Source organism: Solanum dulcamara, chromosome 5 (genome assembly GCF_947179165.1).
Source record: "Solanum dulcamara chromosome 5, daSolDulc1.2, whole genome shotgun sequence".
Lineage (NCBI taxonomy): Eukaryota > Viridiplantae > Streptophyta > Magnoliopsida > Solanales > Solanaceae > Solanum > Solanum dulcamara.
In genome coordinates, this window is record NC_077241.1 from 75,839,599 (window position 1) to 75,954,656 (window position 115,058).

At 32.6% G+C, this 115,058-nt stretch overlaps 11 protein-coding genes and 1 long non-coding RNA gene across 12 annotated transcripts; 5 read left to right on the forward strand and 7 right to left on the reverse strand.

The window, feature by feature from the left end:
- Nucleotides 1–12,646: 12,646 nt before the first annotated feature.
- LOC129888541 (14 kDa proline-rich protein DC2.15-like) lies at nucleotides 12,647–13,304 on the reverse strand. The gene has a single exon (XM_055963502.1). The coding sequence runs from the start codon at nucleotides 13,241–13,243 to the stop codon at nucleotides 12,815–12,817; it is 429 nt and encodes a 142-aa protein (XP_055819477.1). The 5' UTR covers nucleotides 13,244–13,304; the 3' UTR covers nucleotides 12,647–12,814.
- Nucleotides 13,305–25,416: 12,112 nt separating this feature from the next.
- Nucleotides 25,417–25,944, forward strand: LOC129888542 (14 kDa proline-rich protein DC2.15-like). Its single transcript, XM_055963503.1, has one exon. It carries the CDS (start codon nucleotides 25,487–25,489, stop codon nucleotides 25,913–25,915), a length of 429 nt encoding a protein of 142 aa, XP_055819478.1. The 5' UTR covers nucleotides 25,417–25,486; the 3' UTR covers nucleotides 25,916–25,944.
- Nucleotides 25,945–46,777: 20,833 nt separating this feature from the next.
- Nucleotides 46,778–49,172, reverse strand: LOC129888543 (uncharacterized). Its single transcript, XR_008766677.1, has 3 exons — nucleotides 48,747–49,172; nucleotides 47,841–47,882; nucleotides 46,778–47,004 (listed from the first exon to the last, which is right to left on the reverse strand). It is a non-coding gene; the product is annotated as an uncharacterized LOC129888543 (long non-coding RNA).
- A 2,874-nt stretch (nucleotides 49,173–52,046) lies between these two features.
- On the reverse strand, nucleotides 52,047–52,955 carry LOC129890774 (uncharacterized). Its single transcript, XM_055966256.1, has one exon. It carries the CDS (start codon nucleotides 52,953–52,955, stop codon nucleotides 52,047–52,049), a length of 909 nt encoding a protein of 302 aa, XP_055822231.1.
- A 2,893-nt stretch (nucleotides 52,956–55,848) lies between these two features.
- On the reverse strand, nucleotides 55,849–56,520 carry LOC129888544 (14 kDa proline-rich protein DC2.15-like). The gene has a single exon (XM_055963504.1). It carries the CDS (start codon nucleotides 56,434–56,436, stop codon nucleotides 56,014–56,016), a length of 423 nt encoding a protein of 140 aa, XP_055819479.1. The 5' UTR covers nucleotides 56,437–56,520; the 3' UTR covers nucleotides 55,849–56,013.
- Nucleotides 56,521–61,561: 5,041 nt separating this feature from the next.
- On the reverse strand, nucleotides 61,562–62,270 carry LOC129888546 (14 kDa proline-rich protein DC2.15-like). The gene has a single exon (XM_055963505.1). The coding sequence runs from the start codon at nucleotides 62,201–62,203 to the stop codon at nucleotides 61,781–61,783; it is 423 nt and encodes a 140-aa protein (XP_055819480.1). The 5' UTR covers nucleotides 62,204–62,270; the 3' UTR covers nucleotides 61,562–61,780.
- Nucleotides 62,271–67,666: 5,396 nt separating this feature from the next.
- On the forward strand, nucleotides 67,667–68,364 carry LOC129888547 (14 kDa proline-rich protein DC2.15-like). The gene has a single exon (XM_055963506.1). The coding sequence runs from the start codon at nucleotides 67,754–67,756 to the stop codon at nucleotides 68,186–68,188; it is 435 nt and encodes a 144-aa protein (XP_055819481.1). The 5' UTR covers nucleotides 67,667–67,753; the 3' UTR covers nucleotides 68,189–68,364.
- Nucleotides 68,365–82,558: 14,194 nt separating this feature from the next.
- Nucleotides 82,559–83,539, reverse strand: LOC129888548 (21 kDa protein-like). The gene has a single exon (XM_055963507.1). The coding sequence runs from the start codon at nucleotides 83,461–83,463 to the stop codon at nucleotides 82,828–82,830; it is 636 nt and encodes a 211-aa protein (XP_055819482.1). The 5' UTR covers nucleotides 83,464–83,539; the 3' UTR covers nucleotides 82,559–82,827.
- Nucleotides 83,540–86,123: 2,584 nt separating this feature from the next.
- LOC129889896 (uncharacterized) lies at nucleotides 86,124–91,237 on the reverse strand. Its single transcript, XM_055965369.1, has 8 exons — nucleotides 91,008–91,237; nucleotides 90,719–90,865; nucleotides 89,724–89,821; nucleotides 89,166–89,238; nucleotides 89,027–89,087; nucleotides 88,406–88,491; nucleotides 88,211–88,300; nucleotides 86,124–86,404 (listed from the first exon to the last, which is right to left on the reverse strand). Exons 1-8 carry the CDS (start codon nucleotides 91,128–91,130, stop codon nucleotides 86,342–86,344), a joined length of 741 nt encoding a protein of 246 aa, XP_055821344.1. The 5' UTR covers nucleotides 91,131–91,237; the 3' UTR covers nucleotides 86,124–86,341.
- Nucleotides 91,238–96,291: 5,054 nt separating this feature from the next.
- On the forward strand, nucleotides 96,292–98,103 carry LOC129890775 (non-specific lipid transfer protein GPI-anchored 7). Its single transcript, XM_055966258.1, has 2 exons — nucleotides 96,292–96,628; nucleotides 98,051–98,103. The coding sequence occupies exons 1-2, from the start codon at nucleotides 96,316–96,318 to the stop codon at nucleotides 98,101–98,103; spliced, it is 366 nt and encodes a 121-aa protein (XP_055822233.1). The 5' UTR covers nucleotides 96,292–96,315.
- A 2,272-nt stretch (nucleotides 98,104–100,375) lies between these two features.
- LOC129889899 (non-specific lipid transfer protein GPI-anchored 7-like) lies at nucleotides 100,376–103,648 on the forward strand. Its single transcript, XM_055965372.1, has 3 exons — nucleotides 100,376–100,769; nucleotides 101,047–101,091; nucleotides 103,263–103,648. Exons 1-3 carry the CDS (start codon nucleotides 100,460–100,462, stop codon nucleotides 103,349–103,351), a joined length of 444 nt encoding a protein of 147 aa, XP_055821347.1. The 5' UTR covers nucleotides 100,376–100,459; the 3' UTR covers nucleotides 103,352–103,648.
- A 404-nt stretch (nucleotides 103,649–104,052) lies between these two features.
- Nucleotides 104,053–108,902, forward strand: LOC129889897 (FAM10 family protein At4g22670-like). Its single transcript, XM_055965370.1, has 11 exons — nucleotides 104,053–104,343; nucleotides 104,449–104,500; nucleotides 105,291–105,455; nucleotides 105,545–105,632; nucleotides 105,730–105,810; nucleotides 105,920–105,984; nucleotides 106,542–106,682; nucleotides 106,858–106,974; nucleotides 107,059–107,343; nucleotides 107,553–107,610; nucleotides 108,578–108,902. Exons 1-11 carry the CDS (start codon nucleotides 104,234–104,236, stop codon nucleotides 108,673–108,675), a joined length of 1,260 nt encoding a protein of 419 aa, XP_055821345.1. The 5' UTR covers nucleotides 104,053–104,233; the 3' UTR covers nucleotides 108,676–108,902.
- The last annotated feature ends 6,156 nt before the right edge of the window (nucleotides 108,903–115,058 follow it).

A 115,058-nucleotide genomic window follows, 5' to 3' on the forward strand; every position in this document is an offset into this window, starting at 1 on the left:
CTTCAAAATATTATCTTTGTACAAATGATAAATCTCCTTCATATACTTCAATTCTTCATTGTATTTATTTATTTTTCAAATATTGAATTTGACTTTTTTAGACATTTATATAAATTACACTTGTAAAAAATTTAGATTCTTTTTTACATTTGTGACAGAAGATAAATATAATGTTAATTATAAAAAAAGGGCAGCCCGGTGCACTAAGGCTCCCGCTAGGGCTGTACAGGACAAACCGATAAACTGCACCAAACCGACAAACCGAACCAAACCGGAAAAAAACCCCGACTAGTGGTTTGGTTTGACTTGGTTTGGTGTTTGAAAAAAAAAACCTGACTATTATAGGATTGGTTTGGTTTTAACTAAAAAAAAGTCAAACCGAATCCAAACCGATCCGATTATAGATATACTACTTTTAAATTATGTTATACATAAAAATATTTATTAAAATGTAATTTATAAATACTTTTTAAAATTTTTTCATAATTTTTATTTTCTTTCTTACATTTAGATTTGGACTTGAGTAGCCCATCTAAATAATATACAAAAAAAACTTATCTTATAAAGTTATATTATAAAGTTAAAACTTCAAACTTGTGCCTCCATCTTATATGTTGATATTTTGTACTAGAACTCTTTTTAAGAAGCACTGCTCTGTGCTTTTTATTAGATACTATGAGAAACCCGAAAAATCCGAAAAAACCCAAAAAACCCGAGAAACCCGAAAAAAACCCGAAAAACCCGAGAAAAATTGATATCGAAAAACCCGACTTTTGTTGGTTTGGTTTGGTTTATAGATTTAATAACCCGACACAAATGGTTTGGTTTGGTTTGTAAAAAATCCGAACCAACCCGGTCCATGTACACCCCTAGCTCCCGCTATGCGCAGGGTCCGGGGAAGGGCCTGACCACAAGGGTCTATTGTACGCAGCCTTACCTTGCATTATCTATAATGTTAATTATAGATAATAATAAATAAATAAATAAGCACGAACAACATATCTTGAAAATTATTCAAAAAAATTTGTTGTGCACGTGACCTATAAGAAACTACTCAAGAAGAACACAAAAATACCACTTGTTGGTATAAGATAAAGGACACACATAATCAGTAAAAACAAAAAAAATTAATACATTATTGTAGATTTTCAAGTAAAATGAAGAAAGGAATAAAACAATTGAATATGTAAATGCCTGAAAATATGTTTTATAGTCCTTCCTAAAATAGAGGAGATATATGAATATGATGTACTATTGCTCCTGAAAATTGCGTTCCTGCTTAAGAGAAATATATTATCACTAAAAAATGTGATATAATAATATTGGTCTATATACATATTCACAAAACTACTCTCAAATGTATTTAATATTATCAAAAAATAAATAAACAAAATTAGAATGAAGGATAGGACTTGCTTGTATATAGTAGAAAAAATTAGTATGTAATGCGATCATTATTCACCTGCATATAAAAAATGAAAATATCGAATCAAAAAAGGGTTTATAGACAATGAAGAATACAGTAAACAAATTCACTAATAAAGCTAATGATCAATATAAGAAAAAAAGAGAAAAAAGTTTAACATTATAAATTACTTTAGGAGTATATATAAGAGAAGCTAAGAAGTTAAAAACTCTATAACAATTCATATTTCAAATTTGAATTCAAATATCATATCTATTTTTTTTATATGAAGATATTTTTGTTATCTTCTTTATCCTCAATATTTTAAATACAATGATATTTTAATTTTCTTATAAGTTATATATTTAAATTGAGAGAAATATTTGAAATCAATAAAATATTCCTCCCCCTACTACTACTACTACTATTACTACTACTATTTCTACTACTACTACTACTAATAATAATATATTTTATTTAATATTCAAATCAAATGTATTCAAATATATTATATAATATCTGAAAAGATAAGTAACCGGAGTTCATTTAGAACTCTATTGTGCATTTTTATTTTTAAACTAATTATTTTTTTTCTTTCCAAAAATCTAATGTATTTTCAAATTCAAATTTTATTAGTTTTTCAATTAAAATTTTTTATTACAATATTTATTATTAATTTTGTCTTAAAATTGCCAAGTGTCTTTTCAATAGCTTGCCACTTGGCTATATCACATTGCAAACTACTCTCATTTATTATATATATATATATATATATAGATTATTATTATTATTAAAGATACACAATCGTATTTTTAGTTATATTTTTATCTTTTAATTTAATATTTAAATTAAATGTATTTAAATTTATTTTATAATACCTAAAAATGATAAGTTTATTAAATAGAAAGAGTTCATTTAGAACTCTTCAACCATAAGTTTTAACTTTTAAGCTAATCGGAAGTCTTTTTTTTCCTGAAAGTTTAATATTTTTAAATTTAAATACTTTTATTTTTGCCACGACCCAAATTCGTGATGGCACCTATGTTCCCAACCAATAGGTAAGCCAACCCAAATATTTTATCAATTTAGGAAAATAAATAAGTAAGAAGACCGGAGTCAAATAGAATATCTCACACACTAAGTCTGTCATAGATATGAAATGCGGAAAGCTAAATACCACCCAAGATTTCATGTCATAAGTACAAGAGTTTCTCAAAAAAAGATGTGAATATGGAACCAAAATGACCAGTTTAGACATAATAAATATTCTGTCTGAATACTAAATAACAGAATAAATGAAAGATAAAGGGAGGTGTAGGCCGCAGAACAGCCAAGCAGCTCACCATAACTCCAAGATAACCCAAGCTCGGACTCAAAAAGCTCCACAAGATGTGCTCGTATACGGAATCAAATCTGCACCACAAAAGAGTGCAACAAGTGTAGTATGAGTACGAAATCATGTATACCCAGTATGTCTCATTGACCGACAACAAAGAAGTAGTGACAAGACTATATAAAATTTACTCTCTAATTCTATAATTCTACATTATACTTATCAATCAAGTCTCACCAAAATAGGGATACTCAAATGTCACAAAATATTTAACACATAATCAAGTAAAATGAAGAAGATAATGAGATGCAATGCAACACCATGAGATGATATGCCTCAAATATCAAGTAACCTTACAACCGTATATACACAATACTGCTCGGGAATTCTTTGAGAGTTTGTGACCCATGGGGGACTCGCAAGGTCCATCTACCGAAACAGACAATCTCCACGTGTCTGTGCGGACGATCCCAACGCACTATCATAAAATCAAACCATCCCCAGCACAGACGATCTCCACGTGCCCAACTTATAACCATAAAATGATCTCTCACAGACGATCTCCACGTGTCAGATCTTTACTCATACTCAATCTCATGTCAATGCATGTGCATAATATAATATCAACAACATAGGGGATGATGATGCACCTCAATAAATCAAATATTAGTATGACATATAATCACCTCAACTATCAATTATACGGGTTCAAATAAGAAGCACTATCACACAAAAGAAACCAAATCAATAATACATCAGCTAATTCCCATATGCTTTGGCATTCTCGGATTTCAATCCTTTATTCTATAATAATAAACTTTCCCTTTATAACACTAGTACTCGTACCAATGCCCGTCACACCATTGGTATGAGACCCCCATCTTTCGCCCTTACCCGTTATCTATTTCAATTTTTAATCTTTAATTAGAAAAATATCCTTCTACGAAGTCTGAAAGTCTTAACATACCTCGAATGCCGAACACGTGTCACAAATCCTCAAGATTTTGCCTTTCTTTTTCGCAAGGTCTCAGAACGTTCCAAATCTATAAAAAATACATTATTCATAAGTAAATAAATCTGTAGATACCCATATTACTATATGTCTAGCCTAGACCCAAAAACTCTTCCTAAATCTATAATTAATTACTTAAATTTTAAGCTTAAGGTTAACTCTAAATCCCTCCAATACCATAGATATGATGATAATCATATAATAAAGTACACCTAACATTTAATTACCTATCTTAATATGTCAAACTTAAATTATAATGTGATAATAATACGAAAAATAAGACAATTTACAAGCCCTCATAAAAAACCAAAATCTAAAACCTCAAAGTTGTACGCCCTATATCCCTGTATCCATTCTAATTCTTACCCACTCATAACAATTATCACAAATAATAAGACCTTCCATTAGTTGCAACAATTTTGTCAACATAACTTGTTTAATTGTTTGACTAGTGCCTTCGCTAACAATTAACAAAAATAAAATAGTCACCCTTGCTTCAGTTAAAACTAATCACCCATACAAAAAAACAAAAAAACAAAAATGCACACAGGGAAGAACCCACGCGAACAACAGATTCCAATTAACTTTCCTTCTTCCTTCCTTCTGTTCAACATAATGATGACACTATATTTTTATTAAATTTCCAACCTTTTCATTAGTGGCGGAGCTAGACTGTCACGCCCCGGGAGGGTACCCTAGACGTAACCGGCACCCGAAGGCCATTTCTGACCTCCGAGCGAACCACCTGGTCCAGTCACTCCTTCATTCAAGCACATTCTCTTAGCAGGAACTCAATTTAAAGAAATACTTTTCATAATATAAGGGCCGAAGGCCAAACATTTACAATCAAAAGAGGACAATAAAAAAAATAGGACTCCTCAAGATGACCGCTCGACCTCCCACACTCCAGTCTATGAAGCCTCTACTCATGTCAAAAGGTGCCAATGACAAGCCCATGGCTACCAACAATCTAAATAAAAGGAAGAGCAACAAAACTGTACAAGAAGGCCCAATATCCTCCGGGAACTAGGAGGACTCACCGACTGGCTGAAAGTGTATGTGGATCTTCAACGGAGCGCCGGTTGATGATCTCTAGTACCTGTCTCTGCATCATGAAACGATGCAGGCCAAATGGCGTCAGTACATGGAATGTACGAGTATGTAAAATGGCCGAATACAACGAACATCAAGGAAGAATAAATCAACTCGGGAGCTCAACTTAAAAAGGAATGACAACTCAATCAAATGTCCTAAGTCTAAACAAGAGTATGATTTAGACTAGACCAATCATATACAATTCAACTCAATCTGACTCAGAGTACTATCATCACCTATTTGGGAGTTTCTCTTAACCGACAACCAACACTTATGAGCCAGTGAAGGTACAACGAAACGACGTCGTTGCCACGCCCGTTCATACCTTGCCAGGGCATGAACGATGAACACTCATGGATCCAATCCAACCAGGTCCTATAATGTCAGGACAAAAGCTCTCGGGGAAGCATCCGACTTTAACGGTTCAATTCCCCCCTACGTTTGGCAACACAGGTATTGGGTTCGAGTATGGACTATACTCTTGCCCAATTCGGTGCTCGATACTCCTCCCAAGACTCAATGCTCATAAAACTCCATCAAATCAACTCAATCAACTCATATCAACAAGTCTCATTACAACCTTGTCAACTCATCAACTCTATCACAATCAAGTCTCAATCTCAATCATACCTTCAAGGAAGTTTTAAATGCACATAAATAACATCATCTAGATATAATCAATCATTACCTCCATCCATTTGAGAAAATCCTTGTGACTCATCACATCCTCAAGACTTCAAATTGACATTTTTATAATAAGCAACATGTTTAAGAAAATAGTATACTTGATCAAGTCTACATAATTAAGAAGACCAATGAAACATATTTAGCAACTCATTTCTTCATCATCTCATACTCACATAAGGGCTCATTTTAGGTACCTCTTATCTCAACAACATCAATGCATATAGAATCAAATAAATAGGGGACAAAACTCATTAAACTTAGACCATATCAAGAAACTCCATTTTCATGGACATCTAATCCTCAAAACAAGAATAGGACACATGGGTGGACTTAGCCCATGTTTTGGATAGCCTTACATACCTTAGTGAAGACTTGAAGAAAACCTTGTAGTTGGGTCTTCAATGGAGGACTCAAATCTTGAAGTTCCTGGACTCCTTTTTGTTGGAAATGGAGAAGAAGAGAAGAGAGAAGGGAGAGGAGCTAGGGCTTTTTTTTCTAGAGAGAGAATGGGGCTGAAAAAAAATGGTCCCAAAATATACAAGGTTTGTGTATATATAATTTGGGAAATTTCCCAAATTGCCCTTCCTCCAAATTCTGAAAAATTAGGCCAAAACACCCTTGGCGCGATAGTGGCGCATCGCGCCCTTGCATCGCCAAGGCCAATTACGCCTAAAAACCTGCACACCTCGTAGTGGCGCGCCGCGCCAGAGACCAAACTACTGAGGCATGTTTCTGGAGCGATAGTGGCGCGTCGCGCCCTTACAGCGCCAAAGCCATTTCCCCAGCAGTTGCAACCCAGGCCAAAAATAAAATTCCTGTCGTGCTAGTTCGTCTTCGGATCGTCATATCTTTTGACTCCGAACTCCAAAATTTACGTTCTTGGTGGCGTTGGAAAGAAGACTCGACGACCTTTAATTTGATAGGTCGTGGGCCACCCGGATTGAAGTCTTTCAAACGATAGGGTCATTGAAAGTCGACCCTTATGTGAACTCGTCCTAAACTTAGCCACGACGGATCTTTTGGACTTAGCTCGGTCCTAGGGGTCCTCAATGACCCCACATCACCTCCAACGCTCTTAAACTCCTCAAGGACTCATCTTAACTCAAGCACGTACTTCGAAATAAATACGATGGGACCCACACGTGTACAAAGAAGGCCCGAATCTTGGGAAGAATTTTGAGGGGTGTTACATAGACGTTTTATTAAGGGAGTTCAAAATTTGAAGAAGTAGGCACATAAACTTGTCGAAGGGGGTTCGAAATCTATTTTATGTACATAAAAAATTATTTTAATCATATATAAATAGTATAATTTTCCAACGAAGAAGGTTCGGATGAACCCCCTAACCATAAGGTGGCTCCGCCCTTGCTTCTCACCATACATATTACCATTAAAACACTTTGTTATTGCTAAAAACATATATCCGATCCTTACCTGAAGCACACTCAAAATTTTCTTTGGTCCACCTCGCGCAACCGCAGTCCCCTCTTATTTTTTTTTTCAAGTATAGGTTATAAATAACTACTTCTATTTTATCTAACCGGACTTTAAGGAGTAGTGAGTATGACCCACTTTTAATTTTAAAAAAAAACTATTCTCTTCCATTAATAATTAATTATAAAAAATTAAATCACCACATAAATTAATTATTTAAAAGGATACCCTTCAATTAAATAACCATAATTAAATGGATAGCTCAAATTTATTTTAAATTAAAAACTTTTATTACAATATTTATTAATTTTGTCTTAAAATCGCCAAGTAACTTTTCCATATCTTGCCATTTGGCTTAACCACATTGCAAACTACTATCCTTTGTAATATATATAGATTACCTTTTATAAATTGATAAAAACATTGGCATATAGATTATGACGGATGCATTGGCATCAGCAATAACAAATCTAGTTGGACCTACTTTTGCAATTATTTAGAACGTATTATTTGAGGTAACTGAACAATCTTAATATAACACATATATAGTCAAATAATCTATCTATATATATAATGGGAGGCGGAAGTTGATTCAATAAAGAGTAATATCAAACATTCAATTAGTGTGTCTCACGACATGTACGTGTCATGTCAGTGGATTGTGTCTAATTGACACACTTATGAATAAGTTGTAGCACTCAATTGGAACAGACTAGGTAGTAGAGTGGTAATTAGTTAGCGCTTCGCACGATAGTAAATATTCTAGCGCTAGCGCTCAATTGAAACTAGACTTATAGTAAAAGCGTCTTAATGAAATATTCAAATAAATTTGAGGGGCCACATATGTATATCTCTAAAACACATACAAGTACATAGCCAGTGCATAGCTAACACAGATTCAAGATTAAAATATGAACAACAACTCGTAGAGAAGGCTTTAGACTTGTTAGAAACTCATGAATTAATGCACCGTATTATTAAAACTTTGTGCCTTTCAAGTACTTTAGAAAGTCTTCAAATACTACTTTCTCATTTTTTTAACGGTAGTTGGGGCATTGTGAATATTGCTATTACTTTGACAATTTTTAATTATTATTTTGGAAACCTCTTGAATTCCTCCATCACCATAACTATGGCCGCTACTATAACGATCTTTTATCGTTTTGAAAGCATCTTGAATTCCACCATTATCGTGATTCGTGGTGGTGATACCTCCTTCACGAATTGATGAGGTCCTAGTAACACAAAGGATCACGAAAAAGATGGCTACTGTGATACTTTTGTTCATTGAGACTATTTTGTTTAATTTATGTGCTGAGATATACATGGAGGGTTGTTTATAAATGCACTTAATATATATAGGGAGAATTTAAGAGAGAATTGTTTGTATGCATCGTTAATTAATCAACAATACATATATAGTTCACCTAGGCAATTTTTGAGAGAAAGATTAATACCATTGTAGAATAGTTTGTTTGTGCCTTCTCCAAAACAAAATCCAATAACTATAAGACAATTGAATGTGTATATTTTTATAAGGAGATTTATATGTCACTACAATTAATCTAAATCTTTGTGTGTCATAGACATGATTCTTTACTCTAAGAAGATTATAGTACTGACTAATATGAAGATTAATTAAACTTTAACTTATGAAAATATAACTCAGTCCAATCGGTCTAGATTTGGGTGAATTCATGATTGGACTGAGAATATATTCACTGGAAATATTTTAATTTGGATCAAGCATAATGTTACGATCCGAATTCGGGTGTGATGACACTCATCTCAACCCACCGAGACAAGTCAGCCTAAAATCCAAAGAAATTAAATGCGGAAGTAAATGAGATAAAAGAAGGTTTAACTTAGTCAAAAACAAGTAAATAATCTCAAAATCTCCCAAGATTGGTTGTCACGTGTACAAGCCACTAATACATTACCGGAGTACGAAAGAAAACACAGTCGCAATGTCTTTGTCTCTATAATAGGACTAAAACATAATAAAAGAGTAAGAGGTGTCCGCTAGATGGATGTAACAACTACCTCAACACTCGAAATGATAGCCTCGGATTGGTAGGAAACCTAGGATATCAAGCAGGTCCGGACTCACAATCTACAAAAGTGTAGAAGCAAGGGGTGAGTATCAAACAACACGGTACTCAGCAAGTAGACAACTAAAACTAATCAAAGTTCGATAGATAGAAGTACTCCTGTCCTCCCAATCGAACCTCCTTCACAGAAACCTGCATAAAACCAGCCCAACTCTACACTTGTACAATAATAACAATAATACTGTCCACGAATACTCATCAATAGCCTCATCAAATGAATCATATCAAGTCAAGTTCAGCATATACAGAGCAATAAAGGGGTAAACACAAATTCACAAATATCATAAAGGTGCAATGCAATGCAATGAAGTGATGCATGTCTGTCCTATCGGTACACATTCGCTGAATCACAGTCCGAAATCCATGGGGGACATTTCTGTCCATGTAACCTGCCACGGAGCGTGTGGCCCATCCCCTCAATACACATATCCTATCACAGAGCGTGTGGCCCGACCCCTTGTGTTTCATAATACTTGTCACGGAGCGTGTGACCCGACCCCTTTGTTTCATATCATTCTCAGTCTCATCACAGTATATCAAAACCAATACAATCAATCCATGTCCATACCATTCACAATAATAGCATGGTTAGTAATAATTCTCACATCTCATATCAATATAGACATTTTACATGTCCAAAATAAGTTAATAATCTCATCATTTCGATCACACCAATACACGTCATTAGATTGCCATTTTATACCCCTCATCTCTATTTTTAAGGTCAATCATACAGTCAATAACCCAGTCCAATTATCATTACTCCCCAGTGCACACAACAAGGAAATACAAGCATCTACAAGCTTAAACTAAGGTTTAGAAATTCACTTACCTCAAATAATCAAGCAATCACTTCGAAACTTGAGTCTTCCCTTTCCGAATAGTATCCAAAACATCACAATCTAATAAAATAAATAATCATAGCAAGATTTCGAAACTAACATCACATATATTACTATACGTCTAGCCTAGACTCAAAGACTTACCCAAATCTATAATCACATTTTCAAACTTGATGTCACTTAATTTATCAAGTCTCATATTTTTTATTTAAGTCTAAGGTTAGGTCTTAATTCCTCCAATTATCATAAATCTAATGGTATTCATATAATACAATACACCTAATATTCGATCATGTATACTAATTTTATCAAAATTTGAATTATAATGTGAAAAATAATAATAAATGAAATCAACAACTCACGGACCCGTTTGCAGAACTTAATTTCCATGCCCTAAAACAATTGTATATTCACTAGTGTTATCCAAAACTTTAAAAAGAATTGACTTACAATTGAACCTCCTATTCATTACTCAAATCATCGGCCAATCATTCTGACCAATTCACTCCTTTGATTTCCAATAAAAAAATAAGTCCACCCTCACAGTTTCCTCCCTTTCTTTTCCAGCAATAATATCATACGTATAACATATGAACACAGAAGCAAAGTTTGGTTGGAAATCTTACCTGAACTAATCAATTTCCCTTTTTCTTTCTTGTTTGAAGGTTTCTCTTTTTGCAGTTCGGCGTGGAGGCGATAGTTACTACTCACAATGATAAAATAATACTAAATTCTATTAACTTGTTTTTAATATGAATGGCCAAGTGATATAGGGTTTTAGTTAAATTATCAATTTAGTCCACCAAATAACTAATTAACCGAAATTACCGAATAGTCCAAAATTTTCATTTAAAATTTATGGAAATGATCTTTTATGAAAAAGAGAGGACTAGTTCTCAAAATGACCTAACGGGTCATTACACATAAGTTAACGTATCTAAATGCCGAGCCAATTTGGACTGCATACATGATCGAAGTTGATCCAGAAAAGAGAACTAGGCCAAATATAGATAACCAATTTTCTTTAATCTGTATGATATATAGTAAAAATAAATAATAATAATAAAAAAGCTCTTTAAGTGTTTCTTTTTCCAAATAAGCAAATTATAGAAAAAAATTAATTATGAGTTTTTTTTTTTTTTTTTTTTTTTTTTTAAGGGAACAGACCTTACACGAGGCTCCCACCTCTCGTGCGCGGCCAGGGGTTGAGCCGCTCACCCCCAAGCTGTATTATACATAAAAATAGAAAAATACACGGAGGGGGACATAGACCTAACCTCCAATCCTATGGTGGTTCATAAGCCGACCATCCTACTAAGGGCAGCCAACTCATCCCCGATACAAGCACATGAAAAGAAAACCTAGAAACTATGCACCTAAAGGAAATGACTCCTCTCGATACAAAGAAACTAGGAAAGCATAAATAAGGGAGACTCTCCCTTTACATAAAATAAAGGAAAAATCTAAATAAAAATGGGGATGAATCCTCATAAATGCTATATATACAACAAAATTAGCATAGACGATGAACATCAAATAACATGGCTAAGATATAACATGGAAAATCACAAACACTGCAATTGGGTGCTCAATCCAAGGATGCAACACTAAATAGTAGATCATGGAGGCTTTTTAATCCGTTTGGTCTTCCTCCGTCTGAAGCTGGGAAAACCGACTCTATCTAGCATGTAGTAACCTCGAGTACCACGAGGTAGCTGCTGGAGGGTGGTGTAGTGGCCTGGAGTGGTAAGAGTGTGACTGTGCTTGGAGAGAGCATCCGCAGTGAAGTTTGCCTCCCTGTATACATGCCTGCAAGAAAAGCGAACAAATAATTTGGAAATACCAACAAGGTCCTGAGTTACCTGGTGAAGGCTCCATGGAGGTTTAGTCTGATGATTGATCCATTTAGTGAGCAACTCCGAGTCAACTTCTAAGATAACGTGCTGAAAACCCTGTTGAATGCACCATTTAAGCCCATAAACTGCCGCCTCTAGTTCAGCTTGATTGTTGGTTCCCTTCCCTAACGGTATGGCGTAGGCGAAGATGAATTTACCCATGTGATCTCTTAAGATGCCACCCCCCCCCAATTGCCCCCGGATTACCCAACGCGCTGCCGTCAGTGTTCAGCTTGACGAAATCGAGTTGTGGCTTAATCCACGAGACTTGGGTGATCTTCATCTCATGAGTACACTTATCTATGTAGGAGATAGTGTGGATCCAGTTCGAGGGCCAATGGATATAGGGGTACGCGACTCTAAGAAGATTTGAGATGTCCTTGAAAACTGCAAATTTCACTCTCGCCAAGCTAGAACTCTTCCCCCCGTATTTGCTCGCGCACCTATTCTTCCACAAATTCCAACATATAAATATTGGGGTGGAATGGAGGATAAGTTTGTGAGCTTCTGTGCGGTACTTGCGAAGCCACCAGCTCATAACAAGAGGTTTGAGGGGTGTGGCTTCATGCCTTATGCCTAGGGAATTTGAGAAGTAGTGCCAAATATTCCTAGCGAAATGGCCAGTGCTGAAAATGTGCTCTATGGTGTTCGGACCTGGACTGTGGCAGCAATAGCATGGTGTGGAAATTATGAGTTAGACGAATTGGGTTATGATAGTTTGTTTATCTTAAATTGATCTGCCCATCTACGACCAGAGCAAATTTAGCTCATGATCGGTACTCGGTAGTATACTCCATGTATGTCCTTATATCAAACATTGCATGTTACATATAAATTTCCAAAGATATGACATTTATTTCATGAAAAAAATTATTGGATTACAACGATAAGATCAAGGGAATTAGCCTCCCTTCTAACCAACTAGAAATTAAAAATATAATTCCAACTAGCATACAAATAACAAAACACCAAACACACTGAAAGAAACTAAATTTGGCCATTATGCGCATTGGAAGTTCTTTGGGGCATATTTTCCACAGTTGTTGAGCAACAAGCTGAGTGAAAGTGGGATATTGAGGTTAATTCCCAACACATTGGCTTTAAGGGCAGTGCAAAGGCAAACAGCAGCATCAAGGTCAGCAAGTCCTTCAATTAAAGAGCAACATTTAGTCTTGGCTGGGCTACTACCAACAACAAGGTGAACTAAGTCATCCAACAAATTGGCACACACTTTTAGCTTAAGTGTGTCGTTTGGGCACTTACCATTTGATGATGGGGTTGATGGGGTAGAGGGGGTAGGGGTAGGGGTAGGGTGGGGTTTGGGGTGTGGGGGTGGTGGGCATGGGACATTAGTGGAACTAACCATAGTGAAGAAAAGAATGTTCAATGTGAGGAGAAGGGCAATAGAGGATGCACCAAACTTAGCCATTTTCACTTGAATTAAGAAATTAGCACTCTCAACAACTGAATGTGGCTAATTAGTAGTGAAAATGCTGTGTGCTTGGTGTTTGAGGTGATGACATGAGTGGCTATTTATAGGTAAAAAATCTGATTTTTTTAGAAAATTGAAAGAGGCCCATGTGGATAGAGAATATTTTCTAGACAATCAGTTGGTAAATGCAAATTGAGATACTAGTACTATTATTGGATTATAAACTTACTAAATTGTATTTTTGTGGATTTCATTAGTTGTCTCTATTATATCTTCTTCCATAAAGATAAAATTACACATCCTTTATTTTCACATGGACTTACATTATTCTCTCTGATTATTTGAACAATATTGTTCTTGAACATGCTCGACCTGTGTGCCAAGACCTGGATCCCATGCATCAAGATTAATTCTCAGTTTGGAAGCTAGTAGTAAAAAATACTATGTTAATGTTTGAGTTTAATTCTCTGATAAACCAGATTCCTCATATTATGGTCATTGACTGTTTTATAATTTGTGGTAAACTCAGTTATTACTGTATATTAACTTGAGATCGCTATAAAAAATCATAAACTTTCAATTCTGAATCAACCTCTATTTCGAGTCACTGAAGGGCATCCTAAAATAATGAGACACTTCCATTGTGCTCTTTCGTTATGACTTATCGTTAAGATATACAAAAGTCAAAAACATCTTATTAGGGTTTACCTTCAAGTCAATGCATTCATTCCATTTTATTGGGAATAAAAAATCTACAATACCGTTGTTTTCATCAAGAAATAACGTATTTGTGCAACAAGTTGGATACTCCCTCCAAACTAAAATACTTGTCACATTTTATTTTTCGGAAATCAAATTATATGAACTTTGATTGACACTATAAAACATATTTTTCACTATATTGATATAAAAAAAATTTACAACTTAATAATACTTCTTGTATATAAAAATATCTAAATTTTAATTTTAAAATATCAAATTAGTTTAATTTAATATAGCTCTGAAGATTAATTAGAGAAACGTAACGATTATTTTGGGACGAACTAATTTGGACGAAAAGGACAGCCCGATTTAATAAAGCTCCCGCTATGCGCAGGGTCGAAAAAGGCGTGTTAAATAGTCCAATGTCATCATTTTTGTCTTCTACCGAGGAGATTGTGTGGCCTTTGTATGTTTAGATTTTGATCAATATAAATATATGAGCTAAGTCAATATTAGAAGCACAATATGGCCTGAAAAAAAATTATTAGGAAAATCAATAATATTCCTTTGGGTCAAAGTGTGAATACAGATATGAAGGTTCTTAATTAACTTTTATATCTATTTTTAGCACTATAATATGCGTGGTATTTGATAGATCGTGCCAAAAAGAAAAAATCCACCGTAAATATTGATAATTTATTGTCAAAGATGCTAATACAATATTATCATTGGATATGTTCATTATTAAACTATTTTCACTTTAACTTTTTATTTGGCAATCCATAATCACAGGAATAGATATTTTTGATACTTGTTCATATATTCAAAGTAAACCATAGATTTATGAGGATTTAATGAAAACAGCTTGATCCACTATGCTTTTTTAGTTTGTTTGTTTGTGGTTTTTATGCATAAGCTGCGCAAACAGTTTCCTAGAAATTCAACCAAATGTGATAAGACAGTTTCTTCCTTGCTTTTTCATGTTTTACTTTGATTTCTTGATATTTTGGTATTTTGATAGGAGATTTTTGAAGATTGAACCAAACTATCAGGGTATTTTTGGATTAAAATATTGACGTCAAAGGTATTTTTGAATTAAACTATAAAAAATATATACTTATGTTCATTTCACATAATTTATGAGCATTTTAAAACCTTTTCTAATTATATATTAAAGTTATTCAACTTTTGTTCATTTTGACTCCACCCGTCTTCATCAACCTCATGTTTAGGCAAGATCCGACAGTAATTCATTTATTGTTTCAATCTATTTTGATCCGTTCAAATTTAACCAGACCATCCATTTGCCACTCATCAGCATCTATTGTATATTTGAGCTGGCTGAAAGTCCTATTCCAAAAAGAAAAAAATAGTTATTTTTCTTCTCTAATAATTAGGACACTCAAGCACATAGAGCAACAATCTTATGAGTCTATCAATAAAGACGGATTTAAATTTAAAATTTATGGATTGAAATTTATTATGGGTAGATATTCATTGAATTACAAAGTTTGAACTATATTAGCTAATCCTGCCCCAACCCATTTTCTCATGCAAGATTAGCAAGGTTAAATTAATTGCCATCCATCATGCATGAGCATATATAATAGTATCATATATAGTATTAAAAGAATATTAAACCATTAATGGGTCATTCACATTGACACTTATGAACATTTATTATAATTAGAAACTATTCAGGAATTGTAAATCGTTGTGATTTTGGACTGGGTTAGGGGGATTTTTTGTCGGAAAAAATATCAGGGAGAACACTTTTTAATAAATAATTATTGATTTTAGCGATACTTTTTATTTATTATCATCTATAACAATACATAGCAATATTATGATATTCTGTCATGTATTAAAATTGAATTATGCATGCAATATAAATGTGTTATAACTGTTTTAAAATATATTATACTTGTTTGGTAAGAAATTGACACAATATATTATAAGTGTGTGATAAATATATTATCCATGAATAAAACTTATATTATATGAGTTTTATAAATGTATTATAAGTGTCTAGCGAAAAAAATATTATTGTTATAAATGGTAAATATTTTCTTAATATAACATATTTATGTAAGTTTCCCTTTTTTGTCTTTATTTGTTGTTTTGGCCCATTGGGCATTTTTGTACATAAATTTGAATAAATGAACGACCTTCTAGCTCAAAATTTTAACTAAAAAAAGTATCTTAATCTTCAATTTGTCAAATCGTGTGGTTTTGATATATATATATAGGGATATATAGTCAAATAATCTATTATACAATTCATAAATTTATGAAGATACACAAGTAGAGGATTTAAAAAGTACACAAGTCAATCTAAATAAGTGTTATATTTACTTAACTAGAAATCACAATGATCAAAATCAAAATATATTGATATTTGAGGGACTAAAAGTGAAAGTTTCCCTTTTGATAAAGTTTTTTTAAAAAAAAATACAAAGCAACGTAAGAGTAACCATCATTTATTACACGCCTTGAAATAAAAGCCATACCAGTACAAGATTGCATAAATTCAAAGATCAAATATTAAAAACTCATAAACAAGGCATTAGACTCATTAGAAACAAAAATTACAATAACAACTATATGAGTTTAACTTTGGTGCACTATTAGTATATAAGTTTTTTTTATATCATTAGGTAGTATTTGAAAGTCTTCAAATACTATTTATTGCAACTTTAGTGCGATTGTGCGAGTAGTGAAATCACCATAATATTTTGCAGTATTAAGTAATATTATAGGACCATAGTGAATATTGCTACTACTTTGATGACTTCTTATCATTTTGAAAGCCTCTTGAATTTTGTCATCGTCGTTAATATTGCTACTATTTTGACGATTTTTTTATTATCATTTTGAAAGCCTCTTGAACTCCATAGTCATTGTTAATATATTTTGTCACTACTTTGATGATTTTTTATTGCTTTAAAAGCCTCTTGAATTTCACTATCATCGTGAGTATTGGCACTACTTTAACGACCTTTAATCGTTTTGAAAGCCTCTTGAATTCCGCTATCATCGTGAATATTGCTACTACTTTGACGATTTTGTATCATTTTGAAAGCCTCTTGAATTCCGCCATCATCGTAACTCTGGCCACCACTAGAACGTTATTTTATCATTTTGAAAGCCTCTTGAATTCTACCATTATGTTAAATAAAAGATACGTCAAATGTACCAAAATATCTTTTAATCATGTGATCATGAACATAACACGTGAAAAATTGACTAATTAAAAGGAAAGTATAGAACAAACAAATTGAGAAACGGAGAGAGTACATCTTAGTCCTTCAACAGAATCCAACTCTTCGATTCAATTACTTTTCCAATTTTAACCCCGCGTGTGTATGTAGAAAAGTGTGTGAATGGCATTTCCTATTCCCAACTAATTGGTTTCAAGTTCTCGATCTAAAAAACAACAAGAAAAAAGAAATATTGCGTTTGATGAATGCAAATCTTTTTTTTTAATCGTTATTATGTATTATATTGATTCGTTTTGGGGTCCAATGAATTCAGATGCATCGAAAAATTTTACTCTCAAGGTAAAGCGCTTTCTATTAAAAAAGACTCCATACTTAAGAATCAAACCCGAAACTTATAATTAAAGATAAAGAAATACTTGTCACTCCGCCATAATCTGTAAGTGGTATTGATTTAACAAAAGCTAACTTACCTAACACTAAACAAAAATGTGATTGCTCGCAAAACAGGACAATATATACTTGTAAAGAATGACACGCGGAAATAATTAAAGATTAAGCCGTGACACAGAAGTGATATCACGGATTAATAATGTACTACTAATTGAATAATTAATCTTAATAACGAGTTAATCAGAAAAAGAACATCCTCTGATCGTCGGTGGAATGTGTCCTAATTATTAGAAAAGGAAAAATTCACTAATTTTTTCTTTTTGAAATATGACTTTCAGTCAGCTCACAAATACAACCACCCATCGAAAGGGCATACTGCAACCTACACCAATCTTTCCTAGCAAAGATCTATTTATACAAAGTGACTTGCGGAAGTATACAATATGACAATGTCGGAGTATGAGGGCCTAATTGTGAACGTACTCCTTCCATTTTCAATTTATATTATATAGTATAAATGAGTACGGAATTTAGGATCTTGAATGTATTATAGCATTCGTATGATTTTAAATTTTTTAAAATTTGTAGTCTTAAATATGTTATAACATTTGTATAGGAATAAAAAAAAAATCATCAGGAGTAAAATGAGAGCAAACTTCTTTGCACCTTCTTTATATATCCTATATATTATAGATAGTATTTGGCTAGCTAGGTGTAATTTCATTATTGGTCGAGCAGTAAAACTATTTACATTATTTTCAACAGCAACGAGTGGAAAAAAATACCATAGCACACATTAATTTTGAGAGAATTAATCCGATAATGAAAGTTGGGTACACATTTTTTTTTATGAATGAAAATATGAAATAAATGAAGTGCATCGACATTTTAGTGATATTTTTCGACCAAACAAACTTAATCAACAACTAGTTTTTCATGATACACAACTATTAATGTATCGGGCACATCATTATATATAGTTAATTTATGTACCATCCAACTAAGTTGTACGTGCATATATAAAATCAAGTCAAACCTTAATATAACGACAATAATGTGGCAAAACCTTAACCGACCTCTAATATTGATGGAAAATAAGATTCTTTACTATTTTCTGACTATTTTAAATCATTACTCCTTTGATTTTAATTTTCTTTTCCAATTTTCACTTAATTTATGAATTGTTATAATCCACAACTTTGATTTCATTACCAAGCAAATGGATCATATTATACTTGTCGCATCTTCTAAATCTCACTTTCAAGACCAAAAGTTCAAGAAATTGAAATACAAAATGAATCAGAAGGTCATTTTTGAAATTTTTATAAAATGATCATTTTACCCCTCCTTTTAGTTGCCCTGAGTCATTTTTGATTGGTATCGGGTGTTGATTTTTAGAAAATCCTATGAAAAGTTAAATCTTTGGAAATTTTGAGTTTCACAAGCTTTAAGTATTAAAAAGTGGTATTTGGGGTCAATCAAAGCTACAGGTCTCAAAACGGAATTTCGTCAATTCCAGCAGCTCCGAAATGTCGAGATTGGCTTAGGAGACTTTACGGAATCAGTTTTGGAGTTGTAACGAAGATTTGAGGCCTTGAGTTGAGAATTTGAGGAACTTTAAGCCAAGGTTTGACTTTGGTCAATTTTTGGAGTACCGTTGCTCGGAATGGAATTCCGACGACTCTGTTGGGTTCGGGAGCGTATTTTTGGTCTAGAAGAAATGTTGGTTGAATTTTTAGAGGTCCCGAGCCCATTTTGGTATTTTGAAGGCCTAAGTTGGTTTAGTTGCGACTTTTCGAATTTCGAGTCAAGGAAACCTCAAATTCAAATTCTAATGGTTCCATCAGCTTCAAAATGGACAAATTAGTCTAGTAGCATTAATGGCATGACCATCGAGGCAATCGATACGAGTTTGGGGCCATTTGGCGCTTTTGACTTTGAAAGTTAGCATATGGTTGACTTTGGTCAACATTCTTGGAAAACGCGCCCGAATGAAAATTCTGACAGTGCGGTTAGTTCTGGAATGTCGATTTTAGTCTAGAACGATCCTTCGTTCGCTTTTCGAGGCTTCCGAACTAATATCGAGGCGTGTTGTGGAATGTGGCTTAAAATGGCTCTTGGGTGTGGGACCCACTTTCTATTAAAATGATCTTGTATGGGAATTCTGAATGCGCCATTGAGTACGGAATGTCGAATTTAGTGATTTAGCATATCTAGTTTATTTTTATCGGATTCCGAACGAATTCCGAGCACCCCATCGGAGATTTTGGATTTTCCAAAATTTGAAAAATTGCAGCAGCAGCCGCCCTTTTATTTTGGGATATTTTCTCCAACTTTAAAATCCTTTATCTTGGGCTATAAAGCTCCAAATTAGGTGATTCAAAAGGCAAACTTGTGAGATTTCTCATGGAGAACGTATTGGATAGATTGAAAACTGATTTGGAGCATTCGATTCAGGTAAAAATTGTGATTTTATTAGCAGCAGTGTCCATTTTCGTATTGAGTTTTTGAAGAACTTTGAGAAATTATTTCATAACCTATATAAACCCGATTTTGGTGATTCACGGGTCTAAATTCAAGAGAATCTCGTGATGAGCTCAGATACGCGAGGGGAAGCTTCTTCTGAGGTAAAAATGCGTGTTTACTTACTGATTTAGTCTTTTTTGGAATGAAATTTTATTGAATTTTGGAGAGTGTATCTTGGTCAATATAACTCCGTTTTGAGTGATTCTTGAGGATAGATTGTGGGGGTTTTCTCAAGGATCATCGTAGTATAATTTTTTTGGATTGGAAGGGTCTCGTTTCTTTGAAATTAGCTGATCTTGATGCTGGCATTTTTAGGTCTTTTAGTTAAAATTTATGAGTTTTGATTGCATGCTCGTCCCGCGTAAATTTTCACCCCAAATTGTGTTATAAATCTGATTGTAAGCTTGTGGTGACGTTTGGAAACTATTTTGGGGGGTCAAATCCAGAATTCCATATGCGGGTCCCACAATTCCCGTTTTAGACCTCGAAATTGGTCCGTTTTCAAAAATTATGAAATTAGTGTCTAAACAACCGTATCGACGTCGTGGTTCTGTTTTTGACAGCATGGCAGCACTCCAAAGCAATTCGGAAGGGAAAAGCTCCGGCACAGTAATTTGGAGCTCACGTGTTTAGCCTACAGGTAGGTTACGGTTTTCCTTTCTTTAGATTGAGCTGGAATGTGTGAAAGCATGTTGAAATAGTTGGAATTTGGGTTGGGTAGTTTAATTGTATATCTTAGGCGTCAGAAATCATGCTTTAGGCTTTTTATCGGGTTTTTTTTGGGGTATTTAGAAGCATGTGTATCTTGTCGTTATTTGTTAGTATTATAAGGAGATTTGAATGAGCATGTTGTTGATACTGTGGAGTATGTTGGCCTTAGTATAGGATGTAAACTTGCTTTAGATGTCCCGGCGTCGCTCTGGTGGACTTAGATCCTTATAGAATGGTGTAGTGGGCTAGTGCCTGGTTGTTTGGCCTTAGTTGGCGTCGCTCTTAAAAATACCCTCATTCAAAACTCGGTATAATCGTGACTTTCGTGATGCGTCGGCAACAATAGATTTCGTGATCGTTGACTTTGGCTCCGGTTCAAGTTTTGGCGGTATATCAGTTGACTCATTAGGGAAAAGATTTTTGGTACTATTGTATTCTAGTTGGGAAGGAGAATATTTGGCATCATGGGATAATTTATCTATGAGCATTTGGGTACCCAGTCCCGACCTCCGTTCTGAATTATCAGAGAGTATCCGGGTATCCAGCCCCGGCCTCTGCCGGCTTGCTAGTATGACGAGCATCTGGGTACCCAGTCCTAGCCTTGATCATATCGATGTTTTACGGCGAGCATCCGGGTACCCAGTCCCGTCCTCGACTGTACCGATGTATTATGGCAAGCATCCGGGTACTCAGTCCCGGCCTTGGCCACTTCGAACCTTCGGGCGAGCATCTGGGTCCCAGTCATGGCCTTGACCCCTAAGGCACCCCTTGTTTGTTGATTCTTGGAGATTTTGGATTTTGGAAATGATACCGTACTTCGGCTCCTGACATCACAGATTTTTGGTTCCTAGCCTTGGTAGTTGTAGCTATTATGTGTACTCGGCGGGCTTATGGGGATTCATCCAGGTTTTTATTTAACTTGCGCACGAGTGTCCCGGCTGGGCTTATGGGGCCCCAGTTGGGTATAGTTAGGTGTAGTTCTCATAGGTAGTACTCTTTTCCCTTTTGATGCTTATGTTGACTCCTATTTAGGTTATTCCTTTTTTTCATATTGTTTTTACCTTTTCTGCTCATTCAGCCTATGATGCCTACTGGGTACCTGTTGTCTTGGTACTTATACTACACACTGCATCTACTTTCGTGATGCAGGATCGAGCACCAGCTACCGCCGTAGATAGATCGAGCCTGTTGCAGTCAGCTTCGGAGGCTAGGGTGAGCACTTGGCACTTTTGGATCATTCCTGTCTCCTTCAGTATGGATGGCCCGTCTTTTGCCTTTTGAGACTAGCCAGATGTTGTATATATTTTCGGTCCACTTTCGGGACTTGTACTCGTCTTTTATTTTGTAGCAGCTCTGTACTTGTGACTTTCAGGTTTTGAGAGAGATCTTTAGTTGTTTATATCATGTTTTGGTTTACTTCTGCTTATTCTTTCTGCCTATCTTTATAATTCGTCACTCTTGTTTAGTTTCTGCCCTCAAACCCATTACTTGAAGTTTCGGGTTGACGAGTTGGCTTACCTACTGGTGGGTTATAGTAGGTGTCATCATGACCTAAAGAATTGGATCGTGACAAAATAAGATAGTATTTGGCTAGGTGTAATTTTATTATTGGTCGAGCAGTAAAACTATTTACATTATTTTCAACAGCAACGAGTGGAAAAAAATACCATAGCACACATTAATTTTGAGAGAATTAATCCGATAATGAAAGTTGGGTACACATTTTTTTTTTATGAATGAAAATATGAAATAAATGAAGCGCATCGACATTTTAGTGATATTTTTCGACCAAACAAATTTAATCAACAACTAGTTTTTCATGATACACAACTATTAATGTATCGGGCACATCATTATATATAGTTAATTTATGTACCATCCAACTAAGTTGTACGTGCATATATAAAATCAAGTCAAACCTTAATATAACGACAATAATGTGGCAAAACCTTAACCGACCTCTAATATTGATGGAAAATAAGATTCTTTACTATTTTCTGACTATTTTAAATCATTATTCCTTTGATTTTAGTTTTCTTTTCCAATTTTCACTTAATTTATGAATTGTTATAATCCACAACTTTGATTTCATTACCAAGCAAATGGATCATAGTATACTTGTCGCATCTTCAAAATTTCACTTTCAAGACCAAAAGTTCAAGAAATTGAAATACAAAATGAATAAATAAGAAATATAGCATAGTGGATCAAGTTGTTTTCATAAAATTTTCAAAATCTTATCTATAATTTAATAGTTCAGGCCATATTTTTCAAACCCGTGACTCAAAATACGGGAATATATGCTTTACTTTGAATAAATGAACATGTATCAAAAATATCCATTCCTGTGATTATGGACTGCCAAATAATATTTTAATTGATAATATACAATGAAAAAATCCAATGATAACTTTGCATTAGCATCTTTGACGATAAATTCATGTCAATATTTGCGGTAATTTTTGTTTTATTTTTTTGGATTTTCATAGACTGGCCATGATCAATCAAATACCACATAATAATATATAGTGCCAAAAATAAAAGAAAACTACTCTCTCCTTTCCCATATAGTTGTATGCTAAAAATAGTTATTTTAAAAAAAAATTATTTTTAAAAAATTAAGAGATTATTAATCATTTTTTTCAACTTTATCCTATGTATTTGTTACTCTATAATCAATTAAGAGGCATACAAACAGACAAGATTAAGAAATTAATAAAGGATATATTAGTAAATTATTATTATTTTAATTTTTTTTTACTGAGCATGTAAAATCTTGTTATTTTTTCTTACATCTTGTTTTTCTGTTGTCATTATTTTCTTTTCAATCCTATTTTGATTTCACTTCTTTTGAGTTGGCAGTCTATCAAAGACTCACAACGGTTTATGTACATTTTCTCGTCCACAAATTCCTCTTATGGATTACACGCACGAGTATGGTATTGTTCTTAACGTGATAACTAAATTGGGAACATATACAGGGAGTAATGGATAGCCTGAATATTTGTTTTCACTTTTTGACCCTAAGGATTGTTCTTAATTATAATTTACGTACTTTTCCACTATATGCTTTCTAATATTACTTGGCTAATAATGAAAAAATAAACATAGGCCACACAATTTCGTCGACAGAAGAGAAAGATAATGACATTGAAATATCTTATATTCAACTGGGTCTAGTTGCACAGATGCGTTAATTCTTGATGAAAACAACTTTTAATTTACTATCTTTATTTTCCAATAAAACGGAATGAAAGCATTGACTTGAAGTGGTGAACCCTAACGAGATAGTTTTGAATTTTCGTATAATCTAGAAGTGAGAGGAGACGAGATCGTAGAAAAGAAATTCTCACGAATAAGACATAAATATTGGATATTTGAAGAAATTAAAGTCCTATATTAATAGTTAAAAAAAATAGTTGTTGTGTATATAAAGCGTAAGAGCATTAATACACTGTGTTAATAAAATACTTGAATTTATTAAGCTTAGCAATCGATATCATAATATAGAATTGACAAAGTGGTGGCATGGGACCCACTTACTACTTTAGCCCATATTGAGCCGATTTACTACCACTAGTCGGGGTTTGGAGATGCATATACACAAAAGAAGCCTATAAGCTTTGGTGACCATAATTAAATACTTGAATATTGTGGGTGATACATTTTTTTTAGAGAATTTTTATAAAATGATGAAGTCACATGAAACTTAGTTTAAATAAGAGATTATTGGGTGTGCGAACAAAGACACACGTTAATAATTGAAATGAAAAAAGGAAGCTATATTTATATAAAGTATAATGTCTTCAATCTTAATGGTGTGAGTTTCATAAGAATCATAGTTATAGAATACAATTATAGCATATACAAGATCTTCCTTTATATATAACACTAATTTTTCTTATGGTTTATAATATTACACTTATCATTCTTATTTTTATTTCTTTATAACAATTCATTTATTATTAAAAAAATTATAACCTGACTAATTTTCTCTTGTTAATATACTCGTGACAATTCTTTAATATTGCTAAGTTCTTTGAATCACACAATCCCACGGGCATAGTATTTTTTTCCGATTCACACATTATTATGGTTGATTATTCAATTAGCACATTATTATTCCGCGTCCGCGATGTATCACGTACAGATCATTAATCTTTAATTATTCCCTCGTGTTATCTCCTGCTATGGGAGCTAGAAGAACAAAAAAAACGCACTTTAATTACCAGTATTAGCTAGTTTCCATATAGTACTAAACAAAAAATTAATCTTGATGAGATCCAAGCCAGAATGTTCAAATTAAAAACAATGTTCAAATAATTAGAGAGAATGTAATTAAGTCCCATGTGAAAATAAAGCATGTGTAATTTATCTTTGAGGAAGAAGATAGAAATAATAAAAATAATAGAGACAACTAATGAAATTCACAAAATTACAAGTTTATAATCCAATAATACTAGTACTATCTCAACTTGCATTTGCCAGCGTCTTTGTCTAGACAATATTCTCTATCCACATGGGCTTCTCTCAATTTTTTGAAAAATAGAATGGAAAAAAAATCAGAATTTTACCTATAAATAGCCACTCATTTCATTCATTTCAAACGCACCAAGCAAGCAGCATTTTTCACTACTAATTAATTACCCGCATTCAATTGTTGAGAGTGCTAATTATTAAGTTTGAAAAAATGGCTAAGTTTGGTGCATACTCAATTGCCCTTGTTCTCACATTGAACATTCTTTTCTTCACTATGGTTAGTTCCACTAATGTCCCATGCCCACCACCCCCACACCCCAAACCCCACCCTACCCCTACCCCTACCCCCTATACCCCATCAACCCCATCATCAAAGGGTAAGTGCCCAAAGGACACACTTAAGCTAAAAGTGTGTGCCAATTTGTTGGATGACTTAGTTCACCTTGTTGTTGGTAGTAGCCCAGCCAAGACTAAATGTTGCTCTTTAATTGAAGGACTTGCTGACCTTGATGCTGCTGTTTGCCTTTGCACTGCCCTTAAAGCCAATGTGTTGGGAATTAACCTCAATATCCCACTTTCACTCAGCTTGTTGCTCAACAACTGTGGAAAATATGCCCCAAAGAACTTTCAATGCGCATAATGGCCAAATTTAGTTTCTTTCAGTGCGTTTGGTGTTTTGTTATTTGTATGCTAGTTGGAATTATATTTTTAATTTCTAGTTGGTTATAAGGGAGGCTAATTTCCTTGATCTTATCGTTGTAATCCAATAATTTTTTTCATGAAATAAATGTCATATCTTTTGAAATTTATATGTAACATGCAATGTTTGATATAAGGACATACATGGATATACTACTGATAGGCTAAACACTAAAAAAGAGACATTTAGAGGCAATAGATTTTTTTTAGTGGCAATTGAGTTGATGTCATTGCATCCAAAGTCATTAAATCTTTTAATGACATTTACATGAAGTGTTGATTATGAATACTTATATTTATTATTGTTATATTATATTATTGTGGCAGAATTCTTTATTCGTTGTAGTGAAATTTGATTTGATCAAAGATGGGCAAATCAATATAAGCTAAACAACCTATCATAACCTATGTCGTCTAACTCAAAACTCATAATTAGTTTCCTTTTCTGGATCAACTTTGATCATGTATGCAGTCCAAAATAGCTCAAGCATTTAGATAGGTTAACTTATGCTTGATCCATCCAATGAATATATTCTCAGTCAAATACACCATAATCTAGAAGGATTGGATGAGTTATATTTTCATAAGTTAAATTTTAATTAATCGCCATATATATAATAGTCAGTACTATATATATTCTTCTTAAATTAAAGAATCATGTCTATGACACACAAAAAGATTTAGATTAAAGAAGTTTAAATTAATCTCCTTATAAAATATACACATCAATTGTCTCATAGTGATTGGATATTGTTTTGGAGAAGGCACAAACAAACTATTCTATAATGGTATTAGTTAATGAGCCTGTTTGGATGAACTTATTTTAAGTAACTTATAAGTTGAAAACTGCTTATGAGTTAAAAAAAAAAGTAGGTGCAGCCCAACTTATTTTTTTTTTTGACTTATAAGCTATTTTCAACTTATAAGCTGCTTAAAATAATTCATCTAAACAAACTCAATTATTTATTGGGGCTTATTTTAAGCACAAAATGACTTTAAGTAAGCCAGCCAAACACTCAAAAAAGCTAAAAACAACTTATGAATAACTTATAAGCCAATCCAAACGGCCTCAATGTCTCTCAAAAATTGCCTAGGTGAACTATGTAGTGTTGATTATATTAATTAACGATGCATACAAACAATTCTCTTAAATTCTCCCTATATATATTAAGTGCATTTATGATTATATTAACGGCTACTGTGATACCTTTGTCCGTTGAGACTATTTTGTTTAATTTATGTGCTGAGATATACATGGAGGGTTGTTCATAAATGCACTTAATATATATAGGGAGAATTTAAGAGAGAATTGTTTGTATGCATCGTTAATTAATCAACAATACATATATAGTTCACCTAGGCAATTTTTGAGAGAAAGATTAATACCATTGTAGAATAGTTTGTTTGTGCCTTCTCCAAAACAAAATCCAATAACTATAAGACAAATGAATATGTATATTTTTATAAGGAGATTTATATGTCACTACAATTAATCTAAATCTTTGTGTGTCATAGACATGATTCTTTACTCTAAGAAGATTATAGTACTGACTAATATGAAGATTAATTAAACTTTAACTTATGAAAATATAACTCAGTCCAATCGGTCTAGATTTGGGTGAATTCATGATTGGACTGAGAATATATTTACTGGAAATATTTTAATTTGGATCAAGCATAATGTTACGATCCGAATCCGGGTGTGATGACACTCATCTCAACCCACCGAGACAAGTCAGCCTAAAACCCAACGGAAATTAAATGCGGAAGTAAATGAGATAAAAGAAGGTTTAACTTAGTCAAAAACAAGTAAATAATCTCAAAATCTCCCAAGACTGATTGTGTGACACCCCGGAAATTTTTTCGCTAAGATTCGAACATTTCTTCACGTGAGTGTAGATTCGGACCGGAGGACTTGAAATTTTTCACATGAGTTAGGATGAGTTCCTAAGTAATTAAAGAGCGTTAGAGGTGATGTGGGGTCGTGAAGGACCCCTAGGACCAAATCAAGCCAAAAGGTTCGTCGTGGCTAAGTTTGAGGAGGAGTTTGCATGAGGGGTTGACTTCTAACAACCCTATCTTTTGATATATGACGATCTGGGTAGCCCACGACCTATTAAATTAATGGTCGTCGAGTCTTCTTTCCAACGCCACCAAGAATGTAAATTTTGGAGTTCGGGGTCGAAAGATATGGCGATCCTAAGATGAGCGAGCACAATAGAGATTTTCAGGCCTGGGGTTCAACTACTGGAAATCTGGGCTTGGCGCTGTAAGGGCGCGAAGCGCCACTGTCGCGCCAGGAACATGCCTCAGTAGTTTGGCCCCAAGCGCGACGCGCCGCTAAAAGTTGTGCAGGGTTTTTCAGGCCAATTTTCCAGAACCCAGAAATTTTGTCCTTGGCGCTGTAAGGGCGCGACGCGCCACTATCGCGCCAGAAACATGCCTCAGTAGTTTGGTCTCTGGCGCGGTGCGCCACTGCGAGGTGTGCAGGTTTTAGGCGTAATTGGCCTGGCGCTATAATGGCGCAACGCGCCACTATCGCGCCAGGTGCATCTTTAGCCTATTTTCAAAACTTTTGAGGAGGGGCAATTTGGGAACTTACCCAAATTATATATATGTTACCCTTGGTCTTTTGGGAACACATTTTGCAACCTCACTCTCTCTCTAAAAAGCCCTAGGAGCTTCTCTCTTTCTCTCTTCTTCTTCTTCTCCATTTCTAACAAAAAGAGTCCAAGAGCTTCAAGATTTGAGTCCTCCATTGAAGACCCAACCACAAGGTTTTCTTCAAGTCTTCACTAAGGTATGTAAGGCTAACCTAAAATATGGATTGAGTTCTTCCATATGCCCATAGATGTGTTGGTTAAGAGTTGTGAAAGAGTTGCACCTTCTAGAAAGGTTTTCTTGAAAGTTTTCCCTAAACTAAGGAATGTTTTTAGATACAAATGGTTGATTGATGATTTTAATGACTCGAGTTACTAAATAGTTATTTTTTTTATATTATTAACTACAAATGTATCTTTGTATATAGATTTATAGGTATTGACGATATTCTTGAGTTGAGCTTTGTTGAGAGTATGGGTTCATGTTCCATTCACATGAACCCAAGATGAGATTTCTTGTCATAAATGTCTTGAGGTTGAGATGGATAGTTGTGTGTATATATATGTATTGATTGGAATGAAAAGAATGAATTGATTAGTTAAGAATGTCCCTTTGCTTCTATAAAATGAACATAGGACAAAAATAAGGATTTTGGAGTAGATGTTTGATGATTGATGTGATGATGATACTTGACAATGATGTGATGATAATGTTTGATGATGATGTAAATGATAATATATGATGATGATGTGATGATGATGTTTTGGTGACGATGTGAGTGATGATGTGAATGGTGCTTATTTAATATATGTAGAATGGTTGACGAAGAGGTATATTGATGAGGATGTTATGTGATGAAGTGGATTGGAGTCTAATGTGATTTTGTGGTATGTGATGTGCATAATTTGAGTTGATTGGAGTCTTAGGAATATTTTGAAAATAAATGATCTTTTGAGGAGGAGCTTTAAATAAATTATTTGTGAACCTTTTTGCATAAACTACTTATACACTATTTTGAGTCTAAAGAATTATTAGTTTCATCTTTGATTTAGAAAGGAGTTTAAGTATGAGTTGAGTATGAGGAGCCTTTAAATGAGTTGAGTATTTTTACATTAAAGTATCTATTTTGAGTTTGAGTTGAGGAGTTGAAATTATATTTGAATGTTCAAATAGAGGAGGCTTGATTGAGTTGATATGAGGAAGGAATTGGCAAGGGGACAAGGTCCTAAATGAGACTTGTCATTGTGCCTCAATTGAATTGCAAATGAGAATCGAGTTGATGAGGTGGTATTGTACCACATGAAACTAGCCGTGAGGGCTTGTTTGAGATGATTTGAGGAGTCTTATGAGCATAGAGTCATGGGAGGAGTATCGAGCACCGAAGCGGGTGAGAGTATAGTCCATACTCGAACCTCAGAAACTACGCCGCCAACGTAGGTAGGGATGGAACCGTTAAAGTCGGATGCTTCCCGAGGGATTGGAACCATTAAAGTCGGATGCTTCCCGTGGGATCGAACCGTTAAAGTCAGATGTTTTCCATTTGTATTGTCCTGAAATGATAGGACTTGACTAATCGATGGTACTCATGATTAGAGATGCGTTCATACCCTGGCACGGTATGGACGGACGTGGCAACAACGTTGGATTGTTGTACTATCACTGGCTCATAAGTGATGGTTGTCGGTTAAGAGAAACTCTCATTTAGGCCTTGTTAGTGCTCCGAGTCAGTTGAGTTAAGTGGCTTATGAGTTAGTCCTGTCTAAACTATTCTTGTTGGACTTAGGACATTGAGTGAGTTGTGATGTATACATGTATGAGTTGAGGTCCTGAGTTGATATTGATGTTTTCTTAATGTGGTTTCATCCGACCATTTTACATACTCGTACATTCCATGTACTGACGCCATTTGGCCTGCATCGTTTCATAATGCAGAGACAGGTACTAGAGATCATCAACCGGCGCTCCGTTGAAGATCCACATACACTTCCAGCCAGTCGGTGAGTCCTCCTAGTTCCCGGAGGATATTGGGCCTTCTTGTACCGTTTTGTTGTCTCTTCTTTTATTTAGATTGTTGGTAGCCATGGGCTTGTCATTGACATCTTTTAGACTTGAATAGAGGCTTCGTAGACTGGAGTGTGGGGAGGATTGAACTGTTATCTTGAGGAGTCTTACTTTACTATTCTTGTTGGGTTGTAAATGTTTAGCCTTCGGCACTTATAGTATGAAAAGTATTTCATTAATTGAGTTCCGCTAAGAGAATGTGAATGAATGAATGAGTGACTGGACCAGGTGGTTCCCTCGGAGATCAGAAATGGCCTTCGGGTGCCGGTTACGTCTAGGGTACCCTCCCGGAGCGTGACAGGTTGTCACGTGTACAAACCACTAATACATTATCGGAGTACGAAAGAAAACACAGTCGCGATGTCTTTGTCTCTAGAATAGGACTAAAACATAATGAAAGAGTAAGAGGTGTCCGCTAGATAGATGTAACAACTACCTCAACACTCGAAATGATAGCCTCGGATTGGTAGAAAACCCTAGGAGATCAAGCAGGTCCGGGCTCACAACCTACACAAGTGTAGAAGCAAGGGGTGAGTATCAAACAACACGGTACTCAGTAAGTGGACAACTAAAACTAAGCAAAGCTCAATAGATAGAAGTACTCCTGTCCTCCCAACCGAACCTTCTTTACAACAACCTGCATAAAACCAGCCCAACTCTACACTTGTACAGTAACAACAATAATACAGTCCAGGAATACTCATCAATGCCTCATCAAATGAATCATATCAAGTCAAGTTTAGCATATACAGAGCAATAAAGGGGTAAACACATATTCACAAATATCATAAAGGTGTAATGCAATATAATGAAGTGATGTATATCTGTTCTATCGGTACACATCCGCTGAATCACAGTCCGTAATCCATGGGGGACATTTCTGTCTATATAACCTGTCACGGAGCGTGTGGCCCGACCCTTTTGTTTCATATCATTCTCAGTCTCATCACAGTATATCAAAACCAATGAGTCCATACCATTCACAATAATAGCATGATTAGTAATAATTCTCACATCTCATATCAATATAGACATTTCACATGTCCAAAATAAGTCAATAATCTCATCACATTGATCACACCAATACACGTCATTAGATTGCCATTTTATACCCCTCATCTCTATTTTTAAGGTCAATCATATAGTCAATAATCCAGTCCAATTCTCATTACTCTCCAGTGCACATAACAAGGAAATACAAGCATCTACAAGCTTAAACTGAGGTTTAGAAATTCATTTGCCTCATATAATCAAGCAATCACTTCGAAACTTGAGCCTTCCCTTTAAAACATCACAATCTAATCAAATCAATAATCATAGTAAGATTTCGAAACTAACATCACATATATTACTATACGTCTAGCCTAGATCCAAAGACTTACCCAAATCTATAATCACATTTTCAAACTTGATGTCACTTAATTTATCAAGTCTCATATTACTTATTTAAGCCTAGGGTTAGGTCTTAATTCCTCCAATTATCATAAATCTAATGGTATTCATATAATACAATACACCTAATATTCAATCATGTATAGTACTTTTATCAAAACTTGAATTATAATGTGAAAAATAATAATAAATGAAATCAACTACTCACGGACCCTTTTGCCGAACTTAATTTCCATGCCCTAAAACAATTGTATATTCACTAGTGTTATCCAAAACTTTAAAAAGAATTGACTTACAATTGAACCTCCTATTCATTACTCAAATCATCGGCCAATCATTACCAATTCACTCCTTTGATTTCCAATAAAAAAATAAGTCCACCCTCACAGTTTCCTCCCTTTTTTTTCCAGCAATAATATCATACGTATAACATATGAACACAGAAGCAAAGTTTGGTTGGAAATCTTACCTGAACTAATCAATTTCCCTTTTTCTTTCTTGTTTGAAGGTTTCTCTTTTTGCAGTTCGGCGTGGAGGCGACAGTTACTACTCACAATGATAAAATAATACTAAATTCTATTAACTTGTTTTTAATATGTATGGCCAAGTGATATAGGGTTTTAGTTAAATTATAGGTAAAAAATCTGATTTTTTTAGAAAATTGAAAGAGGCCCATGTGGATAGAGAATATTTTCTACACAATCAGTTGGCAAATGCAAATTGAGATACTAGTACTATTATTGGATTATAAACTTACTAAATTGTATTTTTGTGGATTTCATTAGTTGTCTCTATTATATCTTCCTCCATAAAGATAAAATTACACATCCTTTATTTTCACATGGACTTACATTATTCTCTCTGATTATTTGAACAATATTGTTCTTGAACATGCTCGACCTGTGTGCCAAGACCTGGATCCCATGCATCAAGATTAATTCTCAGTTTGGAAGCTAGTAGTAAAAAATACTATGTTAATGTTTGAGTTTAATTCTCTGATAAACCAGATTCCTCATATTATGGTCATTGACTATGTTTTATAATTTGTGGTAAACTCAGTTATTACTGTATATTAATTTGAGATCGCTATAAAAAATCATAAACTTTCAATTCTGAATCAGCCTCTATTTCGAGCCACTGAAGGGCATCCTGAAATAATGAGACACTTCCATTGTGCTCTTTCGTTATGACTTATCGTTAAGATATACAAAAGTCAAAAACATCTTATTAGGGTTTACCTTCAAGTCAATGCATTCATTCCATTTTATTGGGAATAAAAAATCTACAATACCGTTGTTTTCATCAAGAAATAACGTATTTGTGCAACAAGTTGGATACTCCCTCCAAACTAAAATACTTGTCACATTTTATTTTTCGGAAATCAAATTATATGAACTTTGATTGACACTATAAAACATATTTTTCACTATATTGATATAAAAAAGTTTTACAACTTTATAATACTTCTTGTATATAAAAATATCTAAATTTTAATTTTAAAATATCAAATTAGTTTAATTTAATATGGCTCTGAAAATTAATTAGAGAAACGTAACGATTATTTTGGGACGAACTATTTTGGACGAAAATGACAGCCCGATGTAATAAAGCTCCCACTATACGCAGGGTCCGGAAAAAGGCGTGTAAAATAGTCCAATGTCATCATTTTTGTCTTCTGCCGAGGAGATTGTGTGGCCTTTGTATGTTTAGATTTTGATCAATATAAATATATGAGCTAAGTCAATATTAGAAGCACAATATGGCCGGAAAAAAAAATTATTAGGAAAATCAATAATATTCCTTTGGGTCAAAGTGTGAATACAGATATGAAGGTTCTTAATTAACTTTTATATCTATTTTTAGCACTATAATATGCGTGGTATTTGATAGATCGTGCCAAAAAGAAAAAATCCACCGTAAATATTGATAATTTGTTGTCAAAGATGCTAATACAATATTATCATTGGATATGTTCATTATTAAACTATTTTCACTTTAACTTTTTATTTGGCAATCCATAATCACAGGAATAGATATTTTTGATACTTGTTCATATATTCAAAGTAAACCATAGATTTTTGAGGATTTAATGAAAACAGCTTGATCCACTATGCTTTTTTAGTTTGTTTGTTTGTGGTTTTTATGCATAAGCTGCGCAAACAGTTTCCTAGAAATTCAACCAAATGTGATAAGACAGTTTCTTCCTTGCTTTTTCATGTTTTACTTTGAGTTCTTGATATTTTGGTATTTTGATAGGAGATTTTTGAAGATTGAATCAAACTATCAGGGTATTTTTGGATTAAAATATTGACGTCAAAGTTATTTTTGAACTAAATTATAAAGAAAATATACTTATGTTCATTTCACATAATTTATGAGCATTTTTAAACCTTTTCTAATTATATATTAAGGTTATTCAACTTTAGTTCATTTTGACTCCACCCGTCTTCATCAACCTCATGTTTAGGCAAGATCCGACAGTAATTCATTTATTGTTTCAATCTATTTTGGTCTGTTTCCATTTGCCACTCATCGGCAACTATTGTATATTTGAGTTGGCTGAAAGTCCTATTCCAAAAAGAAAAAAATAGTTATTTCTCTTCTCTAATAATTAGGACATTCAAGCACATAGAGCAACAATCTTATGAGTCTATCAATAGAGACGGATTCAAATTTAAAATTTATGGATTGAAATTTATTATGGGTAGATATTCATTGAATTACAAAGTTCGAACTATATTAGCTAATCCTGCCCCAACCCATTTTCTCATGCAAGATTAGCAAGGTTAAATTAATTGACATCCATCATGCATGAGCATATATAATAGTATCATATATAGTATTAAAAGAATATTAAACCATTATTGGGTCATTCACGTTGACACTTATGAACATTAATTATAATTAGAAACTATTCAGGAATTGTAAATCGTTGTGACAATTTACGAATAGAATAATACAATCGTGCCTCAATGCAGAAATGGGAGCTCAATTTGGAAACCCTATTTTTTAGGGCGTCTCTTATAGAGGAGCTTGCCGGTCCGATTTGGACTGGGCTAGGGGGATTTTTTGTAGAAAAAAATATCAGGAAGAACACTTTTTAATAAATAATTATTGATTTTAGCGATACTTTTTAGCAATATTATGATATTATGCCATGTATTAAAATTGAATTATGCATGCAATATAAATATGTTATAACTGTTTTAAAATATATTATACTTATTTGGTAAGAAATTGACACAATATATTATAAGTGCATTAAAGTGTGTGATAAATATATTATCCATGAATAATCTTATATTATATGAGTTTTATAAATTATTCTCGCTAATATGTATTAAAACTTCATTATAAATGTATTATAAGTGTCTAGTGCAAAAAATGTTCACTACAAAAAACACGCTAGTAAATGTTTTACGGTTTTTACACTCATGGTAACATTTATTTAGCCACGGTTGACCTAAGATATAGCCACACTTAAGTCGTAGGTAAAGTTAATTGCCGGAAAATAAATTTCATTTTTAAATTTTAATTAGCCATGATTGACCTAATAAAATGCAGGCACTTAATTTTAGCCACGGTTGAACCGTGGCAAAATGCAGGTTTTTTTTAAGAAAAGGGCAATTAATTCCCTACAATAACCTGGTACTATACACTAACAAATCCACAAATTGTTACTTTAATTATCTACTCATCATTTATATATTACTTATAAAATGTAAGTTTCATCAATAGCACAAGTACTACTAGTGTAATCAAAATGCAAAAAGGTAGAAGCAATACCATATAAGAAGAATCTAAGTTCAAAATAGGCAATTCACTACCAAATTTAGCTTGTAAAAATCTATGAAGAGTTGCCAAGTGATTCTCATTTTGCGCAAGTCGTTTCTTGGTCTCCTCAAGCTTTTCCTTGGTCTCTTCATATCCGATCAACTTCTCTTTCAAGGCTTCTACATGTTTCTCTAGGTCTTCAACACGTTGATATGTTACTGGAACTACCGACGCTAGCATGACTAATTGAATGTCTAGGCATCCCAAACGCTGTTGAAGGACAAACATTACCACCTATACCACGCACACGACTAGAATGTTCAACTCCAAACACTTTTCCAATGACGTCATTAGGATGAGTCAATATCTTCAACGAAACACCTAAAGTAGCAGCATGTTCTTGATCTTCAGGTAGATGCTCCGATATTTTATCCTACAAATAAAATAGAAGACATGATACTAAATAGATGCAACATTTGATCCATCCAACACCCTGCAACAACATCAAAGAGCTGCAGCAACTGATCATGAAGCTGCAAACATTCATCTGAACTGCAGCAACATACAGAGCTGCAAATATTCATCTGAACTGCAACATACAGAGCTGCAACATGTTGTATTTAATGCAAGATGCAGCATTCTTGGAGTTCAAATCAATTAGAGTGCAGATACATAGAGTTGCAGCATCAAGTACTTGCAGATTCAAGAAGCTATAGCCTGGTACAACATAGTGTTCTCAATTAACAAAAATTTCCAACAGCCTGCAATACTTATACATTGGAGCACTTTATACTTCTCATAGATGAAGAGGCATTCTGTGATAAGCTTTGTATGGTGAACTACTCAACAAGAGTTGCAACTACATCAACCACCTACAACATTGTGAGCTTCTTACAAGCGTTTAACATCTTTATTTACTTATTAATAACTGGGAGATAAGTCGAACGAATTTAATAAGTTAATCGACTTAAGTTCCGTCTAGGATGTATGCTTGTTTTTTTTCAATTTAGCTATGTCTTGGTTATGTTATAACTTTCTTGGATAGAAATAGGTAGTTCTTTCTATTCTCTCTTTTGTAAGGGGAGAGTCTTCAAAAAATAATAGAAGACATGATATATCCTCATACCTATGTTGCTAACAACGAATAGTTAATAAATTCATTAACAATTAATGAAAAATTAATGCATCTGTTGTCATTAGAATTAACAAAAACATTGAAATTCCAAAGCTACAAATTTATCACAGACCCAATATGCATCTGCTGCTAAAATCTTTCCTTCTTCATTCACATAATTGCCATTCTTTTTCAGTAAAGTTGACAAAATAACTTCACTTTGGCACACAGGCCTTCCCACTTTTTGCTCCTATCATTAACCAAGTATAGATAAAAATAATTAACAAGCAATACATTTTATTTTGTATAATAAAGTTGCTCTCAAATAAACTTCAAGGTAAAGAAACTTATCATTTGACGACCTCTCCTTGCATTGCTTTTACTATCATCGGCATGTGAAAATTTAAGTTTTTTTATGTTTCTCGCATTTTGTGCATTTTGTATTTGCGATAATCAAATATTCGTCCAAATATATAGACTCAAAATAGCAATATCTATACATTAAAGTAGCGACATAGCAATTTGTGAAGCATAACAGTTGTTTAAAAGTCTTTAAGGCAATATTTTTTGGTCAAAAATGTAGAAGTAGTTAGCTCAAGGAACTGCCACCGTTTGGCTAAAAATCATTGCAGCAAATTAGCTCAATTTGAATGAAACTTATGTCTTACTTGCTAACATGTATGTTGAAGCAAATATGCAGCATAGGGAAGGAGATGTGAGGAAGATGATGGGTGAAAGAAGATTAGAAAAATTACCTGGTTGCAGCTCCATTGAAGTAAATGGGAATTTTTTTGAGTTTATTGTTAAAGACAAGACACATCCTTAGATGGATTAGATTTATGAATGTTTGATTCACTTAACAGGACACGTACAGCAAAATAATATAAAAATCTATAGCAAAACTGAACAGAAAGAGAGAATAAAATTATGAAGATCAATTACCTTCATCTTGTCCTCTTTATAGTGATGAACAAAAGCAGTCCAATCATTAGAATCCACGTTTGCAGGACGATTAGCAAGTATCTCTTACTTACTTTTGTTAGGATAGGAGCGCTCACATCTTAACTTATATTTATAGGCCCTCCATCTTTCGCATAGAGAGTGCATCACCCATTTAATTTCAACCGCATAATCAAACTCAAAATTCTCCTTCAAACATTTTTATATTTATAATTCAATATCTAATAAAAAAATACATTAATTAAATTAACTTGAAAGAATGTATTATCTCAATAAGCTGCTACTGAAGGCATGTTTTTGCCTCTGGCATCCTATCCCATCTCTCAACTGATATGGGGTAAAATACCGACTTTTGAGAAAGTTTGTCAAGAAATCTTACGAGCAAATTTGAACCATTATCACATCCTTGTCCATCCCCATTGAGTTTCACCATTATTTTTTTATTTTTTTCTAAGTTCCAAACTCGATCTGGTTGCATCTTTTTTGAGTAGTAACTTCTCCGGTCGAAGTATCTATTATTATAACAAGCAAACAACATTAATCAGTTGTGAATTAATAATAAAACTTGAAAAGTTTGAAGAAGAAAAATATGATCTCTTACAAATCTGCTAATTTGACAATAAATATTTACTTTTATTGCCATTAAATAAATAATACCAAAATAAGATAGAGATTAAAAAATAATAATCAACTCTAATATAAAATTACTTCTAATCTTTAACCTTGACAACTAAGGGCTCCTCTTTCTCTTGTCTGTTGGCTTCATTAGAGCTTGAAGAAGAATTTAAGTTGTTATCACTGAGTGCAGGAGTTATTATGTTCTCATTTTCAAGTTGGTTTTCTTGTTGATCCCCATTAAATTGCTGTTGCGGATCTTGAAAAGTTATGCTAATGTTGTCAGTTTGTTGTCCTCGTAAGCTTGCCAACATTTCTTGTACTGACTTCTTACATTTCTTGCTTCATATGAAACTTATCCTATAGAGATTACTTTAAAGAAACAAGCTTAAAGTAAAAATCAGCACCTATTCTACACACATACCAGTAAAAAGCTTTTTCATGATCACAAAACTGTAAAATTTCTTAAAATGTAAGTTTTTATTCCAAGTCACTAGCAAGCAAGACAAGAAATCACCCATACAATAAATTATGCAAAATATCTATCAGATGAGTAGATAAATATACTAATTATGCAAAACACACACAATTAATTAAAACAAGGCAAGCAAACTAGAATTTTAGTGCAATTCTTCAATTTCATAACAAGGGAATTGAACTAATCTCGCATTTGTCACGACCTAGCCCCGTGACTAGTGTCCAAATTGGACCCTCGTATACACACATATTATCTATAGTCAATCGGCAATTAAGCATGATAAAGGATTTATATGGGTAGCACGTTGTCTCAAACTGTTACTTATATATATACTAAAATCACCTATTTCTTGGGGAGTCTTAATTGTCAAAAATAAGATAACATAATATGTAAGCCGACAAGGCTTCCATTCTGAATGTAAACGTCTAAAAACATAAGTCATACTAGTACACCGGACAACATCTATATACAACCCACTCATATGTCTACAGACCTCTAAGAGAATTAACAATAGCATATGACGGGACAGGGCCCCGTCGTACCCCTAAATACACAAATATATACATTATAAGGATTAGTACCCAAAGTTTGGGCTCCGAGACAATGGAGCACTTCAAACTCGTTGAGTAGAATCCTAAGTTGGCGGCTCTCCAAAATGAGTATTTGTACCTGCAGGCATGAAATGCAGCCCCCCGAACAAAAGGGGGTCAGTACGAACTATGTACTGAGTATATAAAGCATAAAATACCGTAAAGGAGATCACATCTGAAATAAAGATTCAGGAGTCAAGTATCATAATCAATAAATCACTGTACCTGTGTCTTATAAAATGAAGACATGCATATCATCATATATCGTACCTAGCCCGTTATGGGACTCGGTGTCACAATTATATCAATATATCGTCATATGTATATATATACCATACCCGGCCCTCTAGCAAGGGACTCGGTGAATAGAGTAGTGTACACTGATACCGTACCCGGCCCATTATGGGACTCGGTGCCATAATCATATCGTCATATCATCATAATATCATATTATCATATCACGTACCCGGCCCTCTAGGAAGGGACTCGGTGAATAATGTAGTGGAATCCATACATGATAACATACCCGGCCTATCGTAGGACTCGGTGAATAATACCATAACAATATGCACGAATAAGGTATCATTAGCAACCTTGCGAAATTTGATCATTATCGGAGACTTAATAGAATAAGCAAAATAGTCCATCATTTGAAAACCAAGACAATAGTCATTATGAATCACATCAATTATGGATTATACTAAAATATGAATTATACCACAACATGAGTTATACCAACTAGGATGGCTGGAATCATACACATGAGTCAAGACATAACAATATAAATTTTGAAAATCAAGAACGGTAGCCATCCGAGTATATCTACGAATACGAGTTTCTTTGGAATTTAAGCATACGTCATTCGTTCGTTTCATATGGATCATGCCAAAAGAAGAAGATGTTAACTTTACATACCTTTAGCGTTTATACGTATATGTTGTCCAATATTGTCTCAACCTATATTAAAACGTTAAGCACTATGATTAAGCTATGGACAAGAATAAAACGTAGTCTATCGTTAGTAGGTTATTTCTAAAAAAACTTGGACAGCACCTCCCCTATACCGCTCACTTTTCCCACTTTCAAACCAGCCATATAATCATCAACCAACATCAACAATCCAAAATATTGACACAAAATAAGATTTATTATTCATGTTACCAAAGCAGTAAATTCGGAAAGTCAAGTACCTCACGTTGTATCTAAATTTTGAAAATGAAAACGGCAAAACTGGACTTTATAACCTTCATGAAACATTTATATCTCTGTCTTAAGTTTCCAATGCAAAAGAAATCAACTCAAAATTCATTTTTTACAAAGAGTTATCATCAAAATACGAACAGCTATACATGAAGGAATTTTCAATCCAGAATCTGGACAGAATTTGTCTTATGATTCATGCTCAGTTTTCGACATAATAACAGCAGATATAGACTAAGACATAAACATAAGAGTTGTAGGTACGTGTATTAGCTTTCCAAAACATGTTTAATATCTAAAATCGAAGGTCTACACAATGAGATATTCCAGAATTACTACCAGCTACTCAATTCCAAAAACGGGTTTGAACATTCACAATCTTCATACACCTTTTTCCTCCAAATTCAAGAACAACAACTCATCAACAACATCAAAACAATATCAACCATTATTATACATCATCACTAAGATAATTCCATCTATTTAATCTACCTAAAACAACCCTTTAACCCATAACTCTCAACAAATCACCAAACTAGTTTATAACACTATTTTCTCCGTTCTAATCCGTTAAAACTCTAACTAAACTTGTTAACAATGAAAAGGAGACTTTAATATTACCTTAAATTTGCAGCACCACATAAAATCTTCTCCTTATTGGCTGATTTCTAGCTTAAATTGAAGCCAACGCGACGTACAACAATTTTCTCTTCATGAGCTTCGGATTTCGGGACTTGAATTTTGGTCGGATTTGGGATTTCTCTCAAGAACTCCCTTTCTCTCTCTCTCTGGAAATTTCCAGAATTATGTTGGTCTAAAGTTTGAAGGAATAGTTACAAAAAATCAGATCTAATTTCGTAGGTATTGGGCCTGACCCGAATTAGAATTGGGTTGGGCCGAATTCACTATTTAGTTTGGCCTGTCAGACTTAAAACGTCTATATCTTATTACTCCGATATCACATTTCGTCCCACGACCTATGGTTGGAAAGATATTTCAATTATCTACAACTTTCATGTTGAGAGTTTTCCCAAATTCTCAAATTATAAAGAGGTTATGGCCTCCCGAAGTCAGCTTACCCGAAACGTGGCTTTAAGAAAAACATATTTGATGGCTTCTATTTTGATTTGGCTTAAGGGTCCTTCTTGAGATGTATTTTACTACACATAAATTATTCATATAACTTGGCATCTACAACGAATCAAGTCATTTTAAAATTCAAAATTAAAAGTCCTTGAATTTATAATCGTTAGCTTACGAATAATCCAAAATGCAAAAATACGGAATGTAACATTCTTCCCCCCTTTAGAACATTCGTCCTCGAATGTTAAACCCGCCTCATAAAGTCTTATAAGAGATTTGGGGGAATAGTCTTTTTTTTTCTTTTTTTTTTTTTTTGCAACAACAAATAGTTTCATATGTCAATCAATATAATTAATTGAGAGGTTTAGATTACCTGTAGGCGTAGAAAACAAGTGAGGATACTTATCCTTCATCTCTTCCTCGGCTTCCCAGGTCATCTCTTCTCTATTGTTATTTTGCCATAATACTTTGACGGAAGCCACATCCTTAGTACGTAACCTTCTGACTTGGCGATCAAGTATAGCTATAGGGTTTTCCTCATAAGAAAGCTCCTCCGTCACCTGGATATCATCCATGGGGAATACTTTAGAAGGATCACCAATGCATTTGCGAAGCATCGACACATGAAAAAAAGGGTGCACTGCTTCCAAATCAGATGGTAGGTCCAACTCATATGCAACCTTGCCTATTCTACGAGTAACCTGATAAGGGCCAATGTAGCGCGGGCTAAGCTTTCCTTTCTTACCGAATCTCATTACCCCCTTCATGGGTGACACCTTCAAAAACACCCAATCACTAACCTGAAACTCTAAGGGTCGACGTCGATTATCTGCATATGATTTCTGTCGACTCTGGGCTGCTAATAACCTTTCCCGAATAAGCTTGACCTTATCAACAGCTTGTTGAATCATATCAGGTCCGATTAACTTAACCTTACCAACATCAAACCAACCAATAGGTGACCTGCACTTCCTGCCATATAAAGCCTCATACGGTGCCATCTGAATGCTAGAATGGTAGCTGTTATTATAGGCAAACTCAATAAGTGGCAAATGGTCATCCCAAGTACCTCTAAAGTCAATAATACAGGCCCGTAACATATTTTCTAGCGTCTGAATAGTGCGTTCAGCTTGCCCATTAGTCTGAGGGTGAAATGTTGTACTAAGATTTATTTGTGTTCCCAATCCCTTCTGAAATGATCTCCAGAAGCTAGCTATAAATTAAGCCCCTCTGTCTAAGATAATAGATATGGGAATCCCATGAAGTCTTACTATCTCTTTGATAAATAACCTCGCATAGTCCTCTATTGAATATATAGTTCTAACTGAAAGAAAGTGGGTTGATTTTGTCAGCCTATCTACAATCACCCATATGGAATCATACTTCTGTGGAGTGCTAGGTAAGCCTGTAAAAAAATCACATTAATTGCTTCCCAATATTTTCTCAAGTGTTCTCTTAGTTAATTATGCCGTTCATAGACCTCCTCCGTTTGTCGACTCGCTTTAGTTCATTATAACGCACTCCAAGTTCTACTAGTAAATCGAAATTTCACCAGGGTAATATTTTGGTACTCCAATATTCTTTCTTTACCCTACTATGACAATCCGTATTCTGGAATCCTCGGCATCATGTGTAACTTTCTGACTTTGACTTGAAGGTCTTTAACTATCATTTGTTTTTACCTCTTGATCTTGATCTTTTGGGTTGGTTATCAATTAGTGTTAAGGTTCCTTCATCTTATAACCTTACCGTCATCCAGTAACCAGTAACCCGCCTATTCTGATTGTCTCGGTTAAGTCATTTCATAATTTCCTTTACCCTAACTGGCAATATTTTAGGCATAATATCTTGAGTCATTTCTCTATTTTTGACTCAAACTTTTCTATTGCCCCTTTACTCTAATTTTCTCTTACTTCTCTTACCACACATACTATTGCAATCTTTATACGAATATGTGTAGGTGCTTAAATCAGCCCAGAAAATACCTAAATGTCTCCACGTTAGTCTTTATGCAGTCCCTATATTTTCTCTTACCTCTTTCAGTTGATATCAGGACTCACCTATGGCTTTTGCCCCCAATACTAATTATATCTCTATAGTTTTTCCTCAAACCATCTTATACTTTTCTTTGATGTATCCGGAATATTGCAATCGCATTGTGGTTACTAAATTCTTATTCTGCTTATCAAGTAATCACTTGATATCACCCTTAGCATACCAATATTCATAGGCTGCATAACCAATCTTGTAGAATTTGTACAACGTGTATTCAATTCTAATCATAGTCTTTCCTTCTCTTGGCTTATTCTGCTATAAATTTCTTATTGTACTAACACTCACTTGCTGTCTATTTTGTCATACTTGCATCCCTTCCTTTACTTACTATTAAGTTTTCTCATATTCTACCATATGAGAGATTTCTCTCCTTTGCTACTTGTATATCCCAATCTTATTAGCCGATAATTACGTTGCCAACATCTCAACCTCTAATCCAGTATAACCTTGCTATCATTTATAATATCTTCGAGATACTTGTTACTATTCTCATGTTGTATTCGTCATTTTTATAAGCATCCATCTTTTGATGTCACACTATCCAAGATCTTTACCAATAATTCTGAGCACCGTCTCAAATATCATCTTGGTTTTATTTTTCCATTTATTGCTGACTTTCAAATTTTTCTAACTTGTTCCAGCATGGGATCTCATATGAAGTTTAGGTGTTCACCTTAACGTGTTGCAGTGTCAGTTAATTTCATCTTACAGTTATATTTTTCTCATCCACTTCCCCCCTTTAGGGTGTACTCATATCATTATCTATTTATATTCTACTCTATGTCCCCATTTCAAATTTTCAAATTCATGCGATTCTTTTCCAATACATTATCTCTGTCTTTCTTTATATCATCAATAACTTAGATTACCCATGTACGAAACATTAACACAATCACAAGGTGATGAGAATTCCCGATATATAGTACAAAATCTCGTCTGATAAATGGTACTCAAATGATATAATTAATGTAGCAATTCATTCAAAGCCACATTCCATTTATTCTAATCAGTAATTAGCTAGTGTTTATAATCTTTTTAAATTCTCTATTCGGTAGCACTTATATTCTAGTGATCAGTGTTCCAAGCTTTCTTATAACGCTATCTTTATCTCAATAGATATCACATGTTCCTCTAGTAAACTCACAATACATCCGTTATTTTTGCAAATCTACATTTCCTATCATTTAAGGATTTCACTATTTTTCGAGGTGAAGTCACATATACACAATACTCCTTTATGCCTTATACGCTTTCACCCTTGTCGTGTACCCAATACTAACTTTTAATCTTACTCAAAATCATATCCATTAGCCACTTTTCCGCTAGACTTTACTTATTTTCATAACGATTCTCATCATACTCACATTATATTCTGTTCTTACTCAATCCCATAGTGTAACACTTTTTAACCTTATTCACGATTCTTACTAAGGGTCAATTATACTCGGTGGAGTAAGCGTACTTAACCTTTTTGTAAATTATCCCTTAGTATCAAAACCCCTTTCGAATCATCCTAGCATTTCATGAACAACACATGAAATACATGATCCTGAATATTCCACAAGTTTATGTTTTCCATTCACCAGTTCCATCTCCAATTAATTGGTTAAGGACTAATAAAATGTTATCATAAGGCATTCTTCAACCACCACCAAAAGGAAGCTAGAATCCAACGAGCACCACCGGACCTCTTAGTGCTTGATGCACCTGGTTTACCTCCAAGGTTATTCTTAAATTTTGAATGAATTATTTAATTCACAAACTAATTGTTGAGTGCCTTGTACTTCTCAATGGAAGTAAAACTTAATTATGAGACGTATTTTTTTTTCCTTCAACAAAAGCTTCTTTTAAGGAAAACATGCGATTGGAAGTTATCTTGGTTCGTTTAAATCAATTCTAAATAGGCTTTTTCCGAAATAAAATTTCCCAAATAAAAATGGTGTCCCTTAATGATGACATTGGGGTATTTCTTAACTCTTTACTACAACACAATAAATTTACCTCATGGTTATCGACCTTCAAAATATATTATGAACTTATGTCCCACTTTCTCTTCTTTTTTTTTTTCTGAAAAAAAAAAATGGGCAGAGTTTCCTCTGTATTTCTTACTATCTCAAAATCTGCACGCAGAAAATACCAACAATGCCTCACAGGTTCAACATATATATATTCATATCATATCGCAGCCACACAGGGCACCCAATATCAACAACAGTATGAAAATGATGGACTTACCTCTTATGTCCGACTCGAACTGCACCTGTTACACTTTCATGTCTACTTTTTCTTTCAATTTTCAACTTTACATTTCAATCATACTTCAATATGCTTACCTTATCCACCATACCTCTTTCGCATCATTACTTACCCGTATATTGTGTAGCTTCCAATATCATCAATCGTTTTCTTCTATCGATGTCGTTCTTCAGCTGAAATCAAAAGATAGAAAAAAAGAATTTCATGTCCTACGGCTGGGCTCTATCGCACGATCTTAGATATGAAAGAAAGGCAACGTCCTAAATGTCCTGTAGCCTCCTGTTTATAGATGTGGTGCACAACACACCGATAAACAAGACTCTACTAGACACGGTCTGTAGACACTCCGAGGATGAACTGCTCTGATACCACTTTTGTCACGACCTATCCCCGTGACTAGTGTCCAAATTGGACCCTCGTATACACACATATTATCTATAGTCAATCGGCAATTAAGCATGATAAAGGATTTATATGGGTAGCACGTTGTCTCAAACTGTTACTTATATATATACTAAAATCACCTATTTCTTGGGGAGTCTTAATTGTCAAAAATAAGATAACATAATATGTAAGCCGACAAGGCTTCCATTCTGAATGTAAACGTCTAAAAACATAAGTCATACTAGTACACCGGACAACATCTATATACAACCCACTCATATGTCTACAGACCTCTAAGAGAATTAACAATAGCATATGACGGGACAGGGCCCCGTCGTACCCCTAAATACACAAATATATACATTATAAGGATTAGTACCCAAAGTTTGGGCTCCGAGACAATGGAGCACTTCAAACTCGTTGAGTAGAATCCTAAGTTGGCGGCTCTCCAAAATGAGTATTTGTACCTGCAGGCATGAAATGCAGCCCCCCGAACAAAAGGGGGTCAGTACGAACTATGTACTGAGTATATAAAGCATAAAATACCGTAAAGGAGATCACATCTGAAATAAAGATTCAGGAGTCAAGTATCATAATCAATAAATCACTGTACCTGTGTCTTATAAAATGAAGACATGCATATCATCATATATCGTACCTAGCCCGTTATGGGACTCGGTGTCACAATTATATCAATATATCGTCATATGTATATATATACCATACCCGGCCCTCTAGCAAGGGACTCGGTGAATAGAGTAGTGTACACTGATACCGTACCCGGCCCATTATGGGACTCGGTGCCATAATCATATCGTCATATCATCATAATATCATATTATCATATCACGTACCCGGCCCTCTAGGAAGGGACTCGGTGAATAATGTAGTGGAATCCATACATGATAACATACCCGGCCTATCGTAGGACTCGGTGAATAATACCATAACAATATGCACGAATAAGGTATCATTAGCAACCTTGCGAAATTTGATCATTATCGGAGACTTAATAGAATAAGCAAAATAGTCCATCATTTGAAAACCAAGACAATAGTCATTATGAATCACATCAATTATGGATTATACTAAAATATGAATTATACCACAACATGAGTTATACCAACTAGGATGGCTGGAATCATACACATGAGTCAAGACATAACAATATAAATTTTGAAAATCAAGAACGGTAGCCATCCGAGTATATCTACGAATACGAGTTTCTTTGGAATTTAAGCATACGTCATTCGTTCGTTTCATATGGATCATGCCAAAAGAAGAAGATGTTAACTTTACATACCTTTAGCGTTTATACGTATATGTTGTCCAATATTGTCTCAACCTATATTAAAACGTTAAGCACTATGATTAAGCTATGGACAAGAATAAAACGTAGTCTATCGTTAGTAGGTTATTTCTAAAAAAACTTGGACAGCACCTCCCCTATACCGCTCACTTTTCCCACTTTCAAACCAGCCATATAATCATCAACCAACATCAACAATCCAAAATATTGACACAAAATAAGATTTATTATTCATGTTACCAAAGCAGTAAATTCGGAAAGTCAAGTACCTCACGTTGTATCTAAATTTTGAAAATGAAAACGGCAAAACTGGACTTTATAACCTTCATGAAACATTTATATCTCTGTCTTAAGTTTCCAATGCAAAAGAAATCAACTCAAAATTCATTTTTTACAAAGAGTTATCATCAAAATACGAACAGCTATACATGAAGGAATTTTCAATCCAGAATCTGGACAGAATTTGTCTTATGATTCATGCTCAGTTTTCGACATAATAACAGCAGATATAGACTAAGACATAAACATAAGAGTTGTAGGTACGTGTATTAGCTTTCCAAAACATGTTTAATATCTAAAATCGAAGGTCTACACAATGAGATATTCCAGAATTACTACCAGCTACTCAATTCCAAAAACGGGTTTGAACATTCACAATCTTCATACACCTTTTTCCTCCAAATTCAAGAACAACAACTCATCAACAACATCAAAACAATATCAACCATTATTATACATCATCACTAAGATAATTCCATCTATTTAATCTACCTAAAACAACCCTTTAACCCATAACTCTCAACAAATCACCAAACTAGTTTATAACACTATTTTCTCCGTTCTAATCCGTTAAAACTCTAACTAAACTTGTTAACAATGAAAAGGAGACTTTAATATTACCTTAAATTTGCAGCACCACATAAAATCTTCTCCTTATTGGCTGATTTCTAGCTTAAATTGAAGCCAACGCGACGTACAACAATTTTCTCTTCATGAGCTTCGGATTTCGGGACTTGAATTTTGGTCGGATTTGGGATTTCTCTCAAGAACTCCCTTTCTCTCTCTCTCTGGAAATTTCCAGAATTATGTTGGTCTAAAGTTTGAAGGAATAGTTACAAAAAATCAGATCTAATTTCGTAGGTATTGGGCCTGACCCGAATTAGAATTGGGTTGGGCCGAATTCACTATTTAGTTTGGCCTGTCAGACTTAAAACGTCTATATCTTATTACTCCGATATCACATTTCGTCCCACGACCTATGGTTGGAAAGATATTTCAATTATCTACAACTTTCATGTTGAGAGTTTTCCCAAATTCTCAAATTATAAAGAGGTTATGGCCTCCCGAAGTCAGCTTACCCGAAACGTGGCTTTAAGAAAAACATATTTGATGGCTTCTATTTTGATTTGGCTTAAGGGTCCTTCTTGAGATGTATTTTACTACACATAAATTATTCATATAACTTGGCATCTACAACGAATCAAGTCATTTTAAAATTCAAAATTAAAAGTCCTTGAATTTATAATCGTTAGCTTACGAATAATCCAAAATGCAAAAATACGGAATGTAACAGCATTCCTTCACCATTTCAATCCTTCCATCATCATCATCTCTATCACTGTTACCATCATCATCATCTCTATTACTGTCACTTTCATAATCATCATTACTGGAATCATCTTGTTCTTGTTCATCACAAATATTTCGGACTAATGGTAAGTCTTCAATATTTTTCAAATGTTGCTCACAAAAAGGTATGTCCTCCATTGATGGCTCATCTAAATCTACAAAATCCACATCTCCCATATCATATATGTCTCTCGGCTTCATATGACAAATACAACACCAATCTTCTTCAATTGGATCATCAACATAGTACACCATTCTAGCATCAGTTGCAAGTATGAATGGTTCATCTGTTTCTTTTACACCTGTGTGTATCAGACGGGAAAAGTTTACACTTGTAATTCCAAATTCATCTATCTTGATTCCCTTGTTAAGTGTAGTGTCTACCCAAAGACATTTGAATAATACAACCTTTAACTTACCATAATAATTTAACTCTATGATGTCAATCAATTTACCATAGTGCATGTCATCACTTGATTGTTCAATAGATTCTCTATCATTTGAAAATATTTTAGTAACAGCAGACATAACAACACCACTATTTTGTGTTTTCAATTCTTGAACCTTCCACATAGTACGAAACTTAAATTCATGAATGTTATACTCCTTGAATCTCCTCACAATATTATTTGGTCCATTTGCAAGCAATTCAATTTCTGGCGTAATCTCCACACCATTCTGACTTGCAACCTTTGTTATAAAATATATTAGGACAGTTATATATAAATTACAAGATTTTGAGTTTAAAAGGGAATGAAATATTTGGGATCTTACATATTTCTTAAGCCACTCGTGAAAATATTTGTGCACATATTCTTCCAAATATTTTGAGGAGTTTCTTTTGCCATGATGCATCCTAATAACCTCAATTCTAAATTTTCTGAATGTAATTATAAATCATATATCAAGATATAAATATATTAGAATTAGAAAATGAACAATATGAAAGATCATATAACTTACTCTCGAAATACATCAACTAATTCACAATTAGTTAATACATATCGGTGAGCTTGTATGATTTCCAAGAAAGATATGGATAGAGTCGTAATAGCCCCAATAGGCTTGTCCAATGCAGGAAACAAATTTGACAAGATAGCAATTCACTACTAGCATTAATTTCACTTTCATCATCATTACGCCTTGGTTGATTAAACATTATTTCAATATCACCATCCTCAAAATATCTAGAACAATTAGTAAGATTTTTCTCTGTAAGGCAACCTTCAGCTATACAACCTTCTGTAGCAGAATTGTTGCGAACATAAGATTTAAAATGACTCATTCCCCTAATAAAATATTAAAATAAATTGTAAGATTAAAAAAAATTAAAAATACATAGACTTACTAAGCAAAGAATATACCTTTCAACAGGGTACATTCAATGACCTTGTACAGGACCAGCAAGAATTACTTCCTCTCCAATGTGAATGACCAGGTGAAACATAATAGTGAAGAAGGATGGAGGAAATATTGCTTCCATATTAGCATGATTCAATCAAATTCGTCGTTGGAGATCCTTTACATGCTTAACATCCAAAACCTTGGTTGATGTTTCTCTAAAGTAGTTACATAACTCAATCAACACTGAAGTAACTTCTTTACGAAGAGATCTTCTACAAGTAATTGGCAAAATATGCTCCATCAAAATGTGGGAATCGTGACTCTTTAAATTAGAGATCTTGCATTTCTTAAGATCAACACATCTTGAAATGTTTGATGCGTAATTATCCGGAAATACCACATTGTTTAAAACTTTTAGAAAGATATCTTTCTTAACTTTCTTCATGTTAAAGCATGATGGAGGAAACTTAGAAGAATTAGGATATGGATGAAGTTTTTCTCTAATTCCCATCACTTGCAAGTCTTTACGAGCTTGCAAATTATTTTTTGATTTTTTTTGTCACCAAGTATTGTAAACAATACATTGTCACAAACATTCTTCTCTACATGCATCAAGTCAAGGTAATGACGAATAAGATGGTTCTTCTAATAAGGTAAATACCAGAAGATACTCTTCTTCTTCCATTGTTTTGGGCCAGCCTTACTTGTACCATTATCACGAGGCCTATTTCGACTCTCCTCAATTTGTCTTAACAAGGTTAATTCTGATGATGGGATAGGCGTAGGTGTATGCTCCTCAAAATCATTAAAAGACTTCTTGTTGTACCTATATTTGTGATCATGTAAAAAAAATGGCGATGTCCCATAAAGCAATTTTTTCTATCAAACTTTAGCCTCATAGAATCTGTATCATAATTACATGATGGACAAGCAAGTAATATATGTGTATTCCACCCACACAAGTTATCAAGACCTGGAAAATCACTTATGGTCTCAATGTAGCACGCAATTGAAACATTTCCTTAGTTGAGGAATCATAAGCATTTACACCATTTCATAATTATTTTAACTCAGCAATTAGAGGTTGCAAGTAAACGTCAATGCTATTTTCAGGCATTTTAGGACCAGGAATTATCATCGACATGACAAGAAAAGTTTGTTTCATAAAACACCATGGAGGATAGTTATAAATATATAACATCACAGGTCAAATGCTAACATTAGAACTTAGATTTCCAAATGGATTGAAACCATCTGAGCTAAAGCAAGTCGCACATTACGAGTCTCTGAAGCAAAGTCTGGATAGAATGAATCAAAATATTTCCACGCTTTGCCATCTCTAGGATGTCGTAATAACCCATCTGGATTAGCTTTTGTAGCATGCCACTTTAAGAGTTCTGCAGTTTTAGAGCCCATGTATAGCCTTTTCAGTCTAGGTATAAATGGGAAGTACCGCAACACTTTCGTTGGCTTTCGTTTCTTTCTATGTTGGTCATCAATTATAACATTTGCACCAACATCATTTTCATCTGATATATACCTAGAAGTATTACAGATCTTGCATTTATTTCTATTTTCATCCCCTGATGATCCCCAATATAGCATACAATGGTTCGGACATCCATCAATCTTATTGTAGTTCAAACAAAAAATTTTAATCATCTTTTTTGACTCATAAAATGATGATGATAGTTTCGCTTGGGGAAAAACATCCTTTAAAAGGTCAAGAATCATTGAGAATGATTTATCTGTTACACCACATAAGATCTTAATATGATAAAAACGAACAATGAATGACAATTTATTATATTTTGTACAACCATCATAAAGTTCTTGATTCTCATCCTCTAACAACTTCTTAATTTCCTCTCTCTCTTCTTGACTCTTACCTTCATCACCTTTAGGATTGTCATTATTTAGTAGATTTGATGGACTAAAATCTTGAAATTCATTATTATCAAAAACATCATTCAACATATCATGCATAGAATATTGTCTAGCCGGCTTATTATGTACTCGGGGTAATGATTCTACATTCGATTGAGCACGCTTTTCGTCATTCATATGCCAACAAGTATACTTTTTTGAAAATCCCCTTTGAAGTAGATGACTAAACACTTCAGCTCTATTGCGCATAATAGTAAATTCGCATAAAATACAAGGACATAAAAAAATTTCATTAATAGATGCATTTAAAAAGGCAATTTTTAAAAATTGAACACCATTCGAGAATTCTTTCAATCTAATTGGACTTTCAATCCAACTCTTGTCAATCATGTTGGACTAAAGCTGTTGAAGATGTGAACAAATAAAAATTAGGACTAAGTTTTTTATAAACTTAAGTGGAAAAAAATTCAGTGAATTTAATCATATACTTACTTCTCCCCTCCAATTAAAACATTCATATTTTCTAATTACAAGCATATCATAAAAATAACTACTCAAAAAAAAGAAGTTTTATATTAGATGCTATGGCTTTTTATTACTCTATTTCTTTTCTTTCTTGTATTATTGTTTTAGCAATTTTGCCTATGAATGTCCAAATTGTGACATCTCCATGTACAACAACAATGCTGAGTAGTTTTACTCCTTCTGGAACAGAGTCTCCAAATGCTTCACCAACATTAGCTCCTAGTCCTTCCCAGCATTAGCTCCTAGTCCTTCTCCTAGTCCTAAAGGTATTACTTTTAATAGTATCACTGTGTGGGACCATAAGTCCCCTATAATTATTCTAATAATCACATATCCAATTTACCCAAACTATAAATTTTTAGGTTCCAGACCAACAATTTAAACACTAGCCATATATAGATTCACAAAATGGAATAAAGTTAGAAGTATAAATTCACACCATTCATAAAATTGAGTACTAATACTTCAGAGTAGATCAATAAAAGGCCACAACTTTGTAGCAATTGTCACATGAAAGTAAATACGAATGAAATTAACACGCAAGCAAAACAAATAACTACAAGAGTTCTGCTTTTGAGCCGTTCTTAGTACAGCAGAAGCAGACAAAAGCATTTTAAACCATAAAATTTCTATTCTACGATTACAAGTCATGTGAAAATAGAAAGTAGGGTTTGTTGGTCATATGATAAACATATGTGTGGAATACAATAGAAGATTGAGATAAATAGAGAGAATAGAAAACAGAGGAACGTACAAGCCGATGGAAAGTTCACCGCCGATGAAAAGTTCGCCGATGGAAAGATCGTCGCCGATGGAAAGTGTATGCTGAAGAACTTCATACTTCAATTTTGGGTATAGGATTTGTGTTTATTTTGGGTGAAGTGAGGGAAAAGACTAAAAGTGTAGAAATAAGAGGGAAATGATAGCAAAAAAGAGGGAGTAAAATTTGTTTACCGCCTTTTTTGGCCACGAAATTTAGCCACAGTTACTAATGTGTAGAGATTTTTAACTTTTAAATTAATTTTGCCACAGTATATCAAAACCAATATAATCAATCCATGTCCATATCATTCACAATAATAGCATGGTTAGTAATAATTCTCACATCTCATATCAATATAGACATTTTACATGTCCAAAATAAGTTAATAATCTCATCACATCGATCATACCAATACACATCATTAGATTGCCATTTTATACCCCTCATCTCTATTTTTAAGTTCAATCATACAGTCAATAACCCAGTCCAATTATCATTACTCCACAGTGCACACAACAAGGAAATACAAGCATCTACAAGCTTAAACTGAGGTTTAGAAATTCACTTGCCTCAAATAATCAAGCAATCACTTCGAAACTTAAGTCTTCCCTTTCCGAATAGTATCCAAAACATCACAATCTAATCAAATAAATAATCATAGTAAGATTTCGAAACTAACATCGCATATATTACTATACGTCTAGCCTAGACCCAAAGACTTACCCAAATCTATAATCACATTTTCAAACTTGATGTCACTTAATTTATCAAGTCTCATATTTCTTATTTAAGTCTAGGGTTAGGTCTTAATTCCTTCAATTATCATAAATCTAATGGTATTCATATAATACAATACACCTAATATTCGATCATGTATACTAATTTTATCAAAACTCGAATTATAATGTGAAAAATAAAACAAAAATAATAATAAATGAAATCAATTACTCACGGACCCGTTTGCAGAACTTAATTTCCATGCCCTAAAACAATTGTATATTCACTAGTGTTATCCAAAACTTTAAAAAGAATTGACTTACAATTGAACCTCCTATTCATTACTCAAATCATCGGCCAATCATTCTGACCAATTCACTCCTTTGATTTCCAATAAAAAAAATAAGTCCACCCTCACAGTTTCCTCCCTTTCTTTTCCAGCAATAATATCATACGTATAACATATGAACACAGAAGCAAAGTTTGATTGGAAATCTTACCTGAACTAATCAATTTCCCTTTTTCTTTCTTGTTTGCAGGTTTCTCTTTTTGCAGTTCGGCGTGGAGGCGACAGTTACTATTCACAATGATAAAATAATACTAAATTCTATTAACTTGTTTTTAATATGTATGGCCAAGTGATATAGGGTTTTCGTTAAATTATCAATTTAGTCCACCAAATAACTAATTAACCGAAATTACCGAATAGTCCAAAATTTTCATATAAAATTTATGAAAATGGTCTTTTATGAAAAAGAGAGGACTAGTTCTCAAAATGACCTAACGGGTCATTACACATAAGTTAACGCATCTAAATGCCGAGCCAATTTGGACTGCATACATGATCGAAGTTGATCCAGAAAAGAGAACTAGGCCAAATATAGATAACCAATTTTCTTTAATCTGTTTGATATATAGTAAAAATAAATAATAAAAAAAAAAAGCTCTTTTAAGTGTTTCTTTTTCCAAATAAGCAAATTATAGAAAAAAAAATAATTATGAGTTAGACGAATTGGGTTATGATAGTTTGTTTATCTTAAATTGATCTGCCCATCTACGACCAGAGCAAATTTAGCTCATGATCGGTAGTATACTCCATGTATGTCCTTATATCAAACATTGCATGTTACATATAAATTTCAAATGATATGACATTTATTTCATGAAAAAAATTATTGGATTACAACGATAAGATCAAGGGAATTAGCCTCCCTTCTAACCAACTAGAAATTAAAAATATAATTCCAACTAGCATACAAATAACAAAACACCAAACACACTGAAAGAAACTAAATTTGGCCATTATGCGCATTGAAAGTTCTTTGGGGCATATTTTCCACAGTTGTTGAGCAACAAGCTGAGTGAAAGTGGGATATTGAGGTTAATTCCCAACACATTGGCTTTAAGGGCAGTGCAAAGGCAAACAGCAGCATCAAGGTCAGCAAGTCCTTCAATTAAAGAGCAACATTTAGTCTTGGCTGGGCTACTACCAACAACAAGGTGAACTAAGTCATCCAACAAATTGGCACACACTTTTAGCTTAAGTGTGTCGTTTGGGCACTTACCATTTGATGATGGGGTTGATGGGGTAGAGGGGGTAGGGGTAGGGTGGGGTTTGGGGTGTGGGGGTGGTGGGCATGGGACATTAGTGGAACTAACCATAGTGAAGAAAAGAATGTTCAATGTGAGGAGAAGGGCAATAGAGGATGCACCAAACTTAGCCATTTTCACTAGAATTAAGAAATTAGCACTCTCAACAACTGAATGTGGCTAATTAGTAGTGAAAATGCTGTGTGCTTGGTGTTTGAGGTGATGACATGAGTGGCTATTTATAGGTAAAAAATCTGATTTTTTTAGAAAATTGAAAGAGGCCCATGTGGATAGAGAATATTTTCTAGACAATCAGTTGGCAAATGCAAATTGAGATACTAGTACTATTATTGGATTATAAACTTACTAAATTGTATTGTTGTGGATTTCATTAGTTGTCTCTATTATATCTTCTTCCATAAAGATAAAATTACACATCCTTTATTTTCACATGGACTTACATTATTCTCTCTGATTATTTGAACAATATTGTTCTTGAACATGCTCGACCTGTGTGCCAAGACCTGGATCCCATGCATCAAGATTAATTCTCAGTTTGGAAGCTAGTAGTAAAAAATACTATGTTAATGTTTGAGTTTAATTCTCTGATAAACCAGATTCCTCATATTATGGTCATTGACTATGTTTTATAATTTGTGGTAAACTCAGTTATTACTGTATATTAATTTGAGATCGCTATAAAAAATCATAAACTTTCAATTCTGAATCAGCCTCTATTTCGAGCCACTGAAGGGCATCCTGAAATAATGAGACACTTCCATTGTGCTCTTTCGTTATGACTTATCGTTAAGATATACAAAAGTCAAAAACATCTTATTAGGGTTTACCTTCAAGTCAATGCATTCATTCCATTTTATTGGGAATAAAAAATCTACAATACCGTTGTTTTCATCAAGAAATAACGTATTTGTGCAACAAGTTGGATACTCCCTCCAAACTAAAATACTTGTCACATTTTATTTTTCGGAAATCAAATTATATGAACTTTGATTGACACTATAAAACATATTTTTCACTATATTGATATAAAAAAAATTTACAACTTAATAATACTTCTTGTATATAAAAATATCTAAATTTTAATTTTAAAATATCAAATTAGTTTAATTTAATATGGCTCTGAAAATTAATTAGAGAAACGTAACGATTATTTTGGGACGAACTATTTTGGACGAAAAGGACAGCCCGATGTAATAAAGCTCCCACTATACGCAGGGTCCGGAAAAAGGCGTGTAAAATAGTCCAATGTCATCATTTTTGTCTTCTGCCGAGGAGATTGTGTGGCCTTTGTATGTTTAGATTTTGATCAATATAAATATATGAGCTAAGTCAATATTAGAAGCACAATATGGCCGGAAAAAAAATTATTAGGAAAATCAATAATATTCCTTTGGGTCAAAGTGTGAATACAGATATGAAGGTTCTTAATTAACTTTTATATCTATTTTTAGCACTATAATATGCGTGGTATTTGATAGATCGTGCCAAAAAGAAAAAATCCACCGTAAATATTGATAATTTATTGTCAAAGATGCTAATACAATATTATCATTGGATATGTTCGTTATTAAACTATTTTCACTTTAACTTTTTATTTGGCAATCCATAATCACAGGAATAGATATTTTTGATACTTGTTCATATATTCAAAGTAAACCATAGATTTTTGAGGATTTAATGAAAACAGCTTGATCCACTATGCTTTTTTAGTTTGTTTGTTTGTGGTTTTTATGCATAAGCTGCGCAAACAGTTTCCTAGAAATTCAACCAAATGTGATAAGACAGTTTCTTCCTTGCTTTTTCATGTTTTACTTTGATTTCTTGATATTTTGGTATTTTGATAGGAGATTTTTGAAGATTGAACCAAACTATCAGGGTATTTTTGGATTAAAATATTGACGTCAAAGGTATTTTTGAATTAAACTATAAAAAATATATACTTATGTTCATTTCACATAATTTATGAGCATTTTTAAACCTTTTCTAATTATATATTAAAGTTATTCAACTTTAGTTCATTTTGACTCCACCCGTCTTCATCAACCTCATGTTTAGACAAGATCCGACAGTAATTCATTTATTGTTTCAATCTATTTTCATCCGTTCAAATTTAACCAGACCATCCATTTGCCACTCATCAGCATCTATTGTATATTTGAGCTGGCTGAAAGTCCTATTCCAAAAAGAAAAAAATAGGTATTTCTCTTCTCTAATAATTAGGACACTCAAGCACATAGAGCAACAATCTTATGAGTCTATCAATAGAGACGGATTCAAATTTAAAATTTATGGATTGAAATTTATTATGGGTAGATATTCATTGAATTACAAAGTTCGAACTATATTAGCTAATCCTGCCCCAACCCATTTTCTCATGCAAGATTAGCAAGGTTAAATTAATTGCCATCCATCATGCATGAGCATATATAATAGTATCATATATAGTATTAAAAGAATATTAAACCATTAATGGGTCATTCACGTTGATACTTATGAACGTTAATTATAATTAGAAACTATTCAGGAATTGTAAATCGTTGTGACAATTTACGAATAGAATAATACAATCGTGCCTCGATGCAGAAATGGGAGCTCAATTTGGAAACCCTATTTTTTAGGGTATCTCTTATAGAGGAGCTGGCTGGTCCGATTTTGGACTGGGCTAGGGGGATTTTTTGTCGGAAAAAATATCAGGGAGAACACTTTTTAATAAATAATTATTGATTTTAGCGATACTTTTTATTTATTATCATCTATAACAATACATAGCAATATTATGATATTCTGTCATGTATTAAAATTGAATTATGCATGCAATATAAATGTGTTATAACTGTTTTAAAATATATTATACTTGTTTGGTAAGAAATTGACACAATATATTATAAGTGTATTAAAGTGTGTGATAAATATAATATTCATGAATAAAACTTATATTATATGAGTTTTATAAATTATTCTCGCTAATATGTATTAAAACTGAATTATAAATGTATTATAACTTATAAGTGTCTAGTGAAAAAAATATTATTGTTATAAATGGTAAATATTTTCTTAATATAATATATTTATGTAAGTTTCCCTTTTTTGTCTTTATTTGTTGTTTTGGCCCGTTGGGCATTTTTGTACATAAATTTGAATAAATGAACGACCTTCTAGCTCAAAATTTTAACTAAAAAAAGTATCTTAATCTTCAATTTGTCAAATCGTGTGGTTTTGATATATATATATATATATATATATATATATATATATATATATATATATATATATATATATATATATATATATATATATATATAATACAGGGATATATAGTCAAATAATCTATTATACAATTCATAAATTTATGAAGATACACAAGTAGAGGATTTAAAAGTACACAAGTCAATCTAAATAAGTGTTATATTTACTTAACTAGAAATCACAATGATCAAAATCAAAATATATTGATATTTGAGGGACTAAAAGTGAAAGTTTCCCTTTTGATAAAGTTTTGTTTAAAAAAAATACAAAGCAACGTAAGAGTAACCATCATTTATTACACGCCTTGAAATAAAAGCCATACCAGTACAAGATTGCATAAATTCAAAGATCAAATATTAAAAACTCATAAACAAGGCATTAGACTCATTAGAAACAAAAATTACAATAACAACGATATAAATTTAACTTTGGTGCACTATTAGTGTATAAGTTTTTTTTATATCATTAGATAATATTTGAAAGTCTTCAAATACTATTTATTGCAACTTCAGTGTGATTGTGCGAGTAGTAAAATCACCATAATATTTTGCAGTATTAAGTAATATTATAGGACCGTAGTGAATATTGCTACTACTTTGATGACTTTTTATCATTTTGAAAGCCTCTTGAATTTTGTCATCGTCGTTAATATTGCTACTATTTTGACGATTTTTTTATTATCATTTTGAAAGCCTCTTGAACTCCATAGTCATTGTTAATATATTTTGTCACTACTTTGATGATTTTTTATTGCTTTAAAAGCCTCTTGAATTTCACTATCATCGTGAGTATTGGCACTACTTTAACGACCTTTAATCGTTTTGAAAGCCTCTTGAATTCCGCTATCATCGTGAATATTGCTACTACTTTGACGATTTTGTATCATTTTGGAAGCCTCTTGAATTCCGCCATCATCGTAACTCTGGCCACCACTAGAACGATATTTTATCATTTTGAAAGCCTCTTGAATTCTATCATTATTGTAACTCTGGCTACTACTATAATAATTTTTTATCATTTTAAAAGCCTCTTGAATTCCACCATCATCGTAACTATGACCACTACTATAACGATTTTTTATTATTTTGAAAGCCTCTTGAGTTCCATCATCATCTCGATTTGTGGAGATTATAATGCCCTGACGAATTGCTGTGGCCGTAGTAACACAAAGGAGCACGGCAAAGGCGGCTACTGTAATATTTTTATCCATTGGGACTATATGTTTAATTTCTGTGTTGATATACATATGGAGAGGTGTTTATATGCGCACTTAATATATATAGGGAGAATTTAAGAGAATTGTTTGTATGCATCGTTAATTAATCAACAATACATAGTTCACCTAGGCAATTCGAGAGAAATATTCCAATGTAGAATATTACTTCCAAGGTAGAATATTACAATTGTATAGATAGTCTTTGCTGTAAGAAGAATATGTACATTAGTTCTATATATTATATTGATATTTAAATGTATGATAAAAGGAAACTTTTTTAAAGTTTTAACCTATAAAAATATAACTAGCTCGTTCAATTTGTGAAGGCTTAGACAAGTTAGATTGAGTACATATTTATTGACGGATCATTTTTCGACCTTGTACAAGTTAACTCATTTGAAAGTTTACTCCAATTGGGACTGCATATATGATCAAAAATTGACCCGTAAGTTAGTCAAAATATAGAAAAATAAGCTTTTTAAAATTTGATTTGTTTGATATTTGTCATCAAAATGAACAAAAGATTTTTTTTTATTAGTTTAACTTGCTAGCTAAATAAATTATAGAAGAACAAACAAACTAATGACAATGATTATAAGTTAAACGGATCATATTATGATCAATTGTTTAGCTCAAATTAATTAACTTGTCCATATTTAACCTAAGCAAACTTTAAACGGATTATGATCGATCCTTTTATTAATTTCGACATGTTTAAGCAACTCAAGTATAGCTCAACCTGCATTTCATTTGTCAATCTTCCTCGAAGAGAAAATGTAACCATAACATTTCACTTGTAGATGTCAAATTTATTACAAATTCAAAATGGATACAAGGGATTGAAAACAAGGCAACAATGCCTAGCTACTTTAATTTCTTACCCAATTATAATAAAAAAATATTTATTCCTGACAAATAAGCAACCATAAACAATCAACATAACAAACCACTGAAGGAAAAATTCTGAATTATGTAGGAAATGAAAAAACCAATGGCTTATGCACATTGGAAGTTCTTGGGTGCATATTTTCCACAGTTGTTGAGCAACAAGCTGAGGGAAAGGGGAACATTTAGGTTAATTCCCAACACATTTGCTTTAAGGGCAGTGCAAAGGCAAACAGCAGCATCAAGGTCAGCAAGTCCTTCAATTAAAGAGCAACATTTAGTCTTGGCTGGGCTACTTCCAATAACAAGGTGTACTAAGTCACCCAACAAATTGGCACAAGCTTTTAGCTTTAGTGTGTCCTTTGGACACTTACCCTTTGATGATGGGGTTGATGGGGTAGAGGGGGTAGGGGTAGGGTGGGGTTTGGGGTGTGGGGGTGGTGGGCATGGGACATTAGTGGAACTAACCATAGTGAAGAAAAGAATGTTCAATGTGAGAACAAGGGCAATTGAGTATGCACCAAACTTAGCCATTTTTTCAAACTTAATAATTAGCACTCTCAACAATTGAATGTGGCTATTTAGTAGTGAAAAATGTTGTTTGCTTGGTGTTTGAGATTTGTGAAATGAGTTGCTATTTATAGATGGAAATTTTGATCATTATTTTCTTGGGCTAATAGCACTTTTAGTCCCTCAATTATTGATAAATTCTAACTTTGGTTCTTGTGATATTATTTGATTAATTAAGCACAATATTTGACCTTCAATTAATTGAAATATGCACTTTTAATCATTGTTCTTGTGAATATTCACAAATTTATCATAATTATTTATCATTTCACCATTTAATTGTTACTCTATATTTTACAGTAATATAGTTTTAAAAGCAGTCCGAATACAACATATTTCCTACTTAAAGGGACTAAAAACATGACATGTTTTGATTGCTTGGAATTTAAATATGTTTCGTCAAATAGGACCAAAATGAGATTTTGTCAATACTTGAAGGACCAAAAGTGTTATTATCTTCTCTTTCTCTTTGATTTTTCATGTTTCACTTCCAAATTCTGAAACTAATGAAAGAAATTATGATGAGGAAGCCCATGTGGACAAATATATCAAGATTCAAGACAAGCTGGCAATTACAACTTGTATTAGGATTATATGATCAATTAGTCTAATAAATTTCATTAGTTGTCTATATTTATCTTCTTCCTCCAAGAAAAATTATTCATCCGTTATTTTCACATGGGACTTTATTAGATTAATGTTTTCTGTAATATTTGAGCATTGATCTTGAACATGCTCCACCTGTGTCTAAACTTGGATCCAATCAGGATTAATTTTTCTGTTCAGCTAATTGGAAACTAGCTTGTAATAATGCTGTCTATTTGTTCAACTATGCAAGTGGAAGTGTAAAAAAGGAATCGTTTAGGCTTGGATTTGTATACTAGCAAGTTTCTTCCTTTATATTTTTCTATTTATATTGATGTGCTACTATATACTTAAGTTTTCTTAATCTAGCAAAAACCGAATACAATAACAATTATTCTATCCGTTTTAAAGTGTTTGTCCTAGTTGGACTTGAAACAAAATTTAAAAAAATAAAGAAGACTTTTAAATTTTGTGGTATTAAATAAAAGATATGTCAAATGTATCAAAATATCTTTTAAATCATGTGATCTTGAACATGACACGTGAAAAAATGACTAATTAAAAGAAAAGTATAGAACAAACAAATTGAGAAACGGAGAGAGTACATCTTAGTCCTTCAACAGGTGTGAGAGTGAATCCAACTCTTCGATTCAATTACTTTTCCAATTTTAACCCTGCGTGTGTATGTAGAAAAGTGTGTGAATGGCATTTCCTATTCCCAACTAATTGGTTTCAAGTTCTCGATCTAGAAAACAACAAGAAAAAAGAAATATTGCGTTTGATGAGTGGTAATCTTTTTTTTTTAATCGTTATTATGTATTATATTGATTCGTTTTGGGGTCCAATGAATTCAGATGCATCGGAAAGTTTTACTCTGAAGGTAAAGCGCTTTCTATCAAAGAAGACTCTATACTTAAGAATCAAATTCGAAACTTATAATTAAAGATAAAGAAATGCTTGTCACTCCACCATAATGTATAAGTGGTATTGATTTAACAAAAGCTAACTTACCTAACACTAAACAAAAATGTAATTGCTCGCAAAACAGGACAATATATACTTGTAAAGAATGACACGCGGAAATAATTAAAGATTAAGCCGTGACACAGAAGTGATATCACGGATTAATAATGTACTACTAATTGAATAATTAATCTTAATAACGAGTTAATCAGAAAAAGAACATCCTCTGATCGTCGGTGGAATGTGTCCTAATTATTACAAAAGGAAAAAATCACTATTTTTTCTTTTTGAATTATGACTTTCAGTCAGCTCAGAAATACAACAACTCATCGAAAGGGCATACTGCAACATACACCATTCTTTCCTAGCAAAGATCTATTTATGCAAAGTGACTTGCGGAAGTATACAATATGGCCTAATTGTGAACGTACTCTTTCCATTTTCAATTTATATTATATTATAAATGAGTACGGAATTTAGGATCTTGAATGTATTATATCATTCGTATGGTTTTAAATTTTTTAAAATTTATAGTCTTAAATATATTATAACATTTGTATGGGAATAAAAAAAATTCATCAGGGGTAAAATGAGAGCAAACTTCTTTGCACCTTCTTTATATATCCTATATATTATAGATAGTATTTGGCTAGGTGTAATTTCATTATTGGTCGAGCAGTAAAACTATTTACATTATTTTCAACAGCAACGGGTGGAAATAAATACTATAGCACACAATAATTTTGAGAGAATTAATCCGACAATGAAAGTTGGGTACACATTTTTTTTTTATGAATGAAAATTGAAATAAATGAAGCGCATCGATATTTTAGTGATATTTTTCGACCAAACAAATTCAATCAACTAGTTTTTCATGATACACAATTATTAATGTATCGGGCACATCATTATATATAGTTAATTTATGTACCATCCAACTAAGTTGTACGTGCATATATAAAATCAAGTCAAATCTTAATATAACGACAATAATGCGGCAAAACCTTAACCGGCCTCTAATATTGATGGAAAATAAGATTCTTTACTATTTTCTGACTATTTTAAATCATTATTCCTTTGATTTTAATTTTCTTTTCCAATTTTCACTTAATTTATGAATTGTTATAATCCACAACTTTGATTTCATTACCAAGCAAATGGATCATATTATACTTGTCGCATCTTCAAAATCTCACTTTCAAGACCAAAAGTTCAAGAAATTGAAATACAAAATGAATAAATAAGAAATATAGCATAAGCATAGTGGATCAAGTTGTTTCCATTAAATTTTCAAAATCTTATCTATAATTTAATAGTTCAGGCCATATTTTTCAAACCCGTGACTCAAAATACGAGAATATATGCTTTACTTTGAATAAATGAACATGTATCAAAAATATCCATTCCTGTGATTATGGACTGCCAAATAAAAAGTTAAAATGATAATATTTTAATTGATAATATACAATGAAAAAATCCAATGATAACTTTGCATTAGCATCTTGGACGATAAATTCATGTCAATATTTGCGGTAATTTTTGTTTTAGTTTTTTGGATTTTCATAGACTGGCTACGATCAATCAAATACCACATAATAATATATAGTGCCAAAAAATAAAAGAAAACTACTCTCTCCTTTCCCATATAGTTGTATACTAAAAATAGTTATTTAAAATATTTGTCATTTTAAAAAATTAAGAGATTATTAATCATTTTTTTCAACTTTATCCTATGTATTAGTTACTCTATAATCAATTAAGAGTCATACAAACAGACAAGATTAAGGAATTAATAAAAGATATATTAGTAAATTATTATTATTTTAATTTGTTTTTACTGAGCGTGTAAAATCTTGTTGTTTTTTCTTACATCTTGTTTTTCTATTGTCATTATTTTCTTTTCAATCCTATTTTGATTTCAGTTTTTTTGAGTTGGCAATCTATCAAAGACAATCTCTCTACCTCACAACGGTTTAGGTACATTTTCTCCTCCACAAATTCCTCTTATGGATTACACGCACGAGGATGGTATTGTTCTTAACGTGATAACTAAATTGGGAACATATACAGGGAGTAATGGATAGCCTGAATATTTGTTTTCACTTTTTGACCCTAAGGATTGTTCTTAATTATAATTTACGTACTTTTCCACTATATGCTTTCTAATATTACTTGGTTAATAATGAAAAAATAAACATAGGCCACACAATTTCGTCGACAGAAGAGAAAGATAATGACATTGAAATATCTTATATTCAACTGGGTCTAGTTGTACAGATGCGTTAATTCTTGATGAAAACAACTTTTAATTTACTATCTTTATTTTCCAATAAAACGGAATGAAAGCATTGACTTGAAGTGGTGAACCCTAACGAGATAGTTTTGAATTTTCGTATAATCTAGAAGTGAGAGGAGACAAGATCGTAGCAAAAAAATTCTCACGAATAAGACATAAATATTTGATATTTGAAGAAATTAAAGTCCTATATTAATAGTTAAAAAAAGAAGTTGTTGTGTATATGAAGCATAGGAGCATTAATACACTGTGTTAATAAAATACTTGAATTTATTAAGCTTAGCCATCAATATCATAATATAGAATTGACAAAGTGGTGGCATGGGGCCCCACTTACTACTTTGGCCCATATTGAGCCGATTTACTACCACTAGTCGGGGTTTGGAGATGCATATACACAAAAGAAGCCTATAAGCTTTGGTGACCATAATTAAATACTTGAATATTGTGGGTGATACATTTTTTTTAGAGAATTTTTATAAAATGATGAAGTCACATGAAACTTAGTTTAAATAAGAGATTATTGGGTGTCGCACGTTAATAATTGAAATGAAAAAAGGAAGCTATATTTATATAAAGTATAATGTCTTAAATCTTAATGGTGTGAGTTTTTTTAGGCTGATAAGATATATGAATCATAATTATAAAATATAATTATACCATATATAAGATCTTCCTTTAAATATAACACTAATTTTTATTTTGGTTTATAATATTACACTTATCATTCTTATTTTGATTTCTTTATAACAATTCTTTTAACATATTTATTATTAAAAAAAATTATAACCTGACTAATTTTCTCTTGTTAATATACTCTTGTAACAATTCTTTAATATTGCTAAATTCTTTGAATCACACAATCCCACGGGCATAGTATTTTTTTCCGATTCACACATAATTATGGTTGATTATTCAATTAGCACATTATTAGTCCGCGTCCGCGATGTATCACGTACAGATAATTAATCTTTAATTATTCCCTCGTGTTATTTTATTTTATATCCTGCTAGGGGAGCTATTTTGTTTTTTAACACGTGTGATCAGAATATAGGAAGTATTTACACTAATTAATAACATAACTTTTACCTGTTACAACATGTCAATTAATTTACCATAATTATCTTTTTATCAAAGTTACTTGTTACATGTCAATCATTTGTTACATTTACAATAGACCATAGCTAGAAGAACAAAAAAACGCACTTTAATTACCAGTATTAGCTAGTTTCCATATAGTACTAAACAAAAAATTAATCTTGATGAGATCCAGGCCAGCATGTTCAAATTAAAAACAATGTTCAAATAATTAGAGAGAATGTAATTAAGTCCCGTGTGAAAATAAAGCATGTGTAATTTATCCTTGAGGAAGAAGATATAAATAATAATAGAGACAACTAATGAAATTCACAAAATTACAAGTTTATAATCCAATAATACTAGTACTATCTCAACTTGCATTTGCCAGCGTCTTTGTCTAGACAATATTCTCTATCCACATGGGCTTCTCTCAATTTTTTGAAAAATAGAATGGAAAAAAAATCAGAATTTTACCTATAAATAGCCACTCATTTCATTCATTTCAAACACACCAAGCAAGCAGCATTTTTCACTACTAATTAATTACCCGCATTCAATTGTTGAGAGTGCTAATTATTAAGTTTGAAAAAATGGCCAAGTTTGGTGCATACTCAATTGCCCTTGTTCTCACATTGAACATTCTTTTCTTCACTATGGTTAGTTCCACTAATGTCCCATGCCCACCACCCCCACACCACAAACCCCACCCTACCCCTACCCCTACCCCTACCCCCTCTACCCCATCAACCCCATCATCAAAGGGTAAGTGCCCAAAGGACACACTTAAGCTAAAAGTGTGTGCCAATTTGTTGAATGACTTAGTTCACCTTGTTGTTGGTAGTAGCCCAGCCAAGACTAAATGTTGCTCTTTAATTGAAGGACTTGCTGACCTTGATGCTGCTGTTTGCCTTTGCACTGCCCTTAAAGCCAATGTGTTGGGAATTAACCTCAATATCCCACTTTCACTCAGCTTGTTGCTCAACAACTGTGGAAAATATGCCCCAAAGAACTTCCAATGCGCATAATGGCCAAATTTAGTTTCTTTCAGTGTGTTTGGTGTTTTGTTATTTGTATGCTAGTTGGAATTATATTTTTAATTTCTAGTTGGTTAGAAGGGAGGCTAATTTCCTTGATCTTATCGTTGTAATCCAATAATTTTTTTCATGAAATAAATGTCATATCTTTTGAAATTTATATGTAACATGCAATGTTTGATATAAGGGCATACATGGAGTATACTATTGATAGGCTAAACACTAAAAAAAAAAAAGATATTTAGAGGTATTAGATTTTTTTTAGTGGCAATTGAGCTGATGTCATTTCATCCAGTGTCATTAAATTTTTTAATGACATTTACATAAAGTGTTGATTATCATGAATACTTATATTTATTGTTGTTATATTATATTATTACCGCAGAACCCTTTATTCGTTGTAGTGAAATTTGATTTGATCAAAGATGGACAAATCAATATAAGCTAAACAACCTATCATAACCTATGTCGTCGTCTAACTCAAAACTCATAATTAGTTTCCTTTTCTGGATCAACTTTGATCATGTATGCAGTCCAAAATAGCTCAAGCATTTAGATAGGTTAACTTATGCTTGATCCATCCAATGAATATATTCTCAGTCAAATCCACCATAATCCAGAAGGATTGGATGAGTTATATTTTCATAAGTTAAATTTTAATTAATCCCTATATATATAATAGTCAGTACTATATATATTCTTCTTACATTAAAGAATCATGTCTATGACACACAAAAAGATTTAGATTAAAGAAGTTTAAATTAATCTCCTTATAAAATATACACATCAATTGTCTCATAGTGATTGGATATTGTTTTGGAGAAGGCACAAACAAACTATTCTATAATGGTATTAGTTAATAATGCCTCTCAAAAATTGCCTAGGTGAACTATGTAGTGTTGATTATATTAATTAACGATGCATACAAACAATTCTCTTAAATTCTCCTTATATATATTAAGTGCATTTATAAACAACCCTCAGTAAATTAAAACCTCATTAAATTAATATAGGTGTAACCATGAAATATTATTAATTTATAGAAGTATACTATTTAATCGATAAATTAATATTTATTAATTTAAAGAGTGTTTGAGATTTAAAGAAGGTTAATTTTGATATACAAGACATGGAGACGAAATTGAAATTCATAAGAAAAAAATGTTATTCTTTTTAATGAACCCACTAGTGAAAACATCATTCATGAACTTGAAGTTATGATTAATGATCTTAATTACCGCAATAAAATGGATGTCAATAACTTGTTGGATTACCTAGGTGAAAATGATACATGTTCAGGGGTCCAGAGCTTAGAAGAAATTATGGATACGATCGGAAAAAAATATTGTTGATGATGAAGTTGAAGATGATACAATACATTTGGAACCAGTTACGTGTAAGGAAGTACTTATTGCATTTAGAACTCTTCGCAATTTTATGATACAGTTCGAACAAACATCACCGAAACTTTTAGATGCAATAAGAAAAGTTAGAGATGAGCTTCAACTACATTTAAATTTTAACAAAATACAATAGAATCATATTTCACTAAATTGTTTTAAACATATTTATACTTTTATAGAATTATTAATTTATAATATTGGGACCATATATTTATAAAAGGGTTTTCTGAAAATATATTATCTTATTATCTTATCGAAATGAGGGACTTTTTCCATTGGCCCAAGTCAGGACAGGAGAAAAATATTATCTTAAAAAAATTATTAATTTACTGAGTATTAATTTTGTAAGATTTTCCTGTATATCAGTACATAAATTAAATAAAATAGTCTCCATGGACAAAAATATCACACTAGCCATCTTTTTCGAGCTCCTTTGTCTTACTACGACCACAGCAATACGTCATAGATCACCTGCACGAATCGCGATAATGGTCTAATTCCTTTCAAAATAATAAAAAATTATTATAGTAGTAGCCATAATTATGATAATGGCAGAATTCAAGAGGCTTTTAATACGATAATTAAAAATTGTCAAAGTAATAGCAATATTCACGATGCCCCAACTACTGTTAAAAAATATGGTATCTTTACTATTCGGTTTCTACAGTACTTGAAAGGCCCAAAGTTTTAATAATAATTAATGTGCTTTAATTGTGTTTGTGTTGTAATATAAAGTAACTTGGCAAATATAAAAGAGGGAGAAAGAAAAAACAGATAGCAGTATGTTTTCTTCTTCTTCCTCTTTTATATTTGTCAAGTTACTTTATATTACAACACGTTATCAGCGGTAAGAATTTTATTTAATTTTCTTTTCATAAAATGACAAATATTTCAAAAATTGAATTTGTTGCTTTGGATATCTCTGGAAAAGATTACTCCTCATGGCACTAGATGCCGAAATTCATCTTGAATCGATGGGTATGGCAGACACCATCAAAGATGATAACACGGCATCTAGTCAAGACCGTGCAAAAGCTATGATTTTCCTCCGCCACCATCTTGACGAGGGTCTTAAATTACAATATCTTACATTAAAAGATCCCTTGAAATTGTGGAAAAATTTAAAAGAAAGGTATGACCACCTGAAGTTGGTCATACTTCCACAAGCACGTTATGACTGGTTAAATCTGAGACTGATGGACTTTAAAAATATAACTGAATATAATTCTGTTTTATTTAGAATTATAGCTCAGTTAACTTTATGCGGAGATGAAATCACGGAACAAGATAAACTTGAAAAAACATACTCCACATTTCCACCCGCGAATATGCTCCTGCAGCAGCAATATCGCGAAAAAGGCTTTAAAAAATATTCTGAATTACTTTCTCACCTTCTTATTGCTGAAAGACATAATGAACTATTAATGAAAAATCATGATAGTCGGCCAGTTGGTTCCTTGCCACTCCCTGAAGTGAATCAGGCAAATTCTAACCAACGAGAAAGAGGACATGGCCCCAGTCGTGGTTGTGGTCGTGATCGTAGTCAAAGAAGAAATTTTAATCATGATGCTCGGCTGGCACCGAGAAATAACCAGCAATATAAAAGGCAGGGTAAAAAGCCAGAAGCTTTACCGAAGAATAATTCAGAAACAATATGTCATAGATGTGGAGGTGTGGGGCACTGGTCGCGGATTTGCCGATCATCAAAACGCTTGGTTCAGCTATATCAGGCATCGTTAAAGAGGGCAGAAAATAATCCAGAGACAAATTTTATCTCTGAGGACAATATTGAGCCCATGCATCTGGATGTAGCTGATTTCTTTAATTTTTCCAGAAGTAAATATGAATGTTGATAAGCCCGATAATATTTAAATAATTTTCTTTGTTGTTGTATGTATTAAATATTATGTTTGTATTTTTCTAGCTCAATGTAATGAAATAAAACTTTATATAATAAATCAGGTATTAATTATAATATTTACTTTATTTTTTTTGAAGAAAAATATGGAAATGCCTCAAATTTTATTTGGATCAATGATCAATCAAGAAGATATTTGTGTAATTGATAGTGGAACAACTCATGCTATTTTTAAAGACGAGAAATATGTTTCCAACTTGCTTAGAAGAAAAGCTAATGTTACTACGATATCTGGCAATTCCAAAATGATTGAAGGCTCCAGAAGAGCTACTATAATTCTGCCTAAGGGGACAAAAATTATTATAGAAGATGTCTTATTCTCTTCTAAATTCCCAAGAAACTTGTTAAGTTTTAAAGATATCCGTAGAAATAGATATCATGTTGAGACACTAACTGAAATAAATAGTAAATATCTTGGTATAACCAAGAGTGTCTCAGGCCAGAAATATATTTTGGAAAAATTACCAACTTTGTCATCTGGCCTATATTGTGCAAAAATTAGTGCAATTGAAGCACATATGATCGTAAATCAGAAATTTACCGATCCAAATACATTTGTGGTATGGCATGATCGAATAGGTCATCATGGATCAATAATGATGAGACGAATTCTTGAAAATTCAACTGGACATCCGTTAAAGAACCAGAAGATTCTTACGAATGATGAATTTTCATGTGCTGCTTGTTATCAAGGCAAATTAATTGTCAGGCCATCGACCCTGAAGGTTGGCATCGAATCTCCTGGATTTTTAGAGCGTATACATGGAGATATATGTATACCTATTCATCCACCAAGTGGATTGTTTAGATATTTTATGGTTCTAATATATGCATCATCTAGATGGTCTCATGTGTGCCTGTTATCATCTCGCAACCTGGCGTTTGCGAAGTCGTTAGCACAAATAATAAGATTGAGAGCGCAATTCCCAGATTATCCAATTAAGGTCATTCGCCTTGATAATGCTGGAGAATTTACATCTCAAGCATTTAATGATTATTACTTATCAATTGGGATAAAAATTGAACATCCTGTTGCTCATGTTTATACTCAAAATGGCCTTGCAGAGTCATTTATAAAGCGCCTACAATTGATAGCAAGACCTCTACTAATGAAAACAAAATTGCCAATTACTGTTTGGGGTCATGCTATTTTACATGCAGCAGCACTTGTACGTCTCAGACCGACACATTATAATAAATATTCTCCGTCACAATTAGTATTTGGTCATGAACCAAATATAGCCCATTTAAGAATTTTTGGTTGTGCGGTATACGTGCCTGTAGCACCACCACAACGTACAAAAATGGGCCTTCAACGAAGGTTGGGCATATATGTTTGGTTTGACTCACCCTCTATAATTCGATACCTTGAATCGTTGACTGGAGACTTATTCACTGCTCGATTTGCAGATTGTCGGTTTGATGAAACAATTTTCCCGCCATTAGGGGTCGAGAAAAAAGAATCCGAAAAAGAAAAAGAAATTGCGTAGAAAGTTTCATCACTATCACATTTTGATCCACGTACCCGCACATGTGAACAGGAGGTCCAAAAGATCATCCACTTGCAGAAAATAGCAAATCAAATGCCAGATGCATTTACTGATTTGAAACGGATAGCTAAGTCACATATCCATGCAGTGAATGTACCTATCCGGATTGATGACCCAAAAGGACCATCTACAAGTATCATAGCTTCTGAATCCCAAACACGCCAGAAGCGTGGTAGACCGTTGGGTTCAAAGGATAAAAATCCTAGAAAGAGAAGTGTGAGAAATAATAAAGATGATACTACAAAAGAACCTCATGAAGAAGGTCAAGATTTGAGTAACCCTGATATTCTTGAAGAAATCAGTGAAACCGAGACTCAAGTAAATGAAGAACTTTCAATAAGTTTTACCGGTGATGAGATAAATTTAGATCGATCAAAAATTATGGTGGATAATGTTTTTGCATATAATCTTGCAATTAACCTCATGCAAGATAGTGAAAGTCTTGAACCTAAATCCGTCGAAGATTGTTGACATAGATGTGATTGGCCAGAATGGCAAAAGGCAATTCAATCAGAATTAGACTCACTTGCTAAACGTGAGGTTTTTGAACCTGTAGTCCAAACCCCTGAAGGTGTAAAACCAGTTGGCTATAAATGGGTTTTTGTTAGAAAATGAAATGAGAGAAATGAAATTGTAAGATATAAGGCACGCCTTGTTGCACAAGGATTCTCTCAAAAACCCGGAGTTAACTATGAAGAAACATATTCACCGATTATGGATGGAATAACATTTTGATATCTCATCAGTTTAGCTGTACATAAAAATCTTGAAATACACCTAATGGATATGGTTACAGCTTACCTTTATGGTTCACTTGATAATAAAATTTACATGAAAATCCCAGAAGGATTAAAATTGCCTGAAGCATGTAAAAAGTCTCGGGAAGTATACTCAATAAAACTCCAAAGATCATTATATGGTCTGAAACAATCAGGGCGCATGTGGTATAATCGCCTAAGTGAGTATTTAATAAATGAAGGCTATATTGATGATGTTATTTGTCCATGTGTTTTTATTAAGAAAACGGAATCAGAGTTTGTTATACTCGCCGTTTATGTTGATGACATAAATCTCATTGGAACCCCTGAAGAGGTTCAAAAGACAATTGAATATCTAAAGAAAGAATTTGAAATAAAAGACCTTGGAAAGACAAAACTTTGTCTAGGTCTGCAAATTGAACATTTAGCAGATGGAGTTTTTGTCCATCAATCTGCCTACACTGAGAAAATCTTAAAAAGATTTTACATGGACAAAGCACATCCATTAAGTACTCTAATGGTTGTTCGATCACTTGAAGTGAAAAAAGATCAATTTCGACCTCCAGGAGAGGATGAAGAAATTCTTGGTCCTGAAGTACCATATCTTAGTGCTATTGGTGCACTTATGTACCTTGCTAACGCAACTAGGCCTGATATAACATTTTCTGTTAATTTGCTAGCAAGGTATAGTTCTTCCCCAACGCGAAGGCATTGGAACGGTATCAAACATATTTTGCGATACCTGAAGGGTACGATTGATATGGGTTTGTTTTATACTAACAAAGGTTGCGCAGACCTTATTGGTTATGCAGATGCAAGTTATTTATCAGACCCACATAAAGCCCGATATCAAACAGGATATCTATTTACACACGGAGGAACTGCTATATCATGGCGATCTACAAAGCAGTCCATTGTTGCTACTTCTTCAAATCATGCTGAAATAATAGCAATTCACGAAGCAAGTAGAGAATGTGTGTGGTTGAGATCGATGATACAGTTCATCAAAGAAAGATGTGGCCTGGAAAATAATGTCAAAGTACCCACAATTATATTCGAAGACAATGCCGCGTGCATAGCTCAATTGAAAGGTGGCTTCATAAAGCCCGATCTCAAACAGACTATCTATTTACACACGGAGGAACTGCTATATCATGGCGATCTACAAAGCAGTCTATTGTTGCTACTTCTTCAAATCATGCTGAAATAATAGCAATTCACGAAACAAGTAGAGAATGTGTGTGGTTGAGATCGATGATACAGTTCATCAAAGAAAGATGTGGCCTGGAAAATGATGTCAAAGTACCCACAATTATATTCGAAGACAATGTCGCGTGCATAGCTCAATTGAAAGGTGGCTTCATAAAAGGAGACAGAACGAAATATATTTCACCAAAATTATTCTTCACACATGATCTTCAGAAGAATGGTGATATTGATGTACAACAAGTTCGTTCAAGTGATAATCTTGCAGATTTATTCACAAAGGCATTACCAACATCAACTTTTGAGAAATTAAGATATAAAGTTGGAATGCGCCGTCTCCAAAATATCAAATAAAGCTTTCATCAGGGGGAGTAAAATACGCGCTGCACTCTTTTTTCCTTAACCAAGATTTTGTCCCACTGGGTTTTCAAGGTAAGGTTTTTAATGAGGCAGCAATCAAGACGTATTACCAGATATGTAGACACAAGCTTTATGGATATTCATGATAAATATGTATATTATGTTTTGTAAAGTTTTTTTTTTACACGTGGACATCCAAGGGGGAGTATTATGAAGTGGATTGTCCACTTAATCTTATTTTATACATGTGGGGCCCACTGAAAGTGGGCAACCCACTAATTTTCTTCTTCCTTTAGCCATCTATATGTGTATAAATATCCTTAGCATCGAAAGGATGAAAACACTGATATAGAAGAAGAAAACATACTGCTCTCTGTTTTTTCTTTTCTCCCTCTTTTATATTTGCCAAGTTACTTTATATTACAACAGTTTCTAATAAGTCTAAAGCATTGTTAACGAGTTGCTGTTCATGTTTCAATCTTGAAGTTGTGTATTAGCTGCCTGCCTGCATGTGATATTACTCTTTATAGAACTACAACAACTATTTTTATCGAAAAATATAAGATTTTGCTAGAAAAATTAATTTTCAAGCCATGTTGAATATACATCCACATCCCATTAAACGATATATTTGAGGTTTATACGTTCTAAACAATTGCAAAAGTAGGACCAACTAGATTTGTTACTGCGGATGCCAATGCAACCGTCATAATCTATATGGCAATGTCTTTGTCAATTTACAAAAGTTAATGTTGAAAATGAAAAGAAAATCAATAGTTCTTACACGATTAGCAATCTATAGTATAGCATCTTGAATTTTGACATTTTTTGGCTGGTCTATAAGAATGATTGGACCTAAATCAATTAATCCATCACTCAATTTATTTAGCCCCATTCTCAACCATTAAAACTAGTAGAAATCATTCATAAAATTACACGTGTTGCGCATTAAATGAATTGGTCTTTATTTTTTATTTTTTAGTAACTAAATGTATATCTAGTGAAGTTCTTTAGAAATTGAAATCATGTTTAGACATAATTTATTGAATATTATGATGCAACACTATTAATTTATATCCACGAAAAAGTTATTTGTTACGAGGAAACATAAATTAAAGACCAACACAAGACGGCAAAACTGCAAATGACCACATAGAAAATAGTGTGGGATGACCAGTATTTGAGTCTTCTATATTTACCTAAGGGTCTGTTTGGAAAGTCACCTCGTAATTGAATTGGTGTAATTACTAGGGTAGTAATTACTAGCCTAGTAATTACATAGTCTAGTAATTATGATGATCTGTTTGTTTGTCACAGTATAATTTCAGTGTAATTACAATTGTTCTTTTGGTTGCACAACTGTAATTACAAGGTTATATTAAATTTAAAAAATAAAAATTAATTTTCTAAATTTAAAATTTATATTAGACAAATAAGGATCTTTATAAATAATATTAAATTAAATATAAATTAATAAACACATGTTCTTAATTAATATTATAAAAAATAATATATTTATATTTTTAAATTAGTATATTTTAAATAATTTAGTCAAATAAACTAAAAGTATAAGATTTTTATGAACATCATGAAATGTATGTTTGACAAAAATGTTAATATTATAAATATAATGTCATAATATTATTAAAATATTTGACAAAAAAAATCTATCAAGTTTAACTAAAAAGTAAATGCTTCGCAATGTGAAATATCAAGTCAATAGTACTAAAACAAATGAAATTAAAAATATAACATAAATCCTAAATTCAAAACAAAAAATTTAACATATGCTCTTATATCAAATTTCAACACAACGCACATAAATATGATTTTAAAAATTAGAATACTAACAAAATTATTTTTAAAAAGAAATAGAATAATAAATAAATAATATAAAAAATTGCATGGAATGAAAAAGTAAAGATTGAGAATGAGAATGAAATAAAATATAAATTAAAAAAATAGAAAATATTATAATAATTAAAATATTTAAAAAAAAAAAGTAGAAGTAAAAAAATAAATTAAAATGAAAAAAATATAAATATAAATAAAAGAAAAATTTTGAAAAGCTTCATGTAATTACACCAATTCCTTACCCTCCCTTGAAAATTGAAGAATGTAATTATCCTCCTTCAATTACACAAATTCCTCTCTTACCAAGTAATTATTTGGTCTACCAAACATGCCAATGAATGTAATTACACCCAATTACACCAAATCTTAATTACATTGTGGTTTTCCAAACATGCTCCTAATATTTAGAATATCATTGCAAATAATTACTGGTTAATGCGTAAATGAAATTTAAACAAAACACATATAACTAAAACACAATACAATAGTGTATTTGGGAGTTCAAAATTTTTACAAGTGAAAATCCAACATATTATAACAAACTACTCCCTCCATTTCATATTAAGTGAATTTTTGATGGATTTTTCATTTTTCAAAATAATTGAATTGTTCAAAGTTCAAGATAGATGTTTGAAACTTTTTTCATATTTGTCTTTTCATTTATTGAAGTTTTATATTTTTTATGAGATAAATCACACTACTTGAAAAGTTATATTTATAATTTTATAAAGGACAATAGTGGAAAGTATGGTTCAAATTATGTTTTTGAATGTTTTTCTTAATATGTGTACATTACCTTAAAAATTCAATTAATATGAAATGGAGGGAGTACCTTTTTGTAAAATTCCTTTTCATGCGTGTTCGTGAAAACTAAAAAGTAAAAAGTAAAGGATATTTTTTGAGGGATAATAAACAACAATAATATATTCAGTGAAATTTCACAAGTGGGGTCTAGGGATAATAAGATTAACAATATAATATTTAATTTGAGATATATAATTTCATGGCTAAACTAGTAAGCAGATTAATTATATCAGTAAATGAAAATGCTGAAATAATTATTTCATGTGCTTTCTTTGTTCACCAAACAACAAAATTCTACTAGTTCAGGATCTAATTACATGTCTTCTCTTGTTGTTTTTTTTGAAATCACAATTCGTACCATATTTAGTTCAGCAGATTTATGTAATTATGTGTACTTAAATATGAAATATAATTGAAACACTAAATTTTAGGAGTAAATCACATGTTTAACGACTTACCATTCTTGAGTAACATCATTTTTGAGTTATATCTTTTATTGAAAGGTAATGATTTTTTCATTATTGTATCTGATCAAAGTTTCAGTATTATTGTATTTTGACTAAATTTTATAAAAATCTAGTTGAATTATACATTTTTAGCATGTATCTGGACTAACATAATATATTAGAATATTATTAGGTGTTTACTTATCATTAAAAAAAATCTCAATATTATATTTTATAAAGAAAAAGATGAATTAATCTTCAAATACATACTTGTACAAATTGATATTGTAATTGATAGTATATAATGTATGAAAATAGGAAGAGAGACGAGCGAGATTGGTCTATATATTCTAGATATATGTGAATCACACTATATTAGATACATGTATCTTGATGCATCTGGGATGATTCGCATATATTTGGGATACCAGATACAGGAGCAAGATGGGAGGGAGGCGAGTAAGATTTTGTCTATACATTCCAAATACATGCAAATCCACTTGAATACAATATAATCTAGAATATATTACACCTAATTTTGACCATGATCTCAAGATACATGTATCTGAATGCATTAAAATTTAATAATCTTCGTAATATTACAAGTTAGTGTATATCTATGTAATTAGCTTCTAAACCAATGAGATTTCTATAAATTATCCATATTACATTGACTTTTGGGCCCACAAAAGGCCCAAAATAAAGAGAATCTTTATGGGCCCTTACTCATGAGGTTTCTCGTGGCCAGTTGGGCTTCACATTGATTTCGCAAAGAATTCGAGGATCCTCGCCCCTCTGCCCTTTCCAATTTTTTTGCACAAATTGCCCTTCGAATGGATTGGTGTTTTATTTTTTTGTCCTCATATTTCATGTGCTTAATTTTTATTTCTGTTACTCATTTAATAAATATTTCGTAAACAAATATCTTTATTTATCCAAATCTAATTTGCTCGGCATAATTTAGAGGTTTCGAATCAAAAGGTCAATCAAACACAGAGATAAAATATTTTTTTATTTTATTGAGAGATTATTATTAACAGGATCCATAGTTTCAGACGTGGGTTCATGTAAATATTATATTTTTTGCACCAACTACTATCAATAGGGCAGCATAGTTCTCCGACCGCTGCTGCTTCTGCTACGGCAGAGGATGGTGGAAAAAAGACTAAGGTGTGTGAGAACATTTTTTATTAAAAAATTATATTATGTACATAAAAAATAATATAAAAATATAGATTAAAAACTATTATATATATTAAATCTTGATTATTTTTAATAAAATTTATAACTTTGCTACTAATTACTATAAATATTTAATAAAAACTCAATTAAGAAGTTCTTATAAATTTTAAATCTTAAATTTCTTTCGCGCTTAATTATTATCCCTACACCCAAATGACCCGAAACGTACACAATTCATGCATGCATCCCAACAAAAATCAAATAAAAAGATTAAAAGGGAAAAAGACAATGGCAGTCCCCTCATGATCTAATTTGGATAACGGCAGGTAAAAGAAATAATATAAATAAATAAAAGGTTGTCTCACTAGATATAATAATTAATTATGGCATCTCCTATCCTAATATTAAATTTGACGCCAAATTTAGTGCTAGGATCAAATTTGATGTAAATCAACTTAACCCACTGTATCAAATTTTATATCATTTTTTTTCTCTTTATTATATTATTATTATTTCTTATTTCATTTATTATTTTTTATTTCATAAAACAAAATTCTCTCTAAAAACATTCATTATATATAATTTTTTATTGTTTCAAATTAAAGTTGTTTAATATAAAATTATTTTATATCATATTTTTTTAAATAATATAAATTGCTAGCAAATATTACATATTATATATAATAATGGATAACACGAATAAAAGTGAAATTATTAATGAAATATAAGTAAATGAAGATTACAAAATTGAAAATTTTATTTTAAGTTCTACATGAATATTCAACTTTCAAGATCACTACGGTGCTCTCATAAATGCTTTATTAATGCATTACATAATTAAAAATAAGCTTCTTTGTACTTATTTTTTTTATGTTGAGATTTATATTTTTGCATATTTAATTTTTGTCAAGGTTAATTATACTTATATCCAATTTAAATTTATAGTAGAATTAACATAAATTTAATTTTGAAAATAATATATAAAAAATTAAAATTTTAATCTAAAAGTAATATTATAAAAATATTACGTAAAACTAATAAAATATTTTAATTAATTTATATAATATTTTAATTAAAAATATTATATTATAAAATAATAATAAATAACAATTAATGTAATGAATAATACAACACTAAAAGTGCTACACTATTCACAGCATAAAAGGTTGCTTACGGCGATGGCTAGAGAAGCCCTTTATTGATGGACTTACTTTCAATCTAGAGATCATGAATAAGAGGCGTTAGCAGTTTCAATAGGGGATACCAGTGAGCGACCAAAAAAGGATCGAGAGGCGGAGTATTCTCTATGAAGATTCATCTTCCCTGGCCTGATCTCACCATCGATGGGTGGCTTAGTCCGTTCGCTCCACATCGAGAACTTTAGTAGACCGAAAAACGGAGAAGCAGTTTGGTGGTTAGCTTCCCGGTGACTAGCTCAACCTGGGAAGTGCGGATAATCAAGGTTTTTTTAGTGAGCGTGTCACAAACTTACTCCTATTTTTTTTTTCATTTTCATATTGAAAAAATAATAAGAATGAAAGGTGTTATTTGACGCAAAATTTTATATGAGTTGAAATAACTTTGTATTAAATTTTACATTAAATATAATATTTAATATAAAATTTGGCATTAAGCGAAGATCGCCTAAAGGAAAAAATAAATGGTAGAAACAATATGTACAATTGGCCGGAGATTGCGGCGGGATATACGAACTAACTAACTAGCCTTGCAGTTGCTGTTGTCACCTCTAATTCATGTGACCCATTTAGAATTTTGAGATTCAAATAAATTATTTTTGATTATAAATTTGTTATATATTTTTTAAATATTTTAAATTATTAATTATTATGTCTAGAAATTTTCTTTCAAAATATTTGAAGATTTGATGTATAAATTTTTAATCAAATTTAAATTATTTCTCTCAAAAAATAAAAAATAACACATAAATTAAGATAGAGAAAATAATACATAATAATTAGTTTTGCATTTTTTTTACATACAAAATTTTTATTTTTACACGGAATTTATTTTCTTCAATTCAATTGGTAAATCACGAGAGAATGAGATCTCATTTCCTCCCTTTTAGAAGGCTAAAAAAATCTTCAATTATAAACTACTACTATACTGTCCTATTAGTTTGTCATATAAAATTATTGCAATTCATTAGGACAAAAATATTGTTACACTGACGACTCCATTTCCTCCAGAGTATAATTGTACAAAACATTCGTCAATAGATCTCAATTTAAATCATAGAATGGATAGAGCCAACAGATCTTTGATTTTTAAAAATGAGAGTCGGTTTTGTTTGTATAGTGCTGCTATACAGTTCCAAGTCTTAATCAACTTTTTTCACTATCACCCTACACCAGAAATCCAAATAAAGATTATATGTCCATTTCAATTACTATATGTCCATTTCAATTTATGACTTTGTTCAACAACAGTGACCCCACTTCCTACAAAAGTAACATCAGGACCAGTCCTATGGCGCTGATAAATCATTTAAGGAATTGTGCGAGGCATAAAAATAAATAATTTTAGGATTAGTATAAGAAAAAAATTTTAATGTATTGTTTGATTATCAACTTTGAAATAACTTTATTCCATCAGTGATGAAATAAGTTATAATATAAGTCATCCTCAAGTGACAAAATCATGACTGAACAGTAGACAGAGGCTAGATTCGATCCCGGTCTCCATCATGGAAGACCCACCTCCCAAACCACTCAAACATGTCCGTAGGAGCAATTTTTTTGTTCAAATTTTAATAGATAACATAAACCAGTATCATTGGAGTTAACGTGAACACAATGAAAATAATAGATAAGACTTGAGAAAGGAGAAAGGCAAGAACATTCTTAATTTAAGCTCTCAATATCAGGTAGTAGTATGTATTATATAAAAGTTAAAACAGAGTACAAAACAAGGCTCATACAAGCAAGAAGATTATGTTACAACATTCACATATAGAAACCTACAAAATTGAACTTTTTCTCACAAATCCTGCCACAACACAGTATATATAATTTTATCACTAGACACAAAGCCCCAAATTCATGCTTATGGCAAATTAAAAAACAACATAACCTTTACACATCAAAACTAGACCCGACTCATTCAAATTAGCGCTCCCTGCTCCAATCCCATTAAGGATTATTTGCGATTGCGCTAGGCCGGTGTCGATCCGCAAAGCGATTAACCAAAGCAAGTGCATTACTAGTAACTTGTGCAACATGAAGTATTCTCAACCTTAAAGCAGCTTTCACATTTCCATTCATACCAGGCCCTGAAAATCCATCAAGACAAGTATTTTCATCAGTAAGTGCAGCACTTACCCAAGTCTGTACATTACTAACATGCCACATAAAGTCCTGTCCGTTTGAAAATTGACCAGTATGTCCAAGTTCCGGAATTGATTTATTTATCTGATCAACACTATCACTCATAGTGTCCATACAGTCCTTAATAGCTTGTTTTTCTTTTGGCTTTAGACCACTCATTCTATTTAACTTAGATACAAATAGGGTGGTGGATTTAGCTCGGGTTAAACTAACTGATAAAGCAGCATGAGCTAATTGCTTCTCACTCTGTTTGACAGAGTTAGCAAAAGCAGAGAGGCATTGGACACATAAAACAGGGTAGAGTGTGGCTTTACATGAAACTTTGATGAATTTTATGGCAGCTGGATTTGAGGAAATGGATGATTTAGCCATGGTATTGTAAGGAAAAAAACATTGGAAAGACAAGAATACTATTAGTAAGTGAAGGCTATGGTTGCCCATGTCTTTTTTTCTTTCTTGGTATTCTAGGGATGGAACTTGAAATGACTCTACTTTTTAGTGTTGTGTTCAAGAGTGTGGTGAAGCTTTATATAGAATTTAAAAAGGTTCCTAGTTATTTTATGACTAACTAGTACTTCATATTTCATATCACATTATTTAATTTGATTTGATATTTACAAAAAATAAATATTTTTAAAATTTATGATCGAAATAGTTCTTATATATTTGTGTGATTATAAATTATTTTATTTAAAAGAAAAAAATTAAAATTAAATTATTTTTAATTATAATAAAATATCATTTTTTTGAGATTAAAAAAAAGATAGAGGAAAAAGCGTCATATAACTCCGGAATGGAGCGAGCAGTAACTAAATTTTTATCGGATGGGCCCACTGAAAAGGTAAAACATGGAAAACCTTCATCGGTATCTTATTTGGATAATGCTTATCTTTTTGCACATCTATTGATTTCAGAATAATTTAAGATATATGGTGTCTGAAATATTACATGACTGAATTTAAAAGAAACGTACGGCTACTGATTCATATAAATTTTCTTTTTAGTCAATTTTTAAAAGTCTTTATTTTTTATATATATTTTAACTCATATAAAATAAAATAATAAAAATAATAACTAAAGTCAGCTATAATAACTAAAATTTAAATTAAAATAATTAAACTTCAGCTATATAAACTTCCAAATAGGAAAGAGAAATGGCATAAAGATTGCTAGTCACTACATGACTAACATGCTTACAAAAGTTAGCATCTATATTCTAAAATGGAAATATCTTCTTCCTTTTGGGTATATAATCTACAAGTTTTTACATGTCCATTTCCCTTTTGCTTTTGTCTCTTCTTTCTATGCAACGTAACATTCAAGCTTTCCACCTTTGATATTTCTCGCAAAAATCTGCCAATATATACTCTTTTACTTTGCAATTTGGAATGTTCTCGCGTGATCTACGAATTATGAGTTCAAATTATGAAAATAGTTATTAATATTTATATTAAGGTATAGTAAATTATTTATATCACACTCACTCCCTACATGAATGTAAAATCTTTAGAATAGGCTTTCTATATTACATCATTTGAGTTACGCCATTTTCAGGATCCTACGTGGAACGCTTCCACGTATTGTATGTCGAACTGTCTTCTATTTTTTTTATTTGTGATCGCCTCAAGCTTATCTCAAATTAGATAAACATGAACATACTTTTAAGGTAACGTGGTAGATATCTAAGCACACCAACGTGAGCCTTTACTTGGTTGGCAGAAAGAAACTTGAGAATCAAGAGAACCTAGTGAGATTAGTATTACAGCACAACAGGATAAGTATTAGAGTCTACTAAATTAGTTAAATTACGATACTAATCTTTTATTAGGCAATTAATACAAGAGGTTTAAAGAGAATCTTTGACCAACATGTGACTGAAAAACATTGTGTAGTAAAGACAGAGCTGATTACTTCCTGGATGGTTCTTAAATTGAGAAGAAAAAGAAAAAAGACAAAATTGAATACATTTTTTTTGTGATTTTGGTCTGTGCCTCGTGTCTCAAAATGTACCAATTATTGAAAGTTAATTGTTATTCATGTGGAAGATTCACCTACTAACCAGTATTTTAATGGTTGTACAGGCAATAATATACAAGAAGGAATCCGTACATATTTGCAAGAGGCCTCTGGTAATAGTACTCATACATAAGTGCTGGCAGCTAGCTATGATGATCCAATTACAATTAATAGGAAGGAAAGAAGCCCATGATAAAAATAGGCACAAAATAAGCATCCAGAAATCACCGAAAGGTATGGTAGAATGGATGAGATTCCTACCTTCTTAGTTAGGAACGAAAGAAACTCTAATAAGGAGTTGTTCTCCCTTTATGAGCCTTCCGCAACACAAATTTGGACTAGCCAGGCCAATGGGTTTCAAATATTGAAAGGATACAAAAATAAAAAAAACAAAAAAAAAAACATCCAGAGTACCTACATCTTTTATGCTGCATTGGGTAATTTGAAAACCATATATATATATATATGGTTAGCTGCTAATACAGATCCAGCTTTGGGAACATCATTAACTCAGAATGCCTTGGTGATAGTTGCAAGAGAGGACAAAAATCTAGAAATCAGCCCCATTAGTTTCTTGCTCAGTCTTTCACTGAGAGTTTCACTCCTCTCAATAAAATGTCCCTCCATTTCACAGTTTAGAATCCACTAAACATGACACTTATACTCAATATACATCAGAAATTGCAGTCTAAGGGAGTTATAGATTATTTATTTTTTATTACCAACACAAATTTTATTTGTACATCTAAAGTTGTAGTATGAGGGAGATTACATTTTACATTTTAGTAGAAGGACAGTATGAAGCATCTCACGTTCACACAGAATTCAGTAAGGACTACACCCTCTGGGGTATGATATAGGCAATCTACCCTAAATGCAAGGATCAGTCGCTAATTCTACAACTCAAACCGTGACCTATAGATTTCACGAAAACAACTTTACCATTTCTCCAGGCTCTCCTTCACATTCTAGTAGTACCTCCATCAATTTTAATGGCTTTCCAGGCATTCAATATATAATGTAATTGTCACTTTCAGTAAAACAGGATTTCACACTTTCCAACATACAAGGAAGAAGAACATGAATTTTCAGTTACATGATTTACTCATTCATTCCACTGTAATTTCACAAATGATGAGCATACTTTCTTATTATTACAAGGGATTGAGGGATCCATTTCTAAGTTCATATTCTACAAAATTTTGTAATATGCTACAACATTACTAAAATATAAATAACCAGAAATTCTCAGCATTTCTCTATATAAAAATGAGACAAGCATTTGATAACCTTGAGATGAAGCCTATACTGTTAGGTACTTCAGAACAAGTCTCCTCAGCTTTTCCATGTATTCCGCTGCTTGTTTCTGCGTTTCCAAAGGAAGATCAGTTCAAATTCAAGACAGCAGTATATATAAAGCTTCTACGCAAATTGATCGTTATTTTTCACAATTAAATTATGCGCCCAAAATTACAATGATGGTGTTGATATGTAGCCATCGACAAGGTTTTAACACATCCATTTGAACATCCTTTGAGAAGGAACAGATATCTTTAGAGATAAAAGTGTATCAAAGTGAATGTCAACCTCTATCCAGAAAATAACAAACTTGAACATCTGGGGAAGTGGGTGATGTTACTGCATAATCCTATTTTATAGTCTATCAAGTTTATGAAGAACAATCACCGAGTTTCTGAAAATTATTGAACCACTTCATGGCAGGGCAGTTAGATATTGCGGACACTTGATCCGTGTGCATATTAAGCATCTTTGAACTGTTCATCTTATATATAGTTTCTCATCTTTTCAGTTCTTAAACCTATCCTAACTTGCAATCATTTTAGTGTTTTTCATGCATGAGATGAGCCCCATGAGCTAAAATCCTTTGTTCATCCAGAAAATAGATTTCATAAGAGTAATCGGCCTTTGCAGTTCAATTATATGATTGACTTCATCGTCTCAAAGAAAAACTTCTTCCTTAAGCAATGCTCAATCCACTAGAACAATAATTGACCTTACTCAACTAGCACATAAGAAAATGCACAATAAAGCATAAAGGTACTTATCATGTTCAATTTAAATTATGGATCTCTTTTTCTCCTATAAGCGATGAAGAGCAGATTCAAAAAGGCCAAACGTGAAGATACATAACTAGTTAAGTTTGAACTTGAATATACATTTTTCACAAGACTTATGTGGAGTGAAATTGGAAGAATAATCAGACATAATTTTCTGCTCTTTTGTATATCTGTGTAATTTGTAAATGAAGGAGATTTTGTGAGATATCTTCAAAAAGATGTAGTGGAGAAATTATCACCCCCCAGAAAGGAGTCGAGTGATGGAAATCTGATCAACTTTATCACAATTAGTCTGAACAAAGATGAACTAACAAAGAAATGATAGGAACTTCTACATATAATAACTCAGAGATTCCAGTGTCTCTTTTTATCGAACAAAGATTGACAATTGATTGGCTAGAAACTTCACTTCAAAGATAGTTAGACTGCTCAAGAATGTGGTAAGCTGATAATGGCAATTCACTTGCCACTACATGATATGAGGAACATTTAATAGATGCTTCCCTTCAATTCTTTTTTTTAATGACAGTGGTGTGCGGGTCAACTTTCACGCACCTCAACTAATTCCATATGATACCTGTCACCTGCCACCTCCCACCAGACAACTCTATTCACTAAGGCTAGGCTAGGACACATGGGAAGAAATCACTTTAGTGTTTTTTCATCTCTGCTAGGATATGAACCTAAAACTCCATAATTCTCAACTCACTTCATTGACCACTGAGCCACACCTTTGGGTGCCTACCCAACAAATTCTCAACCCAGAAAAGTACCTTAACAAGAAAAAAAAAGAAGAGATTTTCAAGCCAGAAAAGGTGTGTTTTCAGTATATTAATTACTTTTGTTCTTTATATTACTATTAGGAGAAAGCACAGCTTAACCTTGAAGAACACTGAAATTTTAGAAAATTGTGTGGATTTATATGTCAGTTATCAATGCTCAGTTCGAAAAGTTACTTCTTTTTCCTTTTCGAATCACATTTTCTACTTAAGTTTCAGTTATAGTATGTGATGTTTGCACTGGTGTCTTCACAAATATGCATCATCACTCCCACAGAACTTCTATCTACATAGTATGGAATTTGCTTGTCTCACCTGGTTAACACTATGTGCAGTTGCAATGTTTTCATCAAGAAGCGTCAACAAGGGTCTATTCAGCGCATTCCTCTCAACCAAATCCAATAGCTGCTCGAGAAAATGGAACAATCCAAATTCAGCAACAAAACTAAGAGAATACACAAATCACACCCACACATGAAAAAAAAACAGAATTTAGAAACTATCACATACAGTAGCCTTGACATCCTTGGACGTCAAAATCTCAGTTAAATTCTTCTTTGTTGCTACAAGATCTGCTTGCAATTTATCATAGGCTTCTGCAGGAAAAAGAAAAATAGTATGGCAGAATGTAAGAAGTACTCTACAGGATAACTCATAATTGAGACTTCACACTCAACTGTATCTGGGACCGTGGGACGTGTATGCTTATGTTACGCATATCGCTTGAACCCCACACCCCTTCTACCCGTGTTAATCATGTGATAATCCGACATGATTTCAGTGTGATGAATGATACACTCCGGGTTTGGTTAATTCACCTAGGTATGTTGACTACAACTGTAGCCGAGCCAACTGACAAGAAGCATAGGTTACTTAGATTCTCTTATTTCTATATAAGGATAAGACGACTTCATTATTGTGCGAGATATACTGTATTACTAAAATATATATGTATATTATGCTATACATTTGTTAGTCATGTCTCTGCAACCACATATGTACTCCTAGGTATCTCCGAAACTTAAGAACTAGATGATGCAGAATTCAAGTTCTAGATCTTCTCATATACCCATACTCATTTCCATGTAAAATAGTCTGGAAATATCAAACTAAATAGTCAATTTATCAGACCTGTTGCTTCTTGCAGGGCCTTTTGCAGTGCTTCCAGTTCAATTAATCTGTCTTCCACAGCCTGCGAAAATATAATGGTCAGTATCATTTCACTAACATATCTGTCTCACACTAAATCGAGTAAATTGACAGTAAAAACCTGAGTTTTGTTTACAGAAAAACGCAGCTTTCCAAGTTCGACTTGCAGATGGTCAAAAAATTCTTTGTTCAACCTGCAAACTAGGATATGTTAGAAATTTTGGAGTAAAGAAGATAAAACCATAGCAGCAATTTGATGTTATAAAGGTCTTGTTCCAGTTCCTCTAGAAAATGTATGCAAACTTTAAACTAGGTCAAGAACCAATCCTTTCTCAAATTTTGATAACAAAAGGTCAAAAAAATGGATAATAATAAACAAATACTCCTTCTCTATCTTAAGAGGCAACAATTTGATCATTATACAGAGTCTATATTCTTATAGCTTTCTTTTTCTGCACAAGTTTACAAAATGCAGACTCGAAATACATGTGCCTTTTCATGATCACAGAATGATCAAAGGAGGCAACTTTGAATACTCAACTGTCGAATAAACTAACTGAGCTGACCCTGAACTAATGCAGCAAAGATTGGAACAAAATTATAACATTTCCTGGCTTTGCCACAAGAGCAGTAAAATGCAACCACCCTGAGCTGTGACATTGGAGAGTAGATAACTCACCGTGGTCTCATTCTTGCAATCTCAAACTCAATCTCTTGAGCTTCAGTGTCAAGAAAAAACTCCACAAGCCCTTCCACTGTATCCGGAATCACTCGTGACTATGATCAGCACAAAAAGAACATATAAGACAAAGATATACATTACATTTGCATCCATATCAAAATGTAAAGAGATACAAAGATGTCTTATTTACTACTCCACAAATTATTGCAGACCTAATATATACTCCCTCCTTGTATATTTAAGCTATATTTTAGTTTTTTGAGTGTATTATAATGTATAGTCAGTGTATATCTCATGTATAGGTAGGCTATTGTATAGTCACTATATACTTCCAATGACTTTTTTTATTGTACATTATATATAAAAGTAGTCATATTTTATTGTACAATATTGATACACACACTATATGTCATATACACACATTATTACACACCTATACAATATTGATACATTATATAATCTATTTATATACTGTATATGTATTGTATAAACAACACATATAGATACTGTATGTATATATACATACATTCCATGACTATTATACAATATCGATACATTACATGTACAACAATTATTTTTGTTGAAATTTTTTTTGGTCACATGTATGGAAGAGGTAGAAATTTGCTCCATGACGTTGTTTTCATTTTTTAATGTGAGAAATACCTTGAGAAGCCGTGTATGCAGTAGTGATACTCACTACAAAAAAAAATGCAGCTTTAACCACGGTTTTTCTCCATTTTAGCCACGGTACTCGAGTGGCTAAACCTGCATTTTTGGTTATCTTTTTTATGTAAAAAAAAAAAACATGGTTATGTTTATTATAATCTAATTACTTTATTTTATATATATATATATATATATATATATATATATATATATGAAATTATCCACTTAATATATATAAATAATTTATTCATCCACTAAGTTGCTTCTTTCAAAATCCAAAACTTATAAACTCAAAATGCTTCCTCCACAAGCTTGACAAAAATTACCTCGCGAAAAACTCTGCGACGCTCTTTTTCTTCACGGACTTGCCGTTCAAATTCTTCTCTAGCCGCAGCGTCATTCTCAAGGCGTCTCTGGAACTCAAGTCGGGCTATATGACCCGTTTGGGGCGGACCCAATAAACCATCCGGGTCCTGTGATTCATAAATCAAAATTCACCAATTTTATCATACACGTATTAGGAGAAATAGTCCTTGTATTATGTATAATATTATTTAGTATTATGTTTGGTAGGAAAAGCATGAAAAGTAGAGGGAAATTAAAAAGAGGAATTACCCATTCTAGTCTACCAGCACAGCGAATTGGGTTTACATAAGTCTTGGGTTTAACGAATTTGGGCCTGTAGAATTGAGCTCCAATGGAGGAACTAGCAACGCTGATACTGAATGCTGTGGCCATGATTGGCCGTTATTGATAGATTTCAAACGTCTGGTTATTGAATTTAGTTAGTTTCGACTTTCGCGGTGCTTTATCTATTAGAAATCCGCACCAAAAGACACCTTATCTACAAAAAAAAATTCGTACATATCCGTTTCAATTTATTTTTTCTATTTTTTTTATCTGTCTCAAAAAGTTATTTTTAGTATTTTTGAAAATAATTATTTAATTTCTACTTTTCATGTGATGAGTTTAATATTATAAAGTTTAATTTTTTTTTAAGCTTCACATCAAATCAAAATAAAATAACTAAATTAAAATAAATATATATATATATAAATTCCTGATATAGTTTAAATAAATATAAATTTAGTTATTTATATAGTTATAAGAAAAAGCTTTTTATCTGCGGTAAAATGAAAAGCGTATAATTAATGGTCTCTAAATTTAGAAGTTTATTTATTTTGAACCTATAAAATGATAAGTTTGTCATTTCTTTTGAAATGACTTAATAAGGAAAAGAAAGAAAAATGTGTTATATAAATTAAATTAAAATTATATATATTTGGATAAATATTTACTTGTATCACGGGTTTACATCAGCCTATTAAATTTATTATTGGTAAATAATTTAATAAGGTAAATATATAATTTGTTCATTTTAATTTATTTTTTTATTTTGATTTGAGAAAATTTTAAGAAAATAAAGTATAACTTTGAATCTTGTAATCTTAAATTAAAGATTTTGTAAAATGTATCAAAATGTCTTTTAATTGTGGTCTGAAACATATCATGTAAAAAGTTAGAATTATAGATTTGTCAAAAAACAAATTGACATTTTTTAAATAAAAAATAAGACAAACAAATCAAAGTAGAAAAATATATATCATTTAAAATACTCTATTTCTTCATTTTTACTTGTCCAATATACAATAATACTAGAAGAATAGAGTGCACGAAACTTATCACCTAAGACATTAAATAAATTCACTTTTAATTATTCGTTTGCTTTAGTGTATCAATAGAAAGGTAACTTTTTTCTTGTTTTATATTTAATATTAACTACTAATTTTCCTAAGTATTTTTCAAGATTTTTTGAAATGCTAATAGTGATGAATATTATAGTTAATCATGCATTTTATTTATTATTTCTCTCTATTTCATTTTACTTGAATTTTTATATGAAAAAGAGTATTTTTTTTAATTGTACATTTTAATAAATCAAGAGAATTTTATTATTTTCTCCCATATAATACATTATCTTAAGTATTAAATAGCTACCTAAAGTAATATAATATTCAAATTCAAATTTCTAAAATATTACAACAACAACCCAGTGAAATTCCACAACGTGGGTCTGGAGAGGGTAAAGTGTAGGCAGACCTTACTTCTACCAAGGTAAGACGACTGTTTCCGAGAGACCCTCAGCTCAAAAGAAGCATAAAAAGAGGTAAGATAAGGCTAAGAAGTTCAAAGCGATATGGAAAAGCAAATAACGAATAACGTAAATAACGAAAGCGACACAGATAAGATAGAGTAATCAAAGTACAGAAAGTAATAGAAAGATAATAACATAACTCAGAGCACAAGAAATTCGAATTGGTTCTCTGAAATAGACACGCCTCTCCTAACCCTCATCTCCACCACTCTTTCCCACACTTTCATAGTATGGCTTAGAAGCTTGATACCTCTATAGTTGTTGCAGCTCTGGATATCCCCCTTATTTTTGTATAGAGGGATCATTACGCTCGACCTCCATTCTTCGAGCATCGTTGTTGTCTTAAAGATGACATTAAACAACCTAGTCAGCCACTCCAAACTTACTGAGCTCGCGCTCTTCCAAATATTTCCCAGAAATCTTGTCAGGTTCGATCGATCTTCCCCAGCGCATCCTACGCACAACACCCTTAACCTCTTCGATCGAAATATTCCTGAAACACCCAAAATCGTGAAGCCTCCCTGTATGTTCCAAATCTCCCAACACAATCTTTCTGTCCCCTTCTTCATTCAAGAGTTTATGGAAGTACGACTGTCATCTCTGTTTAATGAGGGTCTCCTCTACCAATACTTTTTCATGCTCATTCTTAATACACTTCACTTGATCCACATCACGTGCCCTTCGCTCTCGCACCCTGGCTAGCTTGAACAATTTTCTATCACCGCCTTTCTCTTCAAGTTCAGCATAAAGGCGTTTAAAAGCTATCGTTTTTGCCGTCGAAACCGCCGACTTCGCCTCTTTCCTCACTATCTTATAAAGTTCCTTATTCGTCCACTTCTCCACCTCATCCTTGCTTTCTATCAGTTTCGCATACGCTATCTTCTTTGCTTCCACCTTCCCTTGCACTTCTCTATTCCACCACCAGTCCCCTCGATGCCGGTCACGACTACTTGTCGAGACTCCCAACACTTCCCTTGCTACAACCCTAATACAACTAGCCGTCCTATCCCACATAGTGTTCGCATCCCCATTACTATCCCAGGCCCCCATATCCTTTAATTTCTCTCCCATCTCCGAGGCGCTAGCCGTGGTCAAACTTCTCCATCTGATCCTAGATCGGTCATCCCCGACCCTCTTCTTCCTCGTCATATTATTAATTAATAATATTAATTTAATAAAATACACCTCTGCTAAAAACTTTTTTAAGAGTTATGTTAAAACAACATGAACTAAGTAAAATAAACTAGAGGAAATATGTTGTTAAAGAAAGTGCGAAATTTATTTTGGATAAGCCAAACTTTACGCAGAGAGTATTATTTTTATTCACGTGAAGGTGTTACGATTTAAAAAAATTAAACTTTTTTTTCAATTGCAGGCTTTTAAAATTTGTGGAAAAATATTTTAAAATATCAATTATTATAATATTTTAATATTTTATTCAAAATTAATGCTCAATTTCACTCAAAAATTAGAAATTCTGTCTCTTCGACAGCGGAGTATTATATTTGGTCCGACGTGCATAATATTAACATAGACGTGTTCGTTGAGTACATAAATGAAATACTGCCTACTTTTCTGGTGGTTGAAATGCATTTAAAATGTTATCAAAAAAATCCATTTAAATTGTACAGTATCTCCTTTTTAACTTGTAATTAAATATCCGTATTAGCAACCAAAAAAAAAAAAGCGACATTAACAATAATGACTTATTCCGTTTTTTTAATTCACAAAATTAATTAAGGTTGATAGTGGAACAAATGTGAAACTTCTTTAGTACTTTTTTCTAAACAACTCAAAAAAAAAAAAGATAATAAAGTGAATGAAATATGATCGTAATTCTTTAATAAGTGGCATTTTGTCTATAGATGGTATAGACGGCCAAACCTAATAATTAATTTATTTATTTATTACATAACATGTCCTTACCTTAATGAATTTATATATGATCGTTTTGTTGAAAATAATAATAATATATCGCTACTATCTTTAATAAATTGATAAAGAAAATCAAATTGAGTAACCATTTGAGCATGATCGTGTGTGGCAGTTATGTTTAATTTCTAATTAAACCATCTTTTATTTCTTAGTTCGTGATTATTATTTTTTCATATTCAATTCATGATCGTCTAGACCAGTTTTGCTTAATTTCTTACACCACACTATTTTCTCTTCTTCTTGTAATAATATTGGAATATTCACTAATAAAAAACAACAATTCTTCCTCTTTTAAGCCGCTAAATAATCTTAATGAATTAATTCCATTTTACCGGTACGACCAACTGAGTGAACCCCCCCCCCTCCCCCGCCCTCCGGCACATCCCCCAGGCACATTTTCGTCATGTACTTTTTTATGGGAGCCATTTTTATTGTAATTTCGAAATTTGCTTTGAAGAAGCTTTGGAAAATGGGTCAAATTTTATGTAGGATCAAATTTGTGGAATGATTGAGTGGGTGTGCTTTCACTACTTATGAAGTCTCAATCTGAATTCGATATCATGTATGTAATTAAAGATTTTTGTGAAATAATTTTTGGTTTATAAAAAGTGAAAAACATACTTGTGAAAATTATTGAGTAATCAAAAATAAAAATAAAAATTCGATATATGCGGAATCAAAATTTTTAATTCTCAAATACATGTATCAAATGAGCTATATATCAAACTGGCATGTAACTATTAACCTTTTTTCCTAGTACGCACTAGTACTTGGTCTATTTTATCGTAATTTTAATTCCTTTACTTGGGTAAAAAGTATTTTCACTTAAATTTTATAAAAACTATAGACATTTGTAATAGAAAATTGCTTGACCAATTTTCCAAAACTATTAATTATTTGAGTAATGTTTGAAAGAATTGAATATTTAAAAGTTGAAGTTAAAAAATAGTATTTGAAAGTTATGTTCCTATTGTGCTTTAACATAAATATTATTTCGAAAAGAAAAAGAAGTTAACGTTTACGAGCGAAAATTATTATTTCAAAAGATTTAGGCATAATACATAAATATGTTCTTTAACTTGGGCTTATTTCACATTTATCTCCTTAAATTTTGGGTGTGCACAAGTAGGCATTTAAACTTGTATAAAATTGAACAAGTAGACACACGTGTGTTACGTAGCACAATACACGCATCCTACGTGGATGCCACGTGAGACACAAAATTGTCATGTAGGATGTCATGTAAGACCAATGTGTCTATTTATTTAAGTTTTGGATAGTTAAAGTGTTTACTTGTTCACTAGTAAAATTAGAGGTCATAGTTGCCAGCTAAAGTCAAATTAAGGATCATAGTTACCTCAATTTATGTGTCATAAGCTCACGATTCAAATTTCGAGAGTCAAACTTTTAAATTTTGATTCAAACATAAAACCTTTACTTTTTTTTGAAATAAATCACATATTGAAAATATATAAATTACAACAATTAACAATTTAAAAATATTCAAAAGAAATATGATATATTTTTTATCATAAGTATTTTTTTTATAATATACCACTAAAGGATGTAGTGCGGTGGTTGCAACTGCTCTTTCCTTAACTAAAAATCTTAGGTTCGAGCCTTTGTATGGAAAATTCATTGGTAGAGAACGCTTCTTCTCGACTGGATTTTTATGCGCTACCAATCCGGATTAACTGGGCTCTAATGTAAATACTGAATACCAAAAAAATAAAAGGAATATTATGCATGTGCATTTCTATAAATGTTTAGTTATGGAGGGAAAAACGTAGTAACACCCTTTCCGTGCATAAGTGAAAAATCATAGAGAGAAAAATGGTCTCCTCCAAACTCTCCTGGCTGATCACGGTGGCAATGACGGCGGCGCTACTGTTGGCAACCACCACGGAGGCCCAAACGACGTCGTGTGCTTCTAAACTAGTCCCATGTGCACCTTATCTCAACTCAACCAGCAAACCACCGGCTTCATGTTGTGACCCACTTAGAGAAGCTGTGACCAAAGATCTTCAATGTCTCTGCAAACTTTACGAAAATCCCACTTTGTTGCCTTCTCTTGGTATTAATGTTACTCAAATTATTGCACTTACCAAAAACTGTAACATCCCTGGAGATCTTACCGCTTGTAAAGGTACGATTTATTTGTAGTTTTTAGTTCAAACCCCAGATTTTTTAATTTTTTTTTTTGGCAAACAACACAAATCATATTAGTTTAGACATAATAACATGTCTTTTTGTGTGTTTTTGAAATTATCATTAGTGCGAGATTTTGATTTCCAAATACATATATCTTTGTATGCTTTCACTGTCCGTCATCATTAAAACCTCCGTGGTTAGGATTCCCAAATTTGAGAGTGTTAACGTCGAGTGTCCCGCAGACCTTCATTTTTAAAAGGGCTAAAAGTAGCACCTTCAATTTGTTTGTAATGAAATTTGTTTGTAATGAAAAAGAAGGAGAAGATCTTCGAGACACACCTCTGTGCGCCTTGGCCGGGCTGACAGGGTTTTGGCGCCATAAAGTGAGGGAGATAGATATTTTCTCTTGTAGCCGCTGATACAAGGGTTAAAATGAGGTGTAGATACATTGGATTTAAGCGTTATATATTTGCATATATCTGAGATATACTGACTCTATTTCTCACCTCTCTTCCTTTTGTTAGCAACAGAAATAATTAGGTGTCATGCGGAAGCTAGCAATGCAAACCTCGAAAGACCATAAGTAAGAAGACAAAAACGAGATATATATCAAAAGAAACACAAACATTTAACGTGGTTCGGTCAACCGACCTACATCCACAAGAGGAAATGAGCAATCCACTATAAATATGAGAGTACAAATAATCGAGATAAATAACATCACACAATTTACTCAGAATAAAAAGAGGTTCACACAAGTGCTAACGTAACACTTGTGTCTCACCGTTTCTCCCCCTACACAAAACTCTCATAGCCCCTAGGATTACATTGTGAATGTAACAAAGTTAGAAAGAACAAGCCTCTATTTATAGAATTATAAACCTTTTCCTATAAGAAAAAAGACTAGCCAAATATGGAGATATTGTGTTTTCCTTTTAAGAAAAAAAAATCTAATTATGCTAGGAAAGTTAGGGCAAACACCCAACACCTCTCTCGCTCGTCTTTTTCTCTATGTATCTATATTTCAGAATCTATCTGAAATGTATTTGGTATCTCATATATATGTATCTAGTGTGATTCGCATGTTTATAGGAAACACCGACTCTCTTGCTCGGTTGCTCGCTTTCCTTCTATCTCGCTCGCCTTTCTCAATGTATCTGATAGCAAAATATATATATTTAGTTGTACCTAACTTGAATTTTTTTGTAAAATTATTAATTAGTAAGATAATATATAATTATTTCAAATTATAAAAAGAATTAGTAAGTATGATAGAAATATTTTGCGTAATTAAGTACCTTTGGAAATGAGGATTTGAATTGAGACTCAATTTTTTGGCTTTGGAGTTGATAACTCTGTTTTTACTTGAATCAAAGCAAAATAATAATTTGATTTTGATTTTGATTTTTGTCTGCAGCGGCTTCTCCAAGTTCAAGTTCTCCTTCTGAGATAACGCCACCAGGTAACTGAATTGAATTGCTCAGTGTTTCAACTTAGTTACCACTAAGTCAATAGTAGCCAATTAGTGAACAATTTCGGCGTGTGCATCAATTTATTTTATTTTTATTAATTAATAATTAATTATTGATTCAAAGTTGGCGTAACAAGTGATACTCGGGAGGTCAGGGATCGATTCATCCCGTCAAAATCTTCTCGAGTTCGTCGCAACTAACTTATCAAAATTTACATTTTTTATATGATTTGGGAGCTATTGTACATAAACTTCTTTAATAGGTATTTGAATTAACTTATTTAAAATAATTTTTGGCTTTTAAACTTTTTTTAGTTATGAAAATCTTTGGGTAATACAAAACACTTTCTTTTAAGCTGGAAAAGTATTTAAAATCAAAAATTGCGTGTTCCCAACTTATGTTTTTTAGCTTTTATTTTTGTCGTCTTATTTTATGTGATACCATTTGACTTGTCATGATAAAGAAAAAATAGAAAATTTTTGAAACTTGTGGTCTAAAATAAATCTTAGATATTTATGTAATTGTAAATCATTTCATTAAGAGTAAACAGAGAATTTGAAAGTTAAAATATTTATAATTATAATAAGATGATATTCTTTTTAGAATAAATTAAAAAAAATGTCACATAAAATTAATCAATTTAAAATAAGCTAATTTAAACACTCACTTATAACTTTTAGCTTTTCATTTATAAGTCATTTTAAAAAGCCAATTACACTCTGTACTTTTTTCTAAACAACTCTAGAAAAACAAAAGAGAATAAAATGAGTGGAGTATGATCGTAATTCCTTAACGAGTAGCGTTTTGTCAATAGATGGCATATACTGCCATGCCTAGTAATAAAATATTTTTTTATTGGATTAAGTTTTTTACTTCTAATCTATCTTTATTCTTGATAGAAAATTAAATAATCAGAATTATGGTTATAATTATATAAACATCTAGAGCTAAAGTAGAATGAGAGTTAAAATAGTGCATTTTCTATTTGTAAGTAGTTTTACTGAAAATGGTATTTTCGAGTTGGATAATAAATGATATTGTACATTTAATTTTTTAGACATATCATATGCACTTATCTTATTTTTGAGATAAAATAAGTTGTTTCTATCATAAAAATAGAAAAAGAAGAAGCAAATTGAGCTACAAATCTTTGGATTCTAGATAGCAAGGGAAAACAATTATTTGAGCATGATCGTGTAGAGCATTTTGTTTAATTTTTAATTAAACCAATCTTTTATTTCTCAATTTATGATTATTGGTTTCATATTCTATTCATGATCGTGTAGCGCAGTTTGATTTATTTTCTTACGCCACGTTTTCCCCCCCTTATAATAATATTGGGATATCCTAATAACTATTAGCCTTTTCCCTACTTGGTCTACTTTATCGTAATATTAACTCTACTTTCGTAAAAACTCTTTAAGAAATATTTTAGTGCAGGTGATCGGTGGCATTTTTAAAGTTAGATTTTTCAAATTAAATAATTAAAATTAAAAAATTATTTTTAATATACTAAACAAATAAAAATAAACGTAGAGATGGACCACATTATAATGCATGTGATCCATATCATTTAGGGGTCGTAGGGATGGACCACATTATATTATTTTTTATTGAGTGTTTGGTTTCTTGTATTCACAATAATATATATTGCATAAATTTTAAGAATAAGTTGTTTGTTTACAAAAATATCCTTCATTTTATTTAATTTTTTATATTTTCTTTATAAACTTTAGTTATTCAATATTCATTCTTAAAATAAAACTTTCACCTTCTTTACCTTAAATATTTTTATGTGTGCATTTCCATGATATCCTTATGTATTTAAAAATAAAAGTTTCTTCTTATTTAATTTTAAAAATAGAATTTTCATTTTAAGTTTGTTAAAGTAAAAAAGGATTTATGAGAAATCAAAATATAAATAAACATAAGAATTAGTCAAATAAATTTATAAATAAAAATTATATTATAATTCTTTAATAGAAAAAATATGAAGTGAATGATTTTATATATGGTATTAAAAATAATGTAAATATATATGAATATGAAAAATAAGGTATAAAAAATATTTAAAGAAATATATTTATTATTTACCTATTTTAATTTGGGATAAATTATCCCGTAATTAATATACCACCCCCAAAAAACTTATCTCACTATTATTTATTAATTTTAAAATAATTTATTTCAAAATTACCAATTAAATATTAATTTAAATATTATTATAATTTAATTTCAAAAGCAATCCTTGGCGTATCCCTTACCACAAGAAGACTCCCTACTCAATAATACTCGTCTAGAGGGAAAAAAAGTGGCACCTTTTCCGTGCAAAGTGAAAAATCAAACAGAGAAAAATGCTCTCCTCCAAACTCTACTGGTTGACCACGGTGGCATTCACGGCGGTGTTACTGTCGGCAACCACCACGGAGGCACAAACGCAGGACTGTGCTTCTAAACTAGTCCCATGTGCATCTTACCTCAACTCAACCAAACCACCGGCTTCTTGCTGTGACCCACTTAGAGAAGCCGTGACCAAAGATCTTCCATGTCTCTGCAAACTTTACGAAAATCCCACTGTGTTACCTTCTCTCGGTATTAACGTTACTCAAGCTATTGGACTTCCTAAGTACTGTAATATCCCTGGCGATGTTACTGCTTGTAAAGGTAGGATTTAACCCCAGATTTTGATTTTATTTCAAATGAGAATTTGAATTGGGGCTCAATTTTTTGGATTTGGAGTTGGTAACTCTGTTTTTACTTGGATCGAACCAAAATCTCTACTTCAAATCTGATATTTTTCATTTTTGGTTCTCTGTTCATCTTTTTTTGGGTGGGTAAGAATTTTTTTTTTGATAAATAATTGGGGCTTAATTATTTTTGTTGTAACTTGTAACTGTCATTATCGATTTAGCATTAATTTTATTTTTTGTTTGGTCTGCAGCTGCTGCTCCAAGTTCAAGTTCTCCTTCTGAGAAAGCTCCACCAGGTAACTGAGATTGAATTGCTCATTGTTTCAACTTTGTTAATTAATGAACAATTCCGGAGTATGCATCAATTTGATTTGATTTTTATTAATTATTGAATCTTGCTCCTTTAAATTTACTGAATTGTGATCTATAGGTGTTTGGACTTTTGTTCGTTTGCTCCACTATGGTATACTTGGTTCATTTTTGCTTGACCCTGGTTGATTTAACACTCTCTTCGAGAAACTATTTATTAGGATTCGTTTTACTAAATTATCTTTATTAATTATGCTTTGAAAAAACAGTTTGACCACTGGTGCTTCATGTAGTTACTTGAAGATAAGGGTAATTTTGGAAGAAAATAACAACTCTCTTGATTTGCCAAAATGGACAAGTAAAAGAAAATTCTACTTTTAGTACAGGGGACAAATATAAAGGAAAATGGAGTACTTGATATACCAGTTGTAAATTTAGGTTTATTTCTGCTTTTAACATAAGCCACTACTAAAAAGTTGCTATTTTTCCACTGAAAAATGTTCGGTGGCTATTTTAGCTAGAAAAGAAAAAATAGTAGTGTTTCACACGTAAAAACTAGAAAGATTTCTAGTATTTGAGTGAGAATTTGTTTTTCATCGTTTGTTTCCCCAGTGAGCTGGTTTGGTGGGAAATGGGTGGAAAAATTATGTTTTATAACACAACTTTGCCATTGATTTGTGGTGGAAAAAACCTCTGTTTCTAATAGTGGGCGAAGCCAAGATTTCAACTTTATAGGTTTAGAATTTTACAATGTGTATCCGGACTGCTAGCTCCGCCCAACTTTTATGGGACAACCCTTATTAAATTTAAGTTATAGCACGAATATTCAAAGGTTTACTTGATATCACTGTTCTTGTTCAATAATTGAGAAATTTGACAACAAAGCTGTATTCCTTGACTTGTTCAAACTATTAAATAAGTTTTCACCGAGTAACCTATCGTATACGATCTTTGAAATGAGAGTGTTCCATCTTGCAAAACAAGAATGTCAGTAGATTGTGATATACTATGAATTTGTGGTCCTACAAGAATATTTATGTTGCACTGATGGATGCACTCAATATGTTTTGTTCATTCTGTGCTGTAATGAGATTTCCTTAGATGTCAAATTAATTTGGTTTCAGACATATAAACCTTTTTTGTAGTCTCTCTCTTTGTTTGCACCTTAGACAATTAGTAGGAAAAACAAAAACAAAATATTGAATAATGTCTGGTGAGAAACTAACTTCATACAAATAAGTTTTCTGTTGTCTTCTCTTTCAAATTTTTTGTTCTTCCTGTTTTAATCAAGTTCCTCTGAGGTTGCAAAATACTTTTACATTTTTAACCTGGACACAATTATTAATTTTTTCTAGTGAGGGCTTAAGTTGAAGTTTTTGTCCTGATTCTTAGTGGTGTTCAAGCAATCGTAGATCTTCAGCCAAAACAACTGACCTACTTTGAAAAGCTTAGTTTGAGGGAGTCTAGCTGTTTCATAAGTGAATGAATTGAAATGGAATAAAGTCATTCATGGTGGAAATGAAAATGTTCCAACTTCATCTAATTGTTAAGAGAGTTATTCTTCTCAATTTCAAGCCATTGGTATTATAAGTAGCAGTTTCTCGTGGATGTTGCTTTTCCTCTTCCTGCATAGCTATGGATTTAGTTTTTAAAGTCTTTTTTATGCCCTTGCCCCTGATCACTTTGTCTTTCTAGGGTAAGTTTTCTTTTCTTCTGTTTTCCACCTCTTGAGTCATGTCAATTGAAGGTTTCCCTAAGGTTGGCAAAGAAAAGAAGAATGGCATAGAGAATGTCAATCTTTATTATTACAACTTCCACCGAGTAACCCTAGGTATTCATAGAATTTTGAGGCATTTCAAAGTTAATGTTCGATATGTGTTATGCTACTTGACTTATGATCACAATAAGTTTACAAATCATGTGTGGAAGCACCTTGTTTAGGCACTTCTAGTCACTGAACTAGACGTTAGGATTAGCCAAATCGAGAACGGAAACGTCTCTAAGTTATATGCATCCATCTCTTCCTCATTTTGAATTTAATCTCCCAGATAAATGTAGATTCAAGATTATTTTAATTTGTTTGGCTTACATATAGATACATGTTTTATTTGCATTGCATTCTTGCTAACAATATTTTTGTCTTGATGAAACTTTACAGCTGCAAAAGATAAAAACGGAGTGAGCAGGGTTGCATGGACTGGAATGTCAAGCTTACTCGTGCTTTTTGCTTCTTTCATACTTGCTTAGTTCACTGATTGCGTCCTTCAAGTATTGGGGAAATGTTGATGAATTTCTTTGTTCAAGTATTATTTAGGGAATTGACAGATTGCTCTCCAAGACTCGATCACTTATATTCTGTGAAGTTTCCCATTGTATTTTCTGTTGAGATGAACTAAATTGATGTATGAGTTGGAGGAGATAACTTCAATGTTCCTCTATTTGCTACTTTGTGTTTGCATGTTGTTGATGTATTCGTGGGGTGGTGTATCAAGCGAAGTGTGGCAGGTTATTAATATTAGAAAGGGCCTTTTTCTTCTCTAGTCATATTATTCTTGGCATTAGAAAGCAAGAACATGCAACACAAAATGTACCATAGAAAGCTTTAACATCATGAGCTACTACTCTTTGAAAGCCTCATATATGCATCTTAGTTTTAACTTGTGCGGTGGAGAAACTAGAGTTCTAGTTACTGGTTTGGGATAACTCATTAGCTTTGGTTAAAATGCTGCATTTTTTGTTGAGAAATCCACCTTACCAAAATCCGGTAATCTCCTTTTTTTTTTAGAATTAACAATTTATATACTCAAGTTTTAAATCCAGCCATCCAAGTCTAAACTTGTGTGGGCCATCTAAGTTTGAATTGCGTACTCAAATCGGATCGGAGATGTTTAGTTAAGAACACAGCACACAACTGCACCATAAAAATAAAAAATAAATAAAATAAAAGATCAAGGCAAGAAAATAAAACGGAAAAAGAGTTTATCCAGTAATAGAAGCTACTAGAAGAACCTAGTCAGCTCGAGTTCGTCCATTTTCCTCGCGTCGCACCGAAAGCGAGGGTTTACAGTTTCTGCCTTTCGAAGATTTTGAATCTGTAGAAATCGTATTTGAAGGTAATCGGAAAAAGCTATGGACCCGTTTAAGTTGAATCAACTGAAGCAATTCGTCGAACAGTGCAAATCCAATCCTTCTATTCTCTCCGATTCTTCTCTTTCCTTTTTCCGTGACTACATTGAAAGGTATGCTACTTAATTCTATCTGAAAATAGTCATTTTTTCACTGCTTAAAATTACTTACTAGGGATATCGATATATTTTGTTTGAATTTTTTTATTTTTTTTGCAGTCTCGGTGCTAAACTTCCTCCGTCTGCTGACGACACCGGTGATTACAGAGAGGTATTTTCCTTGCTAAATATTTTAAACCTTTTTTCGTTGTTTAGAATTCTGTACTTAGAATTTAGTTGTTGAGAACCATGAGGTTCTAAGATTCAAATCCCAGCACTGACAAAAATACTAGGTGATTTATTCTCATCCATCCTAGTTTTGGGGGACAAAGATATCTGGAACTTGTTACTGGTAGAAGGTGTCACATGGAATTAGTCAAGCTGACGGGAATACCAAGGTTTATAAAAATATCATTCTCCTGTAAAATCTTAATGTTTGTTTCTGATGAGTAAAGTAACCTGTACACCATAAATACGGAAAGAGTAAAATCTTTGGCTCTTAAATTTCTGTGTGTGAATACTACTGAACATAGAGAACCCATGTTCAATTATTTTCCAGACAATTTAGTCCTAAAATCATATGTAAGGAAGTTAAAAAAATAAAACAAGGGATTCCAACCGGTTGGGAGTAAGGCTGAGTTGTTAGCCTTACTTAGCTCAAGCTAGTCAAGTGTGAGGTTTATAGAACTTCTGATATGCCTTGGAAGGCATATTATTGTCTATTATAGTAGTGAAATGGGCTTGAATACACTGAATATCTAGAGATGCGGAACACAACTAGGATGGGATTGAGGTGCAGTTGATTGATTAACTTATTTGATTATGGTTTTCTTTACGTACCTGCAAGTATCCACTTAATACGGTTTCTTTAATGGATTCTCATTAAATATGGGGTAATGGGGAAGTTATACGCTTCTCCTTGGATTCCATATTTTCCTATTGATCTAACATTATCTATGCAGAAGTCTCATGTGGTGGATGAGAGTGATGATGAGATGGATGATGTTGAGAATGATGCTAATACAAAAGAGACAGTTGAAGAAGAGGAGGAGCCTGAGATAATTGAATCTGATATTGAGCTTGATGAGAGTGACACCGTGGAACCTGATAATGATGAACCGCAGAAGGTTTGCTATCTGACTGATTTAACATTTAATTTCCGTTTTGGGTTTATAGGTTCATGTTTATTTTTAGCATTTCAAATCTGTTTTTCTAGATGGGAGACCCTTCTGTGGAGGTGACTGAAGAAAGCCGTGATGCTTCTCAGGAGTCCAAAGCTCAGGCCATGGAAGCAATTTCTGAAGGTGATGCTGTTCAATATATATATGTCGGCATGCCTGTCTGTGTGTTCACAAAGTCAGTGGCATCATGTCTCTCACTTTTGTTGTTTGTGTTCATCAGGTAAGCTAGAAGATGCAATTGAGCATCTCACAAACGCAGTTCTCCTCAATCCTAAATCAGCAATTATGTATGCTACTAGAGGTACATTGACCACCTGCTTTCAAAGTGGATTTATTGATGTTGATTTTTTGTAATTCGAGTATTCATTTGCATCCAACGAATAACAATTTGTTGCTTTTGTCTTACACAGCTAGTGTTTATATCAAGATGAAGAAGCCAAATGCTGCCATACGAGATGCAACTGCAGCATTGGAGGTTGATCTTGCTATCGGATTTGCTTACCTGAATTAGGCTCTGTTCTGTATACGTTTCTAATAATACAATTATTTTTTAATAAGGTCACTCAAAAATTGCTGTGGATGGCTCTATCCAAAAAAAATAAAAAATTCCATTGGCCGAGTAATATTTCTTGCGGGCTTTATATGGAAAATACCCTGAATAATTTATCAGACATCCTCTTTATGCTCTCTTCCATTCTTGAGGCAGACATGGAGTCATGTAGGGATTAGATTTGCATGCTTCCTAGTTAATCCATTTTTCTGTAATGTGGTTGAATACATTATAGTCTTCTCAAATTGTTTTTCATTTTCCTATTTTGAATGTCCTAATGCGGTAACTATAGAAAACATTCTTGATTTAGCCCCCGGTTAAATGCTTCTGTCAAACAATGTATAAATATTGGTAACAATTTGAAAAAGTAGATGACATGATTTTGGGGAAACAATTTTCTTTTGTCCTGCATCACAATGGTTAAAGAAAAATTGGATCAATTTCGTGTTCAATATATCATGGACACTTGGCTGTTCTTGCAGATAAACCCAGATTCTGCTAAAGGTTACAAATCTCGTGGTATTGCCAGAGCCATGCTGGGACAATGGGAGGCAGCTGCTAAGGATCTTCACGTGGCTTCAAAGCTGGACTATGATGAGGAAATAAGTGCTGTGCTTAAGAAGGTTGCTTCCTGTGATATAATCTCATAACATCTATGTGATTAAGTTACAGTGCTAAGTGGTCTTTTCTTTGTATAAAAGATTTGCGGCGAGCTGGCGATACTCTCAAGCCCCCGGTTATCTTGTTTAAGGGGGCAATGGTCATTATTTGCAAGTGATTATGTGTTTTCTGTCACAGGTTGAGCCAAATGCACATAGAATTGAAGAGCACCGCAGGAAGTATGATAGGCTGCGGAAAGAACGAGAAGATAGAAAGATTGAGCGTGAGAGGCAACGAAGAAAGGCTGAAGCTCAGGTAACCCTTAATTACTTGTTTAGTTTTATGCTTGTGTGACACTTTTTCTGAATGTTTAGATTTGGTTAATGCCTTATATCTCAGGCTACTTATGAAAAGGCCAAGAAGCAAGAAGAATCCTCATCAAGTAGGAGAGCTGGTGGCATGCCAGGAGGCTTTCCTGGGGGCATGCCAGGAGGCTTTCCTGGGGGCATGCCAGGAGGCTTTCCTGGGGGAATGCCCGGAGGCTTTCCAGGGGGTATGGGAGGTATGCCTGGGTCCACACCTGGAGGAATGCCTGGAGGCTTTCCTGGGGGCATGCCCGGGAACATGCCTGGGGCTGCACCTGGAGGAATGCCCGGTAACATGGACTACAGCAAAATACTGAATGTAAGTAAATCTACTTTTGTATATTTACTTTTGAAGCAAATTATGGTCTTAGTATATATGTTTGAACAAAGGTATTATCTCAGGTGAAGATTAATTTCAAATTAAAACAGAAAAATCTTGTATTGCTTTCATAGAAAATGAATCTTTGAAGTCACTGTTTGTCCATAGCAGGGAAACTAAAATTTTCTCTATGTTTTTGGCTGGAGCAGGACCCTGAATTAATGGCAGCATTCAAGGATCCAGATGTCATGGCTGCACTGCAAGATGGTACTTTCCTTTTGTCCTAACCTCTTAGCCTGTCTATTCTAGTTATCTGTCAGATGGTTTTGCTTAGATAATTAAGGCATTTCATTCTTGACAAGTCATCCAGTTGTTTCTTCGCTTGAAGATGATTATCAGTTATCACATGTTTACTATATGCTCTAAAGTTCAAATAGCTTTGCTACATATCATTTTCATTTTGAATTGAATACAAATATATATGCTTCATGTTTTGATGGTTAAATATCCACATGTGATGTATCAACACGGTAGAAACATGGTAAGAGAAATTGATGCTATCACCAGCTCATTAACTACCAGTCCAATAAGTGGAAGTCTATTCAAAACATCGCCTTTTTGTTCTAGTTAAAAAATTAATCACCTTCAATAAATTTATTCTTCACTGTGTTGCCTAAATACATGCTACTTGATAGTACCTGTGAGGTCCATATCAAAAGGAAAAAACAAAAGAGAAGGAAAACGTCCACAGGCTGCTTGATTGTTCTGTATCTCCTATACGAAAATCCAATTTAATTAGCAACCTCAGAGGGTTAAGTATGCGTATCAATTACAGACAAACAAAAGAAAATTGACTAGGAGTATGTCAATTTCTTTGCAGAGTGTTCTGTTGCATATATCACAGCAAACATATTCTCTCCGTCTCTTTGCTTGTTCTTTTTCTCATTAAGCTTTTGAAAGAGGAGATAGACATGTTAAGTAGTTTTTCCATGAATTACCTTACCATTTTTGAGTAAAGTACAAGAAGATCAACAGTTGAGCTAGTATAGTTGAGATTATATGTATTGTTTCTAGCAAGATTAGAACATTATTGCTGATCAATTGCCTAAAGTAACTTGCTGTAGATTTGGAAAATCGCATCCTTGTAGACTTCAATGTTGCACATACTATAGGCGTTTTAAGAGATGCTAGTTTCATTTTTTTCTCTTACTGAATGTGCCCTGGTATTTTGCAGTGATGAAGAACCCGGCTAATTTGGCCAAGCATCAAGGAAATCCTAAGATTGCTCCTATTATTGCGAAAATGATGGGCAAATTTGCTGGAAATAAGTGAGAGCTTCTGGGCTTTTGTCAGTAGGAGTTTCTAGAGAACGTGTAATTTCGTAAGCTTGGTTTTATTGAGTACAAAGTCATGCCCCAATATTGTGTCTAATCCACGTTTAGGTTCACGCTAGCTGTTGTGCATTGCCGATCAATTGAAATTGATATGTTTTTATAGATGACTTGTTATTGTTAAGTATCAACTATATTTTGCTATACAAAAACCTAACCTACCTCTTGGATCTTTTAGCCGTTTTAGCTGTCTTATCGTTGGTACTTCAGTGATTGCTGATGTGATAGTCAGCTTTGGATATGAGATTTCTTTCAAGTAGTGGCCGAGTGGCCAGATAATGGGGGATTGATATATCCGTGAGCACTAGAGTAGATGGCCCCCGGGAAAAGTGGGTGCAAGAATTTTTCTTCCAATTGATTGCGAATACTCTTTGGAGTGGTACTGAGAAAGCATGGTTATTAACTGAGGGAACCTGCGAAGGCATGTCCATGATTAAACGGACTGTTAATGGTTTGAGTTATAAGCCGTTGGTTCAATTAAACAAGCTTGGAAGGCTAGGCAGCCTTTAGAAGTCCAGCTTTTTGCAATAATGAATGGGTTGCTTAAAACTATTAATCGATTTAAGTTGATTATGAGAGTCTAACCTGTCAACTAATTGTCCAAGCGGGAGTATTCGTATTTCTAATGGACTTTACACGTCGTTATTCAGATTAATCAGAGCTCCGAGCTCCAAGCAAATATTGGTGGCGTGAATTAGTCAGAATTCAAATCTACTGCGGATGCCAAGTGAGAAACTTAAAAACAATGACCAGAAAGGCATTGGTTTAGGTGGAACTTCTTCCAACAAAAGCATCTAATTTCAAAGATTTCAGTTGTACTTTCTTTCAACAGCCAAATCAAGTACGAGTGAGACTGACCATTAACCAATCCACACAGAGTAAAATTACACCCCAAATTCAATGGATTCTATTTATCCTACCAACCTATGACTTCATATTTCTTTTAGCCATGATGATTAATTTGGAAGGGTGTGACAGCGACCAAATATTCAATAAAAATTAATAGTCCACTACTTTTTTTTTTTACCTACAGTAGTGTTTGATTGAGTATAAAGTCCAAGAAAAATATATTTTGGATGAATAAGTTTAGTTAAATTTATTGTAATGAAAGTATCTTTAGTATTTAGTGATCATTTCATTACATGTCATGTCAATTTTCATAAATGTCAGTCTCCGATTTCAAAGAAAAAGCTGAGGCGAGAGCTATACCTTCTGGAACCAGATAGTGTTGTTTGAAGATTTATCAGCAACAACTTTTCTACCTCTAAGGCAGAATAAGGATGGATCTAGAGAGGGAAGAGGGCGTTCACTCAAACCCTCTTGGTAAAAAAATATACAATATATAGAGTGAATTTTTTATGTTATGCGCATTTATATAAATTTTGAATCCCATGAATAATATGCTAAATGTTAGGTCAGCGTCAGGGCATTCAAAATGCACCCCAACCTCCAAGATTTTATTCTTAATAATTGTATTATTTTTATTATTCAACCCCATGAGTGAAAATTCTGTAGATATTCTATCCTCTATAGACCTCACTTTATGGGCTTATCTATGTTGCTGTTGTTGATGTCATCAAGGTAGTGTTAAATATACTTGTTCCTTATTGGTTGTGTAAGAATCTTTAAAGAGGTTTACAATGTCCGGGATCACTTTATACATAGCCATAAGATTTTGAATAGAATATTTGGATTCTCTCATATGTTATTAGAGCTAAACATTGATGAGCTTGTTTGCACAACATTCTCTCACAATATTCATTTTTTAGACTTTTTCTTTCTTAGTTGTTAGTTCTATTCGATATCGAGCCACAAACTTTGCTTCATATCGCTCCTTTACCCATTGAGCCTACTTTGATCTACTCATTAATTCTTCAACATTTTGAGTTTGATCTCTCTTCAAGAACTAGGTCACACGTACGAAATGATGTTAGAGAAATGCACTTATTTTGGATTGAATGTTCAAATTTCACAAGTAGAATGCTAATAATGTTAATAAAACTAAAATATTTTTAAATGTTGAAAAAAAATTCATTTTTTAAATCATATGGAGGAAATATCTAATTAAAAACTTTAAAATGTGTACTTCGTATAGTTTAAATTGAGGGGAAAAAATTAAAAATTGAGATCTAAGAGATTACTATTAAGTCCAAAAAGAAGGGGGGGGGGGGGGAATTATGACGAATTTGATAAACTTTCATGTTTTGATTAATGGGTGAAACAATTAACTTTGTAAAGCGCACTAATCATAGAGTTGAATCATCAAAAAGCTCCTAGTATTTACTTTAATCTGACCTTTACTTGAGAACTTTTGAAGTGGGCTTAAACTCCCAAAATAAAATTTAAAAGAAAAATAACTATAAAAAAAACATTATTTTAGCATGTTTTATTACATTTTTAATTAAGACTTCAAGTGTTTTATTTGGTTTAATGATGTATGTATTACATACAAATGACATCATTAGCTTTAGTAGTTAATGTTAATTAACTTTTGCTTGATCTTGTTGTGTGATCCAACAGTGGATACAATTGGAAATTAAATAAATATCTATAGCCACGTTTTACGGTTGCAATTAGTTAGATAATTAGTCTTTTTAAGATGGTGCTTAAGCCATAATGATGTAATGTTGCCTAAACGTTTCTTGCATTAGAGGGGATTATAAAGTAATGAACAATGAAACTTGATTTAGTTGTGATGCTCAGTGAATTAAATAACACTAATCACGCTCCTAACTTTTCTCTCACTTCAAATATAAGTTTCATTTGTTATTGCTTTATAAATCTACGACCATTGCTATAGCCATACGCTATGATAACTCTTGTTCGCAACTATATGGCAAGAGTAGGCTTTGCGGTCACCTCCATTCGAATTATGTGTTAAAAGTTTTTTTTTTGGTCAAATCTAGATATTATAAATCCTTCGTCACAGATTTCATCCTGCGACATTTGCTTCAAGTGGTGTCCAGCAACAACGCTTTGCAAAGAAAAGAAAAAAACTCTAAATATATACGTAAAAATATTTCTTTTCTCATGATCTAAACTACAATTATAGGTATACAAATATTTAGAGATGTTAACAGATTATTTGATTGGCTATCTAAATAGTATTGATTTTGTTAAGAGAAATGTATGGAATACTATTGATTTTGTTTCCCGTATAATTTTCCCTTTTCTCGAAGGGTGTGTGAATATTAGGGGTGTCAAAATCAACTCATAAGGTTATGACCTCCTCAATTTGTTTATGTTTGGATGGGTTAATAACCCTTTTATTTTATTAATTGAATACATTTTGACTCGCTTAGTTTAATTTATTTTAAAATTGGATTGATATGTAGTCTAGATTGATCCATGAAAAATTTTGTTTTAATATTTTTTAAAAATATTTTTTATTTGATATTTTTCTTATAGTCATAATGTAAGAACATTTTTATTAAGTACTTAAATAAATTATAAAAAAAAAAAATTTTAATATAAAATATACTAAGAATTGAACGAGTGGAATTATAACCTAATTTCAATCCAATCTACTTCAGCACAAATAGCATTTACGTGAATTAATAATTCGCCCATTATTAATCCATCCTATTTTAATATCTTCAAATTTACCTGATCTGCTCATTTAACCCAATGGATATTATGAATTTCAAGACAGGAGGAATAGTGAAATATGAAGAGACTATAATTGTTTAGACTATAGTCCTTGTGCTATCTATATATATCATGATGATGAACTCACAACTTCTACAGCACTTAGAATTAGGAATCATTAGAACTAGAAAGTTCCAATTTTTTAAAGCAATTCCACTTTTGTCCAGTTGCCTTTTCTTCTTCAACATGAAAATATCACATGACAATATTGGAGCAAAAAAAAAAAACAAAGGTTGTTGCCATTACAGGTGGCAATAACCCAATCCACCAAGTTTAAACAAGTAAGATTCATGATCCCTTTCTTGACTTGATCCTACAAAATGAACTCATAATGACATATTATATTACTAAAAAAAAATACTACTTTTATTGAAATTTCTCATTAAAAAATATTTATTGGCTATTTTCATGAAAATTTGGATTAAATCGGTAAAGAGCAGCCCGGTGCACTAAAGCTCCCGCTATGCGCAGAGTTCGGGAAAGGGCCCGACCACAAGGGTCTATTGTACGGAGCCTTACCTTGCATTACAGTTATACGCAACCTTACCTTGCATTTCTGCTAGAGGCTGTAATGCAAGGTAAGGCTGCGTACAATAGAGCCTTGTGGTCGGGCCCTTCTCCGGACCCTGCGCATAGCGAAAGCTTTAGTGCACCGGGCTGCTCTTTACCGATTTAATCCAAATTTCCATGAAAATAGCCAGTAAATATTTTTTTTTAATGAGAAATTTCAATAAAAATAGTATTAAATCGGTAAGAAAATAATAATAACAATAGCGTTTTCACTCAAAAGAATTAGAAAGTTTTCCGGTGTTTCAATAAGAATTCGTCTTTCACTGATTTAGTGAGAAATCATATTTTATAACATAAATTTCTTATTAATTCACAATGATAAAACCTCTGTTTCTAATAATGCTAAATTATTCGATCAAAATAGTGTAATATATCTAGAGATGATCTAAGATTAGAATTCGGGTTCAAAATTCTCTCATTGCCCATTTAATATACTGGGTTTAAAATTTATTATTTAAATTTTATTTAATAGATATTTTTATGCATATATAAATTTTGAGTCAAAATTATTGAATTTGTGCGAAGTTATATCATAACCTCTATTCTAAGTCTGTCTATTGCCCATGAACCCGCCGGATCAAAATACAACTTGAACCCGAATATACAAGACCAAATTTGGAAATTAGGTATTATGCAATCTTGGAAGAACTGAGCTTGTAATTTAATTAAGAAAAATAGATTACTTTTCACATATATAGTTTCTGACAAAAAGCATAATATAAAAACAGGAATGATCATGTAATGCGAGTTAGATTATGATCTCTTATTTAACTCATTTTGACAAAATAATTTTTTTAGGCTAATTAAGTCATAACTTGGTTATTAATTTGATATGCGGATATAAGATTTAAAGTTTATGAACTTTCAAATAATCTCAAATTAAAAAAAAAAAAAGAGAACTTCTTTATATATGGCGAACCACATACAGATAATCAGCAAAGCTTAAGTAGATTCCTTCACTATCGTTGAACTAAGTGACTGTTTTTGTTATTGATTAGTTCCCAATAGATATTTCTAATATTTAATAAATTTCTCAATATAAATACTGAATTTGCATAAAAATTGCTGAATTCCTGAAAATCTATATTTGGTGCCTTAGATTTGCCCTTTGAATTTGACTTGCTTTGGATCCGTTAAGTTTGATTCAAGTACATATATATTCATTTGCCACCTCTAGTTGTTTCCAAATTGGGTCACTAATTTATTTCACTCCTAAGTGCAAATTAAATATTTTTTTGCTTAATGGTTCACCTTTGTGTTCATTATCAATATCCAACTTCCAAAAACTCCAAAATACGTGGAAAGAGATAAATCAATCTTGATTAGTGGGAGTTTATGGGAAGTTACAAGTGTTTTGATTTTTAACAGTACATTTAATTTGATTTTGTTATGTAAGAGTAGATGATAATAGTAGGTGTATTTGATGGTGACGTTCATGTATATAATACAAGAATTAATGAAATAACCATTAATTAGCCTTCTTTAAGGGGGATACTACATATATTAAATTATACCAGATGCATGCATTATGCATACTATTAAAAAAAATAGTTATTAACGATATACAAAATTTGTAGTAAATAATAAACTAATTTTATTTAATGAATTTTTTAAATTAAAAGTCCTATAAGTCATCTACCACGTGTTAATTTTTTGGATTGTTTAATTTTCAAGACGAGCTCTTCTTTAGCCATCTGTACTCTAACAGTACAAGGATATTACATAGAGTCAATTGATTGTGAGTTTATAATAAGAATTTAAAGATTGAATCCGTCAAATCAAATTATGGAATCATTTCTTTGTAATATTTGTATTCATCTTTTCCGAATGCTAGATTCGCTACTGGGAGATAGTGCCAGATTCAAGATTTTAAATTTTTGAGTGTCATATTATTTTGAGCAATGATTCATGATAAAAAATTTAAAATAATATTTAATATTTATTAATAAATTTGCATACAAAAGTTAGGCTTGATAAAGAAACCTTTTAAGAAAATACAGTCTCACAAAATGGCTCAAAATTGCATTCCTAACGTAGTAAATTTGAGCTTTAACCACTTGCATCACAAGTTCACTATTTTTATAGGTATCACGTTTAATATTTATA

What these genes read in the sequence shown, in the direction of transcription:
- LOC129888541 (XM_055963502.1), bottom strand. Translation starts at nt 13,243, where the DNA reads ATGGCTAAGTTTGGTGCATCCTCTATTGCCCTTCTCCTCACATTGAAC.
- LOC129888542 (XM_055963503.1), top strand. Translation starts at nt 25,487, where the DNA reads ATGGCTAAGTTTGGTGCATACTCAATTGCCCTTGTTCTCACATTGAAC.
- LOC129890774 (XM_055966256.1), bottom strand. Translation starts at nt 52,955, where the DNA reads ATGCGCAATAGAGCTGAAGTGTTTAGTCATCTACTTCAAAGGGGATTT.
- LOC129888544 (XM_055963504.1), bottom strand. Translation starts at nt 56,436, where the DNA reads ATGGCTAAGTTTGGTGCATCCTCTATTGCCCTTCTCCTCACATTGAAC.
- LOC129888546 (XM_055963505.1), bottom strand. Translation starts at nt 62,203, where the DNA reads ATGGCTAAGTTTGGTGCATACTCAATTGCCCTTGTTCTCACATTGAAC.
- LOC129888547 (XM_055963506.1), top strand. Translation starts at nt 67,754, where the DNA reads ATGGCCAAGTTTGGTGCATACTCAATTGCCCTTGTTCTCACATTGAAC.
- LOC129888548 (XM_055963507.1), bottom strand. Translation starts at nt 83,463, where the DNA reads ATGGGCAACCATAGCCTTCACTTACTAATAGTATTCTTGTCTTTCCAA.
- LOC129889896 (XM_055965369.1), bottom strand. Translation starts at nt 91,130, where the DNA reads ATGGCCACAGCATTCAGTATCAGCGTTGCTAGTTCCTCCATTGGAGCT. An exon ending in GTGCTGGTAGACTAGAATGG is followed by an intron (nt 90,866 to 91,007) that starts GTAATTCCTCTT and finishes TATGAATCACAG; the next exon opens with GACCCGGATGGTTTATTGGG. An exon ending in TTTCTGTAAACAAAACTCAG is followed by an intron (nt 89,088 to 89,165) that starts GTTTTTACTGTC and finishes ATATTTTCGCAG; the next exon opens with GCTGTGGAAGACAGATTAAT.
- LOC129890775 (XM_055966258.1), top strand. Translation starts at nt 96,316, where the DNA reads ATGGTCTCCTCCAAACTCTCCTGGCTGATCACGGTGGCAATGACGGCG. An exon ending in AGATCTTACCGCTTGTAAAG is followed by an intron (nt 96,629 to 98,050) that starts GTACGATTTATT and finishes TTTTGTCTGCAG; the next exon opens with CGGCTTCTCCAAGTTCAAGT.
- LOC129889899 (XM_055965372.1), top strand. Translation starts at nt 100,460, where the DNA reads ATGCTCTCCTCCAAACTCTACTGGTTGACCACGGTGGCATTCACGGCG. An exon ending in CGATGTTACTGCTTGTAAAG is followed by an intron (nt 100,770 to 101,046) that starts GTAGGATTTAAC and finishes TTTGGTCTGCAG; the next exon opens with CTGCTGCTCCAAGTTCAAGT. An exon ending in TTCTGAGAAAGCTCCACCAG is followed by an intron (nt 101,092 to 103,262) that starts GTAACTGAGATT and finishes GAAACTTTACAG; the next exon opens with CTGCAAAAGATAAAAACGGA.
- LOC129889897 (XM_055965370.1), top strand. Translation starts at nt 104,234, where the DNA reads ATGGACCCGTTTAAGTTGAATCAACTGAAGCAATTCGTCGAACAGTGC. An exon ending in GAAGAAAGGCTGAAGCTCAG is followed by an intron (nt 106,975 to 107,058) that starts GTAACCCTTAAT and finishes CTTATATCTCAG; the next exon opens with GCTACTTATGAAAAGGCCAA. An exon ending in CATGGCTGCACTGCAAGATG is followed by an intron (nt 107,611 to 108,577) that starts GTACTTTCCTTT and finishes GGTATTTTGCAG; the next exon opens with TGATGAAGAACCCGGCTAAT.